Genomic DNA, 111353 nt, shown 5'->3' with positions numbered 1-111353 from the left:
CAACTAGGGCTGCAGATCTAGCAACATGCTTTCCAGTCTTGTCTTGCAAAAAGGGCTTGCTTCACCTGTTTGCTTTAAGCAATTAGAGCTTCAGGTGTAAGAAAGATGCTGGAAGAAATGCTAAGGTTTGGGGGCCCCTTGGACAGAGCATTTTCAATGGAACTCTTCTTTGTGGGCCCATCTTCTCTCCAAAGCTGCCAATGCCCAGCCACTTTCTGCCTTTCTCTGTGCCCAGTCCAGGTAGCAAAAACAAAAGGACATAAAATGAAGGCTGCCCACATTCTTCAAGAGGGCAGAAACAATATTTGCAAGAGGAACGTTAGAAACAAAAGATTCCAGGTGTGGAACTCAGCAGGTCCCCAATAGTATTTTTTTTACCTTGCCTGCGTGAAGGAAAATGTTGCTTGAAATTACAGTAATTGGCATTGAGCATACAGAAAAAGAAACCTTAGAGAAAATAGTGACTGTATATAATCGGAATGATAGGATCCCAATACTGCTGTTATCTGTGAATTCCCCTTATACTTTAATATTAGATTCCATCTGATTTTACTGTATTCCCCCCAGCAATACCTTCCACCCCAGAGGCTAAAACCAGGAGCAAAGAACTTATTTCATCTATCATTTGTCCCTTTAAGTACCTCCTACCTATTAATTGCTTCCGCTTCCCCCATAAATGGATGTATTTTTTCACAGAGCAAAGGAAGCAATAAGACTGTAAGATACAGCCAACTCCAGCTACAGATATTACTTTTAAATCATAATTGTAATCCTGGTTGTGCAACTTGTTTAGTTGCAACTATGAAGACGTTACCTCTGGTATCAGAAATAAATCCAATCCTTTTCTCTCGTCTAGGCCGAATGTGTTGGCCTAAAAGACCAGCCTATGCGATCATTCTTTGGTATGTGGTGAATATTTGTATTCCCTCTGTGATTGGGAAATAAGGTTTGTTGAGGAAGGATTTTGAACTTTTCCCTACTACTGAATTGAAGGGCTATCCATCCATCCTTGTGTCAGCAGAAAAATGTTGACACAAACATTGCTATTTTTGTGGCCAATCCCTACCCTGGTTCTATTGTCTATTCTGAGATGTTGTCAGGTGGTAGCATCCTTATTAGCAAGTGTGACACTCATTAGGCAAGGGTATTAGTTTCTCTTCTAACTTCCCTGCCATCTCTGTCCAACATTTCATAACCTGCAGGAAAAGTGCCACCAATCAGACCATGACAAGAGTGGGAAGGGTCTGAATAAATTAGGGTGCTGCCTCTCTTCTCTAAATGCATTTGCCTGCTCTGTCTCTTTAATTTTCCAAGTTTTTTTTTAAAGGATAGAAAAAGTCCTAGAAAGGAGAGCAACATAAACTCCCTGGAATGATTATAAAAATACAAATAGGTCCTGCAGAACAGGAAAACTGAAATTCACTAATTGCTGGGCCATATTTTTACTTAGGAGCTGCAGTGTGTTTGTACCTGCCAAATAAAGTGGAAATAAAAGCAGAGACATATCCCCTCGCCTTCTTCAAAAGAAATAGGTCTCTTCCCTCCTATACCTTGCTGGAAGCTGGGGAAAGCGGGTGTCAAAAACAGAAAGTGGAGGGGTGATACGTCAAAAAGGGATTCTGAAGATGAAGGATAATAATGGAAAAAGCAAAGGCTGGGAGAGAAAGAGTTATGGTGGAGGCTGACAGTTGGCCAGAGAAGAGAGAGCTTATCTATACAGTATTCTCAGAATGCAACTATGATTACTGACTTTGTCCACACATCTTAAAGTTGCTGAGGTTGAGAAACACTGCCGTAGAGACTTGGGGGCTGCTTTTTTTCGGCATCTGCCATTTATCTAAGTTTCCTTTATATTATAGAACTTGAAGGGCAAATGTTTCCATTCTCCAGCCTTGTGATATGTGGCTCTGCAACTCTACGTGGCATCTAAAAGGGGGCTGTTCTAGGAAATGGTGGCTCTTTTGCTGCCTTCCTTAGGCAAACGATAAACTAATGTGAGAGAGCGTGACCTGCAAAGTTGCTGAAGCAAATCATTCTCATAAAGTACTCTGGTGTGTACTTGCTTGCAACCCAGGTCATTATGCTCTCAGAGCACACACTTTTCTATGCAGCAAAAGAGGCTGTTCTCAAAAATAGCACAACCACTGAATCGTGTAGAAGATGCAGCTTCACAAAAATCTGGTAGTAATTATTTAGTTTCTCTCCCCCCCCACGCCCAATTCCTATAGGATGTGAATATCTGCTCAAGTCTCAAAAATGGGTAGATTTTCAGCAGTTTGAGCCAAGACAGGAGGATCTCGGCTTCACTGTCTGGAAAGCTGCCTGCTCTGTCAACTAGATAGCCAACTCTATCAGGGTTCATGCTAAGCCAAACAATCTGGTTAATGAATACTTCCCCACAAGCATGTCCCCTCCTGGGCATCTGGCTGTATATTGTGCAACCAAAAACCTAGCATTACTGTCCTGTCTGAAGCCTCAATGCTTTACTATAAAGTGGTAGTTTCTAGAAACATCAAATCATGGCTATTTGAAATTCAAACTAATAAGTAAGACTTAACACTATCGAAAGTAGCATGCCAGAGTTTTCCCACTGCAGAATAAACTTAGTCATTATGGTCATTCAATAAATCATGGCTTCAATAAATCATGGCTATATACATTCATACACAACTTATAAACTGATTAATTGAACTTATCCTGCTATAATCTAATGACTCTCCATGGCTTACTTACAAAGTATAATAATTGAAGTATACAATATATAGCTCTTAGCAATAGCACTTAGTCTTATATACTACTTCACAGTGTTTTACAGCCCTCTCTAAGTGGTTTACAGAGTCAGCATATTGCCCCCCCACAATCTGGGTCCTCATTTTACCGACCTCGGAAGGATGGAAGGCCGAGTCAACCTTAAGCCAATGAGAATTGAACTGGTGGATTGCAGGCAGCTGGCAGGCAGCAGAAGAAGCTGGCAGTACAGCAGTCTAACCACTGTACCACCACGGCTCAATATGATAAAATTTAAAACAAACAACATCACAAAAACCCAACAAAGACCACAAAATAAACAGGAACAAAAAAAAAATGGTGCAATGCTTAAAGTAAGAGAATGACTTTCAGAATAGTTTCATTTTCAATAGTTTCCTAAGTTTTGCCAGATGGGACAAATCTGATCTCCCTGGTGCAGAACAGCAACCCAGGAAAGCAGTGTCTTCTCATTTCATGCTCTCTCATCTTCCAGAAGTATAGAAATATAAGTAGCTGCTCTCTATAAGATCTGAAAGTTGGGCTGATTCTGAATGGAGCAGGCTATCCTTTCAAGTAGCCAGGTGCCAAGCCACAAAGAGCTTCATAGATCAATATCAGCACTTTAAATTGTACCCAGAAACCAATCAGCAATTAGCACAAGGCCCACAAATCAGGAGGCTTCATTATTTACTCCCATCACTAGAAGCTGGTAAATATATAGATTGTTACATTTGTTGGATCAGCTGAGTTTCTGTGTAGTATTTAAGAGCAGTCCTACGTAAAGTACATTGCTGTAGTACAACAGGATGGTAGAGAGGATATGAATGATTGTAGATAGGTCTTTCTGCATTAGGTAAGTCTGCAATTGGTGAACCAACTGAAGCTGGGCGAAAAGTCCTCTAGATTCTATCAGCAGGCACCTCCAGTTCAGAAGACCCCACTCTAGTCTCAAACCACCTTTACGTACCCATTTAGAAATCACACTGGTGTCGGTAAAGAATCCCAATGTACAAATTGTCACTCTGCCTCGGTTGCATTCAATTTCAGTCTCCCATCCATATTTTCACAGCTTTCAATCATCATTACAGGACATCAATAGCATTTCCCATACAATCCAGCATGGTGACATAAACTTTGGTACCACCATTGGTAATACTGCCCCCAAACTGGCAGATTACCTCATCCAACAGCTTCAGCTGCAAGGGAGAAAGAACTGGTTTCTGTGGCACCCTACATATCAGAGGTCATGTCTTTCCACTTCTCACTGAAACCATCCACTGAGGGAAGAGCAGAATTGTCGCAAATCAGTGCCTCAATTCCGACTCACCCTTATAAGAAACTATGATTGATTGTATCAAAAGCCATCAGGAATCTAACAGACCAGGAGGGGTGCACTATCTTATCCATATCCTGACACAAGTCACCAAAGATGCAATAGGTACTATCTTGATCTCATACACAGGCCTGAAACCCTATCAGAAAGACTCCCTCTAAGGGTCTCCTTTATTTAGGGCACTGTGAAGTTAGACTTCCACCACTGTCTCGACAGCCTTCCATAAAAAAGGAAGTTAGAGACCTGACATTAGTTTTCCAGAACACCAGGATACAAACAGGGCTTCTTCAGAAGTGGGCACACCACAGCCTCCTTCAAGACTGATGGTAATTCCCCCTCCTGCAAAGAGGCATTGACAATCTTCCAAATGCAGAAGGCTACTTCTTGCCATACTGCAGAGGTGTTGGACCAGCTCTTAGCCAATATGACTGGATGTCAGCATTAAGTACTGTGAATTAGTCAAAACCGGATTAAATAAGTTATGCAAGGTTTGCTCGGCTACGGCAATGTTAAAGCTGAATTCTGCCTTTTTCTAAAAAGAATGTAAACATGGAATGTGTATTGCCTGCCAAGAGGATTTTGTTTCTTTTTAAAGCACAGAGCCCTGCATAAGACAACATCAATACCCTTTGCAGCATTTTCTGCCTTTTTGCCACTCGGCGTGGCCTTAGATGTGGGCTGAGATAAGTGAAGCTAACGCCTAGCTTTCTACCATGGCTGTGACCTTATGGCTCACAGAAGTAGTGGCCTATCCGCAATGATAACAATGTCCCACCAAGTGTCTGTGTCAGCCATATGGAATTCCTTCCTCCACTGGGCAGAGCTGTAAGATCCAGATTCAAAAATAAACGAACAAACCCATGCACAGAGGGTGGAATTTAGTACAGCGTCATGATGGATGGTATAAGCAGCCAGCTACTCCTTCCTCTGGGTAAAAAAGAAATTGAGCATTCATTGAAAAGTGATAAAATAAGTCGCAGTGCTTTGGAGGGGGGAGGTAAAGGAGGCTATAAATGTGAGTGGAAAAAATGCAGGGTTGGGTGGGACCCCATGCTGCCTGTGGTAGAGTGGCCAGTGCGTGTAGCTCACAGGGACGGGTGGAGGTTGAGAGCCTTCTTTATGACTGGCGTTCCATTTAAGCCTTCTTTCTTATGATCAGAACAGGCTAAGAGAGGCCGGTTAGCTGACAGTCCACTAGTTATATTCTTCAATGTTTTCCAAAAGTCTACCCCCACTGCCATCCTCGTGCTAAGGATTTTTCCTGCCTAAGGCTTACCACATTGCAGGATTAAGACTCTTTCAGCTCTATTAACCTAGCTGAAATTGCATTTCCTGTACTTTTTACATGCCAAGAATGCAGGGTTTTATTTTTTTATTTTTTTGCTTTTAGTTCAATATCTTGTGACCCATCCAGATGTTGCTGCTGTTCCAAGCTCTCCCCCAGTTGGCTGAGCTGGGCTGGGGCAAATAGGAGATATGGGTTCAGCAACACATGGAAGTCCTTTCCATCATGGGCTAAAACTCTCCTAGAATAGAAGCTATCCACAGTTTCCATGACATTCAACCAGCATGATTGTTGATAGTTCAGAATGAGCCTACTATATTTATAACAGCAGGATGTGCAAAGTCAACAGGGAAGCCAACAGGAAGTCCTTGCCAGAGGGTCCTCACTTAACAATCTGACATAATTTGTAACATCACATCGATATAACAATCTCACCCAGGACTTCCAGAACAGCCATTGCTAAGTGGCATTGCTGGTCATGTGAAATTTCACTTAAGTACTTCTTTGCTTAGCAACAGAGTTGCCAGTCCCAAGTAGAGTGGTTAAGCAGGGATTACCTGCGCATATTTACATGCAGGTACATTAAAGACAAGAAATGTCTACTTTGGGTGGATAAGTATTTCACTTCCAGAAATACAAGCATTTTGAAGTAATTTCTAGCAAACATCATCTCTAATCTACCAACAGCCCCAATGGCGGCAAATGGAGAAGGGCAATTTGTTTGTTTATTTGATTTTATTCAGACTTTATTATTATCAATTATCCTAATGTAAAGAATTCAGAAGCATATATTCAATTTAAAAACAACAACAACAAAAGACTTTTAAAAATGTAATTTTAGGGGCAGTAAGTGGTTGGAAGAGACACATTTAAATACGTGCCTCATTTTTAAAAACATGTCAGAGTTGAGACCTGGTATCATGGGTGGACTGCTGGGGGTTTTCAGGGGTTCAGGAGATCCTCTAGCTAAGATTTTGCACAGTTCGGAGAACCTCCAAATCCCACTCCTGGCTGGCCCCACCCACCCCATCCTGCCACTCCCAGGAATCCCCACCTGGCCCGTTTTGGATGCAGGAAACTGCAGGGTACACGCGGAGGCTCAGGGAGGGCAAAAAACAGGCCTCCCAGAAGTTCAGGAAGGCTGGAAACGGGCCTGTTTCCGCCTTCCAGAGAATCTCCAGAACCCAGGGAGGCCATTTTCACCCTCCCGGAGGCTTGAAGAAAGCCTCTGGAGCCCGGGAGGGCAAAAATGCCCCTCCCGTCGTGGTGCAGGAGGCTGATTAGGCCACACCTACCATGGCTATGCCCACCCAGTAACCGGGCTGAGAACCCGTTGCTAAAATTTTTGAAGCCTACCCCTACCTGGTATATTGCATACAGAAGTTCATCTCACAGGACGGATGCTCCCATGGAGAGGACAGCTTCTTCTATATTGCCACCAAACAATAATCTGTAACCAGTGACACAGAGATCAGGACTTCTTTGAAGAGGTTAGATACCTAGGAGGCTGTGATTTGTTCCTTGCAGTTACCCAATCTCAAATTGTTTTAAGACTTTATATACCAAAACCCATATCCTGAATTGGACTCATTAGTAGGCTATGCTAATCATCTATTCCAAATGTCCAGTCTGTAATCTCATCATATTTAAATACAAGACTTTTGTATATATCCAAGTGAACACATGTTAAAATCAAGAAACTCCTCCACGATTGCAGTGTTTTCAATTGTTCAATTCTTCCATTGGGACAAATGGCTAATATAAATACAGATTCCATAGTTTTGAGAAGATGTTATCTTGAGATCCCCATAGAAAGACTTCTAAAGCTCCTAAAGTTTCTTAATACTATTAAAGTTGACAGCTGGATTTCACAAAACAGGGTCATTGGGATAGAAATAACATACATCTAGCCATTATCTCAACACAGTTACACTGTTATCAATTAAAATGATTATTACAATCCCTTAAATTTACTTTACTGTATTTTATGACTTAATTTAGTAAACAACGGTTCAGTTAATTATGGGTGAACAAACATGTTAAAGTGAATCCAGCCAATATTTCTAAAATACTAGAGAAACCACCATATTCTTTTGGTTCATGCGGCAATGATCTCTCTCCCACCCACTCACTCCTAAAAGTTCCTTTTGTACAATGGGAAAGGAAGTGGTTTCTCTGTTAAGGTAGAAATTCTTATTCTTGGAAATTGCTGGATATTGTTTAAAATAATATTGTGTTTCAGCTGACACTTAGCAAGCGGCATATTTTCATAAAAGATAAATATATTTACATAATTTGTGTGTGTGTGTGTGTGTGTAATTGTGCCTTCAAAGCAATCTTACCTACTACCGTAGCAACTGCCTGGGTAATATAGGCAATTTTCTTGGCAATATTGTCAGAAGTGGTTTACCACTGCCTTCTTTTTGGGTTTGGAAGAGTGACTGGCCCAAAATCATCCAACTAGCTAGCCTCATACCTAAAGCAGTAATAGAACTCATAGTCACACAGTTTCCAGCCCAATGCCTTGTCCCACAACACCAGCTCAAATAAATAAATAAATAAATACCAATATACACATTCATTTAACTACTTACTTTCTTTACCTGTTCATTTGGTGATTTTGCTTTGTTGCAATTCTAAGACCCACCCCAAGTCAACAGAAAGAGGCAAGATAAAGACTGAACATGACAATAGAATAAGAATGCAAATTGCTTAGTAGCCGACCCATAAAAGCCAACCCGAGGCCAATGGGAATATCACAAAGAAAGCCCTGGCTTTCTCTCATTCTCACTTACTGATCTTGTGCTGCCTTTTACAATTGGTACTTTTCAGATACAGGAAAAATTGATAAACATATTCTATTACTGTGTTACCTTGGGCCTTGAATGAATGAAATGAATGTATTCAAAAGTGGGAGTTATTTCTTTCTTTCTTTCTTTTTGTCCTTGGATATGTTAATAAATGATGGAAAGTTATAAAATAACATTGCCTTTTGGGACTGAGGAGTCATCAGAAATGCCTTCCAAAATCATGGATTTGACATCAAAACAGCCTGCAAAATAGGGCCATAACCCTGTTTTTCAATTATATCTTGGAATTCTGTTCATCTACAGTTTTTTTTATTGTTTTACATTATGGGAAACTGAGGTTTTTTTTTGGAGCAGACTGAAACACAACACCAAAAGTTGGTAGGAAAAGAAAAGCTGCTTAAAAGAGAAACTTCATATTGAGAATAGATGTTCCTTCTTTTTCGGGTCATGGGTGGATCTGGAAATAGTGTTAAGAGTGTTATTGTGGGTATTCCTAAGCCTAGCTGGTATTATTGTTCACCGACATTTGATTTGGTCCAACATCTACAAGGTTTATATAGGCTGGGGATCATGGGACTTGTGATTATACAGGGTTTTGAGTTGGCAAAGGACAGGAAGGGGGGGCCAAGAAGTAATTGTCCGCATAAATAGTCCTCTCCCATTTAATTCTCTTTATGCTTAAAGACTTGAACGAACAGATAAAGTTAGGCATAACTTTACATTCTAAAGTAAGTTATTCTTTAATATTAACTTTAAAATGTAAACAGATGCTGAGGGATGATTAAGATTGCAGTGGGAAGGCAACTCTTTCTCCCAGACAGTTGTTACAACAATAAATAGCTTTTTATTTTGAAGAAAAACTGGAATAGGTATCACTGCATTATCTGCGAGATCAGCTTCAGATATGTGATTTCCATCAAGGCAATAGAATGGGATGATTAAACTCCCCTCCGCTTGTGTGTGTTTTAATGATTAATCTCCCCTCCTATGCTGATGTTATTTGCATTTTATAAAACATATAACTTGAACACAGAGGCCCCCTTTAACTCACTTAACTGTTTTGCAGTTAAGAGACTGAAATAAGAGCAACACCTTTTTTTTTCCTAGCTAATTTGGATGTAATTGGAACTATAGGTTTACATTCCTGCTGTTGTTATTAGTACAAAATAGCAGTTAGAAATAGAAGACTAAATATAAAGATGAACTTTAGGGAGTGGCTATGAATGGATCAGTGTCCATAGCCTGGAATGCATCACTGGAGATTGGCTGTAGCAAGCAGGGCCGAACCCATAAGGTGATAGGTTAGAGGCTGCCTTGAGAACTTCTCTCTTACAAACTATCAGGGTATTCACCCTCGCCTCTTGCCTTGGAGTAGAAGCTTGGAAGTTCTACTGCTATACCATCTATCTTCCAAGAGGTTATCTTCAACAGGCATCCTTCCCAGTGAAATCCCTGGTGCTCTCTGAGCTTGATTGTTGCTTGCAGGCATTCATTATCCAACTAGGGGATATCACGGGTACAGCAAGTTAATGTGGGTTTTGCTTTGTTTATGAGGAATGAAACGTCTGCAAGCTTGCAGCTGAGATCAGAAGGCATCAAGGATTCTATACTGCATTAAGTAAACAGAGCACTTGTATACTGCTAGCTTAGGATAAGATTTGAACATCTTGTGAATTCAATCAATTTTTTCCTTGAGGGTACATTCTGTAGATTAAAAAAAAAAAGTCAGAAATGATAGGGATGACCTTCCATGTGGTTGCATACTGAAAGCCTTGTCTGGAAACTTCTATGTATGAGCCAGACTTAAAAAATGGTCAGCCTTCTATTTGTCTTTCTTTCATTGTACAGCCAGTCATGCCCCTTTCACCAGTTATATCTATCCTGCCAACTTCATTTATCCGACAAAGTCCACAAAATATGACACAATGGATTTGGTTTATGAAAGCCCCAAGAGACTCTGCTGTAGCAGACTCATAAGGCCCACGCCTATAGGTCTTTATAGCTGGAAGACACTGGTCTTCTAAGGAACAGAAAGCCACTGAGTGTCTTATTTTCCCAAGCTGCAACAGCAGCTTGAAAGCATATCAGGTCACCCGCTGTAGTCCATGTAATCGAACAAGTAAGCGGTTTCAATGGCTTAGGCCCAACAAACAACAAAGCAGGCAGCTCCCGGGGCATATTTGATCTGCAAACAGATCCAGCTGCTTGTGTCCAAGTCATTAAAATGTTGGCTATATGAAAGCTTTCCTACCTCCTGTAAATGACTTTAAAAGCCATAGGAGTTTTAGCACTCTGAAAATAATGGTTGCCTTGGTGCCCATTTCTCTAGGAGTCAGCCATTTGCTCCAGCTAGCTGGTAAACAAGTTAGTTGGGGGTGGGGAGCATTAAAGTCCAACATACCTGGAGGATACCAGATTCAGAAGGCTATAATTAATGAAGAAGGCCGGTAATATTATTTTTCCCGCTCCAGCTGCCCTGTCTTGGACATTAGGTTTCTTCCGACTGCGTCAAATCATATAATGATTTAAACCATAGATGATACTTGCAACTAAGTATAGAGGTTGACAAACGAACCTAGTATTATCTATTCTAGATTGGCTCTGCATTTGCTCTAGGTGAGGTTTTTCCTTTCACAGTTCTGATAACTAATCATTTGAGGTACATATGTTGGATACTGAACAGAAGATTCTGAGAAACAGTGGGACCAAGAACAACACTCAAAGCACCTGGATTTGTGTTCCCACTTCTTTCTGTCATTTATTTCACAAAGGAACAGTTCTTATCTCACCCTTTTCTTACTGTACTAATAATATGAAATGAACTCAGAAGAAGAGGGCAAGGTCACAAGCATTAGTGCGAGCAATGATATGTTAAACTCCCTTTGCCTAAAGATGAAACCCATTTCCTCCCAAGAGATGGCAGGCTGGCCAATTATAGCCCATCCCAGAGGTGGTATTCACCAGGTTCTGACTAGTTCTGGAGAACCAGTAGCAGAAATTTTAAGTAGTTCGGAGAACCAGAAAATACCACCTGTGACTGGAGATTCTACAGTATCCTTCCCCTGCCACGCCCACCAAGCCACGCCCACAGAACCAGTAGTAAAAAAATTTGAATCCCACCACTGGCCCATCCCATTGGGAGGTGTACATCTCAAAGTGTAACATCTCCCCTCATGCTTCCATCGAGGCCCAAGTGGGTTTTCTTGACTCCACACTGCACAGAGAAATCTGTGGCAAAGCTAGGTACTGACAGATGAAGCCAAATTTACAGTTTCTGAGGTCTGTGGTCTAACCACAAGGCTTTTGTTCCCTTTGAAGCTCAGTGGTGCTGCTCCTTGAACAAGTTACTGTTGTCGTATTTTCCTATCCATGCCAATTTCACAGGCTGCATCATGGTTGCGTTTGCAGGGTTGATTATTTATCATATTTATAAAGCCACTCATCTCACCTTCAACTGACTTTGGGCAGCATTCCACAAAATTAAAAAGCAAATTTACAAATTAAGTTTGAAAACTTTAAAATTATAACACACATACACACACACACACAGAGAGAGAGGGAGAGAGAGAGAGAGAGAGAGAAATTGGGCAAAGAGGAGGTGTATGTTTAATTTCAAGGAAAGTTGGTCTTACAAAAATTAAATCTGAAAATCCTGATACAGGATGTGATCCAGTGAAACATGTTTTATCTTATCCTTCATTTGTTTGTTTGCTTGCTTCTATGGATTTAAGTGGCTGCCCAATTAACTCAAGGCGGCCAACAATCAATAACAATTAAAAGAACATTTCATTCACAGAGCAATATATAGGGAAGACCAGACAAATGCTATTTTAAAAGGGGTTCACTTTATGGTCAGGGGAACAGCCAATTCCTTAGCACTTTATGAAAGGCCAGCAAGATTGGGGTCATCCAATTTTGGGGATGGGGAATGTTATTTCAAAGGGCAGATTCTGGAAGAGAGAAGGCATATTTCCTAGATCTTATTAGAAGCTGCAGCTTAATAAAAGAGATTAGGAATGTGGTCATCTTGCCAGACCTCTAAAGATGAGCAGGAAAAAAAAAGGACATAAGAGGTCCCACAAATAACCCAGTCCTTTACATTTCTAAAATTTCAGAGTCTGCCAGGGATTTCTGGTGGTTCACAAAATAAATGTAATTAAAAGTCCATCATGTGATGGGCATAAGAAACAGGTAGGGTTTCAATCATACCATTGCAACTGCCATCTTGAGGTTGTTGTTTTTTTTAAATTCTACAGACATCTCTGTCTTTGGCAAAGGTAGAACAGGTTGATAGTTAATTTCAATGCCATGATTTACAAGCATAGAATCCAGAATATTTTGGAAAATGAATAGTGTCCAGAGATTAAGGCAGAGAGTGAGAAAATCATAGATTCAGATCTGAAACTAGGAAGCCTGAATTTGTGATTTTACTAAGTTGGCCCATTGCATATTACTGAGGTATAATTTCCAGCCCCAGCACTTTTGATTACAATGACTAGGCCAACCAAGATGTATAAGATTCGTAGTACCAGAGGACTGCCAATTCTCCACTTCAGCCTTAGGCGTATTTTCTAACAAGGCCGGAAAGAAGAGATGAACTGCTGTGCCAGGAAGCCCATAAAAATTGTGTCTTATCCTCAAAAGTTAATAATTTGGAAAGGCAGCCAAGTAATTACTAAGGAAGCTAATGCTGTATATAAGATGGACCGAAGAAGTAAAAAAAAAACACACCCCAATATGGATTAAAACTGGGTGCTACTGAAAAAAAATCATATATACTGCATGGTATCAAGGTGCTGACACAGCAGAGAGAAGGCTTTTTGCTCTGTTGGCTGAAAGAAAAGGCAGAAAGCCATAAGACTGTCAGAACCAGTAGCTAAAGCAAAGCCAGGTCTGGCTGATGTAATTTATGTCAACGTTTGAACCCCTTCATTTTGGTACCTTATTTGGACATGGCTGCCTATAAAATCCAAGCAGCTCTTACAAACAAATGGGAAGGGCCGACAGCTACTTTGCAATGTATGACGCATGTTGCTTGGATTTTCAACCTTGCCTTCAAATTTTGAGATGGAATTTCCTATAAATTGGGTGGAGTTGCTCCTTTTGATTGCAGAAATTTGAGCTGAAGATATTCCAAAGTGATCATTCATGTATTAAGTTTCTCCAACAAAATCCCAGGGCGGAGGGATCTGCCTGGCTTGGCAACAGCCAAGAAGAGCAAGGGAAATGAAAAGGTGTGCAAATGTATTGACATAACAATTGAAGGGACAGAAATTACATGCCTGGCCTGTGCCAAATTCCACATTTGTGTGGGGTAATCTCTCCCATCTTGCATTCTTTCTAAAATTTAAAAGGCAAGTGAAAACAGGACCAAAACAGCCAGAAAAATTTATCCTAAGAATTTATTCATAGATGGAAACAAAAGATGAAGAAGGGAATAGGACTTCAAAATAATTAGTGCGGAGACATTCAGAAAAAAATAGAAAATTGGGATATAACATCTACTGCAAAAATGAGTATGAAAAAATATATGGAAGTAATATGGAACATAAACATAGACCATCATCAGAGTGAACTTGGAGGTCATTTAGTCCAATCCCCTGCTTTAGCAGGAGACCCTGGGGCCTATACCATTTCAGACAAATAGCTGTCTAGTATCTTCTTAAAAGCCTTTAGGTATGAAGCACCCACAACTTCTGGCGGCAAACCTTTCTGCTGGTTGATTGTTCTCACTATCAAGAAATTTCTCCTTCGTTCTGGATTGCTTCCGTCCTTGGTTAGGATACATACAGCCACCTAAACTTTAGCTTACCCACAACTCCACGGTTTAACCCAATGGGAACAGTCTCCGATTTAAAAAAGTGCCTTTCTCCCTTCCAGCTTGTTAAAAAGAATCCTGTAATATTTTTGAATTGGACTGTGCTGGGATCAGTGCAGAGGCAAATTCCTTTCCAAAATAGTTTACCCCAAAGAATGTACGGGTATCGTTTTTATTCTACCACAAACTCCACACTGGCTCCCAGCTAGAAGCATGAAATTAGATTAGATAACAGAGGGCCAAATGACATTTAGGCTTGGTTCACTTATCACAGTATGCCAAATAAGCCTTCTTTGCTTCACAATATGTGATCCAGGGATTGACTTGTTTGTTTAAAAAAAGCACACCAATCAGCCACTGGGAGCTGTTTACCATTTGCAGCTGACCACTGCTGAACCATGTCCTGGCAACCAATAATGTCTGGGTGGATGGGGTGTTTGTGATCCTGGGCATGGATGGTTGCTGGCTGGTTCAAGGATGGGTGGGTGGCATTTTAATTCAATGCAAGGAATGGCTCTGGAATCGAATATCAACAGCAATTCTGTCAGCAGACACTGCAACAGAAGTCATCCTATTGAAATCTCAATACTCTCAAAATGTACTTGATTCCTCAGAAGTCCTGGCCAGTCTTCATTATGTCACTAGCTCCTTCTGAAGAAGCAGGCAGCAAATTTGGTCAACAGTCCCAATTGGTGTTTGCCATGGAGAAGCTTGCTTTTTCAACTGCTCTTTTTCTTGGGGAGTGATACAAAATTGACACTGTTTAGAAAATCCCAAAATCTTGCTTACTGTCACCATGATTAAATCTGCTTGGATCTAAATTTAGCTCCTAGTTATTTAATTGGATCAACTGAACCCTTTTGATGTTCTCACAGCACATAAACACACCCACTGGTCAAACTTACTTTATAAATATATCATAAATTTTGGTTGTAACTCGCGGACTACCTGCACCAGGTTAAGTAGAGCTATCTGATCACAGAAGTCCTGACAACTAAAAGGTAACAAAGAACATTTTCTATATCTCGGTTTCTCTGTCTTATCTATTTCTGCAACCCAGATACAATGTCCCTTATGCTAAAAACATCTTGCCCTGGGCATCAGGGAAGAGCAAGATGAACTCTGGAGACATAGAAATCAAGGAATTTGAACAAGAGTGTTCAAATGAGCGAACTTTGTTTAAGGGCAAGATCCTAATGACAAGTACTGGGTTTTCAGAGGATGCTATTAGCTGCTTAGCCTTTAACATTCCCAATTTACCATTTTGTAATGTAGCTATGCTGTGCTTGGTTATGCATCCAAGAGTAATTGTTTTTAAGCTATCAAAACTGAGTTGTAAAAACCTTCAAGGAACAGTAGGTCTACACATTTTGTGAATGAACTCATCTCCATGAAAACACTCATTAAAATTTCCATACCTGCCAAGCAAGTTCACAAGGCTAGAGATCTGCTTTGATGTCCCCTTGAAAACATGAATGTTAGCAGACAAAAATGTTGGACTCATACAACTTACTCATTCCACTGTGCTGCTGCCCCTCCTCCCAAATTTAACCTAAGTTCCTGGATGATCATTTTGGACTTGTAAACTGTATGCTAGGTTAGAGGATCATCATATCTATGATATATCATATATGGGGGCATATATGTCATATCTAGGGGGCGTACATAAATGCACCAGCATGCCTATCGTCCCTGTCCTACTGTTCCTGTTTATCTATTTATTCATACTCATTTGTTAGTACTTATACCTGTTTATGTAATGCTTATATGTTATGTTCATACTTACACTTGTTTTCTCATACATGCTTGACAAACAAATACATAAAATAAATATCTAGGAAAACATGGGCTTTCCTAGGATAAACTCACCAAATAACATAAACTGTTGTTATATGTTAGAACAGGGGTGTCAAACTCAGTTTGAGGGTGGCATCAGGGTTGAGTTTGATTTCATGGAGGGCCAGGGTGGGCATGGCCAGCTCGACGTCCTGCAGCTCACATGCAGCCCTCCTGGGCTCCATTTTCAGCTGCGATGGCCTCCTCTGCCAGTGAAAACGGAGCCCTCAGCCCTCCTGGGCTCCGTTTTCAGCTGCGATGGCCTCCTGCAGCCCTCTGCCAGTGAAAACGGAGCCCTCAGCCCTCCTGAGCTCCATTTTCGCTGGCAGAGGCACCGTGGGCCAGTCCTTTGCTGTTTTCATGGCCAGATCAAAGCACCCCATGGACCGGATCCAGCCTGCAGGCCTTGAGTTTAATACCCGTGTTAGGATCTTCACAGGATCTGCAAAGCTAGCATGCCATCAGGCTGGTTGCATGAATCCCTGCAGCTAGGCAGATTTATGAGTCGAGATATAATCATACCTTTCTTTTTTGAACCCATCATTATCAGCTCAAGAAAACTTGCTTCTGGACTAGCTTCTGATGGTATGATTGGGAGAATTAATCTCCCTCCACCTCTCTAATTTGTTTTCCCTCTCTGCCATTTCCTTCTACTTGTCTTACATATCGGATGATCCTTACTGAGGGATTCATTTTTATAATAATGGCTGACTGTGGGAGCTGACTTCTACAAAGGAAGGGATTTGTTAAAAAAAAAAGTTAAAATTGTGGTCATGACTACAAAATTGCCCATTTGCATGGGCATTGCATGTGAAGAGCTTATAAAAAGAGGCGTGGCTTCAATGGAATAATGGCCACCATTTTGATTATTCTGACCCTCCCCCTGGAAATGGCACTGCACATTTGCTGTGAAACTACTAAAGCAGTGATGTCCAAGCTTAACAACGTTAAGGCCTGTGGATTTCAATTTCCAGAATTCCTCAGCCAGCCTTCAACTCTGGGAATTCAAGTCTACTACTCTTAAACTTGCCAAGATTGGACACCCTTCTCTAAAGCAATTATTGAAAAATAAATGTAAAATCTCCTTCAAATTGTGTTCAATCTGTGATTTCATAGATTTTCTTGAAAATGTTATAGCCATTGTCTTCTTCCAGGATGACTTTTAAAAACACTTGCTATTCTATTCCATAGTCCTGGAATTTCCCGGGGTCTTTCATCCTAATGCTAAGCAAATCTAACCCTGATCTAGCTTTTAGGAGTTGCCTAAAAGCAATATATAAATAAACTTAACTTTGACTATTATTATAGTGCTCAGGAAGGAAAACGCTGCAGGACAAGCAACAGGATCTAGATAGCTCCTAAAGTTAAAGTGCTGTATATAGCCATACCACAAGAGAAACAGTCTGTGAGCTTCATTTCTAATAAAGGATTTTAATTCCAAACAATCAATTCAGGCTACCATCATCTGATGATTCCTGGTAAGGATGGAATGAGCCTCTTAGTGATTAATATTAATAAAAGGACCATACAAGATAGACCAATATTTCCCAACCTTAGTAACTTTAAAATATGTGGACTTTGACTCCCAGAATTCCCCAGCCAACCATAATGGCAGGGGAATTCTGGAAGTTGAAACCTACATTTCTTAAAGTGCCAAGGTTGGGAAACACTGGGACAGAATACTGTGCAAAAACAGTTGAAAGTTGAAACAGCTGAAAGTTATTTAAAATCTTGTACATAGGGCACAACGTAACATTTGTATACTATGTCTCCCTAAGACAAGGGTCTTCAAACTTGGCAAGTTTAACACTTGTGGACTTCAACTCCCAGAATTCCCGAACTAACATGGCTGAAGGAGGATTTCTGGGAGTTGAAATCCACAAGCCTTAAAGCTGTCAAGTTTGAAGACCCCTGCCCTAAGAGCTTAAAGGAGGGTAGACTGCATATACCATTCTGATAGATATTGCAAATAGTCATATGGTAATTCTTGAGTACAAGAAAAACAAAAACATGAAAGGCTAGAATAAGAAACAGAGAATTAAAACTGCAGGATATCAATGCTATGTGAATCTTGAGAGGTTATTTTGGGATAGACTGCCTGCCAGGGAAAATTTTTCCATAGGGTTCTTGATCTCTACCCCACCCCTTGCTGAAATAATGAGCTCTCTATTCTCAACATAGCTCTATTTTTGGTTGCCTTCCAGCTACTATATTGTTACAGCTGCTGGGTGACCCCTCTTTATTAAGCTGATTGCTTGATAATAGTCAGGAGTGATTGGATGATATGCCTTCAAGAGGAATTAAAGACCTGAGGTATTTCTCTGAAAGGACATTTATGTCCAGGCTGGGCCTGAAGTTACCTCAATTAATTTTATACTACATTTTGAGAACTTGGGAGAAATTAGAATTATTTGGAATGGACTGTAACTGAGGCATACTCAAACAGCAGTGGAGACTATTTTAGATTACAAATGATTATAGTGGTAATATAGGAGGTAAAGATATCTACAAATATAATGTAAAATATGGATAATCTGTCTTTTCTCTCTCTCATGATTTTGGAACTTGGATTGTCCACTGCACTTAATTATAGCATGTAATTAAAATTATTTGCAGACATCAGATGACAATCGCTGCTTCAGAACTGAGGTGCTGGGGAATGGTCAAAAGGGGCCTTGACTAATACATTCTAGGCTTGAGAGTTGTGTGAATTTGGCCAATTGGAGTTTGTTCAATAAATCTTGGTTAAACAAGTGCATATCAAACCACCAATTTTTATTTTAAAGGAAGTAGGAAAGGACCATAGCACAGGAACAGAGCACATTTTATTTATAATCTAACTAGCTAAAAAGATCAGGTTCTTTCCTGTTAGCATTTCTGTTAATTAGATTAGACTCAGCTGGATAAAAACATGATGGATCTAAGGCAATTTCTCATGTATCTGCAGTGATGTGTAGCAAGAGAGGAACGCAGGTAAGTAGTAAAACCCTACTGGAACTACAAAATTTGGCAACTAAAATCACAATCCTTTGTATGTCCATTCAAAACTTAAACGGTGTCTATTTCTGGGCAACCATGCATGCAAATGCAAAATAATAAAACTATTGAGAATCAGTGTAAAATTCCAAAATGATTGGAATTCCAAAATAATTGCAGAGAAGCCTTCAGTTCCCTACATAGTTCCTTAGTTTACCAATGATTGGCATAACAATAAGCAAATGTGCCAAACTGCCTATACATTTGGGGAAACTAAAAGTATGCAAAATGCTTATCTTAGATCATGTTCAGCTGTTCCAGGTGCTAAATATTTTCCTCCATTAGACCAAGGTTCACAGTTTCATATTTCTTTCACCCAGAAATCTCCCTCCCTATTGGCTCATGGTGTATTCTTCATCATTTTTAGAAGTTCGTTTTAACATTTCTTTTTTGTTAATTTGTTAGAGAACTGCCAACTAGGCTACTGTCCAAGAAAAAGCTAAGTTGGCTGAGATCCATTCTGAGTTTAAGGAGTTGCTTAATCTTGAGTAGGTCATCTTCCTGGTTGGGAACAGATTTAAACTGGAGAATAAACTGACACATTTTGATGAAAGTAGGGCAAATACAAGTTATTCTTTGGAAGGAATCTTATATTTGAAAAAAAAAAAACCTGTTAATATGTCTGTTAGAAGCTTTCATTGGACAGCTGTGAAAATTCTGCCAATATTACCTGTTAGATAAATCCATGGAATTTGCTGCAAAGTCAGTAAAGATGCACTGGTAAAATTAAAATGGGATGAAGTTGTGGGAAGGATGAAGTGAAACGGGGAATTCTAGGAAATAAGTTGAATCATAGTACTTGAATATTTTTCCTTTCCATACAAGAACTAAACATGCACAAAACAGAATATGCTTCTCTGCCCTCAATTTATTTCCGCTAGGATGCACGTTAGATTAGGTTTGTTTAATCATAATTTACTGGCCATGTTCATAGCTTATATCCTGAGGACAGGGCAGCTGACTACAACTCTTCAAATTATGTTGCTAATAAGTAACAAATCGCACATCAGATGCTACTTTTCTGTTCTTAAAATCAATCTCTCGTATGTGTATGGCAATGCTGCAATAAAGGTGTCCATACATCTGCCCAACATGTGGCAGAACATTCCGTGCCTGTATAGGCCTTACCAGCCCCCAGCCACCTGCGGACACACTGTGGACACATACACACGTTGCTTTCCTTTCCAATACTATTTGGCTTAAGTCTTCCCTGAATTTCCTCTGATAAATGCAACAAGGTTCTTAAAATGCTTCTTTCGTCAGGATCTTTATGAAGCTGCAGGAATTATTATGAGTTGCAATACTTCATACCTTTAAGTTATGGCAATGCCAGAATTGGATCATTATTATACTGTTTATACTGTGTGTGATTTTAATGTTTTATTTCTACCAATGTTTACTTTTTATTTTAAACATGGGAATCAAATGAGTTGTAAAGGGAAGTGGATAATCATGCTAAAATTTATAAGTTTTTAATATAAAACCTTTGTATGTGCCTTCTGCTAATTTTCAGTATGTTCAACATTGTTAAAAAGCTGGTGCAGCCCATGACCCAACAAAACTGACACACATTGTGTTAAACCAGGGGTCCCCAAACTTGGCAACTTTAAGACTTATGGACTTCAACTTCCAGAATTCTCCAGCCAGCTTTGCTGGCTGGAGAATTCTGGGAGTTGAAGTCCATAAGTCCTAAAGTTTGCTGGCTGGAGACCTCTGTGTTAAACCATGGTTTGAACATGTCAATGGCTGAGCTCAAAAAATATGCCAAGTCAAAACAGGACAAACTACATTAGGATACCAGTGTAAAAAATCCTTGAAAGCATGCAACTGAGAAATCTCACGAAGGGGAAGTACAGTTTTGCTCAAAATCACCTATCTCAATTACACATATTGTTAATCCTCTTCCTACAAAATCAACAGCACTCTTTACTTGCACAACTGAGGCAAGCAGCCAGGCCACTCAGATAAGCAGAGAGCCAGCCTACTATAAAATCTAACTGCTACAACTGTCTCTCATATTGCGTCTTTGCCCCTTACTGCTTCTGATAACAGTGCTTTAATTAAAACCAGTATTACATCTTGCCATAGAGATCTACTCTCATTCCAGTCACTGACCCTGCTGATCCAAGACTCCTCCTGACTTGCAGAATCCCAGTCAAGTGGAAGAAGTTATTCCCTTGCCACACATTTCATGGCAAACACCGAATTGTAACTTCACAGCTATTGTGGCCTCTGTGCACTTCTCTCACTGGCAGAGACAATTCCACTCCTACTTCAGACCCCTCAGAAAAGCCTCCAGGTCCAAAGAGTAATTGCTCCTGCTGTTCATTTGGGATTTTTTTTTTTGCTCTCTGTGCCCCCATTGGCTTTCCAGACACTTCATGATTGGGCCAAACCTAGCAGTGTTGGCAAAACACTGGCTTGAGCAGTCAATTAAAAAAAAAATCTATCCCAAGATCTGTTGCCAACATAGCCAGCAACAATGCTAAGCTTAGTTAATGTTAACCTTTTTTAATAGCTCAGTGCAGTGCAAGGTTCTCAAATTGTGGATCATGCTACCCAGAGGTGGAGAACATTTTTTTTAAAAAAAATCTGCTTGCTGTTAAAACTCACTCTGAGTTTCAATCCTAATTTTGCCTGAACAAGCCTACAAAGTTTGAGAATCTTTGCAAAACCCATATATTAACATTCAGTGACTAAAAATAAATTATTTAGCCTGTAATCCCATAAAAATTGCTAATGTTATGCAGGAATAGAATATTTGTGATTAGACACACAAGCAATTTGTCTCTGGTCAGTATACATTTAAAGCAATTAGAGTAATGATGATACCAATAAGAGAGGAGAGAAGATGAAGATAATAATAGTACAGCAGCCATATAACATGGATGAATATAGTGCTATGAGGATTAGGTAGGCAGAGTGTTGGCACAAGGGAAAAAACTGTCCCTGTGTTTAGTTGTTTTGCATGTAATGCTCCATAAAAGCATCCCAGGGCAAAATTTGAAAGAGTTTATGTCCAGAATATGAGGGTTCTGTAGATATTTTCTCAGCCCTCCTCCTCACCCATGCGATAAACAGCTCTTCTAAGAAAGGTGAGCTAGACAGATTCCTGTATTTTACTTTGCAGAGCAATATATGAGAACCCATGACTTGACCAGTTGTTTGTTCTCTGATCATGTGGTTAAGTTTGTTTATTGAAACTTACATGGTTGCCCATCTCACACAAGGCGACTCTGCACTATAAAATAAGCGATGTACATTTGTTACAAAACCAGTTGAAAGCAAATCATAATTAAACCATGGAGATTCTCAGTCATACAAGTCATGGTTGTCCCAAAGCTGTTTTTTTCCAAGAGGCAATTGTACTTTCGGAAAATGCAGTTGCCTCTTGACAGAAAAAGTACCTTTGGGACATAACTAAAACAAACATCTGTTGCCTCTCCACATATAGGTATTATAGCCAATGCATCGTCAAACCAGCTGTGAGGATTCACAACAACCTCCTGGCTTTTGCCAGTCCTGCCCTCCCCCTCCTCCTCCCCCATCCTTGACTTTTCCCAGGACGATTTTTTCAGAAGCGGCAATCGCGGGGGACAATCCCGGCACCTCCTGCCCCATCTTCCGAGTCCGGTGCTCCGCCTCTCAACGCCTACACTGAGTTTGGCAAGCATCCCCGCCGTCTTATGCCGGATTCCACACCCCGTAAATGCGCGCGGTTGTTGTTCTGGGCACACGCGAAGTTGTGGCCCAAACGCAAGAGGAAAAGCGGTGGGGAAAGGAAACCCACAGCTGAGAGAAAAAGAGAGAGAGAGAGAGAACCCCGTTGGGGAGGCTGCCAGTTTGGGCTGCTATGTGGCGGAGCGCGCCATGCCAATTCTTCTCCCATTCCCAAGGAGGGCGACCCGCCAGGCTCTCCTCTTCCTGGGGGGGGGCAGTAACCCCCCCCCTCTGAAGGGAAGATGCCTCCGCGGCCACTTCCCGCGCTTTCCGCGAACCTCCTCCCGCTCAGCCGCCTCCCCCTTCTCAGCCTCCCCCTCCTCCTCCCCCTCTTCCCTTTCCCGCGCGTCCGCTGGCGGGGGAGTCCCGGATGTTGGCCCCTTGCCCCGCTGCTCCTCCGTCCTGGCTGCTCCTCCGTCCAGGCTTCCATAAAAGGGCAGCGCCTTCCCTCTCCTTCGTCCCCCAGGCCTCCTTCTCCCTCCTCTTTCCCTCCCTCTGTCGCCATCCCCTCAGGCGGCGCCCCCGGCGGGCGGAGAAGGCTTCGGGGAGGAGGGGGCGGCGGCGGCGGCTCCCGTCCTGGCTACGTCCGCAGGGCGGGGAAGAGAAGCGAAGCCTCGGGCGAGGCAGGCAGAGGGCAGCGGCGGGGGTTCTCTGTCACGCTCGCAGTGCCGACGGGGAGACCGCAACAACGCACGCACGCAGGCGCGCGCGCGCGCAGGCAGAAGCGAGGCCGGGGAGCCCCTCGGAAGGGAGGTGAGGACGGGCAGGCGGTGGGGCTTTACCCCTCGCGCTTGGCAAGGGAGAGAGCGCGGGGGCTCCTTCGTTTCTCCTCCGCTTCCACGTCATCCTTGCTCGGTCGGTGGACGCAGGGACATCTGCGCCCCAGTGTGGTCCTCGGGGGATCGGAGTGCGGGTGGCGAGGGTGATGGGTCGGTGTGTGTGTTTGGGTAGTTCGGAGGATGTGTGCCCTCTTCAGGGTCCTAGTCCCTTTTGAGGTGACTCGCTTTGCCTTTCTCCCCTGCAAATAGCGCTCGACGCGCTTTCAGCCTCGCTCCTTTCGGTCTCTTCTCACTCTCCGTCCCTCCCACTCTTTCTTTTTTTCCAGGCCTCCTCCTCTTCTGCTTACCTGAGAAGTTAGCCTCCCCCCCCCCCCATTATTTTTATGGGATTCTAGATCCGACGGGCGCATCCTCCTTCCTCTGTGAGCATAATTTTGGCTTGGGACATCCATTGCTCTCCTTTCTTTTTTTCTCGCCCGCTTCAGCCCCGTGTAATCTGAATAGTGCTATCTCCTGCGCCTAGGAAAAAAGGAGCTTGCAAAATTTTCTCCCCTGTGTGGAGTCCCTTATTTGTGCTCATGTGGGGCTTCAAGATGTTTGTGCAATCTTTCTGTCACGGTGAATATATCTATGTTTTGTAGGACGAGTCCTAGGAGATCGTGGAGGTTATTATGGCTGAAAGGATGTGTTTGCTCCGGTGAATTATTCGAATTTTCTTGAGTAGTTGGGTCTTAAAGGGAATATAAATCCTGAACTTCGGGGTCAAAGGGACTTGTCCCATTAACATATTGTAGGGACAAATAAGATCCCTGAAGAAGGGAATCTTTGTTTAAAGGTACCTGCAAACTGAAGCTAAGCAAGCCTTCAGTTTATATTCCCTTTAACTTTACAAAGCCCTTGCTGGGCAGCTGGAAATCTGCAATCTGGATCCGCCTTCCCCTTACTGCCCGCCTAAGTAAATTGAACTGAGCTGGGAACTTCCTCCGTTTAGTTACTTCTTTACAGATGATTTTAGGGAGTTTGTTTCCCTTCCTTGCTTATTTCTTTTTGTTGCTCTTTCTTTACTTTCCTCATCGTTGTAATTTTCTTCACTTGAATGGGGAAGCAAGGGAGGCTGCTCCTGAGCTGTGAGAGCGGGAGGCTTCAGCTTAACTAATGAAATGAATGCCATTTCCTCTGTTTCGGTAGAAAGGAGCAATGACGGCCCTGGACGGTATACGGATGCCAGATGGCTGCTATGCTGATGGAACGTGGGAGTTGAATGTGCATGTCACAGACTTGAACAGAGATGTAACTCTGAGGGTCACAGGGGAAATACATATCGGTGGCGTCATGCTGAAACTCGTGGAAAAACTTGGTAAGTTGCAATAGAAAGTAGGGATTACAATGTTGGTGCTTCTCTGAATGCTGTATGGGGAAATGAATAATTTGGTTATTTTTTGACCAGATGCATTTGTTGAAAGAGATCAAGCAGCCTACAGAATGCAACAGGACTGCTGAATCTACAACTCTATAGCAGCATGTTACAATCGCTGCTGGGTATTTCTTTGCTTTATCAGATGTCCCTAAGCTTTTTTACAATATTTTACTTGTGGTAGCAAGTTCAAATGTCATAGAGAAATACTGTGAGTAGTGATAGAGTATTATCCTAGCTTATGGTATAGCAAACTGGTTCTTAGATGAGCCAAAATCTAAGATTTTTAAAAGTTCAGTAATTATTAGGACCATATTTCTCAGTTGTTTAACTCTAGAACAGTTAAATTGATATATGTGATATAGGCTGTAATATAGGTCCTTAAATCTGAATACACATTTAAACTATCTGGAGAATGTATTTAATTTTTTAAGAATATTTATATTTGCTGACCAACTTAAATACATAACTCCAGGTGACAATTTACAGAACAAAACAAAACACCAGAGTTAAAAATAATACAAAAAACCCCAAACAACTGAGGTACCATGTAGCAATTTTACAAAAACAAATGTACATTGCTCTCCCCTAAAATCCTAACAACTTGGTCATAACAACCTTCTTGGAAGGCTGAGAGGGTTAGGTCCTTCAGCCAACAGGCTGTTCCATAGAGCAGGAACCACGCCCTATATTATGATGAATGTGTTGATGAATTTTTAATTAGAAGCCAAAATTAAATGTATTATCTAGCAAAAGTGCTATATTGAAATGTTTGCTGAAAATTCATATTGCTGGGAAACCTAAAGCTCTCCCTAAGTTATTTTAATATGCTGTTTGTTTATTGAGAGATGTTGTTTGAATGTGCAGTCACAAGGAGAATAATTGAATGAATGTTTTTATTGCTCTGCTGGCTATAGATATGCTAGCCTTTATATGCCATTTCAAATGCTGAATGATGTGCTGTGGACAGAAGCTTCATATAGAAGTTATCCTGCTTGATCCGCTGTTCTGTGTATTGTCATTGGCAAGAGGTCCATTGCTAGGCAAACTGAGAAAGGGTAATTAGCACATCATAACCTGTATTTTAAATATTACTGTGTCTTTGGGTTGCCATGGCAAAGAACTGTGAGTGGTTCAGTTTGCCTCTGCCATCAAATGTTCAGTTCTTTGAGAAGAGCTCTGAACATATTTGTGTGTGAACATTCCTTAGTCAAATGACCTTGAATCTGATGGTATTATGGCTTGTATTGCAGTCTCAGAGATAATTAATTATACATCCCCAGTTAACTGTTTCCCCCATTTTAATAGTACATCATAAGTTCTGATCAAATCGGTGCAATCATGGTTATTCTTTGATAGACATTGCCTTAACATTTTGCTTTTATTGCTAAGGCTGCTACATCTTATGTAGACTTCTGAGGTTTAGTCCAGTATTAGTTATAGAGCACATATCATATTTGTTCGATGTGATATAGGCCATGTCTTGGATGTTAGGATCTCACTGAAGTACATGTACATTACTCAGTTATTTTGCATTATGTTTTCAATCTTGAGCAGAATACTGTATTAAATGCTAAAGTTCTTGTCTTGAGGCTAAATGCTGAGATATATTCAATTGGTAATTAAAATATTCCTCCTGTTAAAATACATATGAAGTTGTTTGGAGTGCTAAAAACAAATAAAACCTATCTGGTCTCTAGCACATTTTTGGTTCTATATAAAGAACTGATTCATTGATTAGTTACCCACTTAAATAATTTTGGTGTTGTTAAACCACCCCCATCCGGTACTGTATTAACATTTTACACTGATGTAATAAGGAAGGAAAAGCAGATATAAATACTTGCTTCAAAGGGAAGTTTATGTTTGTATGAAAGAGTCTTATGAAAGAGTTGGATTTGATTTTTAGAACTGGAAAGTCAAAGATTGAATTAATTGTGGGGTCAGCATTCTTCAGTTTCTGTCAATTTTAAAGTACTACAATTTTCGTATAGGCCAGTATATAAGTGTTGCTGATGATTTTGGTATATAATTTTCTTAAGTGTAGGGTGGAAGTGGCTGTTAAGTTTGGTTTAAACTGGAATGTATTTCTATGGCAGCTTCATTCAGACTGCTCTAGATTTGAATGTTGAGACTATTCCTTATAGCATTGTTTTATTTTGTTATTATTTGTAATGGTTTTTATTTTAATGTTAATTTTGGGAGGAGGGTAAGCCACTTGGAGCCTTGTTGAATTGATTGAAATATATACTGTAGCAAACAAAATAAGCAATTTTGCAGCTGGGTTAATAACAATCCAGAAACAAGGTAATCTAGCCCATTTTATGTGATAGTTTAATACATGGGTATCAAACTCACGGCATCATGCTGCTGTCACATGACATATTATGACATTTTTCCCCTTCACAGAGCTGGGGTGGGCGTGGCCTGCGTATGATGCATCCAGCCCATGGCCCACCGGTTTGACACCCTTGGCTTAAAACATTGATGCTCAATAGCTATTTAATAGTTCTTTTAGTTTTTTCCCCTCACATAGTCTAATCTCTTACTTCAGTAATAAAAAGACACACACACACACACACACACACACACACAGAGGGAGATCTCAAACTGAGAAATTACAGATAGGAGTGCATAAAACACAAAAGGAAAAAAGCAAAGCAATTTTGTTGTTGCTTTAATGCTAAAAGGAGTAGCTTTAAAAAAATACAGCCTTTAATTTTCAAATATAACTGTTAATTTGTGGATGCTAAAGGTTCAGTCTGTACTGAGCAGTCCTTGTTGCTCTCTGAGCTTGGTTGTTTTCTTGCAGATGTTTCATTACCCAACCTAGGTAACATCATCAGTGCTAATAAATAAGTAGTGGTTTGTTCTCAGTTTATATTCTACCTCGTGGCTCTGTCTGTATCTCCTATTTTGATATGACAAGAGGCAGAAAGAAATTAGGAGAGTCATTCTGTAATGATTCATTAATGGTTCAAAATGTGTTATTTGATCTTGTGAATATCATGTACTATAAAATCAGTGATCTTTGGTGTTTCACTTGGATCTAAAGTTTAATATTTGTAAATGATTCTATAGTAGACATAATTGACAAATCTACAGTAATCTAGGGATATTTGTAGCTGCTATATATACTTTTTGTTTATTTTTTGCTTTTGATAAATTTGCTTTAGCAAAATATAGTGAAATGGAATGTGTTAGGATGAATAAAACAAGTTTGTACAGTGATAATCTGAATATATGTCAATTTCTAAATTATACCAAGTCTATTAAAAAGTTACTGAGACTTCTGTCCATTAGGCCCAATTCAGTTCCTGTGCCACTTCAAAGGTGATTTATGACCTTTAACTTCCTAGATATTTTTAACTGAATTTAATCCCTATAAATATAAAATATTTTGCTTGAATATCTTTCAAACTCTAGAAAATAAAAATATCTTCTAATTTTTCTTTTAAGAAGAAAATTCAGGAAATGAACTCTTTTTAAATGACTGCTATCTCTGCATCCCTTAGCTTTAATGAAGATTTATGATGTATTACAAATAAAACACCAAGAAAATGCAGCCTTACTGATTTACCAGTTGTATTGCACTATAGATTTTACAGTAATTCAGTGAGCTGAATTTGTAATGTCTTTCCTTAAACCATTATGCTAAATAAAAACAGTGCTGTTCAAATTATCGCCGTTTCTCCTTTTCTTTAAACGTTAACTTTAAATATATATATATATATATATATATATATATATATATATATATATATATATATATATATATGTTTTCTGATATATATATAAGCTTAGATAAATAATTTGCATTGTTCGGTTGGAGACTGCAGTTTGACAAAGTGGGGGGAAAGTAGTGCTTTTGGGGATTGCACATAACTGAGTGCCTTCAATTAATTGTTTGCTGAGAGTGTTAAATGGGTTATTATCTGAAGTGCTTCTGCAGCCTTTACCACATATGCCAGTAGAGGGTCAGCTAGGAAAAAATTAAGAATAGAGTGGGGGATGAGCTGAAAATGGAATAGGGCTGTGTTGGCGAAACTATGGCATGCATGCCAAAAGTGGCACGCAGGAACTTTCTCGGAAGAGCCCCACTGCACATGTGCGCACGCCGCCGCTGCCCGACAGCTGATTGTCGGGTATCTGGCATGCATGCGTGGGGGGGCAGGGGCGGGAGGCATGAGCACACGCACAGAGATGCACAGCATGCAGGGAGTGATTGTGTGAGCATGCACAGATGCATGGTGCACGGGGGTGATTGCGCAAGCATACGCAGGGGCTGTGGGGGGGCAGCACACATTGCGCGCACAATTACCAGCACAGGAGCCGAAAAAGATTAGCCACCACTGGAATAGGGGATAGGCATTCCAAATTGTATATGCCAAAGAATGCCCGATTGCAATATATATCTGAATAGCTGCTAAAGTCAGGCATTATATGCTGTTTATGGAATTTTCAAGTGGTTCTCCTTTCTACCAAAACCATTTCCCCCTCAGATACTAGGATAAAAGTACCTCCATCACTGTCTTGCATTAATGGGGAAGTCAGTTTTGCAGCTCAGAGCCAGTGTTTAGGGAATATAAAAACCTCAGTCCCCAACACCATACCAAACTAAGTAAGCTCCTTTAATGTAATCTTGCTTGCACTGCTCCCTCCACAGTGGAAGGCTTCCTGTCCAAACAGAATTTGGGATCATAGCAAGTCAGATAATTGCTGCTTTGATAAACAATTCACTTTCTTTGTGACAGGCATGAAAGATGGAAAAGATCTGTCTCAGATGTACAGTTGAGCTTTCAATCCATAGGTTCCGAATGCTAGCATAGGAATGAATTGTAGGATTCAATGCAACTGTATTAATAACTCAGAGGTTTTGATAATTATATGTCATCAGTATTTAGAATTTCTTAGATAGGATGGATGGTGTAGAAAATAACAATTTATACAAATATAATGTAATTCATGTTTATATTTTATTCAATTACCATGAAATGGTTTATAATTACAGTGACAGAAAATATATTCTACAAGGCCTCAGTAAAATTGAATTCAGATGCTAGATTACATTAGGACTTTGTACATGGTTCTCAAAAGTTATGATTGAATACACCTAAATTCTTCTATATTTTCTACAAGTATTCTCTTGCAAGAAATTTTCCCTTGGGAAAATGGGAAACAAAGTGGAAATGTTGGAGCAAATGGGACATGTTCATAAACAAGCTTTAAATAAAGTAAATTACTTTATCTGCTAAGCAACTATGGATGTCCTTTCTGAACAGGAAGTGACATAGAACATTTGGCATTCTCATTCAGTTGGCAGAATTTGCTGCAATGTAGATCTGGTAATTGATTTGCCCTTGAACAAAAAAATGTTTCTCACTACAAATTTGAATTTTTCCTCTCTAAAATTACTATTAAATATTACTACTTAAGAATGTTATAAATGGATTCAAAATGTTTATTTCCATCTTGTTGTAAAATAATCTTCATGCTTTTTGAATTATGGATTCCTTTACCACAACTTGAAGAATTAAACAAGTGCTTTGGATTAGTCACAGAAATGGAATTTAATAAAATAGCTTATCCTGCTGAAATTTTATGACTAAATGTGCTTTCTTCCTATCTCTCCTAGTCATAGCTTATCAGGAGTTAAATGAACCATACAAGTATGCACATTCTAGCAAACTCTACATTTTATATGTACATTTTAGCTTTATGTTTTTCTTGTGTTTCTAGAAATCTGCCCACAGTTGTAATTAATTTCAAAGTACTGTGTTCAAGAATGGTCCAAATTAAACTAATGAGTATGAGTATGTTATCAGAAAAGATTTCCATAGATGCTTGGTATCTCTGAGCCTTGGTATTCCTTCATTTGCACTTATTTATTAGCTAGGTAGACAGTAGTAATTATCTTCTGGCTTAAAAATTAACTGCTTGAAAAGAATAAAATATTCTTGGCTCATTGTTACAAGAATACTGAGAAATGGCATTTGAACGTATTTTGTCTGAAAGACTGCAGTCTTTCACCCTTTGTATTCTAAAAGTACGTAATGGTCTTTCCATAAGCTAGAGAAGACTTCTCTTGAACTAAAAGCCCCTCTGATAGTTCAGGCACAGTAGTGTGCCAATTCAAAATGGAGTGTCTTCCATTGAAACTTACTTGGGTCCTTCTCAGTTAAGCAGAAAGAAAATGTAAGAAACAGTCCTATGTGCTCCAACTATAGCATTGCAAGACACATTCTCAAGTACAGGTAGTTTTTGACCCACGACCACAATTGAGCCTAAAAGTTCTGTTATTAAGTGAGACATTTGTTGAGCTTTACCCATTTTACCCCATTTCTTGCCTCAGTTGTTAAATGAATCACTGCAGTTGATAAGTTAATCACCTGGTTGTTAAGTGAATCTGGCTTTCCCATTGACTTTGTTTGTGAGAAGGTCACAAAAGGTGATCACGTAACCTTGGGATACACCAACGGTCATAAATATGAATCAGTTGCCAAGCATCTGAATTTTGTTCAGGTGATCATGGAGATGCTGCAAAGGTCATAACTCTGAAAAATGGCCATAAGTCACTTTTTTTCAGCACCATTGTAACTTTGCATAGTCACTAAATGAACTGGTGTAAGTTGAGGGCTACCTGTACCTTTTTTCTACCCAGGAGTGGACAGTGCAGTTTTATGCATAATCAATAAGCAGCCCTACATTTTGAAAAATGAAAATGATAGTGTTAAAAGTAATGGTGTTATGTTCAAATACTGCCTTGGCTCCACTATAGAAGTATTAAGTAATCTTGTTACAGTTACTTCCTTGTGCCTAGTTGGAAATAATATGAGTCTGACGAATAGATAGTTGTTCATAACAAGAACTTGCACAACAACAGACTCCATTGTTATAGAGAAAAGGACTTTTACTGAAAATTGAAGTGGTAGCATCAGAAGAATACAAGATCTGAGGCAACAGGCGTGAAAATCACATATAGAAAGTTATCCCATGTCGCCACCCCCAAAAGTTCAAATTGGCCATCCAATCTGAGATGTGTATAATGTTATGTGGGCAGGGGGTGGGATTCTACCAATTTGCACCTATTCACTAGAACTGGTTGTTAACATTCTAAGCAGTTTGGAGAACCGGTTGTTAGAAGAAATTATTGGCCTAATCCTGTAAGGAAGGCAGGAAGGAAACATTCTGGTGTTGCTTATAGAAACTGCCTCTCCATTAACTCTTATTACATTCTTGGCAGGACTAGACTTCCTGTCTCAGGAACTTCTCTGGAGTTTTTTTTTTCCTCCTTTGCTGGTACTTTGCTTGTGTGGAGTGACCATTCGAAGTTACAATGGCACTGAAAAATGTGACTTATGACCATTTTTCACACAACTGTTGCAGCATCCTCACAGTCATGAGAGGCCAGATGAGGAGATGTGTGCTTGATGTGAGTGCCCAGCCAATAAGATGACCACAAGCCACGCCCACCAACCAAGCCAGGCCCACAGAACCGGTTGTTTAAAAATTTGGATCCCACCCCTGCATGTGGGGCATCTTCAGGTGGTGTTTCAGACATCTGGTACGCCAAGAGAGTTGACCTTGAGCCTGGACAGATAAGAGACTACATCTGCTCAGTAAGCAAGTAAGCATAGTCAAGAAAACATCCCAACTTTTACATTTCACCAACTTAAACCTCCAGCACCCTTCCCCCCACAAAGCCGAATTATTCTTCCCTCCCCCCCCAGTTTCTGTGGCAGCCAGAAAGACAAGCAGGAAAAGGATTCTTGGGGGCTGACAAAAATACTTAAACACGTATCAGGAGTGTTGATTGGGTACTTACAGAAGTATTCCTCAATTTACGACTGTCCCTCACATTGAGGGCTATTACAGCATCCCTATGATCATATGATCACATTCTGGGAGCTTAGAAACCAGTTTACATTTGCAACAAATGTAGCATCTTCTGGGCACGTGGCCACCTCTTGCAACCTTTCCAGCCAGCTACAGTCAATGGGGAAAAAATGGCAGGGAAAGTCACAAACCATGGTCACAGCCTTACTAAAATGACGTGATTTGCTTTATGACCACTGCAAAATGGTCATAAAATTGGATGCAGTCACGTGATGCCTTAGTTAACCACATTGCTCAAAGATGAATGTTCTGGCCCCAATTGTGGTCATAAGTCAAGAACTACCTGTATCTGCTAGCAAAAGAAAGTGTGAAATCCTTGGAAGCTCCATTGTTCCAATTGGCAGTCATAATGGCCATATGTTAATTACGGATAGCCTCAGAAAGGGTTATAAAATAATGCAAAAAGCTTCCCCCACCATTACATGGTTGCATTTCGTCTGCTTGGCAGCTGGCTCACAACTGTAACTTGGTGTAGCATCCTATGATTTGTGACATTTTTGCCCATTTCCAGCAAAAAAAAAACCCGCCTGTTTGAGAGAGTGAGTTCACATTTATGACCATGTGATTGCTTAGTAATTGCCATAAAAATAATTGTAAAATTGGGTCCGGTCATGTGTGTGTCTCAGCTTACAACCATCATAATTCATGACTGAAATTCTGGCCCCAATTGTGGTCACAAGTCAAGGACTATGTGTATATGGAATATATCCCTGAATCATTTGCTATTAACACCATTACATTACCTCAGTCTTCCTGAGAAAACAAAAATCCATTAAATGAAAAATGAATAATTTAGCTGTCATGGGTATTGAAGCCCAATACAAGTAAATAGTACTAGAACTATTAGTACTAGAGCTTCTAAACAGAAATAAGTCACATCTGGATTGAAGGCAAGTCAAAATTAGATTAGAAGACTCATAAAGTCTGTTAGATTACAAAAACAAAGAAGAATAAATACTGGCAAAACCTTAAGTTTGGTTTTAATGATTATCTAGGTTATAAGGTATATAAATATAAGGTATCTCAGCTATACTGATTGTAGACTATGATTTGATGTTTGGATTTCAAAACCTCCCTTGAATGGAGTGTGATTATACTGACATCCGTGTAGTTTTCCTGGCAGCAGTACAGACATATATTTAAATCCCTTCTGAAGGTTTTGGTGGGAAGGGGCAGGGGGTGTTAACTATAGGAATATGAGAAAAAGTAATAACTGGAAACCAGAGGCCGGTAGGACAGTCTGAAATACTGTGTCTGGCCTGCATTTACAAATAGACATTGTAAAGATCTATTTACAGTGGCATAAAAGGAAATCACAGCCTTTATGTTAAATATGCCAAATAATGGTCTTTACAACAAGAGAAAAGAAGGTTTGTATGTTAAGTATGACAGATCTGCTGTCTTCAGTGGGGGAGGATTTTTTGGGGTGCCTTCTAGGCTCTGTGCTCCTGGATTGCTTTATGTGACTGACCATGTAACCCATAGCAGCCATTCTATGAATGAGCAGCCCCCTTTCCCAAAATAAGTGTGTAACCCACCAACCAAAATGTGCTCTCAGAGTTCAGAATCTTCCTGCTGACCCAGAAGCTTGGAAACTTTATAATAAATAAATATATCATAGTAGTTATAAAATTGGAATTAGTGGTTCTATATGTGACCATATAAATAGGTCACATCATCATCCTAATATTGTCTAATATGCATGCAGTTTAACATTTTCTGATTATCGTTTTCTTGTAACAATAGGGTTAACCAGAGCTGCCAGCCTTTTTTTTTTTTTTTTTTAAGAGGAAGGATAGATAAAGGTGGCTTGTTCCAGGCATCTGAGGGTTTTGGAAGATTTCCATCAACATATGGGCATTTTCCCAATAATTCAGGGAGCAGTTCTCTTGAATACCCTGTTGCACTTTGGAATACAGGGGCAGATTTGCCCTGGATGGCCTCTTCTCTCTGATCCCATGCATTTTTTAAAAAAAATTTAGACTCCAATTTTATACACAGAATTGTGCCACATCCAAAATTCAATTTTTAGAATTTATATTTTAATTTCATGTATAATTATTATCTGCATATAATTTACATTGTTTTACTGTATTCTATTCTATCACCTATAGTTTTTCTCTCTTCGTTTTTCATGATTTCAATCGCATCTGCCACAGCTATGCTTTGGTTAGGAGGTGGATGTAAGATGTGTTGTAAGCATTTAATGATATATTAAAATATATCATATTTTTCATGGAGAACATCTGTCTGTGTGATCTCTAAGATTTGACAGTGACTTGATGGCACATAATCAAGGGAATAAAATACAAATGATACTTTATTGTTATCTTGTCATACTATTTAGTATGGAGTTGGGCAGTCAATAAATTTATAACATAATGGTAACACAGCTTACATCTGATGATACCTCTAACATCATCAAACATCAATATTTATTTATCCCAGGACCTTGGGAAGGATTCAATAGATGGATAAAAATGCCAAATCCACTCTAAACATCTGACTGACTGTATGACAAACTACAATACTATGTCTTAAACCCTTTTAGAAAAGGACAGTCTAGAAAAGGAGTGTCAAACTCGCAGCATCACGTGATGTATCACAACTTTTTTCCCCTTTGCTAAACTGGGCATGGGTGTGGCCAGCGCATGACGCATCCAGCCTGCAGGCTGCAAGTTTGACAGCCCTATTCTAGAAGAACCCATTAGGGTAAGTTGTAAGAATCTGGCTGAATATTTTGAGGAGAGAATCCCTCCCAATTGCTTCAGATTGGATGCCAGATGGAATCTATTGAGAAGATGGTGGTGTCTTGCCAAATACAGACCAGGATGATTCTAATACAGTGAGTCTGCTCTGGAAATGCTGGACTAACATCAGGCCCAGGGATAGGCAAGCGATCAAGCACCTAAATCTGACTGTGACAGTAGTCAGATGACAAGCATCCTGTTCCTATGCAACTGCCACAAACATACCATACAATCTTGGTAACAGAGCAGAGTTGCTTGACATGCTTCCTTACCAGGGGAGAATGGCATCTGCTTTAACAGATTCTCACCTTCCAGCTGGCCTTCCAGCTAAATGATTGGGACTTCTTCATATGGAACAACCAATTCTAACAGGACCCTCTGCATTGGAGAACAATTTGTGAATCCAGAATCTCTGTCACAACCATGTTATCTGTCTGTGAGTCACCATGACAGTGACTCATTGCAGTCGAGTATTCTGTTTCTTGATGAAGTATGTGTGTGACTACATACATTAACCTTCAGTAGTGTTCACCAGTGTATTTCCTGAGCTGCCTGTGGGCGCTAAGAGTTAAAGGCACAATGTTACAATGGTTCCACCCTCCTCTTAACTGACTATTTCAGCCTGTGGCACTGTAGATGAGAAGTGAGACTCTAGGATGCTCTGTTATAGGGTTGGGATTTGGTCTTTGTCACCCTGTTTTAACATCTACATAAAACTGTTGTGAGAGGTTAACTGTTGTCAGTTCGTGTAACATATCACCAGAATATACATCCATATTCACATTGCCAACATGAACCCAATAAGAGATGTGGTAGAAATCCCACCCCAGTACCCAGTGGCTGTCAGTATATGGGTGGGAAAACATAGGCTCAGATTCTATCCAAGCAAAACGGAGCAGCCATTAATTCAGAAATCTCCTGATTCCAGGATTGTATAATTCTTTACTCTTGATAGGGTTGTGCTGTCTCAGAGGTCAAGCTTTCACATCTCCTCAACAAATATGTGAATACCATGGCTAGGTCCTTTGAGAGTACATCTGGAATGGGATACCTGAGAACAGTCATTCATATTCCTGTCATCTTCCATTTTGATTGCTGTAATGTATGCTACCTAGGTCTGCCACAAATTGCATCTGGCCTAGAATACAATAGCTACTGTACTGCCCCGATAAACCACTATTGCAGGAGCTATGCTGATTGCCAGTATAAATGTAATTCAAGATGCTGGCTGTTGTCTTTATGGTCCTATAGGGCTTAGACTCTGGCAATGTAAAGATTGCTTTTCATACAGATTTTGTTAGAGAATGCCAACTAAGGTCAGGAGATAGGAGAGAGCCTGACAGGAACATTTTTTCTTAGCAGCTTATGGAACAGTCTGTCTCCTGAGGCATTGATAGCATTTCTGAGGCTGTAAAACTCACCTTTTTTTGAAGTCTTTTGAGGATTAACTGTACATAATAAATGCCTATGTTTGTATTATTTCCATTTTAATGATTGCCTGTAATGTACTATTGTTACTTTAATATTTTAAACTGCCTGGACCTACAGGGATTTATTGCACAAATACATAAATAAACACTGGATGTCAATACTTTGGGGCTGTTTTAATCATTCATAGCTCTTTGTATAAGGATTGGCAGTCTATTATTTTATTATTATTATTATTATTATTATTATTATTATTATTATTATTATTATTATTATTATTATTATTATTATTATTAGAAAGCTGGAGTGACAAAGCTATCAATGGGTTTTCCTGGTGAATGGTCCACAGGTCTCACAAAGCATTCCAATATGTGAGTTTCACGGGAAGAATTGGGTTGAAATTTATTTTCCTTGTCTTTCTCCCACATTCTCTTTGCTGCAAAGAGAATATGTCTGTTATAAGCTAGCAAGATGGTCCATTATATATGGATTATAATTAGAAATGTTCAAAATTCAGCTGTGTAGGAGCAAGGAGATTTTGTGGAAAGACACTAATGTATCCATTTGAGATTAGTGGCAGAAGGATGAGCAATACATTTTGTGTAAATTGGGCATTCTGCTGATGTGCAGTAAACTGATAATCTGGAAGACCTCTACACTACAATTGATCCTGGATATTGGTACTAAAGTACTAAAAAAAATTATGTTTGAGGGAAAACTCTTTTTCCTATTGTCATCACAAGCTGGAAGATATACTTAGAATATAAGGAGGAAAGACCGACACTACTTCTCAGTTTAAGCCCTGATTTGAGGGACTTGTAGGGAATAATGTTTAATGGGTACCATTCTTGTAATTATAGCTGCAATGTCAACCTTCTTTCTCCTGAGGGAAATCTGATTAATTTCAACATGTTTTTGTGTGGCGGCAAACATACATAAAATAGATTCAGTTTCCTGAAATTATAAATTAATGCATTACCCAAGGAATATCATACTTGGAATCTTTAGGAAACTGAAATATTGATATTACTTTTTGAAGGTCTATGATAGAATAGGTTCAGGTCTTCACTTGCTCAACAATATTGCTCAAAAGAATCACTCCTCCTTTCCTGAAAACTCTCCTTCTGAACAACTGTGCCTGGCCATCTCCTCCTTTCCTGAAAACTCTCCTGTTGAATAACTGTGCCTGGCCATCTCAACATTTCTTTCTTTTTCTTTTTTGCATCAGCTATTAGAAACTTTCTGAATTTTTGCCAGCTTTTTCTGGTTTTCCACAACTTCTTGCAGTTATTGATAAAGGTTTAAAACATAAACAAATTGGCCCAGTGCAGACCTCGTTTTGTTGATTTCTTAGCCATGGATCACCAGCCGTAATGGGGGGAGGATATTTGTTGATCTGTTCCTGCACAATCAGCCTTTGATACCATAGTCTCAGTCATGGTGCTATAGATATTTACCATGAAAGCTGTGAGAAAAAAAGAAAGAAAACTGAAGTTCAACTGCTGCTTCTATTAGCAAAAGTCCTATCTGTCTGGTGAAGAAAGCAGGAGGAAATTACGCTTCCTTAAAACTCCCACTGCTCCCCAGTTATGGTCACTCGGTCAAGAGAATCAAGGGCATAAATTTGAAGGGAGAGAAGGATGTGAAGTTTCCTATTCTCAGAGCAATTTTTGCTTAAGTATTTTCAGATCATCTGTCAAGGTAAATAGTCTTTCAATTTAGCATATACTCCTAGTAAATCAATGCTATTTCACTGATACTAGTTTCCAGATGATGTGCCTATAACCTGCAACTTCAGGATATAAATGCTGTCCAAGCAAAATTAAATACCGTAGAGAAAGCAAACACTATCTTGTTTAGCTGAAAACATAAAAGTTTAAAAGAGAAGCTATACATTTTATAGTGAAGTAGACATATATTTTTAGAGCAGACTTCAGACTTAACTGATTTACTATATTAAACTAAACCTATAATCAGGACATCAAAAGAGCTGTGCTTGGCCAGACCAAGGACAGTCTAATTGGTTTCTACAGTGGCTGTCCCAATATCTCTGGGAAATCCAAATGCAGTAGAATGTTCAACGGGGGAATGTTTAATGTTCCCACTTGTGTTAAGTAGTGCACATTCTTCCATGAAGTTTCCCTGGTCCACTTAAAGTTGGTTTAGACAGAACTGGCATTGTCACTAGCAGCATGGAGACTCTGTGGCGCAGTGGTTAGAGTGCAGTACTGCAAACTACTTCTGCTGTAGCCAGTTTAGCAGTTCAAATCCCACCAGGCTCAAGGTTGACTCTTCCATCCTTCCAAGGTTGGTAAAATGAGGACCCATATTGTTGGGGAAATATGCTAACTCTGTAAACCGCTTAGAGAGGGCTGTAAAGCACTTTAAAGCGGTATATAAATCTAAGTGCTATTGCTATTTTTGGTTAACAAATTAATTTTATTAAGTTAAATTCTGCCCCTTACAAGAAGCACTAAATAGTCCAGTACTGTAAGTTCATTTTGTGTCATTTACCTGTGAGACATTCTCTTTCAAAAATGAATTATATAATAAAAAGAGGATTTTTAAGATTATTTCTTGGTATTTCATTATTTTTTAGTTTAAAAAAATTGTTCTTGGTTAGTGAGAAAGTCTCCAGATACAGTTTCTTCCTTGGTTTCATCTCTTCATACCATTGGATAGATATAAAATAAACCATCCATGTTAAAACCTCCTCACCCCTTCCCAAGTGAAGAATTCAGTAGGAAGAATATCGTGCAGGATGCACTCAGTTTCTTAAACCTGGATAAAAGATCTATCCTTTGCCTCTTGTCTAATAGGTTGTTGTATGCCTAAATTGTCAAAAGCCAATGTAAAAATATGATAAACCTTTTAGTATTAATTGTAGCCCTATAAGCTGATAAGAAAGCCAGTGGCTTTTTCATTTATAACCTGCATTTAAGTCTAAACTCCTACTACTTGAGAGTTCATAAACAACATATTTCAGTGCCGAAATCATTCCCGTACTCTTGACATGTTTTAGAGAAGCAAAAGTTTGGACCAGAGTTCACCATAATCACTTGACAGATTTCTTTGAGAGCAGCCAAGCCTTACTGCATGCTGCATGCTTTTCTATATTTGGCTTTGTTTAATTTGACGATAGAATGCCATGCTGTTGAGAATTGTGGCTGCTGCTGCCTCTCTCTTCTAGCCGTGTTACTCAAGCCAACATTATTCCCTTTTTGTTTTTAAAGAATGACATGTTTATGACCCAATGTAGGGTGGATCTGAACTCAACTGTACCTTTCTTCTTTCTATCCAGTTGAGCTTTTCAAAAAAATAGAGAGTATGAGTTAACAATATAGTAGTTCTGTATGTTTTCTGGGTTGCCTTAAGTCTACATAATATCTAAAGAAACATCCTGTATTTTGCGGGAGAGGAAGAGAATAAAAAATTCTTTATAGTCAATTTTCTGCTATTCTTTGTATAGTTTAGCTGAGATTCATAAGGTCCTGATATGGTAGCATACATTATTAATTGCACCCTTTGCAAGCATTTTTGCCATTGTGCTTTGAACAGCTAAATTTACTTTAATCATAAATCAGAAGTCATGTAAAGCTTATCCAAAATAATGCCTTTACTTGCATGATACTCAAAGATTAATTTTAGATATCCTACTTATTCTATCATATAAGATCAGTAGTTATCTGCGAGATAGGAAAAGCATTGAATTCTCTGGTCCTATATTTACGAAATTGTGATCTATTTGAATTATACTAATTCTATTCAGAATTTCTAGTGGACCTTTCTTTTCCAGAAAGCAATATATATAATTGGGCTTTTAGCTTTATTTACTGGAACATTTGTATCCGGTGGGAAAGAAGAGAACCATTTTTGCAGCAATGCCTCAATTCTGAAATAATCTCCAGTTGGAGGAAGAATTGCTATTGGGACACATCAGGGAATTATTAATAGTAGCTGGGGATGCAATGCAGGTGTTGGAACATTTAACTTGCACAATTTGGACTCAGCTTAATTTTTGCTGAAGTTATCCAAAATGTTAATAACTTGTTATTCATATTAATGCACATATCCTCCTTGGCTATATCTCTAGCATATGGAATTATCAAAATACCAAAAATTATTTTTTTTCACTGTGGGAATTGGCTGAAAATATGATTAATCACACGGAAGGAGAAATTTAGCTTGACCTGAGAGGATTTTTATCTTTACCTTTTGGCCATCCCTGGTGGTGTCTCAGGTGCTATAGTAGTCAGATTTGACCCTGCTTAGTTTCTGAGTTTTGTCAAGATTGACCAGTTTCTGGCAGCAGCCATGACATGTGGGGTGGGATGGGGTAAATTATTGATGTTAACTAGAATTTTCAGAATGATCCTTTTTTCACTCTTGTCTTTTGCAAGAATAACTGGCTAGGTGAATAAATACATGAAATAAAAATCATTGGTATTTTATAAAAAATATACAAAATACATTTTGTTCTAAGCACTGAATTAAGTTGCTCACTGTTTCTCTTTAATTCCTAACTGTGTCTCTTTATGCTCCTAGATGTCAAGAAAGATTGGTCCGACCATGCCTTATGGTGGGAAAAGAAGAAAACCTGGCTCCTTAAAACACACTGGACTTTAGATAAGTATGGAATACAGGCTGATGCAAAGTTGCAATTCACTCCTCAACACAAATTGCTCCGACTTCAGCTTCCCAACATGAAGTATGTAAAAGTGAAAGTGAACTTTTCTGACAGAGTCTTCAAAGCAGTATCTGACATCTGCAAAACTTTCAGTAAGTATCTGTGATTTATGGAACCAATTATTACCTTTTTCAAGTGACAAGCAGCCAGCTTTAATAGCTTTCTATTACCTATTCGTTTTTGTCTGGCAAGCATACATTACAGGTAGCCCTTGACTTATGACCAGCCATTTAATGACCATTCAAACTTAAGATGGATTTTAAAATGCTATTTACAACTGCTCTCCTGCAGTCACATCACATTTCAGATATTTGGCCACTGGTTCGCATTTACAACCAGTTGCAGCATCCCACAATCACATGACAAAGATTAGCAACTTTTTTGTCTTTTCCAGCAAAATATGGCCAATGGATATACTGTACTCACTTAACAACCATTTGGTCCACTAATGATCATGATAACTTGCTTTATGACCAAAGTAAAAATGGTTGTAAAATCAGGTTACATGGTGACCTGTTTAATAACCACAGCAATTAATAAAATTTGGCTGGATTGTGGTTGTAAATTTGAGGATGGCCTGTACTCTATATTCTTCTCTCACATTTCTGGGGATTTCTTAAAAGAATGAAATAATAGGTTTTGATATGTGAAATACCTGTCAAATGATGGGAACATATAGTATTGCCAACTTTGGGTGCTCATCTTGACATCACTGTCTTGCTGGATTCATTCTTCAAGCTAAGCCAGAGGTCTCCAAACTTGGCAATTTTAAGAATTCTGGGAGTTGAAGTCCACAGGTCTTAAAAGTTGCCAAGTTTGGGGACTCCTGAGCTAAGCTGCAATGAGTTTGCTTTGTTTTAGCTTAGCATGTGTGAATTCGTCACTGTGTTCTTAAAATCAGAGCTTGTATTTATATTATGTATAGAAGCAACCATTGTGACTTGTTCAATAAACCTTAATTAAACAATGACTTTTTACACACTGAATCCAGCTTTGCCCCATTTCTTTTCTTTTTATTGAATCAAACTTTTAAGTTAATAAGGTATAGACGATGATAGAAGATATGTTGATTTCTTAATCTTCTTGATTTCTATTAAGAAGGTACATTTTTAGAAATATCCTTATTTACATTCTAGAAAAGTTGAGCATCAGCTGTACCAGCATTTAAGCTGTTATTCTAAAAAGATCCTAACTGAAAGGGTTTTTATTTTCAAGCTAATCAGAATTGACTGGTTTATTTTCGAAGTTAAAATATAAACATTTTGAATACAGGTTTTTGGATACTTTTGTATTCAGTTTGCTGATTTGATTTGTTTTATTAAATAATGTGTTTACTTTTTTATGGTTGAGTGCAACTTTTTTTCATAGGAGTAATATAGAGTGGGGGATTGCATTTGGAGAAGGGGTTAAAATAGCATCTTTTTTATGCAGCTGCAATTTAAGTATTTTTAAATCACATTTGGACATGCTTCAGTGTTTTCTGTTTTCCTTTTGTTTTAGTTTAGCCCTTGTTGTCAACACAGAACCTGTACCAATTAAAGAAAACAAACTATAGAAGTTTTCTTTCAACAAGACTTACCTTGGCTCAAAAGGGTTTTGTTTTCATAGTGCCAGTGAATCAAGACATTAACTAATATATTCCTCTGCCTTTAGTTCTTGGAAATTCAAAGCATTAAAAACAGTTAACTAATCTTCATTTATCAAACAGGTGTTTTTTTTAAATATGTGATAAATGTATCTCCTTAATTAACCTATTCAAATCTGCAAAAGTAATATAAATATAGTTTCAGCAGCCTTTTAGATGTAGTCCATAGATTCTTGTTAAAACTGAAAAAATAAGTTTAATTGTTCTTCTTAACATTTTTGCAGATCTTATACTTGCTTATTTTTTCCTGACCTGTTTTTGTGTAAAGAGGCAAATGAAGATGAATGACTTTAGCAGTGTCTCTCAGCAACTTTAAGATCTGTGGGCTTCAATTTCCAGAATGCACCAGTCAGCATTCTAGGACTTGACCTCTCTACACATCTTAAAGTTGATAAAACTGAGAAACAATGAACTCTGTAGTATTAATAGTTATGCCTGCAGTCCTTCATTAAAATTATTGCTCATTCTCATTTTGAATGGCAGGGATGGGTAAATGAAAATTAAATTCAAAACAGAATTACATTTCATTAAATAATGCTGATTTTGTAGAACGTGATCATATTGAATGTGTAATTTGAAAATATATAATTAAACATGTACTGTACAGTCAAAGCTATTCGGATATTGAGATGATCCTCTGCAGTTCTTTGCAAATTATGGTGGGAAGGGATTTTTAATCATATCTGAAGAATTCATTTTGCCTTTTAATCTGTGTTGAAGTTTAGATTGTTCTCCAGTAGTCCTCACTTAATGATCATACAGTCAGTGACTATTCAAAGTTATGACAGTGCTGAACAAGGGATAGTTAATACCGGTCCTCAAAGTTATGGCCTTTGCAGCAGCCCCAGGGTCCTGTGGTCAAAATTCTGGTGGTTGGCAACCTACCCACATTTACAACTTCAGTGTGCACTTCAATTCCCGCCCCCTGTCTCTCTCCCCCCCACCCCCTTTGGCTGCCCTTCACTCTTCCATCTGACACTCCCAGGTAACTTTCGCCAACTTCCTTCTGCTGCTGAAGAGTGCACTGGCCTTGGTGATGCGTGCTTATTTCTATTTCTCTCCCTCCACACCCATCTTTGCCCTTTGGCCGTCCTGCATTTTGCCACTGCCACTCTCCCCTTGTGAATCAAAAAGTTATAGAACTAGTACAAGGCTTAATGAAATTAACCTGTCAGTGATCGGTTTTTTAATGAATGAAAATTAGCAGTGCAAAAGCCATGAATATTGATAGTAATTGTAACATATGAAAATATACAAGGGAAGTCTTATGATTGGGTGAGAAAACTGTAGTAGCTTCACAGATTATTCTGTCTTTGAGATATGCTATCATCTTTTTCTGTGTTAGCTGGTGAAAATAAACTAGATTTGTTACCTATAGAGGGAAGATTTTTTCTGAATATAATTCTATAGAGCTTCATTCACTTAATTTTCAAAGGTTGCCCAGATAGTTTCTGATCAGTGAAAAATCAATTGCAAATATATATGTGCTCATAAAGATTTGGAACACACAGAGATTTTTTTTTGTCTTCAGTGAAGAAAAAATGGTATAAAAATGTTAGTTATTGAGAGTGTGGTACTGATAAACACAAAGCCATTCACAAATTCTGTTTAATCTGGCATGTTATACTTCATATATTTCATGTTTAATGCTGGAATGAAAATAAGAGAAAAGTGTGCTATGATGTAAGTGATTAGATGAAACCCAGGAAAACGTTGCCAAAGGCAAGTTTTAAGCTGTCAACTAGGATTTTCAGATTCACAGTTCAGCTTTTGGCTATTGTGTGCATTCTTTTCTTGCGGTATTTTGGCTCATCCTAATAAACATACCATCTGCTTGTGGGTTTTGTGTTTTCCTCCTGGAATATTGCTGATATCTTTCCTTTTTCTACTTTATAATAGTTCTCATATAAGGTTTGCAGTAGTTTTTCCAGCTGTGATTTTCCCCACCCCCAGCTTGGCATTCTTATTGTGTCTGTGCTTTCTGCTGTAATTTAGAAATAGAACCCTTGAAATTCTAGCTAGCAGTTCACTACTGGGGGTAAAAATTTCAGCACGGTATCAGCCATTCCCAATACACTGGAAAAAATAGTATTGGCCTTGTCCACCTTCTATTCTCTATCCACATAGCAGGAGAAAAATAGAACATTTTTCAATCTAGCATGTACCTTAAATAAAATGGAATTTGTCAATTAAGTAGTGAATTAACAAGTACCTACAGCTTAGTGAATTACCAAACATTTTTTTTCTGACCTGACCTGAATAAAGAATGGCTTTCAGTTTTTAACAAGACAGGCTTGTGGCAAGTAACCATTGGGGTCAAATGAGAAGGAGATACCTTTTATATATGTGAGAGATGTACCTTTCAAATTTGTTAGATAGATACAATCGTGGCACATTTTAAAATGCAGCTTTGTATTTAGGGCATGAAAGGTAAATGTGCTAATGATAAAAATACCTGCATCTCTGAAGGAAAGTTCTCTTTGTGGAATCCTCTGGTGCTGTCTGAACTTGGTCATTTGCTTTCAGGTGTTTTGTTACTTGACTAGCTAACATCAGTACAAGCGAGTATGGGGTTTGCTCCCTGTTTAGCTACAGTACCTTGCCCTGCCAGTCTTGGTGGAGGCGTAGTGTTTATTTCTATATAGAAACCTGAAATCGCTGTTTAAGAAAAAAATGTGTAATAATTCAATTATTAAAGTGTGTGCATGCATTTGCATAATGTTAGATTTAGATGATAAATACCGTGTTTCTCATATAATAAGGCTGGGTCTTATTTTTTTTTGAGCCCCGAAAAAATGGCTAGGCCGTCTTTTCAGGGGTGACTTAATTCCCCCCCCCCCTTGCATCTTCGGGTGGGCGGGCGGCAATGGCTTGGATGTTGACCTCGGCATTGGTGGGGCACTTCGTATTGGGGTCAACACAGGCAGCACCACATCCGGGTGTGCAACAAAAGTACTTCCTAACAGCAAGCCCCCGCACCATTCCCCCAATTTCACTTGTTTTAATATAGGCCTTAATTTGGGGGGAGAGGCTTAATTTCATTTCATGCCTATAAAACATGCTGGGACTTCCTATTGGGGGAGGCCATATTGTTGGAGAAACAGGGTGGGTAGATAGATAGATAGATAGATAGATAGATAGATAGATAGATAGATGATACATACATACATACATACATACATACATACATACATACATACATACATACATACATACATACATACATAGATGAATAGATGGATAGAGCTAGATATAAAGTAGGTAAGTAAATAGGTAGATATATGGGTCAGTGAGTGGATGGATAGTTGTTGGCTTTTTAATATATATAAACTGCCAGCAAATCCAAAAACAATCAGAATGACTTCCATACTCTACTCACTCCATTTTCTGGTTATTACATAAACCTCCCCTAAGGCTATGTGGCTACAGCTTTTATTTCAGTCAATGATTTTAAAAGATAAAGTATGATGTTTCAATTTAGCTGATTAATTGGATTTCCCATGCAGTACAGAAGAGACACGTACTGTTTGCAGGATTTCCTCTCCCTGAGAGTATCTGCCTGGCCCACTAGATAGGCAGCCTGCTTCAGGTCCTTTGATTAAAATATTGGGATCTACTGAGACCTAGGAAGCTTGCCTTTTCCATGTGGCTGACTCTACTTTATGGAACCTCCCCCGATCCAGCAGGATCCGCTCTCTTGGCCTCCCAGAAGGCCATTAAGATCCATCTCATTCTCCTAACGGGGAATTACCTCAACACAAAGCTCCGACCAAACAAATATCCGGAGGGGAAAAAATACTAACACCACAAAAATAAATTTTCCACAAGGGATAGCCCAAGGCCTGGGGAAGGATGGGGATGAGGAGGAGCAGGTTCAAACTCAACCATGTAAAACTGTGGAGAATTAACTTTAAATGGAAACTGGGAAAGAATAGTTTACCATGGGATTTCCACCCCCACCCCCCTTGGGTTGGAATCTCAAGATTACAGTTTTGGATTAATTAACCAATATTTGTTTTCAAGTCCAATATAAAATAGTGTCAGAAAATTTAAGGAAACAAAACTACCCAGTCGTTGTTTTGAAATAACAGCATAACTCTTTATGTCTTTGTATGCAAAGATAAAGTAACAGTGCTTTCACACTGTCCGATTATGTGTTAAAATGGTTTAGATTATGGGGATTTTTAAGGGTGTTTTGATTGGAAGATTACTCCGTTTAAAATAACAGTAAAATATTACTGGAGAAAAGGGTTTCTTTGGAAAGTTTTCACTTCAAATACTATTAAATCCTTTTATAGGAGATCTTTGGCCTCAAATAAATAACTGTCAGACCTAATTTCCATATTGTGCCTCCTAAAATGTAGGGCATGCCTCTGTGTTAATAGGAGACAAGCTGTCAGCAACGTACATCTTCTTGAATCCCATTGTTTCACAATTCTTAATCTCCAAAGGTTGTGCCACTAAAATTCAGTGGAAAAATACCAGACTGGGGGCATGCTATTATTTGCCAATTTTTAAAAATGAGGATATATAGATATAGATATAGATATATATTCTTGTAGATTTTCACGGGTACAGGTATGCAGGTCTTGGCGTGTTCAGGTCTTTTCCTGTGTAAGACAGAAAAAGACCCGAATATGCCAAGACCTGCATATATGAATATATATATATGTGTGTGTGTGTGTGTGTGTGTGTGTATGTGTATGGTATTCAGCTTTGTTTGGGTATTTTCCCACGTTATTGTAGTTGTGCTTTTAAAGTTGTAGCAACATTTCGGCAGAATCTCATCTGCCATCATCAGGCTTCTGTATTGTGTTCATCTTTGTCCTTTGTATATGAAATATGTGTTGGTTAAGCAGTGTTCTGTTAGTTCCATGAGGTGTTTAGCTGGTTGGTATTTATTTTTGATGATTTCAAGGGTTTCTTTTATCGGGACTTGAGTGAATAGTGAAACCACGTCGAAACTTACAAGCAGATCTTCTTGCTGCATGTGTAGATCTTTGATCATTTCCAAGAAGTGGTATGAGTTTTGTACATGTGAAGCTGCTGTTTCAGCATGGGTCTGTAGCTGTTTTGCTAAGTGTTTAGCTAGGTTTTGTAGTGGTGCTCCTCTGGAGCTGACTATGGGTCTGAAAGGTATGCCTTCTTTTTGTATTTTTGGGAGGCCGTATAGTTTGCGGCATCTGGAAGATTTTTCTCTTGAGATGATTGTCTGTTGGATCTCTTTGCGCATGTGGCTGGTTATAATTTTCTTCTTGGTTAATTTTTCCAGATATGTGGTTGGGTCCATGTTTATGGGTTTGTATGTGGAGTCTTGGAGTAGGTCTGTCAATTTTTGTTTCATAGTCTTTTCTATCCATTACTACTGTGGCATTCCCTTTGTCTGCTGGAAGTATGATTATGGTGCTATCTTTTTTCAGGGCTTGCAGCGCTTTTAGTTCTTCTTTCTGCAAGTTGCTTTTGGGTGGTTTGTTGTGCATAGGATGTTAGTAACTTGGTGTCTTATTCTATCAGCTTCATCTGTATTTAATTTAGTTAGGCTGGATTCTACTGCACATATGATGGATTCTGTGGTGATTTCTTGGGGTGCTGTAGCATAATTGAATCCTTTGGTTAGGAGTTCTCTGTTGGAAACATTATATACTAATTGTTTCAGGTGTTGTGAGTTGTTGGGGGCTTTCTTGTCATGCGCTAATTTCTTTAGTTTCTTCAAGAGTTTGTCATTTTTGTAAGTGATTTCAGTTTCAGCTCTCCAAGTTGTAAGTTGTTTTATCTTGTCCCAAAATAGAGGGTGGATTTTGCTGCTCAATTCCAGGTGTAGTGCTAGCAAATCTTTGTTTAACTGATCCAATTGGAATCTCTTTCTGTGGAACTCGTTCCTGAGTAGAGCCATTTCAGTTCTTTTCAGGATACGTTTAGTAGCTGCTGTGCTGTGATGAAATGTTAATTTGAAGCAGGTTGGTGTTGCATTGTTGTCTCTGCAGCTGCGTAGGAATTTGAGGACACATAGTATTCCTGCTCTTTTAACTTCCAGCTTCTCATAGGTTTTGGTCTGGCTGTTTATTTCCTCCCCATAGAGGTCTGATATTTGTTTTCTTAAGTTTTCGCAGGTACTTACATGTATGGTATTCAGCTTTGTTCGGGTATTTTCCCACGTCATTGTAGTTGTGCTTTTAAAGTTGTAGCAACGTTTTGGCAGAATCTCATCTGCCATGATCAGGCTTCTGTATTGTGTTCTATATGTATATATGTGTGTGTGTGTGTGTGTGTATGTATGTGTGTATGTGTGTATGTGTGTGTGTATATGATGTATGTATGTAGTGTATGTATGTGTATGTATGTGATATAGTCTCATACATACACATACATACATACATACATACATACATACATACATACTTACTGTTGAGGTGTGTGAGGCTGTTGAGGTATGAGGAAGTGTGAGGAGGAGTTTGGGTTTGTGATCATATTTTTCCAGAGCTTGTGTTTCAAAGTGTTCCATGTAGAGGTTTGCGATGACAGGTGAGAGGGGTGACCCCATGGGTGCTCCTTCTATTTGTTTGTATTTTTGTCCATTGTAGATGAAGTATGTATTGGATAGGCAGTGGTTGGTCAGATCTAGGATGTGCTTGGGGGGGGTTGTATAGAAGGAGCACCCATGGGCCACCCCTCTCACCTGTCATTGCAAACCTCTACATGGAACACTTTGAAACACAAGCTCTAGAAAAATATGATCACAAACCCAAACTCTGGCTCAGATACGTAGATGACACCTTCATAATCTGGCCACACAGGAAAGAAAAACTGAACAACTTCCTCACACACCTCAACAGCCTACACCCCAAAATACAATTCACCATGGAAACAGAAGCTAACAATCAACTTCCCTTCCTAGATGTCTTAGTTTACAAAAAATCCAATGGCTCCCTAGGACACACCATCTACCAGAAGAAAACACATACAAACCACTATCTACACGCACTCTCACACCACCACCCAGCACAGATCAATTCCGTAGCCGAGACACTCATCTCCAGGACAAAATGCTTAGCCGACGAACAACACCTAAAAACTGAACTACACACTCTCACTAACGTACTAACAGCCAATGGATTCCAAAGAAAGAAGATTACCCACCTAATCCAAAAAGAAACCCCAACCAAAATCCAAGACAGAGAACAAGAGAACGGCAAAGCCCTCCTCCCGTATATAAAAGGCACTACAGACAAAATCAGCAAGATCCTCCAAAAACACAACATTAAAACAGCATTCTGCACAAACAGAAAAATATCCACCATCCTAAGAAACCCTAAAGACAAAATCGAGTTAGAAAACCAAGGAGTATATGAAATTCCTTGCCCCACCTGCCCCACCACGTACATCGGACAAACTAACAGAAGAATAAGTGCACGCATTGAAGAACACAAGAACTCAATCAAAAAAGAAGAGCCTACCTCTTCTCTGGTCCAACACCTCAAAGCCACAGGACATGAGATTGACTTTAAAAATACCAGAACTATCGCCAAAACCGAACACTTCAACAACAGAATAATCAGAGAAGCCATAGAGATAGAAAAACGCCCATACAGCATGAATAAACGAGATGATACCTCCCGCCTACCAGCCATTTGGAAACTTGCCCTCATGAACAAACGAGTACCTAACATGAAGAATGACACCAGACCCACATGCACGAGGGCCACACAAGATGCTACCACCACACTTCCACGTAGAAAACAGACTCGCACCCACACAGAAGATGAGACACGACCACGGACCAGAAGCCATACCGCAGCTGCATCACTACCCGCTTCAAACCCCTCCGACCCATACATGAAGCGAACTGACGCCCACCATGAAGATGTGGCACGACCACAAACGCAAAGCCAAACAGCAGGATCACAGCTCACCAGCTCAAATCCCCCAGCAACTAAGACTAACCTGAGCACAACCAAGCCCCCACCTGAACAGAACACACCCCCAGCCAATCAGAACACAGCCAAACCCCCTACCAATGAGAACACATCCCCACCCAATCAGAACACAGCCAAGCCCCCACCCAATCAAGTCACACCCCCACTAGCAGTTAAAAGGAAGAAGCAGCTGCAAGCTCACATTACTCCGAGAAGCACAAAGCCGAAGACACAAGCCTGAAGATGATGAATGAGACTTCATCGAAATGTCGCCTAGATACTTCCAATTTTACGCGGGAGAAAACCTGAATAACCAAAGATAGATAGATAGATACACACACACACACACACACACACACACACACACACACACGCATACACACACACACACACCCCTTTGGAGAAGCCAGAAATGTAAATTGAAAAAAAAAACTGGGAATATGTTGGGCTTCCTTTTATCTGTGATGCAAAAATAATAATAATAAATAAATAAAGCAATAAGAAATCAACTTTTTTCCCATTCAAAAGTACTTAATTTAGCAAGGATTTTCTTTCTAGCAAATTCATGCATAATGGTTGGCAATGAGTAAAATATTTTGTCACAACTCTACACTTTTTAAAGAATATGTTAATAAGATTCTATTCTGTATGTCTTTTGTAATAAAGTGAAAACCTTACAGTAGAATCAGATTTTAGCCTATTTGGCCTTCATCTACTTTTCTACTTTGTGTTATAAGACATTGTTCCAATGTATTTGATTTGAATGTATTTGAATTAATATACAATTTTCTGATACGTTTTTGAACTAAAATTCTTGATTAGAGAATAATAAAATGCACTTTGGGTGGATGAAATATTGTATTACCAAATTAAAATTTCTATTTAGTTGTTATTTTATAGGAATATTAGAAGGTGTTTTGAGCTGATTTTGAATCAGTTGGTTTAGGTTTCCTTAAGTAATACTATGGTTGTCTAATATATGAACAAAGTGAAGGCTATAAAATGCAATCTGCTTTGTATTTCATTTTGCAACTATGGCATTAGAATGCTGAGTATGCAATCTTACTAAAAATGCACATAGCAAGACCTGAAATCATTGTGCCTCATATAATAGAGGAATCAAATCCATCTTCTCTACAGTCACAGTTTAGATTGTAATAGCATCTAGAAAAACCTGAAAAAGAATTTAACCAGTGAAGTACAGCACTATTAGACATGCTGACATGTGGGAGTTTTTGTTGAATTCAAAACAATATGGCTTAGTTTCATTTCCCTGGGCATTATCAACTTTGTAGCTATTTCATCCTTCTGTCCATTGTTTGCTGATTTGTTTTCTGATTTATTAGGATTTAATCTACCTGGTTTCCCAGCCACTCCCAACATTTGCCCATGTCAATGGCTAGTCGATTCAGAATCATGATCGTTGCTTCTGTTCATTTGTCATAAAAACTATAATATTGGTAGCCACCATATTGGCATGGTGTCCTAATGATGTATGTACCCTGTGTATAGTTCCGTCTTGCTTGGCTATACATTGTCATGAAGTCATTCTTCAATAAAACATCTACTTTTCTGCCAAGTGAAACTGATTCTTTTTTCTTTTCTTTTTTAAATAATTTTTTTCACATTTAAAAAACAACACCTGTAACAACATCACATATAAAAACAACACATATACACTCTTCACAGTGGTGTGACATCAACTATTCTGATTAAATCATTATATACATATTTACATTATTTTTTTATTCCTACAGTTTAACCAATTGGACCACTTTTCCCAGACTATATAGTCTTCCATGTCTTCTCTATCTTGCAGTTCTAATGTGACCTTGTCCATTTCTGCGCAATCCATTATTTTCTTTATTATCATGTTATCTGTGGGGATATTATCTAGTTTCCAACTTGGTGCGTAGGTTATTCTTGCTGCTGTTAGTACATATATTATGATATATTTAATCTCTTTCTTAAATACCCCTCTGATTATCCCTAAAAGAAACATTTCAGGCCTAAATTCTATTTGGAGACTGGTAATTTCTTGTAACCATTTCCTTATTTTGTTCCAGTATTTTTTTGCCTTAGCGCAGGACCACCACATGTGAAAGAAGGTACCTTGTGTATTTTTACATTTCCAACATTCAGGGTTCATGTTTGGATATATTTTAACCAATTTGGCTGGTGCTAGATGCCAATGGTAAAACATTTTATAAAGGTTTTCTTTATAGGCAGCAGCCATTGTTAATTTATAGTTTTTGTTTCACAGTTTTTCCCATTCCTCTAATTGTATGTTATAACTGAATTTGTTTGCCCAGGCAATCATTGTTCTTTTGACTACTTCCTCTTCCCTATCAAATTTAAGTAAGTAATTATACATTTTAGTTATGAATTTTTCTTCTGGTCCTAGTAAAGTTTTGTCAATTTGTTATTGTTCTCTATCTATCCCAAATTCCTCTAGATCTTTTTTGTATCTTGTCTGCAATTGTAGATAGGGCCACCAATCTATAGTTATAGATTCTTACTTGGTTCATGGTATTTTAAAGCTACTTTTTACCTAATCTTTTAGGATCTAATAGCTACCAATATATTTTCTATTGTTCTGTGCTGCTCAAAAGACATACAGGTAGTCCTTGATTAAGGACTTGTTGTCCTTAAAATGTCCAGCTAAAGTTTCTGTCACCTCAATGTTTTTTCCAAATGTTTTCTGGTCACTACAGGTTCTAAGGGCCAAATAACTGTGTCTACTGCAGATGGGAGGTCATTCTATGAGAGCAGTACTTCATAACATTGCGCTACCAAAGTTTTTTAAACAGCTGTCTAAACTGTTGTTTTCTAATATTTATTTATTGCTAAACATGGATCTCCATTCCAGAAGCTTGAAGCATTTGGTAGAGAGGTTCCCTTCCCACCTGGGATAATCAGAGACTACAGTGAAAAATTGGTTACTTAATTGAGTTTTTCTAGTGTTGCCTGCCTTCCATCTTTATTTTGTATCAGGTGACATCAGTTCTCTCAGACATACCAACTAATTGTTTCAGAAACTGACGGAAAGCTGAAATAGATTATTAGAAACCACTTCTAGGATATCTGGGAAGTGAAAGACTTTGGCTCAAAGTCTAGTCTCAGGAAAGTTCCAAATAAAGCCTTGTGTATACAATAAGCCCAAAGTTATTAATTCAGAAATTATCAGTTGAACCTTAGAGCGTGGCTTGGTGGTCATGTGACTGGGTGAGGAACCAAAATAACCCAGATGTCTCCTGCTGGAGACGGGATTGGACTAGATGACCTCTGAGGTCCCTTCCAGCCCTGGATTGCTGTGCTGTTTCAAAGCATCCTCTGAAGCTGCGACTAGTGCCAGGGTTTGTGGTCCTTCCTTCCTCTCCTTTTTCTCTCCCCATCCCTCCCTCCATATCTTACTCACTTTCCCTTCCCTCTTTCTCCCTTCCCTCCCTCCCTCTTCTTTCTTTCTTTCTTTCTTTCTTTCTTTCTTTCTTTCTTTCTTTCTTTCTTTCTTTCTTTCTTTCTTTCTTTCTTTCTTTCTTTCTTTCTTTCTTTCTTTCTTTCTTTCTCCCCTCCTCCCTTCCTTTCTTTCTCCCCTCCCTGCCCCTTCCTTCCCTCCCTCCCTCCCTCCTTCCTTCCTTTCTTCCTTTCTTTTCCTTCCTTCCTTTCTTTCTGTCTCCTTTGAAAGCCTCCCTGGAGCCTCCTGGCAGCCAAAGGGGGCGGGGGCGGTGCCAGACCCCCATGCGCCCCGTTTTGGGTCTAGAAAGCCTCCCTGGAGCCTCCTGGCAGCCAAAAAGGGGCACAGGATGTCGGCATCAAACATGCGCCACACCCCATTTCTGCTCCCATGAAGCCTTCTTACACTTACCTGGGAGCCAGACTGGCCACATGGTGACTCCTGGGAGGGGTGGCGGGTGGGGGGATGGTTGACGGAACTACTTGTTAGCTGAACTGGATGTAAAATTAACATCCAAATCTGCTGACTCCCACCCCTGGTTATAGGTGCATAATCTTTTTCCCCTTTAACAAAGGAGTCTTCTTACAAAAGATTCTTGCCAGAAGGACTGTCAACTGGAAAAAAATAGATTTGACATATAATTATTCCAACCATTCCAGTTTTACATACTTTAAGTATTAACATGGTAACCATTTTATGAAATAATGTAGTTCCAGGAAACATTTTCCATGAAATTCTTCATTTTGTATTTTGTCCAGGTCGTATATTAATAATAACCATATTGTCATAATGAAAGCTTCGTATGTACAAGCAATAAATTTAATACCTTTAAAACACCACAGATCAATTCTGAGTTAGAAAATTGCTCATACCTTTCTATTCTTCGGTAACTAATCTCTCAACCTGAATATTTTCCATGTGACTTTCAGTTATTTTTAAATAAATTGCAATTTTTAAATTTCTATAATATGCAGATAGCTTTCTTATATGACCATTTGGAAGACTATTTTGGCAAGGAAGCCATTTCACTGTTTGGAAAATATCTCTCCTCTTTTCCTTACAGTTTGATATTTTCAGTATGTTGGGACAATTCCAGCTAGCGCTGCTTCCTGAAAATTTACTGGCAGTGTAACAGACCCTCCTCTGGAGAGAGAAGAAAAAATAGAGTGCTGTTTCAGCTTGAATGAAAAAGCTTCCCTTATTCAAATAATTTTTTTAAACATAGAGCTAAATTCATAAATCTCTAAGTTCTTGCTTCCTGTGAATAATATATAATACCACAATATAAAATTCTTTCCAGTTCTAATACAAACAATATTTTGAAATGTGGCTGCATTATAAGTGACAGTTTCCATTTGTTCAGATGGCAGATGCAGTTCCACGATACTCTTTTTTTTTGTATATTGCAAGAAAAAAAAATTAAATAATAGCATCTGAACTGGTAGTTGATTAGGGTCAAAAATGGGCTGGGTAGACAAACCTTCAAAATGTTAACGCAGTATAACAGCTGTGAGGAATTCATTTTTTTGTTATTATCAAGAGAAGGTTATGATTATGAGGAGGAGCAGGAGAATTGCTATTTTTATTTATTTTATTTATTTTGTCAAGCAATTATAAGATAACAGGTATAAGTATAAACATAGTTATGGATACATGAAATGGACACATATAAGAAAAATAAAAAAGAAACGATAGGATAGGGATGGTAGGCACGTTGGTGCGCTTATGCACGCCCCCTTCAGACCTCTTAGGAAAGGGGTGAGGTCAATAGACAGTCTAAGGTTAGTAGACAGTCTAAGTTTTGGGGGTTTGGGGAAGAAACCACAGAGTCAGGTAGAGTATTCCGAAGATTGACCACTCTGTTGCTGAAGTCGTATTTCCTGCAATCAAGTTTGGTGCAGTGTTTATTGCAGTGTTTTTAAACAAACTAAGATGTAAACAAATCAGAATTATCAGTAGAAGATTCTCAAAGCTGAAATGACAAAAAGCTGAGAAGTCCAACATAAACATTCCAGAACTTGCTTAGAATGCACACCTATCTCACTTAGGAGTTGATATTGACAGTAGTTTCTTGGGTAAAGCAATAGCTTAATTGATGACATTGCCATAAAAAGGACTCAAGGATGTTTATCTGAGCAAGACCCCCCTGCCCCTGTCCTCCACAGAATCACTGTTGCATACTAATGCCTCTTTGCAGGTGATACCTTGCTCAAGAGTATCTAATATTATTGTGAGTTAAGAAATACAAGAAAAGACACTGTCCATGTTCCAGTAGAGGTCATCTACCAGGACAACCAAAGCAATTCCATTTCTGTCCCAGTCTGAATCCTGAACAAGATCCAGAGATTAAATTTCTCCCAGGGCTTTCTGCAGCTGAAGTCCAGGAAAGACCTATGCAAAAAAGAGCATGCCAATACCTCAAAGTTTTATGACACATGTTTACTCCCCTTAAACCGGGATGTACCACATTTAACCCTTTCGTAATTCCTATGCCATAGACAACTCCAATTTGCGATAACAGTCAGCTGCCTTTCCTTACGACAAAAAGAAAAACATTTTCTGCATCCGTTTGCCAAGTTTTAGCTATTGGTTAAATGTAATTATTTTTATTTTAAAAGGTACATTACAGTTACGTTCTGTTCCCATTTGGCATTTGCTTCATCCTTTCCCCTTTAGGTGACCTAAAGTCTAACTGAGAGAATGTCAACCTGGAGGAAAAAAATGTTTACCCACTTCTGGATTAAATGATCAAGCAATGAATCTTGGTTAATTTGTGGTTTGGAAATGAGTTTCATTTTTAAAAGAACAGTTAAATAGAATGGATTTACTTTAGAATGAGAGTTAATGATAACTAGTGTTTTGGTGGGAAAAGCTATCCTAATTATTCCTTACATGCTCTCATACTCTTGTTCTCTCTTCTCCCTTCCCCTCCCTCCCTCTCCCTCCCTCCCCCCCCCCACACAGTTACTGACTTTTGTTTCTTTTCTGCTTCCACTTTTAAATATCTTTATGTTCTTGGGTTTGTTCATAATGGCAGTTTAACTAAGTGTCAGTCAACATAGATTCTTGTAATATCTATTAAATGAATTAAAAAATAAAATACATACAAAAATGTATGTATTTTTGATGGCGTCTTTATATTGAATATCAACTTGTTTGTACCTTTTTATTCAAAATCAATTATATGGAATAATTATTGTCTGCTGCTTTTCTTCTTGTCCGAGTCAGAATTGCCTCTTGAATCCAATTCTGCATGATATTTGCATTGCACCTTTTCCCTTGGATTGTATCATTTCAATCAGGACACTTTTAGGAATTGAATCCTCTCTCTCTCTCTGACAGAACTTTTATACATTGGTACATTAGTTAAAATCAAAAGTACATTTTTGGCTGATGTTTTTCTTTAACATGTTCATACATAGCCTGCCTTTAGAATTTGCAGTTTTACATTGGCATCTCACAGATGTACTGTACCAGAAAAAGGGGACCATTGTAATGGTGCCATTCTTGACATGGTCGATGGGGTGGGTCTTGGCAGCATCCAGGCAGCAGAAGACTCCCTTCAGGAGCTTGGCTTCAACATAAAAGCTCTTCCACCCTAACTAAAAGGGCAAGAAACAATAAATGGTATTCATACTCATTCTGCTGAGAAAATTCAACGTTACAAGCTCCCACCAATATTTAACAGAGGCAGCCTTTTTCCTACTGCCTCTTAATACAAAATGTAGTATGCCTATGTGATCGAATTATGAACTGTAATTAGTTCCTACTGTTCGTTTCTAACATAAATAAATTATTTGGCATAAATAGTACCAAAGACAATCATGCTTAACAGAAGTGTATTGTAAGAGATCTGTGCACCGATGTAGGAAAACAGCACATTGGCATAAAGCTAAGCTAACGCTCCTTTCTTTTTCTAATTGGGATTTCCTAAGTTACAGAGAACTGCATTTTATGTAATGTTCTATATCTGGCAAAATATGCTTTTGTTGGGAGCTGCCCAGAGTTGATTATAAGATGGCTAGCCATATAAACGTTTTAAATGTTATTTTATTTTATTTACCCTTGGTTGGGTGGGTGGGTGTCATACTGGAGGTAGTTAAGATAGTGAGTTAAGACCCCACTTCCTCCCCGTGTGCATCTTATTTCCTTCTTTGCCATCTTGGTTAATTTTAAGTGAATTTTAGTGCCAGTATTTATTGTTTAAATGTTTTATTGTTTTATCTTGTTGCTTTTATAGATTGTAAGCCACCTAGAAGTGCCTCTAAGCAAGAAGGGTGGCATATAAATTAATACATAAATAAAAACTATACTAAATAAATTTAAGAAACACAGCCATTCATAATTTCTGTTTCTTATGTAGCATTCAAACAAGAAATTGTCAAACCCAGTGTGAATCATGGTTAACTAATTATTCTGCTTAAACGTGGGGAGGTGGAAGATTCTTGCAGAAATTAATCTTGCAGATTAAGCTTCTTACAGAAATTAATCCATATGGATCCTTCATTTGTTTGGGTAAGGGGAATAGTTATATTTGCCCTACATCCCAAAAGTGTCCATCTTATGTTGAAGTTGAAACTAGGTGAGGTTGAAATTGATACCAGGTGAGGCTAGCAGGAAAAAATGGGTATGATAAATTTGCTTTTTCCTATACTATGCTTCTGACAGAAGGATGGTTGCGGCATAACCTTTCCCAAGATACTTTGTTAACAACAAAAATACTGCAAATGCTTTGCTGTCACTTTTGTTGGGGTGTTTCCCATGTGGCTTTAAAGGATAAAGGACTAGTTTTAAAGGATGAAATATTTTGGAATCACATTGATGTAGGATCAGAGGTGTGAAACTTATATGGTTTATAAAGCAAAATTTAGATTTTGCATTCTAGATTATTTTGCATTTAGTTTTAGTATTTCCACCATAACATCTTGCTACACTTTTGCTTCTCAAAATTGAAAGTATGCCAAGTAGGATGTATTTTAATATTTCCATTATAAGAGGGAAACACTTCTGTACATTGAGTAAAACAGATTCTTCTGGATTAAAATAAAATTGTCCACCTCCAATAGCGTCCATTCAAATGTATCCACTTAAAGCCAACTATGAAAGGAATGAGTCCTAGCCAGCATTTGACATCTAAATTACATACTGTAGTTAAGACAACTAGTAATTAAGTAAACCAACCATTTCCATAGTACGGTTCTTGAAGGAAAATTTTTTAATTGGATATAGCAATAACACTTAGACTTATATACTGCTTCACAGTGCTTTACAGCCCTCTCTAAGTGGGAATATATCTGAAGAAGCTTTGAACAAACATAGAAGCAATTTTTGAAAGTTCAATCTCTAACTTTGTTTAGACAAATGAAAGGATAATTCCCATCCCCGTAGCTTCAAATCATAATAGTGTCCTTCCAAAACCTCTCTTTGGCTTTTGTCACTTCTTTAAAACTTCAGACTGTAACTGTAGCATTTAGTTATTTTCTTGTCCTAGAAATTAACATTGGCTATTAAATGTTAATGAAATCTAAATAAAAAGGTGATAATGTTTACAGATTGATGACATTCATGCCATATTCTTGATAGCATTACAGGAATGGTTTGCCATAGTTATTGTCCAGAGAATTTTTTGGGACTTCCCAGTCTAACTACTAATAGACATTAAATTCCCTATGTTTCCCATCCAAGTATTTACTGGAGAGACTCTGCTTAGTTTATGAGTTCAGCCAAGGTCAGTTTATGTCTGCCCTCCCAGGTCAGCAAGATAGGAAACATGGACAGATGAGTTAATTCTACTTTATGTTAAGGCTACATTAACAGAATAATGAAAGTTTGAAAGTGTAGATCTCTCATAGTCACTTTTAACATCCTGATCAATTAGGGAAGGTCCTTCCTAAGTTTCTTCCTCTGACCATTAAACATGTAATAAATTGCAAAAAACAAAATGTGTACCCATAGTCTAAAGAGAGGTATAGGATCTGTAAAAAGTTTGATTACTTTCTGGTGCCCTGGGAACCTGCATTTCTTGCTTTTTATAGAACTTTCTCTGTGCCTGTTCATCACCTATAATGGAGAGAAAAAAGTGGTGCTATTTCTGGCATATTAATGATCACTAATGCTGATATTATGATGGAAATCATAGGTCAGCACATTTAGAGGATGCTATTTGCAACCTACCATTGTTTAATACTGAAATATTGTATATAGGGAACTGTCATCTACCTGGAATACCTAGCAGCAAATATTATGATCATAATTCTTCCACTTGAAAAAGATAAAGTAACCCTAGACATGGAGTTGCTGAAATTGAAGAATATATAGGGACACGATTAGACATGAACATTTTCTCTAGCATGTAATATACACCTATTATAGGGAAGGAATGCAATTTGCAAAAAGTATTTTCCTCCTAACTACTAATATAGTTGACAGAGAAAATAACCAAGCAGAGATATTTGTTCCAAAATTGAGACATTTGTGCAAATAAGAACCAACAGCTTTTATGTTTTAATATAGAAGCTTATGGGAAATATTCTAGTAATATAAATTTGATTTATTGGGGATAGACATGATGGGATATACAGGATGTACCAAAGATCAATTCCCATAGACCAATCAAAATATGGTTTTGTTTTATTATTATTATTATTTTCAAATAAGATGTTACTGTACTTAGCATTGTTCAAATGTCATGCATCAAATGAATAAAGAAGTGTTTAGAGAAAAAGGCAACTAATTTGAACATTTAATGTGATTTATCTAATAAATTGACAATTGGGTATAGGGTTTTTTGTACATCCTATACATGTATATGGCACTGTTCATTAATGACAAATATGAATAAAAACAAGCAATTTAAGACACAAAGAACAAAATGATGACTATATTTGAAGATAATTAAATATTTCTTAATATGGCAACCTATGTGTAAAAGACATATTTATAATTTTAAAAAAGAATGTTTTTGAGTATGTCCTTAAGCTAAGAATTTGTTTTCAGCATCAGATTCGCACTGAACTCACAATTGTTTCAAACAAGTGAATTATTTTCTGACTCAAGCATCCTTCATTTCAACAGCCTGATTTTATCAGAAAATAAAATTTTAGTTTTCAAAAGTTAATCATGAATTAGAAATGATTACTAATACATTGAAAGACTTCTGGTATGTCTATCTACTGCCGATTAATTTTCTCTTTTAAATTATTTCCAAAATAATTAATATTTGAATGCTTTCTATATCTTTACATAAGGTGGCTGGGTTTTAAATGCTAAAGAAGTACTGATAACATATTTTGACTGAAGATGATTATAATAGATAGTCCTTCAGGCTCAAAGAAGACACTGAGTCCAGTTTTGGGAGTGGAGAGTCTGGTGCAATATGAGTACTGAAAATCCATTGTTACAATAGCTGTGGCTGTTACTCTTTCATAAGGCTCACGGTTTTCCATCAGTTATTGGCAACACCTATATTTGGTATAGGCTTCATAGCACAGGGCTCACCGGCTGGTTCTGTCAGCAGCCACAGCTTCTAGTTCCCTTGACTGGATGTCACAATAATGTAGTTTCTCTCATAATGTCTTTGTAGTGCTTGTGTGGACAACCGCAAGATCTCATTCTAGTCTCCAGTTCATCACAGAACAACTAGTGGGGCATACAATGGTTGTCCTTTCTAATGACCTGTCCTATTAGAAAACTAATAAAGTCTTTTTATTAGTCTTTATTTTTAAAAAGAGAATCTGCCAGGGATTAGGAAAAATCATTATGTACCACCACATATAAGCTATTGTTATGTTATCAAATATAATCCACTAAGAAAATATAATCTACTAAGAACTCTTAATCCTTCAGGACAGACAAAGGAATTAGGTCACATTTTGCTAATGAATAAGGCAGCTTCTCTGGTAACTTTTGGAAGCATGAACTTTATGTATTTCATGTGCTTCTGTGTTTCAGATAAGCAGCATCTTTTTCAGTGACTTTTAGCCTCTGCATTATGTAAAGTATTTAAGCATTAGCTTCATTACTAGTGCTTCCAATCAGTTATCTGGTTTTACTCAAACTAGTATTTTTTTTATTTTTTGTGGTCCAAAATATTCTCTACAGTTTTCTCCAGCAGCATAATTCAAAATATTTTCCTTCATTCAGTTCATAGCCATATGTTACAACTGGGAAAACCCTTCATAGGTTATGAAGTGTGTCACTGCTATTTTCTTTAATAGATTCCATTCGAGTTGCTTATAGCCTCTTAGCACATCTTCTGCAAATGAAGGAGACTCAAAAAAGTATTCAATCCCTGTCACATTTTAGCAATATTTCTGGGGTTTGCCATAAGCTCATGAATCTTATTTGCTCATGAATCTTATTTTAGAATCTTATTTTATTTATTTTTATGGCTTAGAGAAGGCTGTAAAGCACTGTGAAGCTGTATATAAGTCTAAGTGCTATTGCTATTATTTATGCACAAAAAGCACAATAAAGAATGCCCTCTTGAAGGTGCCATTGGATGTTGTGTATCTATATATTAAAGGAATTTTTAAATCTGATATTAGCATCAATGTGCTTGGCATAAGTATTCCAGCCTGCTTTCTGGAAATTCCAACAAGGTTTACGAAGAACTGGGATCTGGAGTTCTCTTCTGTTGATTATAGGCCTATGCCAACTGTGGAAATTGTTCAATCTATCTCTAGATTTGAGATTATGATTTTACTACTCCAGGGGAAACAAAACAAAGGTTTGGGAATAATCCTTTGCCAATGAGCAGAATGAAATGTGCCTCCATCTTTAGCATCATATATAAGAGTAAGATTATTTATTTCCATCCTATTGAATAATCTTCACCTGGATAGCCAATTGATAATAAATAATAAATAATTGCTGTGATAAATTATATCAGCAAAAAATCTAGAAAGCATTTCCAATCTTTTATAAAAGTTGTTCCTTCTCTAGTCAAACAGTTCAATTTAGCCATTTCTGCAAGTGGTGCCATCTTCACAGTCAAAGTTGCCATTGACTACTAAGATGGTGTCATTTAAATACATTTCATGTTATGTCTCCAGAGCAAAGATGGGAATTTTTTTTGTGCCTAGGGTCACATTTCTTTTTAAATTCAGCTATGAAATATGTGGGTGATAAGAGCTTTCTGCAGATGACCAGTTTGTCAAAGAGACATGCAGTAGTGAGAACAATATAGTATTTCAATTATCTTGAGATATGCTAGGAATCTAACTCTGCTGAGGTAGTTTTCATAGCAATTTAGATTGGATTACCTTCTTCTTAGCCCTCTGCTTAATGGAACATTGTTTTAAACTGTGATAAAAATAATCCATTGATGGACAGTTATCTTTCTGTCAGATATTAATAAAGTTGAAAAACAATCTTTGTAATATTTACAGTTGTCCTGATTCCATTATAATATATCTTGGCGTCTGTTCAAAGGTTTAAGAAGTCTAAGTAATAGTTTGGTATTATTAATTGTTTCAGATTATTTTTAGATAGAAAAGCTTATTTATTAAGTTTGAAATAGCAAAGTAATGTTAATTACTGGAGAAAATCACTGTTGGTCTGTTCTTTTGTTTATGTAACCACTGATATGCAGAGTAGGTTTTAGGATACTAATCACAAATAGGGAAACTTATAAATCCTGATATCTTTCTCTGAAGCCAGAGCCTAATTGTGTAGTGAGCATGGTATGGCTATCACTACTGTGGATTGTTCCTGATTAAGTAGTGATTATTTCAGAAGTTTATCCCCATTGTTTCTTGACCCATGTCCACAATAGTTCATCTGTCTCATAGTAGAACTTTCCTGATCTATTCTGACCGCTACATGTTATAAAATCTGCTTTGGAGGATATTTTAATCTGTAGGAGCAAATTTAAGATATGGGGAAAAGATGTTTGGAGATCATTGGACCATTCAAATTATATTTTATTCTTTTCTACAAATGGTGTGATATGTACTATTTAATTATCATTTGAGCTTTATAAACAAAGCCTTATGGTGCCATTTTGTGGCAGTATTGATACCATTTTTATGTTATTTAAAATACCAGAAAGGTTAAAAACGTTTTCTTTTTATAATGTAATTTCTTATTTTACCTCCATAGACATCAGGCATCCGGAAGAACTCTCTCTTTTAAGAAAGTCCCGTGATTCAACCAAAAAGAAAAAGAAAAAGCTGGATGACCAGTATGAGGATGAAACACTTGAGCTGGAAGGACCACTAATCACCCCTGGATCAGGTAGGAACCTACCCACTCTCAATAGCATGAGTATGCAGAATATTGTGAAAAAGGCTTGGAGGGGGGGAAATCCTTTCACATTTACTAGTAGTAATTTTGTATAGCCACAATTCCTTGATGGCTATGAGAGAAATGGCATTTCAACTTAAGTATGCATTGGAGACTAAATAATATTTAGTAATTACAGTGTTTAATATCCACTTGCTCTGTTCTGCAAAGGCAGTAGCACTGTTTAAATAGTATTTTCACTATTGAGCCTAACTTGTGTATTAATTTACCATATATTAGCACAATTGTTTTGAGCTTTATGCTGAGTGTGAGGCAATTTACTGCATATTATCTAGCTTGTTCCTTGCCAATTTGTTTATTATTCTGTACTAAATGGGTAGTACCTGAGTTTTAGGTCTGGTGAAGTGCGAGTTTATATGACTCTCTATTGCTAGCTCATACTCTATTCTCTTTTATTCCCAGGTAGATCACAGAAAGTTTCAAAACGTTTAACTTTATCCTTGTTTTTATTTAACAACAAACCATACACATGTTTTTCACATTTTAAAAACACTGTTCTTTGCTTCTTTAATTATGTAATGGCATTGCTGTAAAATTGGTCTGTGACTTGTTTGTAAAAAAGAGATTAAATAGAAATGTTGAATTTAAGCAAAGTTGTAGGATTTCCAAATATTTTAAGAACAGTTGTGACTGAACCTTATGCTAAGATGCTGCTGCGCTGAATATGTTTCCAAAACAGATAGAGAGGAATTTAAGCTTGCATAAATGAACCCCTGGACAATAGAGAAAACTGTAGGAAGTTTTCAAATATGGAGTAAAATAGATTGAAATGAAGGGAACAAATTCCGTGCTTGCAGGAACCTCCATAGAAAATGCTTTTTATGATGCAGTGTTGAAATTCTTTATGGGAGGAGGGTATGATTGAGCACTTACCAACTCCAGACTATTGGAGTAGGTCATAAATCTACCCAAAGTATGTGCTATTCAGAGCCTTGAGTGCCATCAACACTACGTCAGTTGTAATATACTGCTCTGTGGACAAGACAACATTGTCTGTTATGCATTGGCATAGCAATTGTATCTTTTTAATCATCAGCATAACAATAATGAAAGCTATACCCATCTTCTTTAAGTAGTTCCACCAGATATTGATATAAAGTTCTTTGAAAACCTCTACATATACCCTGGGCCTGCAAAAAATTCCGTCTACTGTATGATACTGCTTTGAAGAAACAGCTCTTTCTATTGTTGTCAGCAGGAACTGCTGATATTCTTCTGAAGTCTGGCAATGCCAGTCCCAGGAACCCCTGTGGAGAAATGTAACAGATCATTTTACTAAAGCAAACCTGACTGGAAATTTAATGCCCAAACATCTTTCCTGTCTCCTACTTAAAATGCTAGCCTCCTCTTTTTAAGTGGCAACCAGAGATGTTATGTGCCAGCAAATGACTTCATGTCAGATGTAACTTTTCTGGCCGCTTTACTGGATAATCAGATGCTTGAGATTAGAATGCTAAACCTGCTTTCTAGAACATCGGGCCCAGTGAAATCATCGGAAGAGATTTGTATAATTACCATCAGTTATCCAATGTTTTCAAATTTCTGTGTGTGGATATGTAATTTCCAATTTATTCAAGAAAGGATTTCAAGGAAAAAAATAATAATTTGAGAGGCAGCTATAATAACATTAACATGAATTGAAGGGAATCTTGTTTTGGTTGAGTTATTTTACTTTTCTGTTCCTTCTGTATTCATTTTTGATTATTATTTACATTATTTAAAAAAATTGAGACCAGTATCTGTGTTTAAAGATTAATCGATGATAGTACTTTGCCCAGTTAATTTACCTCAAGTCCTTCGTATGTATTTATCTAAGCCACAAAAAAAAACCTAAAAAAAAAAACACCTTGAAGATTATTTCTGTTTTCCCAGCACAGCTGTTTTGCTGTAAAGTGAAAAGAGTCAGTAATCCTAAATTTAGTCTTATTTGAGTCTTTTTTTCTCCATCCTCTCCCAGATATGTTAAAATTGTGGACAAGGTTCCCTTTTCCTCCAGTGTGAATGTCCAAACTGGGAAATACTGCAATTACTTGTATGAAGGAATCTCTTCGCTGATATTCCCTAGCTTTTTTCTGTTTTGTTTTAAATGTAGAACCAGAAATGGCATTATAGCCAGGTAACCGCAAAACCAATTTTTTATGCAGTGTGAGAAGAGGGTCATCAGATTCAAAAGTTCCAAATTATATTCTTCAGTAGTTTCATGTGGAACAGACGTAACCCTATGGTCAGTCACTTAAGTGTGAAAAAGTAGTCTGCCAGCACTATCTTCTTGACATAGCCCTTCCTGGCCAGAATCCTGGAAAATTGTGTCCTAAGGAGTAGAGTATTCTCATCAAAGAATAAAAAAAAATGCCGGATGCTCAAAAGTGTCAAAAATCATGAAGAATTTCAAGAAGATTAGAAGGCCATGCTCTTCCCATCCAATTTGACATAAATTATTTGTTAAGGCATCCATATAATCTTAAAACAATCCAGCCTGCGGACATGATAGAAATTAATGAATTAATGTCATTCAGATGCATATGAGATCTTCATCTTCTTTCCCAGAAATAAAATGTTTTAGATCAACTTACGGTGTCATAGATCTCCTGGATCAGAAAATAGTTTCTTCAGTAAGAATCTTATCTTCATTATGGTGAGGGTAACACTTCCCACCTATGAAGAAGCATTTGATCTGCTCTCCTAAGCATGAGATAGTTTACTCAAGAAAGGACAAGAATTCCTGGAAGCTTGGCATTCAGACAAAACAGCCCTCAATACACTCACAGAGATAAACCACATTTACACTACATTCAAAATAGAAACAATAAAATACCTAGGAAGTAAAAAGACCAAAACACATCCCTTCCAGCAGACCATAATTAATAAATAAATAAGCAAGCAAGCTGCATTATTGATCTGTAAACTGCCTTCATACAGAAATTCAAGGTGAACCTATTTGACTTTAAGTTGCTCATGGCAATCATGGCTTGTCTCTTCCAGCATCTTGGAGATCCTACAAAGAACTAATAATCAATGCAGGTAGTGAAGGCAGAAAAGTATTACACTCTTTGCTGCTTCTTTCCATCAAAGAAGCCACAGTCAATGCTTGTTTTGATCCATTTCAAGAATTCCCACGCATGTACTTCAGCTATCACCCAGTCTGGTTATTGCTTTCAGTTCCTTAATAAATTAAGAAAGTGATCTGTCTCCGTGTTTGGGAGATATTTCTTTAAAGCTTATACTGAATGGTTTGGGTTGTCTGAATATTCCACAAATCCATAATGATATTTTTCAGCTATTTTCATTGAACACAGAATTATTAAACATTATTTTTTTAGTAAATTGCCCTCATCTAAATGGAGAAAAACCATGTGTGGACAATTTATTTGCTTGTTTGAGTTGAAAAATGATGATAGCAATGGGAATTAGATTTTGAATTATTCACTTCATTTCAAATTAGTTAAATAGTCATGGATCCTGACTGTGTCCTTGCTGCCGACACAAGAATTCTAGAGCTTTTTGTCTGCTTTAAAATATACACATGAAATGTTTTGAATGCCAACTAATAAGTTCTACTCTACGTGTTTGCCTGGTTCCATTAGATTGCATGCTAATGCTTGAGATTCTTTGACCTTCTTAATGATAAAACCGGGATTTTAAGTACACAGATAAACAGTGGACCAGGGTTGCTTAACCTCATATCTACAGTCGTTGCAAAGATCTAGCTACACAAGGCCCTACCCTTTCCTCTCCCTTATTTCAACATGTGGGTTTTTATAAATGGCTGTTGTTCAAGAACTGATTCAGCATTCTCAACAAGAGAGCAAATCCACAGATCCTCTTCGAATTCTATTTTTTCTTGCTCTCTGCATTCTTTCAACTAACCTGGTTAATAAACAAGCTAACCTGCTGTTTTGTAACAGTGCTTTTGCTTTTTCTGTTGAAATGTGTGAAGCAAATAAGACTCATTTTTCCAAAACAATGATTATTCTGAAATAAGCTTATAATATTTATTTTATTTTATTTATTTTGATTTGTCAATCGCTTCCAAGATAATAGGTATAAGTATATACATAATTATGAATACATGAAATGGGTACATATAAGAAAAATAAAAGAAACAATAGGACAGGGACGGTAGGCACGTTGGTGCGCTTATTATTATTATTGGATGGTTTCATTATGAGTTAAACTGGGCTATGTTAAATAGGAATGAAATTATTTTATTTCAACAAAGAACCAAGATCTAGATCCTTTCTTACATATTGAAGAGAGTGCCTGAGGTTCCAAGGATGTGGTGGGGAAGAGAGCAGAATTGAACCTGACTCCCCACCACAGTGTACTTTCTGCATACCCATCTCTTCATTTCCGGACCTCACATGTTGAACAGGGAGGGCTAAAGAGGAATTCTGCATGGTTTTGCTTGAATAGCTGATAATAATTTTCCATGCAATGCAAATTCCACTGAAACAATGACCATGGATACGCAGTTAATCACTTTCAAATACTTTTGTATGCAGTTCCCACTCAAATCTTCCTGTTCTGTAAGGAGCATTTCACACTAAAGGATGGGGGGAAGTCAATCACACATAAGAATGTAAAAAAGTAGAGTGATTGTGTGAAGCCTCCAACCTGTTCAGACAAAGTAAGCAAACAGGACATAGAAATTACTGCAGAGAAAGTCATTGTAAGGCATCATGTTTAGATCTTTAGTGAAAAGCAACTCCAGGAAGCCCAATCAGCAACGGGAAAATCTTGAAGGAGGGGAAAGGATTGTTTTGCTATCCAAAATTGTATACCTCTCTCCACCTTTTCTTTACCAAGAACATATGAGTATCCTTACTTTTCCTGTGATGGCTGGAAGAGCATTTCTTTTGCTTTTCCTCAAAAATGGAAGGAAAAGAAATCTGTGGTGACATGGTTATTTCTGTTAACTTTCTAGAGCTTTTACTTAGGCTTTTTAAAAAATAATAATAATTATGGACTGCCTTGTTTCACTAGTTGGTTTGAGAATCTGGATCATTCAGTATTCTTCATCAGCAAGATAAAATATTTTTTTATTACAAAGCCAGGGAAACCTAATACTCTGTTGAAGAACAAATACGGATAGTGTGATACAATTTTGAGGATACCTTCATAAAATGGTTATCACAAAAGTCTTGCTTGCTTATGGAATAGTTACCCTAAGTGAGGATGGCTGGTCTTAACACAGTCATATATTGGAAGACAGACTTTAAGTTCAGCTGTACAAGGAGACTATTGGGCACCCAGAGGATATTCAGAAGCCCTTCGCTTTCTTTACTGTCATATTATCTGTCTGATCTAATGAATAATTCTAAATTGGAAATGTTTAAGTAAGCATTTGTCTACATGTGGCTAAGAGTTGGAAGAAAAGCATAATTTGAAGATTGACTGTCCAACAAGCTATTGTGAGAAAATATCAAAATAAAAAAGTGGAAAAAATTATTCTTTTCTCTTGTCTGTAATCACACCTATTGCATCAGTTGCTGTGCAACATAGTAGAAAAAGATTCCCCTTTGGATTTGTACCAGATAAAGGGAGAGGAATTGTTCAGCTATCAGCTAACATTTTAAAAAATGAAAGGCACTGGAATCTGTAGTGTCTTAACATTAGTGTTGCCCGTGTAAATGAATTGCATGATTCATTTTGGGTAAATGAAGCAGAATGTATTAAGCAGAATAGTTTGCAGGAATGTTGCATTTAAATAGTGAAGTTAACATCTGCCTGCTCATTGCTTTTTCATGCAAGGTATGGTACAGTGCAGATAATATTTTATAAAAAGAATATTTCACAGAGTAATAAATAGTTCGGGTTTCTTAACATATTTCAAAAGTGATAACAGATTAGGTAGGTTTAAGTGAATTAACCAGAATTCTAATAATGTCATATATGTCTCTGGGTATATTCTGTGTCTGTTTGTACTGCTTTGATATTAAAAAAAAACAAAAAACAAATTTATTCCATGTTTGAATTACTGATAATACAATTTTGTACACATAATTACTCAGATAAATCAATCTGTACCTTTCCCTTTCTTTGCTTATATTCCCTATCTTGAATTTATTGTTTACATTTTAGCAGTAAGTGAGCAATTATAAAATATTTTGCATATTTGGATGAAATTTGGTTTGCTTATTCAACAAATTTATGTGGCTGCCTGTTTAACCAGCAAAAGTATAATCTCCCAAAATAGTTCAGCTATTGATTCTTAAGTCAATTTCAACAATTGCTTCTAAATAATTCTCCCTGTTATTTGTTCCATAGGTCATCTAAAAGTAAATTGTAAATGAATCCCCAAATAAAATTATTTCATTTGATAAATATTTTATGGAGATTTTTTCTGATAGTCACAATAAGTTTAATATTAGATTAATCTATTGGTGATATTATAGAATGAAGCTCTTTATAGAAATGATACTCTGTAGTATTTAATGTGGAAATAAATACTTTGCGAATAGAACATTTATTTTGCCTTTTCTTCCTAACTACCATCTTAATTAACCAGTAAGCATAAGGGAGAATTGGCCTTTCTCCAGATTCTTTTATTTTTGTTTGAACATTTATCATAAGATTTACCTTAAAATAACTGTATGGCAATATGGTCGGTATATTGTATGAAACAAATATGGACATTCAGAATTTTGATGGATTTTAATTGGTTTGAACAGAGCAGTGGCAGCCCATTCATCCTCATATCCTATGATATTCTCTCCCTCCATTTACTTACCTACCGACTCACACCCCCCCCCCTTATCTAACTGGATTTTTTTGTTACAAAGAATAGCATTATTTACCAAGTGTTTTGAATAGGCTCTCTGTTCAAGCAGATGTAGAGAAGACAGCAAATAGCAATGCATGTTAGCTTAATTCCTGCTGTATTGAAATGTACAGTTGTTCTGAACTATTTTAAGAAATATTGGTTTTGAGACTGGAAACCACATACTGTGCTGAAACCAAGCAGCCTGTTTCTGTGTATTTCAGGAATACATAAAGGGAAACTTACTGCTTTCAGGACTTTTTCAAATATCTTTCCTAAACTAGTAAAATGTTCATGTTCCAACTGTAGTGTTTCCTTTTCATGTTATGTAGTATTTTCTTGTCATGTCTTTTCATGTGCTTAGTTTTTATCATGTCCAAATCTCATCCAAAAAACAGCAATTAATTTCCTTCTCTCTAATAATTTATCTCTTTTCATGTGAAAATTAAAAAAATGTAAAATTATCTCAGCTTGAAATCTTAGTTTTCTTGATTGCATCCTTGAATATCTTACTACTGTACTTTGCCTTTTTTTCATCCTTATTGTTATTATTCTATTCCTTTCTCTGCCTTCACCTTACTGTCTTCTATTTTCCTTTCTTTCCTTCTTATAGGCTCTGATGTTCTTTACATTGGCCCAGTAAAAGGTGAGCCTTGTGTGGATAGGACTTTTCTCTCCTGTTTTTTTCTGCTTCCTGTTTCTCTGAACTATATGAATCTGAAAACCAAGGAACTTCTTGGCTATATTTTGGCCGTATGGTGTCCCACAATTGTCTCTCACAGTTGTCTCTTGGTTATATTTTGACCATATGCTGTCTGTAGGTATTTGTTACAAAACATATGATTTAGGTTCTGGGTTTTTTTGTAATTGGGAAAACAGTTAATATATATTGAGTGCTATTTAAATTACCCAGTATTTTAACATTCTGTCAGAAATAGAGTATTAGAAATACAAATTATTCATATTTTATACTTTATATATTCAGTGTAACTATGAAGTAAAGTTATAGTTGTCTATTTTGATTGGAAAAATACTGCTTAACTGAATCTTCCATCATTTGTATAAGAAAAGCTCTGATATTATACTCATATTCTTTTTCCACAATGCTTAAATCTATAGCAGGTAGCAATAACATATCTATGTTTCTCAACAATAAGTACAGAAAACCATATTGCTTTTGATATTTTAGATAATGCATGTGCATGGGAAATAACAGCCATGAACAGCTGTATTTTGTTTGTTTAGATGTATAAGCTGCTCACTTCAAAAAAGAAGAACCACGTATAGCAATAAATGAATGCAATACATAATTATAAAATGGAGAGCCAAGCACATAACAAAACAACCAAAAGGGGATTCTCACTCAGTTTGCCAGTAATGCTAATGGGAAGAGCCAAATCCTAAAGGAGAGAAGAGTTGTGGCCTGAGTATGTTTAGGACTGGAGTATCTTTCCAGAGCAGTCACAGAATTTACAATATTTATAATCTGTCCTGAATTTTGAGGGCCCGTGGAACTAATAATCAAAGTACAGCCTTGTTTTAAAGCCATCTAAATAGCATCTTCTAATTGTAGCTTTCTTAATTAAATTATATGTTGTTTGGAGAACTTTGTTGTCCTGAATATCCTACCATTCAGCTTCACTAAATGATCTAGGTTGTCTTACTGCAAAAAACAGAATGGATGGGGTTTTGTCTATCATATGCATATTTTTTAATATCTTAATCACATAGGTGACCATTCCATCTTTCTGTAACACTTTCCAAACATCATCATGTGGTCACAATTTAAATTCTGGACGCCATATGTTCATGTATACCTGACATGCTGTGTAGATATCTCTTCTTATTTCTGCCTCATTCACTAAAAAAAACCCTGAGTTCTATAGTTATTGGTATTGTAAGTCCTCTTCTGAATTGAGTGGACCAAGTATGAAATATTAATTTGATTCTTCCTATCTTTCTCCAATTTAGGAAATGTATATTCAAGTCCAGGGCTTTATAGCAAAACTATGACACCAACTTATGATTCTCATGATGGGAGTCCTCTATCACCAACTTCAGCTTGGTTTGGAGACAGTGCTTTATCAGAAGGAAATCCAGGTATACTTGCCGTCAGCCAGCCAATCACCTCCCCAGAAATCTTAGCCAAAATGTATAAGCCACAGTCACTTCTGGATAAAGCCAAGATCAACCAGGGGTAGGTTTAAAAACATTAGTTTTGGAGCTTGTTTGTGTGAAAACATTGCTTTGTAATGACTGAGCTAGTATTTTTTTCCCTCTTTTGGAAGATGGCTAGATTCTTCAAGATCACTTATGGAACAAGAGGTGAAAGAAAATGAAGCTTTACTACTGCGGTTCAAATATTACAGCTTCTTTGATTTGAATCCTAAGGTATACAGTTACGTTAACTATAATATGGTCAGGATTTTAAGTGCATGTATGTGGGTTAGAGACCTGACCGCATACTGTGATCAGTATAGAATTTCTTTACAGAACTGCTAGGAAATTGTTGGATTATAAGGCACAAAAAGCAAGATAAAGGCCAATAAGGCAAATAATTTAATAATAATAACAGATTTAACGTAGAGGGGTATTTAAGGGACAAAATCATGATCGGTATGATAATGCTAATTTCCAAATTGTATTTTAAAAGGTATCATTTTATTTGATTCCAGAAGATCTATAATTTCAGTAATATTGTTGCTTCTAGGATTAGGATATCCCAAAGCCACACAGCAACGCTGTCTTTCATATCTCCATGCTATATAGGTAGTCCTCAATTTATGATCATAGCTGAGACCAGAGTTTCCATTAATAAACAAGGCATGTGTCATGGGGTAGGTACATGCTTGGGAAATAATCCTCAAAGTAATGGGATACCAAACTGGTACGGGCTTCACTTGTTATTAGTAAAACCTTGAATTGATCTGTAATACAGGCAGCAAGAACAGTTATTTCAAAATTAAATTTATGTGGATTTTTTTTGAAGTCTATTCTGAATATATTTTGCTGTTGTATTTTGTACTAATTGATCTCCTAAGATGTTCAAGGGCAATTTTGTGCAGAATGTATTGCAGTAATCTAAAGAAGATGACATCTGTTACGGATTATTATGATTAGGTGTCTTTGTGCCTTGAAGGCTTGCAAGCCTCAGACCATGCACTAATGCTCTTCACTGAGGCCTTGAAGGGCAAAGGCACATTTAAGAGTGTGTGGCAGAGCTCCACATTGTGCTCCTTCAGGGAGGTTGAGACTCTGGATGAAAGCTAAAAAGATGGGAGTACCATTTAAAAGGCAGTATTAAGGCAAAGATTAATTTTGCATCAAATAGGGCAGTGGTCCCCAACCTTTTTTGTGCCATGGCCCGGTACCGGCATCACAAAATGATCTGCGGCCCGGTACCGGCATCAGCACGCATGCCAAGGCAAGGTGAGCCGAGCGACCAGCCAGCCAGCCGTCCCCCGCTTCTCCCCGCCACCTTCAACTCCTCCTTTGTACCTTTGTCGATGGGCTTTGCTTCGGGACAGCTTCGGGACGGTTGCCGGGCTCACCTTGCCTTGGATGCTGAAAGAATCCTCGCGTCTTAGTTTCGTTCGAAGCCCCCCCTTCGATGAAACTAAGGCACGAGGATTCCTTCAGGACCCAAACGCCGCTTTCCAACTGGAAAAGCTCACCCGGAAGCACTTTCTCATCAAACAAGATAGTAGCACCCAGCAAACCAGCGGCCCAGTAGGAAATGTTCCACGGACCGGTACTGGTCCGCGGCCCGGTGGTTGGGGACCTCTGAAATAGGGGAAATAAGATTGGGAGAGAGCATATTTGGAATAGATGGCAGGGAAGGTTTGTACAGTATTGGTTGCAAGAGGAAGGAAATTTTCTGTTGGAGCATTGCATCTTCTGACCTTAAATGGTCTGTTGTATTTCACAGTGGCGCATAGCTTTCGATCATCTAGAAAAAATGAGAACTTTGTAAAAAGTTTATAGATACTTTTTTGGGGGGGTCTCTGGTAATAAGAACTCTATACTGCCCATAGGGTGGGTTATGAATCAATAATTTGGTTATGTCTCCATAGTACGATGCAATCAGAATAAATCAGCTATATGAACAATCCAAATGGGCTATTCTTTTGGAAGAAATCGAGTGCACAGAAGAGGAAATGATGATGTTTGCAGCACTGCAGGTAAGTGTTGGCCCTGAAGACTCAGAGCTCTTTAACTCTTGGTTTCTGTTTTCAAAGAATCCTTAGCAAACGCTGAAATCCTTGCTGTCCTAAATTTCATATATTGCATGTATTCTTTTTTGAGTTAGGACATTTTGTCCCAACAAGTATTGCCTTTTTTTTTTCCTGTAAGGTTTGCTTGAACCATTTTAGGAAATCTAAAATAGATTTGCCTCCTTTCAATGTCTCATACAAAATAATTTGGCTTCTTTTTTCACAAACATGTTTGTATCTTTTTATTAGCTTTTAAGCAAACAATGAGTACATTAGGTTACTGAACCACAAGATTCTGGCACTTAGCCTCTCAGGCAGCTGGTGATAATTCCTGGGTTTCCCAAAAATATCTTTGCCCCTTCCTCCGTGTTCTCAGTCTACAGCACATTTGGCAAACAAACTTATAAACACATTTAATGTATTTTTCACTGTACTTTCTTTTTCCCTTCTAAAGAAATTCCTTTCTATACTAGCAGTTTAGGGAGTCTCACATTGAACTCATTTGTGGTCTGTCTCTATACATAAGACGTACCACCTAGGAACTCAAAATCTTCCTGGATTATTAGAACTCTTTAGGTACAACATAATCTTTTAAGGCCAAAGCAGATTGTGTTAACTATATCTAGAACTAAATGAAGTTTTGATATCAAAGCCACTTTCATTCTCTTAATATTTTACCATATGTGGAAATGCTTAGTGGCCACTTAAAAGAATCATAGTTATGGTAATAAAAGACTAAGCTATTTCTTTCTTGGTTAATATAGGTATAGATATGTTTAAAGTTGTTGTTAGAAAAAAAATAGAAGTAAAGGGAGATACATAGTTGGGAATATGCTTCTACAAAATGTTATACTCATTGCAGTGTGCTAAGTGAAGGGACTATTCATCATGGACCAAGTCCTTCCACGTAAATAAAATTATGTTTGCTCTAAATCATGGGTCCCCAACCTCTGGGCCACAGCCCATTACCAGGCCGTGGCCCATTTGGAATCAGGTCATGCAGGTGGCAGGTGAGCCCATGCATGTGAAGCTCCATTTGTGTGAGCAGCGGGCACATGCTCTTGTACAAATGGAGCTGTATGCATGCAGATGCTTGTCACACCATCCCCATCCCTGACAATCTGCCAAGCCAGGAAAGTTGGGGAATGCTGTTCTAAATACTTCTTATAGAAATGAACTAAGGGATATGAAGCCAATCATGTTATCTACTGAATCAAAAACAATGAGCTTTATTTGTAAAATGAATTCTACATTAAGAATTAGCTGAGTTAAATCACAAAACATGTCCCACACTTGTCTTCTAGCTGTCATTTAGATTTTTTATTAGATATGATACCAAGGCTACATTGTATTATCACCAGCGTTTGAGCGGATCAAGAGGATACATACAATTATTTTTCAATTTATTTCAGTACCACGTCAATAAATTGTCAATCATGTCATCTGAAAATCACTTGAATAACAGTGACAAAGAAGTTGATGAAGTTGACGCTGCCCTTTCTGATTTGGAGATTACTCTGGAAGGTGGGAAGACCTCCACAATTCTGGTAAGAACTGGGAAGTAAGAGCTTAATATTTTTCCCAAGAATGTGAGACTAATAGTCCAGATGCAAGAGAAACATGCTGGTCATATATGGGCAGTTTGTGAAGAATTCAGTTCATAACTAAAAAAATAGGTATCTAGGTTTCTGGAGCATCTTTAACTGGATTAGGTAAAATCCTGCTAGTCCTTTTCATTGATTATTCCATACTGAGTTAGTAAACTACAGGTAGTCCTCAAGTTACGAATGGTCAAAGTTATGATTAACCTCCTGCTTATGATTTATTTTTGGAGTGAAATGGCCATATAGTCATCACGTACACATGGTCACATGATTACATTTTGCGTGCTTGGCAAACCACTCACCTTTATGGCTGTTTGAAGCATCCCATAATAATAATAAATGCGATTTGTTGACTTCTGGTTTGAGCTTCTTCAGCGACAGACCAAAACCTCGTCTCTCCGAGGCTTCGATCCGTGCTCGCCGCTGGAGCATACCAAGCCGGCTGGTTTCGGGGCTAGGCCACCCCGTAGAGGTGGTGAAGAGGGGGGAGACTGCCTGCAGGGTTGAGCAGAGCCGCATCTCTCCTCCCCAGCTGGCCATTAGTCCCTTTCCCGAAGGCGGTTGTAACAGTGGTCAGAAATGGCCACCACAAAGAAGAACTTGACCGGAAAAGAATATGCAGGAGGAAGATAAGAAGAGAAAGTTTTGGTTGACCGGGTCAAACAGCAAAAGCAACAAATAAGGTACCCTGGAATTTAAACTTAACAATATTCTTCCCAAAGAAGATTTTGAAGCTGCGAAGGAGGGAGAGAAGGGAAAGGATTAGGTTTTTTTTCTTCCCTTCCTTATACTGACAGCTAAGAGACTTAAGCAAGAAACTGAAAAAAAAAATCCACTTTGACATTAATAGGCATCTAAGCTGAAAATAAACGTCAAAGGGATAAATAAAGATTTCTGGACATTTAAAAGTTTTTAAAAGCTGGAAAGGAGAAAAAAAAAAGAATAGAAGGGCAGGATTTGGAAAAATGGAGGAGACTGCCTGGAATTAAGGAATAGAACTGTAATTAAAAGGAACTTACAGTGAAATTTTAACAAGATTCCTCAAAGATACATTTTAATGGAAACTTGGTAACAAAATAATAGAACCCCAGGAAACAGAAAGTGGAAAAAAGAAGCAAGTAGAAATAGCCTTGGATTATTTGGATTACTTGGTGATTTTTGGTTTTTGCATCTAGATGACTAAAATTAACTGGGTGGTTGTTTAAAATTTTTTAAAATGGTATCACTCTTAGAAGAACTGAAAACGGAACTTTAAAAATGGAAAGAAGACGCACAAGAAGGGAGAAGTTCTTTTGGCTTTGTGTTTCAATTCTTAGAAATGGAGATCTGGAACTATGAGACGCAACAAGAAACGCTTGCAGAACAAGAAGATTGGGACAAAGAAGAAGCCATCTTTAATGATCAAATAATGTTAAGTGGGGGGGGGGAAGAAAAGGGGGGAAAGAGAGTGAAAGGTTTAAGATTAGAAAAAACAACCAAAAAGAAGAAGAACAATTTGAAAGATAAGTATAATATTAGAAAGCAACAGAAGAGGGGATTACAGATGAGAGAGTTAGAAGTAGAGAGACGAGGGGGTAAAAAGGGGAGGGAGAAGAAGAGGGGGAAGAAGGCAAGGAAAAGAAGTTGTAAAAGACAGAAACAAGAAATGGAGAAACAGGGAAAAGATATAAGGATTGTAAGCATACGTTTGTTTAGAGATAATGGGTGAAAATTTAATTGTAAAAGGGATTCGATAGCTTTGTTATATTACAAATAGAAATAACTTTAGAAAATATGATGATGGATAAAATATTTATTGTAATGCAGTGGGATGTTTGTTAATAAATAAATGAATCAAAATGATTGAGAGAATTAAAAGGGAACATTTTTAATCATTAGTAATGATTTATAAAAATATAAGTGAGAAATATGGGGCGGGGAAAAAGAATTAACTATGGAAAGTTTATAAGTGTTCCCAAGGAAGTATGATATTCAATTGAAAAGAAATGTTAAAGATATTAAGATTTTAATGCATATTAATGATAGAATTGAATTGGAATGGAATGTGTTTTATTTACACATATATATATAATTTTTTCTTTTTAAGAATATAGTGTCTATTTTAAGAATGTACCAAGCAGAATTCGATTGGAAGTTATGTATTATATTGAATGCTATAATCTTAAAGCTATACATTGAAGCTTAAATAAGAGCTTGAATGGATAAAATTAAAGGATATAAAGGTGTCATACTCTAATTGGTAACTACAGGGAAAAATTTGCTTAATAAGAAAAGATAATGTGAAATTGTAACAGGACAGACAAAAGTATAAATATAATGATTTGAATTGAGATAATTAAAACAAAGTTGAGAAAATTAGAAGAGGGGAAAAACTATGTAGAAAATATAAAATGGTAATAAGATATGGAATAGAATATAAAAATGAGCATGAAATTGAGTTTTGTTTTCTGTATGAAGAAGTGATAACCTGGGACCATGCTATTTTCAAAAAAGATGTTTTATTTGTATTTTGTTTTTGTGAAAACCCAAATAAAAATGTCAAATAATAATAATAAAAATAAAAATACGATTTGCAACATTTTTGCAAGTTTCTGGCAAAAAAGCAGCCATTTGGGAAAATGGATTTGCTTAATTGACTACTCTGTTTTGCTATGTTTGCAACCGCTGGGGGAAAAAAAATAACAGTCATAACTTCAAATCTAGTCACATGATGCTTAAACTTAAAACCTCAGCATCTTACAACCATAATTCTGGGCTGAATTGCAGTCGTAAGTCGAGGATTACCTGTACTACACAAAATAATTGGGAATCTTCACTGGGGTAATTGAACTGACAGAATGCAGATTTTCAAGTTCCACTGGCAAGCTCTCATAGGAATTCAGAGAGTGAGCATCTGGCCTACAGATGCTATAGAAATCTCCACTTTGCATGTCTACCTGAAACATTGGTGCAGAATATTAATGCAGTGGGACTTTCTGATTAAAGCACTGAATTGATTCTCACTTAGGCCCTTCTCTTTCTTGAAGATATTTCCTGGCAAAGCAGGTAACCTGAGATACACCTTAGAATCTGCCCTTTGGAAGCACTGCTGTAGTGACTGAGAACTCTCTACTAGCCATGATTTGCATGGGGCCATTAATTTCAATAGGGTTTGTGAAAACTTTTCTAATTGGGGATTACGTTGTTTAGTAAACATTTAGGATAAAATGGAGACTTGGTGCCAAAGCATACATCTTTTGGGGTTCGTTTATATAATTCAGTTTCAAAGTTTGTCCTTTAAGGACACTTATGCTAAATCAGCTCTGCCAAGGAATTTGAGGGTATTTTTGCCAAGTACGTCCTTGTGGACTCTCTTGGGCTGTTCAGAGGTCATTTATTTTTTTTCCTTTGGAGCTGAAGCTTCCACCCCCCATTGTATGAAAACCCTATTCTCTTGAACTTTTTTATGCACAACTGTTTAACTAAGATGAAAGAGAGATACCCTTGATGTGTTTGTCCAGTTTTCTAAAATCTGTAAACAAACTTCCAAGACATCTGTAAATAGGCAGTAGAGTCTGTGCAGTAATTTTAGTAAAATATGCCATCTGTCTGTGTTTCCTAGGATATAAAGGTTTTGCCATCATTGTCACTATTGTTATAAACCTGGAGGAAGACAGTGATAAACTACTTCTACATTGTGCCAAGAAAATAACATGGACTTGTCCATGTAGCTTCAGCTAAGAAGAGATTTCGATTTGGTTAACCTGCTAAATTTTGCTATTCTAATGGAGGCTCCTTTCCTTTTCCACATTTAAAGCCTTGTGCTGAGGAGACTGTAGCTGAAATTGTGCCTGTCCCTGAGGGTAGGGTGGGGAGAATCAGTGGAAGAAATTGAGAGTTCTTTTAAAGAGACTCCAAGAAAGAAAAAGAAAAAGAGTAAGTTATAGTCATATTATACCTAGATGACATGAGGGAGTTTGACATCCTGCTCTTTTTATCTAGTGATGTATTTAGATAAATGGATGATATGGCGAGCTTCATTTTTGAATAGCTTCCAATCTCCATCAGTCTAATATAGTACAAGTCGGGAAGCTACCTTAACTGTGACTCTTAAGTTTCAGTCAAAGTGAATCATGCTCTCTTATCCCAGATAAGAACTGTTCTTTAGAAATGCATGCATATTTGGACTTACGAAGAAAGGAAAATACCATTAGCTAATGTTGGAATATGTTTAGAATTCCCTTTTCTGTCCAAACTCTAAAGACCACTGAATTCTGTATCCGTAGAGTTACCAAATTTGAAGGAATTCTCTTGCTAGTAAAGGCAAAAGCTTCTCATTTCTCAGCAAGGGAAAAAGAATGAACAGAATCCCAGTAGAGGAGTGGTTGAGCCCACCTGCAGATCTCAAAGCACATGGCAGAATCAAATCAGTTCTTTAAGGAAAACAGTTATAAATGTAGATACAAGAATATAAATTTCAGGTTGTGATCCCAGTGCCCAGGGGTTTAAGGATGTTGCTAAGGATCTTCCATAGGTCCTAGCTGTTTGTCTCATGAGATCAACTAAGTGGGCCTCCATCTTTCATAGAAAATAAGCTTTCGTAAAAAAAAACAAGCTTTTGTCCATCATTTTTCAGAGAAAAGCCCAGTTTGGAAACATGCTCACCTGTCCAGAAAAAAAAGAGAGAGAGATTGAAACTGCTTTCATTTTCATTCTTCTTTTCCTTTGAAGAATGTTAGTGGGCTCACATAAAGCCCAACGGGCCTTCAAGGCAAGGAGAACAAAGAAGTTGTTTCTGTACAGGATGCTTGCTATCCATGTGAGATAAAAGCTTGATATCCAGGAGGAGGGGGCGATAATTTTGACAGGTACCCAGGACTGCAATTATGCAGTAAGTGCTGTACTTGTGATTCCAGATTTGTAACATCTGAGTTATGTTCAAATTGTCCCAAAGTCCATATTGCTAGATTTTGAAAAATGTAGTAAAAACAATACCCAAGACCATAGGCCAGGCTAGATTAAAATTGCTGCATTCCTACTTTAGTGCACATGTAATTAGGATATCTTAATTGCAGATTTATGTATAATTAGCTGGGATTTTCATCAGAAAAAAAGATTTATTTTTTCAGTGAATAAATTGTGAATAATGGACCAGACTCTTTTAATGACTGACTCCACGTTATAAACAATCTAGCATGATAATGTGGCTGTGTTTCATCTCTCGAAATTAATGGTGATGGCTGTGATTCTTGATCCACATATCTTTTAAGTGAGTAATGTCTTATATGGCTCAGCATCTTGAACATAGATTCTCTGTGTAGAAATGATAACCAGAACCTAGATAGTAAAAATAAATGTCAGCCATAGAGGAAAGTTGAAGGATCTTTCTTCCATCTTTAAACTAGTTTAGAAAAACAACAAATTTATCTTTTCCAGATAATATGATTTTCTAAAACTGTAGATTATTCCTATAATTCTTTTTAATCAAGACTCTACTTCCTCCTCAACCAAAAACATTGTCTTTTTTGAAGGAACTGTATATCCATTTAATCAGCTAAATTGATGCTTCCAAATTGTTTGCTTTTCAGCATTCTCTTTCAAGAACCAATTTCAGATTCTGGCAGATAAAATATAATGACAGCTGTCTTGTTTACAGGGTGACATCACTTCCATCCCAGAGCTGGCAGACTACATTAAAGTGTTCAAGTAAGTATTGTCTGGAAATCTGGAATAAACAGCACAAATCAATAAGTTTTATAATTAATAAATAGGCTATAATAAATGCATATCTCTTAGTGTCTAGAGTAAGGTTTCTCAACCTTGACAATTTAAAAATGTGTGGCTAGAGAGTTCTGAGAATTGAAGTCCAAACATTCTAAAGTTTACTTTACTTTACTTTATTGTCATTGCACCACGTACTATGAAATTAAATGTACATCTTCAGTGTACATTATAACTATAAAAATAAAAAACACAAACACACATCCTTCACATTCTATACAATTGAATTGAAAACCCAATATTGCTTTAATATTGCACTATACAGAGAAATCAATAGTAGAATAGTTACCACCCTGGGATAAAAGCTGTTTTTCAGCCTATTTGTCCTTGTTTTTATTGTCCTGTACCATCTGCCAGATGGTAATAGTTCAAAAAAGGGGTGCCCAGGATGAGATGGATCTAAGAATGTTTTGAACTTTCTTAAGGCAGCGGGAACTATAAAGCTCCCAAGTTGAGAAACACTGATTTAGGTATGTAAACTTGCAGTATGGTTTCCTAAAAAAAAAAAAAAAAAAGTTAGATACTTCAAAATCTTCCCATTTCTTTCTAGAATTTTTCTTAAATTGTAAGGCTTAACCTGGAAATACATGAAGTCCAAGAGAAACTGTGTTGCAGAAACTGTGCTGCGTGTCTGTAATGACTAGAGAACCATTGCATTTTGATTTAATTTACATTGTGCGGAATTTTACTTTAGGTAATCAAATAACTGGAAGATATTAAAATGCAGTCACTTGTGATTTACTTGATTCCAGTGTGTCATTTCTTGCTCCTTTGATCAATAAGGAGTGAATGTCATTTTTCAATTCCTAAAGACAATGGTTGGGGCTGGCATTTTGTCCAGTTACCCTAGAACAGAGGAATACAACCTTGGCAGCTTTAAAATATCTGGACTTCAACTCCCAGAATTCCCCATGCTGACTGGGGAATTCTACAAATTAAAATTCACAGGGTCTGAAAGTTGCCAAAGTTGGACACCCTTGTCCTAGAAATAAGGATGATATTGCATAGTTTGAAATATTATTCAAATATCTTTCTTGGATTTCATGAGCGTATGTAGATAGATAAATAAGATTCCAGTTAATCCGTTATATTTACACTGCCAGAAAAGACAAGCTTTAGACTAAGTTTGCAGCTCTTAAGTCAGGTTTGTTTTTACTTTTAAATAAGACTTTTCTTCAGGGGGAGAAAAAAAGGAAGAATATTATCTTGGATCTGGATATGTGAAAACTAGAAACAGTTGTGTCTGGATTTGGCTTAACATTTTGGCAGGCTTAGCTGTGTTACAAATGAATACCCCACCATACTACAGATATGAGATGAATTTTGGACCTGTTACAAAGAAAAAAGTTTTGCAGAATTGACAGGAAGAACAGTTGAAAGGAAATAGCATAGAAAGTATAGGTACTTTTGAGAAGAATTCCAAAATGGCTTTGTCAGTCTTGTATTTGGTATAGGCAATGCTTTCTTCCTTCTGTTTTCTTCAATTAAATAGGGAAGATAGACTTGCTCTGCCATTTGTCAGTAAGCTCTTCTTTCTGATAACTCCATTACATAATCTATCCCTTCTTAGAGCTGCAGTTTTAAGATAGATCTTATTTTAAGGCACTTTGAACATTGGGCTTGAGTAATGATTCGATTTCTAATCACTTAATGAAATGACCACCAGTTCTGGCAAGTTGTTCTCTATACTAAGCATATATCAGTGGGTTTTTGTAGAGATGAATCCTCTGTACCAAAGAACTTGTGTGAGTTATGAAAGAGAAAGCAGCCTAAAATTCTGGTTCAGAGGAAAATCCCTGCATAAATCACATATTGAGACACAAAATAAGTCTATTTTTCTTATAAACAATAACAATTTGCAAACTTCCTGTCGTCCAGAAAATATTTTCATATTGCTTTATCTGTCAAGGATTTCCTGTACATCTGCAATAGCATTCTAGAATGCATTGGGGACACTGTTATTTTGCTAAAATGCTGCTCTTGATTTGAAGTTCAGGTGTTATTAACTCATACAAGCTGGGAAACAAAGGCTGCCTATAATATGTGATTCAGGTTTGCTGTAGCTGTGTATTGCATAGAGCAAGGGTGTCAAACTAGCAGCCCGCGGGCCAGATGTGTCACATGCAGGCCACACCCACCCCAGCTCTGCGAATGGGAAAAACTTCACGAAATGTCACGTGATGGCAATGTGACGTGGCAAGTTTGACACCCATGGCATAGAGAATTAATAATTGTAAGCAACCTGCTTTTCTATAACATTATTGTTAGCCCCATGAAGAATGTCTTCTCTATACAGACAGCCTCCTGTCTGATCTCTTGTTTAACATAATCACACTGTTTTTGTTGGAGTGAGATCTTTTCAGTGGAGCAGAAGCAGTGACCCTGGGAACCTTTACCACTTATTGGCTAGTGTGCCACTTGTGGCCAATTTCAGTAATAAGATACGCTAGCAATAATCACTCATGCACTTTTCACCTTGAGACTGAACTGTAATTTGCTCTACATGGGGCTGAAGGAACCAGCTCATATAAATAATTTTGAGCTAAGTCGAGAACCTGTGACCCTTCTGATTATGCTAAAGACTAGTTTCCAGCAGCATCTCCCATCTTTGATCATATTAACCGGGCAACTAAGAGTTGTGATTCAGCAGCATCCAGAAGATACAAGTCTGTGTGAGGGCAGGAGATGGGAGGCTGTTGCAAATGTACCCCTATTTCATTCAGTTACATTATAAGTGGTGGTAATAATCTACTACTTTACAGGCCAAAGAAGCTAACACTGAAGGGTTATAAACAGTATTGGTGTACCTTCAAAGACACATCTATCTCCTGTTTCAAAAGTAAAGAAGAATCTAATGGGACCCCAGCTCATCAGATGAATTTGAGAGGTAACAGAGCAAATTCAGTTTTGGTGATCTTCTCATCTCTCCACGATTAAGCTGTATTTTAAATTTGCTTATTTTGACATTTCTCTGACCTTGTGATAAGATGCCAATATTTTCCTACATGGCATTACTCCAGGATGACTCTGCATCAATCATTCACTCGCTGTAAGACAAGAGAAAGGCAGGATTTCTTACACACTAAATTCTGGGGGGCCATCAGAATCAGTAGAGAGTCTTTTGTGGCACAACTGGGGAATTGAGGGATGAAGGAATTGAAAAATTTTGTGGAGCTGCATGTTCCTTCCACAAGCATAACCCCTCCCAAAGGGGTCTGCTGATGGTTTAATGGCAAAACTAGATGCAGAATTCTTTGATTTGGCAAAATGTTGCCTAATTGCATAATGTCTGTATGTAGCATACTGTACAAAGTACAAATAAAAAGGAAGTGAGAACCAAATAAGTGACTTTAGCTCAAAAATTAGGAATGTTTTATCACCCAATGGAACATCCTTTTTAAAATATATTTTCCTCCCTCTGGATTAGTGTGCTGAGCACACACACATGTGCCTACACAACTTTATTCAGATGGGGACAAGGAATTTATGCTGCATAGGACATTCCTCTGGCTACCAGCTCTGTTTGTATTCCACAATAAGCTATTCCAGTTTAATGGATTGTGCAATAGGCACTACTGACATTCTCTTTTAAAGCCTTCAAGGCAGAAACAGAAAGGCTGCCAGATGACTTCAGACTATAACTATGAACTGGAGAAAAGCATGGAATACCTTTTTCGGAGCTTTTTAACAAAACTGTTGATGACAGAATTTTAAAAGAATTCTGGGAGAGCTGAAATAAAGCTGAAATTGTTTCCAAGAAAATGAGTTATTTTTTTAAAAAAATATTATCCTTTATAAAAGGTTGCATTAAAAAATCCTATATCACTGTACTGAACATTGTGTCTCCATTATCCAGTATCCATTAATTTTGTTTTGACTATAGAATGGAGTAGCCCTCAAAAATGCTGGCCTACGTTTGGTGTAATTTCCCAAATTTAGTAGACTATCACCTCAAATGAAGGAACGATAAAATAGTTTTATCTTCCCAAATATAGTGATCTGTGACAGGGGTACTGTTTAGATTTGGCAGCTCCTAGTTCCAAGAATAATTTATTATGCTTATGTTAACATATTAAATAGTTAATAATCAGGGAATAATGTCTATGGAGATTCTCAAATCATCTAGGTCAGGGGTCTCCAACCTTAGCAACTTTAAGATTTATGGACTTCAACTCCCAGAGGAATTCTGGGAGTTGAAGTCCACAAGTCTTAAAGTTGCTAAGGTTGGAGACCCCTGAGCTAGGTCATGGTTGTCCCAAAGGTGCTTTTCCAAAAAAGTGGGAGAGGCCAAAGTAAGAGGCCTCCTCTGCCTAGACAAGCTGGCTGCTTCAAAAATACAAGCCTGGTCCTGTATGCCAAGCTCAGACCTCTCGGTCCAGATAAGCCAACTTCTCCTAAGCTGGAAAAATATAAATTTCTAACTTAGTGGTAATGAAGGTGACAGTTTAATAACTGGTTCTTGTGAACAGGACTAATCAGCTAGATCAGGGGGTCCTAACCCCTGGTCTGTGGCCCAAACCCAGTCTGCAGGCTGTTGGGAACCAGGCCATGCAAGCGGCAGGTGAGCATGGGATTTTGTGAAGCTCCATTTGCACGTGTAACCATCCCCTCCCCCTCCCCCCACCCCACCACTGCCAGTTCACGGAGCCGGAAAGGTTGGGGACCACTGAGCTGGATAATAATACCCTTATACAGGGACTTTGCTTAGATGAAACTATTCCCCAAAGAGTCTAAAATCCCATTTAATTCAAATTCTAATTAAATTCAAACTCCCTCTGGAAGCACTTTTGATTTCAGTGGAACACATTCGTGTATTTGAAGAATTCATGATCAATATAACATTTATGTAACATTTAAGACAGCATTCAAATGAATACAGATCTGACTGATACACACCCAGTCCTACAGTATTTTTGGTATCAGGAACCTCCTTTGGGGCCCTTTCAGTCTGTTACAAAGCTAATGTTTCCAATCAAGGTGAGATTTGTATGCAATTCCCATCTTATGGTGAGATTATAGAAAATCTTCCATACTATGTTGCTTCAGAGGTGAAAAGAACAAATATCTTATGAATTTCTGAGTGCTTCGATTTTGTTGGATGTCTGTGCTGATCTTGGGGGAAAATGGATACTATGATGAGTAAAGATAGATTTGGATTATAAAAAGTTTCCAAGTTATCAATTTGGGGCAATTTATTCATTAAACATTAAAAGTCACTTGTCAAATGGGCAGCCACATACTGTAAATTTGATCAAACAAATACACAGAAAAATGTATTTCAGGCAATAGAGATTTGATAATGTTGTTAATTAAAACAAATAGCACTAGGTTAATGTATGTTTTTTGTCTTAAAATGAAATGGTGGAAGATATTCAGGTCTAAAAAGAGAAATAGCTTCAAATCAACCCATATGTTCCTTTTGTCCCATCATATTTATGAAATATATAATATTTACATCTTCTTTTATTATAGGGTGTGAGGTAACTCCTGACGTCAACATATCTGGCCAGAAATTTAACATAAAGCTTCTTATTCCTGTTGCTGAAGGCATGAATGAAATTTGGCTCCGTTGTGATAATGTAAGTTTATATGAAATGCCATCCAAAGTCAACTGGACGTAGCTGATTGTACAGCAAGAACTGAAGTGTGCATCAATTCTTTCCTGGAATCCACAGATATCTGAAACTAGCCTTGTATGGACAATTATGGTTAAGAAGAATATAAGCAGGGCCAGTAATAAAAAGGGTTGGTTTCTTAATAGCAAACTCAGCTTAATTCTTCTTAATCCTGATATGAAGCAATTTCAGGCAAAGTATCATCTGTGAGAGGATTATATCCCTGTGAAGAGATTCAGTGGACATCTTGACCTAGGGCTGGAGGCTTTGAGAGAATGGATGGAACAGGCTCCAATTGAAGCCCAGATAGGCTGACCTATCTACAGTATCTACAGCAGGGGTCTTCAAACTTGGCAAGTTTAAGACTTGTGGACTTCAACTCCCAGAATTCCTCCTCCAGTCATGTTAGCTCAGGAATTCTGGGAGTTGAAGTCCACAAGTCTTAAACTTGCCAAGTTTGAAGACCCTTGATCTACAGTCTGTTCCAAGGCAGTTCAGTTTTCAGCTTGAGGTGAGATGGCACTTTCAGTCTAGATATCCTTCTGGACTCGCTGTATTTGTTTTATCAGCAGGTGAAGGATCGGGCCAATGTTGTCTGATCTGCCAATTATGACCTTTCCTAGACACTGACTGTAGTTACTCATAGATATATTGTTTCCTTTTTATTTTGCCCTGCTTACCAGGACTGGCTGGTACAGCAGCGTGACCTCTGCATTGCAGAAGGTTACACTGGTTGCCACTTTGCTTTCTGGCAAAATTCAAGGTATTGATCATCACCTACAAAGTCCTTTATGGTTCGGGCCCTAGTTAGTTTCAAAGCCATCAGTTCCAGGTAGCATCTGCCTGCCTAATACATGCAAGCTTAGACAAGTCCTGATCTTCCAGGAGGAAAGGAGAAGGCTAGTCCTTTTGGTCATCTGCCTAAAAGCAGCTTGCCTCCAAAGGAAAGGATACCCCCTGCTATCATTCTAAAAGGCAATTAAGACACCATTAGTTAAATGGATATCTGCATGTCATTCTTTGACCCCAATGGCCCTGACATATATACGTACCAAGAACAAAGCAGGCTTTAGATCAGCCTCCTCCAGAAGGTCATGTTGGAGAATACGTATCCTGGACTCAAAGCATATAGTACTGAAAGGTGACAACCAGCATTATATGCCATGAAAGGCCCTGTGATGTAATACTCCATGTTTCCCCATGTTGTCCCCAACAAAAGTCCCCAATGGAAAGCAGAAATACAAGACTGGAATTACAGAGCGAAAGGACTGGTGGGGATTGAATGTTTTTATCGTCATATGGTGCAACATATTGTTTGGGTTTTGTAGCTCTCTTAGCAGTTTTCACTTTTTGAGAGAATATTGTGCAAAAAATATGAAATGTTCATATTGAACTGTAATTTGTGCCCATGTAAGGTTGGCTATGAACCATGAATTTTATCACATGATTCTAAGCGCACATACACACCAAATCTGCAGTACTAATCAAAATCAGAGTTGAAAAGATGCATAAATTTGGTGTTTAGATTAACTAGGATCAATATTTAAGTGCAAGAGTTTTGAAACACAATCTGAAAATACCTTTATAAACAAGTGAATGTTTTATCTTATACATATGACATATGTATTCTGTGTCTAAGATTGGGCTGTGCATCTTCTAACATGTTTGGGACTAGAGTTTTCCAGTATCCGTGGAGACACAATAAAATATGCCAAAGAGTCCATCCTAACAGGTGCTTTTTTTTCTTTTACACTTCAGGAAAAACAATATGCACACTGGATGGCAGCATGTCGGCTAGCCTCCAAGGGTAAAACCATGGCAGATAGTTCATATAATTTGGAAGTCCAGAACATTTTGTCTTTTCTGAAAATGCAGCATCTGAACCCAGATCCACAGATAATTACTGAGCAGATCACAACAGACATTAATCCAGAATGCTTGGTTTCTCCAAGATACCTGAAGAAGTATAAGAACAAGCAGGTACTCAGTTGGAATTATATTTTACTGAACCTTTTATATGAAAAGTGAATGTGCAGGTATATGGAGACATTGTGGATGAATGGGGGAGAACAGGTCTAAAACAGATAAAGAAAGGTCTAGGTATTGAAAAGAATTTCCACTCACTTTGAAGGTTCAGATCCTTCATCTATGAATCTTTCTAGTCCCACTGTTGTCTGTAGAAATGCAAGGTGGCCTCAGTAGTCAAGGGTGCCTTTTGCCAGGTTTGGTTTATATTTCAGCTAGGGACTATGTGATCCATTATAACACGATCTGGTTGGGATACCTTTGGACATGGCTTGAAATCTTCATTTGTTATGGAATGTGATGTCTTACCTTTTTGCTGAAACATAATTATACTAATTTGTATTAGCTACACTGGTGGTATATTTTGGAGTTCAATTGAAAGTATTGGTTTTGGTCTTTGAATTTTGTCACAAATTATATTAAGGATTTGTGAACCATTAGTGCTTTAAGATCACATTCTGAAGACTAATTGTTGAGTGTTCCAAAATTGAACTGTATCTAAGGGAATTTTTCTATTTCATGACACTTCTAAGAGCACTTTTAAAAAACAAATTCGTTAACTCTTCCTTTTGGTAGAAACACAGTTCTGCCCTTTGCTTTTGTATCCTTAAAACTTTAATTATGGTTGATTTTTTTTAAAAAGGGTGCATTTTTAATTGCTGAAATTACTTTGTATTGGTTCCATAAGGTAAGTCCTTTGAAAAGAGCCTGGCCTTACTAAACGGCTAGTACATATATTAAAAGAGTGAAATGAATGCTATCAAAATGATATCCTATATGACATCAGAGTTTTGAGCTAGGAACTCATGTTACAACCATTATACAGTGATTATTGATTTTTTCCTTGCTGTTTTAGAATTTTTATAATCCTACTGGGGTAAGAATCCTTTATGGGTTACTGTGAATTCAGGCACTATTTACATTGATTTTCCTACTGTGGTGTGAAAAATGGGATCAAGTAAGAGGTGGAGGGAACCTTGGGACCCCCAAGTTACACCTTCAGTCTCGTATTTTGTTGGTTTTTAACTATCTTCTGGTCATGGACCCATTGTTTATTTCACCCATAGAGCAATTTAGTAGGCAGGATGAAACAGGATGGATGAAACAGGTGAAAACTGGCCTGAGGGAGCACAGCAGCCAGTTTTGATCATTAGATGGTAGCAATAAGATGCAAACAATTTCAACTCTTTCTTGCCCTCTAGTAATCACCTGGAGTTTTGCAGCCCAAATCCATTGATCCCAAAACTGAAATGACTTGCTGGTACTGCTCTTATCACTAAGAGATTGTCCCAATCTGCCACTGCTTCGTTGATTTTTTTTTCCTGAGAGTGACCTGTAATTACAAGCCATAAGAACCAGAGAAGGTCTGCTCCCTCGAATACAAGGCACTGACTCTTTTAATTGATGAGCCACGTTGGGATGGGCAGGATGGGCTTGGAAATTTGTCTGCAGGCCTGGAAAGTTTTAATTAACACCGTATATTTGGGGAAAAAATGCTTTGCTGTTTAATACATTTCCTACATAGGAACTCATAAACATATATTCAAATCAAGCTAATTGATTTGGTTGAATTTTCAATCTTAACAGAAACACAGAGTGGATTAGAACAGTACTTCTAAACCTCAGCAACCTTTAAGATATACGGACTTCAATTCCCAGAATTCCCCAGCCGGCATTCTGGAAGTGCATACATCTTAAATGTTGCTGAGTCTGAGAAACACCCGGCTACAAGGTATCTTGGAGGTGATCTGTTCCAATCCCTTCAGAGCAGAGGAAGCCACTGCATCCCTGACAGGCCACCATCCAGCCTCTATTTAAAGCCCCTCCTCCCAACAAAGGAGAACCCATCACCACTTTATACAGTCTGTCTGTTGTCTAATGCTTCTTCTTGTTAGGAAATCTTGATGTTCAACCAAAATCTATCGCTTGTAATTTAAACCCATTATTTTTCATCTGGTCTGAAAAAATTCTGAACAATTCTGCTCTGGTCCTCACAATAGTCCTTCTTTTTTGGTTCAAGCTGATTCAGAAAGCAATTCCATATACATTACAAGACAGTCCTTCAGGGTTCTTTAACATGAAACACAAAATTGTCATGTGCTAGGTGACTTTTCTCCTCTGTTTGAAATCTCCGTATCTGTTCCAAGTATGATAATTATACTTTACACAATTGATAAAGACCTATGTTGGGGGAGCGGGGGGAATCAATGAAAGGCAGTTGGTATACTTACTCAATGAAAAATCAGTGATAAAAGGCAATATACTAGACTACAGTTTTTTCCTCTGCTCTTCCAAATACAGATTTGTTGATGAAGTCTTAAGGAATCTTTCTTCTCCAGCTTCTTTCCTACTTGTGGAATAACTCGTTGTGAGCAGCTTTGCTTGCACTACAGTTCAGTAGCAGAGTGTCCAGTCCGTTACTTTATTTACTTTTCACATTTTTGAACTGCCCATTTGCCTCAGAGAGGGACATTAGGCACCATTAAATACCAAAATCATGTGAGGCTCCACAGTCGCATCCTGAGAGTATATAAGTATCTTCAGCTATAAGATTTTACAATCTTGTAAGAGATTTGGAGAACGGGCAGGACTTCTGTCCTTTCAGGCAGCCTGAAAAGGTTGTGTCAAAAATGAACTTTGATCTTGGATCAATTATTTGAAGAATAAAGTAAATAGTTCTCCTTGGGAGTCTTTTTCCCTCAGACTTCTTTATGACCTAATTTGCTAACTTGCTGACCGACGTTATTTTTAAAAACAGTTACATGTTTTATTTATGTCATGAAATTATCGTATCAGTATGCGATACAGTACTTGAATTTTAAAAAAGAAATGGCCAAAAGTAAAAATGTAATTTAATGTTACAACAATATATTTAGGCATTAAAGGAAAAATTTAGTGGAATAAGTGGTTTAATTCAGCTCAGTTCGTAACAATCTCCTGAAAATAATCATGTTGTTGTCTTGAATATAATATTGTCAACAACTTTGTCTTGAATGCAATAAATTTCATTTCTTACAAATGGTTTTACTGATTTTTATAGTGTGCAAGGACCAATCAAATTCACACACTAAGATATGTGGTCATTTCTCTGGCACTTTTATATGTATTTTGTGTGTGTGTGCATGTGCATGGATATTTAAATGAAGTGTTTATTACCTCCTTTAAGAAAACCTGGGAGGTTGTGCCATGGCACTATTATTATTCCCACACACGCATGTGGCATGGGGGCAGTGTGATGGTATGAAGGAAATCTGCTTTTGTTGGAATTTGTAGAATGCAGGAAACATTCAGAAGCAAGAAATGATCAGTTGCTGCTTCCAGACTAGTGGTCCACTGATGTAAAAATATACGGACCAATGAAAGATGAGCCTTTTTTTAATGTGCTTTTGCCTATTCTGAGCCAAGAAATTTCTCTATTGTTTCTACTGAATGCAGGCAATCCTCAACCCATGACACACAATGGAGCTCAAAATTTCTGTTGCTAAGTGAGACATTTGTTAAGTGAGTTTTGCCCCATTTTAGGACCTTTCTTGCCACAGTTGTTAAGCGAATCACCTCAGTTTTTAAAGTGAATTACGTGATCGTTAAGCAACTCTGGTTTCCTCCATTGACTTTGCTTGTCAGAAGTTGGCTGGGAAATGGTGGTCCTATGACCCTGAGACAGTGCGACTATAGCAATAGCACTTGGACCACTTCACAGTGCTTTTAAGGCCCTCTCTAAGCGGTTTACAGAGTCAGCCTTTTGCCCCCAACAATCTGGGTCCTCATTTTACCCACCTTGGAAGGATGGAAGGCTGAGTCAACCTTGAGCCTGGTGAGATTCGAACTGCCAAATTGCAGGCAGCTGGCTGTCAGCAGAAGTAGCACTGCACTCTAACCACTGCCCCACTGAGGCTCATCCTAAATGCATGTCTGTTAATAGGCACCCGAATTTCGAATTTTATGCTACAATAGTTGTAAGTGTAAAAAATGGTCATAACTAACTGTTTCCAGTGCTGTTGTAACTTCAGTGGTCACTAAACAAATGCTTATAAGTCACATAAGTAACAAGTATGATTCTTATATAAATATAAGCTATAATGCAATTGTTTGCATTCAATTTCTCTCTGATTTCCCACTTTCAATCAATTTTGGGACATATGTCTGTTCATAACTTTTGCTATTCCCTCTCCCTCTTTTTTTGGGTATAGTACCGTCATTATATTGTACTTGATGCTTTATATAATTATTAACAGGCCTCTGTAGCCCAGTGCTACAAAACTTTCTGTGTCTTTTCCTGCAACCAACCCGTATGGCTACTCTCTGGAAATGCTTAGAGGTTGTACTTTGATTATGGAATATTTTTTTTCCCGAATTTTGGTTCATCCACGAACGTGTGTTATATTAATCAGGAAATAACCGATAATTCAACTGAAATTTATTTTCTTCTGATTTGAGGGCTGTCCATATTACTCTATTCTTGTATTTCTATTTGAACTATGAAGTTAACCAGGATAAGCACTAAGAGGCTGTCACTTGGAGAGAGACCCAAATTGCTTTCAGATATTCTAGGGCAGCTTCCCCAACTTCATGGTATCTCGATTTCTTACCATCAAGAACCATCATAACCATGCTGGATGGAAATTATGAGAAATGGAGTCCAAATTATCTGTTTCTCAACCTTGACCACTTGAAGATTGGGTGGACTTCAATTCCCAGAATTCCCTAGCCAGCCTTGCCATCCATCTTCAAGTAGCCAAGGCAGAAAGGGTGGTTTGGAGGAACTGAGTTAGGGAAGCATACCTGGAATCGGCATCTTGCTATGCTTCTTTTTGCTTCCCCCTCCCCCACATGTTTTTCCATTTTCATATTCATTTCTTGCTACTTTTTCTCCCCATGAAAGATTTGGGGAATTTTTTTAAAAAAAAATGGGTTTCACTGTTGATAATTTGCACATTTTCCTTCCTTTGCTTTAATGCCATTTTTCTGATTGCTTTTTTTTTTTTCTCTGCTTCCTTTTCTTTTCTTCGCATTTGTCCTCTGCAGCCAGGCTATATAAGAGACTTGGTAAGTGACAGTAAACCTAAAATAAACAAGCATGAAGACTTTGCTGTTTTATTAATATAACCTTGTAGAGATGCATATCAAGAGACAAAGTATATCTTGAGCAATAAGTATTTTGGAGTAATATTGGGCCATAATGTTGTAAATAAAACATAATGGAATTACCTGGTTTCCTTGAACAATGTCTACTAATCTTTTCTTCTGGGACAGAAGTGTGCTGTGTTTTTTTTATGTGATGCACCTTTTGTTTTGTTGCCTTCTTGTCTCAACTTCTTTCTGTACCCTGGCATAAATTTCTTCACATATTGAATTATTAATTTATAGAAATCCTAGTGCAAGATGTGATAATGGGCATAACATAATTAATAAGTGCTATCTGCAAACAAATTCTGCTCAATTCAGAGGTAGCAAAGTTCTAAATAATAACTGGTAGAGAACAAGTTTTTGACTATCATATCCTTCTTATGTGAATCATTTACATTAATCTAGTCGGTTGCTGCTGAGAATAGGATACCCAACTAGATAGAACTTTAGACCAGCAATCTCCAATCTTGGCAACTTTAAGCCTGGAGGACTTCAACACCCAGAATTCCCCAGCCAGTAAGCTGGTTGGGGAATTTGGGGCGTTGAAGTCCTCCAAGCTTAAAGCTGCCAAGGTTGGAGACCCCTGCTTTAGACTGATGGAAAAGTGGCCACTGTATTTTTAATATTCTAGCTGAGCAGTTCAGTGAAAAACGAACAGTTCTAATGCAACAGTTTTAAGTTCAGAAAACCTAAAAGGAACTAACGATAATTTGCAGCCATTTCTATTTCTGCAGTACATTGCTTATATATCTCCCGTGGTTTCTTCTGTGCTTTTAACAATTTTTAATCTACATTAAATTTTAAAGTCTTAACCCAGGGGATAGAATCAATCAATAGACTAAAAAAACATGATTAAAAATCATCACAGAGGAAGAGAAAAAGTTAACATTTTGTGGTTAGGAATCAAACACGTGCAACCCTACTAAATTATAATGTGGTAAATGCATGCCTATCTATATCTTGCTTTATGATAACCAGAGATGCAGATGGCAGGCAAGAGTTAGAATAGGAAGAGCTCTAATTATAGAAGATGAAGCCAACCTTTTCCTACTTGGATCCAAGAAGGCAGGAGGCTGACAATGAGCAAACTTCACATGCCTCAGGACAGAAATCCCAATTTTGAGCAAAGCATCCAGACCAACTCCTGTAATAATTATTGCTGGAAAAGAAGGTTCTTTGCCAGGTCATACTGTACTACTTGTTAAGAAGTCTTTGCTCTTTTTTGTAGGTGAGTGAAAACCTGTTCAGTGCATTAATACCCTTTTGAATGAATGAAGAGTAGATGCATACCCACCGACCCATTTATCCATCTACCACAAAAAACATTTTCTTCAAATGCATTTTGCATTTATATGGGGGATTTTTATGGATTAGGACAGAAAGGATAAAAAGGAATGGATAGGAGGAAGAATCAGACTGTTGGCCTTTGCTACTTTTTCGATGAACTTATAATCATGAGTTGCCTGACGTCTAATTTTCTTGGTTTGCTTGATTAACCACATGCTAGATTACAATATCTTTGGCTGTTTGTGATTCAGTGTATGAGGCAAACACAGTTATAGGGAAAAGGAAAGGGGACAGCATACGTTTGCCCAAGGTTCCTGTTTGAATCCAGAAACACATATGTGCATGCACACAGTTATTTCTTCTGAATTCAAGTGATGAGAAAATAATTTGTTTTCCTGATATTTTAAATAACATTCAGGAAGCCAAATTCTTGCCAAATTTGTTATTAAAAGGTGTGGTTTTGCTTGCTGTAGGGAATACATTATCTTTCAACTATCATGCCATTTTTGTAGTTCTAATTCTGCATATAGCTGATCTTTGTAGTTTAAGTCTAATATCTTGGTACATTAAGGCCAATTCCTCATTAGAAGGAAGAGAAGCTAAACGTGCATAATCCCAGATAGTTCTCCATCCCATGAAACCTCTTCCTCCCATTTCACATTAGAGATATAAATGTTTCAACTGTTCCTCTAAACATCCCATGTTTTAAGGAACCTGAGATAAGCCCCAGTTTTAAGAAAAGTACATATAGAAAAAAATGTTCTCCAGTTAGTCTTAAACTGACAGTTAACAGAAGATAGAAAATGTGTTTCACAGGTTAAAGTTAGTGGAGTAGGGGGACTGAATAGTATCGAATCACCTCTTATTCCTGCCTCATTTTTTTCTCTCTCTCTCTTGGTACTGCTCTCCCTTCATTCTGCCTCCCTTCCCATCCTTTATAAATTGTATCTAAAATTCAGATCAGTTGCCTCAAGTATTTCTGTGTCCATCCTTACAGATCACTGCCCGGATCTTAGAGGCCCATCAGAATGTCGCTCAGATGAGCCTCATTGAAGCCAAAATGAGATTTATTCAAGCTTGGCAGTCCTTACCAGAGTTCGGCATTACACACTTTATTGCAAGGTTTGTGGCTCCATAAACGTCCAGCCAAAAATTCCATGTGTCAATGTTTGTGCTATCATTTGTGGGGGGGTGGGGGGGTGAGCTGTTACTAAAGGCTGAGATTCCTTGAGTCATGACAGCTAATCCAAGTATTGAATTGGGTGCACAGGTATTTAGTTTTGCACAGCAAGTAACAGGTGCTTCACTATTCCAATTTGAATGAAGGGGAAAATGTTACTTTTTATCTTCTTAAAAAAACTAAAAATAATTGATAAACGGTCTATTACAAGAATTACTAAAATAAAAGGTAATATAGTACATGATCTGAGTAATCTTACAGGGAACCAATTTTCAAATGCAAAAATGGTTTTCTGAGACAGCAAGTATATGTAAGATATAAAGTCAAATGTTTAAAAATTCCCCAAGCGTCTAACCATACCGGAGCTTGCTTGTTACATCTTGGTCTGACAAAAATTATTTTAAAAAGCAAAAATCTTGGGTTGACATACAGTAAAGCAGGGATTCCTTAATATCTCTGTATGAGGCTGACTAATAAGTCCTGTTATCATTAATGCAGAAACAAGGTAGAACTAGTCATGTAGAAGCTGAAAGCTTGCTTAAGACTTATTCCTGTCACAGTCACGCAAGGTCATGTGAATGCACACACAAGGAATCGATGTGTGAGAAGACCAATTATTCTTGAATGCCTTATCATTTGGGGACTTTAGTAAAACATTGCTGAAGAGGTTCCTTGTAACATGCAATAATGTAGGTTCCAAGGCGGTAAGAAGGAAGAACTTATTGGAATTGCCTACAACCGGCTGATACGGATGGATGCTAGCACCAGTGATGCCATCAAGACATGGCGGTTCAGCAATATGAAACAGTGGAATGTGAATTGGGAAATCAAAATGGTAAGCAAGGCCTTTCCCGCAAAGTTTTCTGGGCATGCTGAAATTGTGAGATATTTCAGTTAACTTAAATTTTTGGTTTAGGTTGTTTAAGAGTTGTTTATGAGATAGTATTTCTGCCCTTCAGGCTTTGGTGGTTTCTTTCTTTCTTTCTTTTCTTTTCTTTTCTTTTCTTTCTCTCTTTCTTTTCTTTTCTTTTCTTTTCTTTTCTTTTCTTTTCTTTTCTTTTCTTTCTTTCCAACCTCTTATCTGTCAGTAGCCTCTCTTAATTGTGAAACTGATTGTGGGGCCTTTGTTTTGTTTCTTTGAAAGAAATGGGAAGAAGAACATAACATCCTGAACTTTCTCAACTCACAAAAAGCGGTGTTGTTCTAAGTAAAGAAAGACCTTCTTATATCACACTCTTAGATAACATTTTGAAAATCCAGAACTTGATAGATAAAAGAATTCATGTGACCCATTGAAACAGCGCTTACTAACTGATGATCTGACCATTTAATCAGTTTGTGTCTTGTTGAAGGCTGTGGTGTTCCCTTGATAAGAAAGCTGAATAATGAAATAGAAAGCTGCTCAAAATCCTTCCAGCTTGCTAACCATAAGAAAAGATATAGTCAAATGAATTGCCTGTAATTTACAATAACCTCTGGAATCCAAAAGGCTACGTTCAGCTATATAACATCAGCTATATAACATAATAGCATTTAGCATTTCAAATGTTGAACATGCCATTGAACATATCTTACTAATCCAACATTATTAATCTTGTAAAACGGGAGCCTCAAAGAACTGGCTAGACTTAAAAGTCAGTTTCAAAGCAAGGATTTCCTTTTCAATTGCTAGGTTGCACTGGCTGCAGTTTCCCCTGCTATTAAACTTTCTTAACTTTCATTCTTGTTCTAGTATTCAGAAAACAATAAGGTCCCTTTTCAGGCTTTATATAGCACCCTCAGCCATTCATACTGGGTAGGCTTGCTTAGCACCAACTTTCATTCATCATTCAGTGCCATGATCTGATCAATATACAATGGACATGAATTTAATGTTAACTATAATTTGGTAGTTCAAATATCTTGGCAAACATTGATAGCTGCAGACACCAATCCTCCTCTGTTTCTTCAGGTTGAACAAGAACAGAAGTTGTTCTGAGTTTATATTTATTGTAGTATATTTATTCTTATCTCCGTGTGAACTTAGCGAAAGTACTGCAACTTTATAAAACATTTCCTGGATTTCTTGCACTTCTAGGTGACTGTAGAATTTGCGGATGACGTCCGAGTTTCTTTCATCTGTACCGAAGTGGATTGCAAAGTGGTGCATGAGTTCATTGGGGGCTACATTTTCCTGTCCACGCGTGCAAAAGATCAGAATGAAAGCTTAGATGAAGAGATGTTCTACAAGCTGACCAGCGGCTGGGTGTGAGTTGGGTGAGACTGCCTGTTCTACTGTCATAAACTAAATGGTGATATTAATATTTAACTCAAAAGCTGTTCTTGGAAATATGCTGCTTAATCAAATTAAGCTTGAAGTGTATCTTCTTTTTTTAATTATGGAAACTTGCATTAGCAGATACATTTTTACCTGCGCTAAATAGCGCTTCCGTTAATCTGCTACGCAAAACCAAAACACAGCTCATGCCATGCCTAAGTTTGTGCCTCTTTCCCCTCTCTCAGCAAAATGAGGGGCTGATCAGGTTAATTTCTGACAATGTAAGCTAACCAAATCATTTTTAAAACAAAATTAAAACTATAAAGCCATTTAACTATTTAGATACCCAGGGCCTAATCTATATGAAGTGTATTTATCATGTTTAATGCATGTTTTATGAGGTTTTATATATATTGTAATTATGTGTTCTTCCTTCCTATGTTTAAGGTAGAATTTTTGGAGTGCAATCCAGGAAGGTCTTTCTTTCTTTCTTTCTTTCTTTCTTTCTTTCTTTCTTTCTTTCTTTCTTTCTTTCTTTCTTTCTTTCTTTCTTTCTTTCTTTCTTTCTTTCTTTCCTTCCTTCCTTCCTTCCTTCCTTCCTTCCTTCCTTCCTTCCTTCCTTCCTCTTTTTGTTTCTTTCTTTCCTTCCTTCCTTCCTCTCTTTCTCTTTCTTTCTCTTTCTTCCCCCGCCCACCCTCCCACCCTCCCCCTCATCCTCTCCTCCCCATATATTTTAATGGGGTTTGTGCCTGGGCTCTCCTATGCATCATGGTGCTTGGTGGACTGCGTCCTTTATCCCATATGTTTTTTCACACTACATTAGCCTTTCTCATATTGCTGTTCCTCAGAGGTTCTGTACCACGATTCTCAGAATTCCAAGCGTTCTGACTTGGGTGTTGGGAGTTGATGTCTAGGACATCTGGAAGCACCAACTTGAATGATTAAGACATAATCAGGTCTGTTACGGGAGCCTGAAGGTTTTTCGTAAAAACTAGCCTGAGTGGCCTTGAGAAATACTGGCAAATTTGGTTCTAAATGTATCTGTTTTTCTCTTTGATAATCATTTCTGTGCTCTTTCCTGTCCTCTGTATTTTTTAACACTATATTGTATTACAAACACCTTTAGTATTCACCAGCATAGCCACTCTTTATCTAAGATGATATGCAAAATCTTTTCATAACAATATGAAGTAAAGGTCTATGAAGTATAAGATTTTTTGTTTTGTTTATGTAACTAATGTAAAAAGAAAAACACAAATTTTATAAATGTGTACAGGTTTTTCTTTTAAAGCTAGCCTCACAAGCCAAAGTAGGAGGGATCGCAATAGTATCAAATATATTAGCCTTACAGTATATTTTTCATGTAAGTTAAGTTTGTGATTTTGTTACAGCTGTGCCACAAAGCCCTTAACAACAATTTACTTTGTTGCCTGAGTCTGGGGATGGGGGGGGTGTCTCACTTTAAGATTAATGTTAGCCCCCAGGGACCCCCCCAACCCCCCCAACACCAAGGGATAAAATCAGTGTTGTCTTTAGTAGTCCGAGACATATGTACAAATGCATTGTATTTTAAATAAAGGTTGGATCTTTTATTTAACATTTGGTCTTTGTTTCAGTTTTTTGTTGTAGCCAGTGAAAATTCACCAACACATTGTTCACATGAATTCAGCTGATGTATTGCAGCATGTAGAATGTAGAATTGAATGTGGCATTATAAAGTTATTAACTCGTGCTTGGCATAGCATTCATTCCCTAAAGCAGGGAAAAGTGGGAATTCGAGGCTAGGGTTGGAGGGCCGCATGTTCTCTATAGAAAGATCTAGAAGCCTCAGGAATTTCATAAGTAGTGGGAGGGTTAGACAGAGGCACACATTCAAACAGGTAAACTAGGAGCAGAGAAACAATCTTGCTTCACTGGGAAACAATTTGACCAGGTAATGATAATCAGGATTACCATTTGTTCATTATGAATACGCAGCAGCAATCTGGATTCAGGAAAGAAATGCTTACTTTGAGAAAAATCATTTGTGAGGAAGTCCATTCTTTAATATATTTAAAATTAAATATATTCCTTCATCACTTTCAAAAAGGAAAATCACATTGACCTTGACAAAATGCAAACTTGTTCTCCTTCACATTCATCCCAAACCAAGTTCAAATGGATTCAAGACCCTTCTTTTCCTTGGATATAATCCTGAAGAAGGAAAAACACGTACTGGAAACTGCAATTTCTTTCCAGCAGATCAATCAGGTTTTGCATTCCAGACAACATCCAGGAATAAATAACTAGTAAATATAGAGACACACTTTCATTCATTTCACAAAAAATAGCTTCTGCTGCATTTCCTCTTATTAAAATCATAATCTTTTGGTCATAATAAGATTTCCTAGATTTAGTCAGTCATAAATGTTCCAAAGTCAATGGTAATTATATTTGGGAGATAAGTTGACCTGTTCTGCAAACCAGACTATAAATGTTTAGGGCTAAACATTGTCTCTGCAGTCTTGATTTGCAAGAGTAATGAAATCAAAGAGATATGTTATAGAGATCAATTCTCCTGGAAGGATAATTATTAAACAATGGATTTTTTCCTGTGTGACATGGTACCAAGCAAACAAGGTCTGTCTCTTATTAAGTATAGTGTAACAATAACTAAAAAAAGTATATGAATCTTTATCTTGGGGTGGTTGTTGTTGTTTTGTATCATCCTTCATTATAATCTTGCAAAAGTTCTTTCAGGAGAAGTATATTATCAATTTCAGCCTAATTGGTTGTTTTAAAACCATTAAACACCAGAATTTATTTATGGTGAAGGAGTTGAAAAGAGTAATGTGTGTCTCTTTTATACAGAATTGTGTGAGTAATGTGACACTGAAAGCTACTCTCAGTGCTTTTTTTTTTTACTCTAAACATATAATGATTGCTCAGATGATCATGACTGACAAAACACACGAAATTGAAGTTTACCTTTAGTGTTTAAGTATGATTAAAAGAGTTCTGAAACAGTGTTTTTCAGAACTCCCAGAATTTGAATTGGCAAGTGTTAATGTTCATATTTGATGCTGCTCAGCTTGAGAAGCACTGCCGTAAAATGATGTGACAAGATAATCAGTAAGAGAGGGATTGACATGAAAAACAAAAGTTGTATTCAGATGTTCTAGAATTCTCTATATGAAAGTGCCACATTTGAGGTAAAGTTTCATGAAAACATAACCACCCCTTCTTCTTTTGAGGCTATTGCTTGAAAATGGTACCCACCTCCAATAAATGTTTTCATGGAAATTCCTGTATTTGAAAGAAAAGCTAAATCAAGTCAACCAGTCCTATGAAGAACTGCTTTAATATTAAGGGCACCAATTATGCTTTCTTGCTTTCTGTGCAGCATGACATCTGCTTCCTTTAAAAAGCTGAAATATAGTTAGTAATAAATCATGATTAAGCTGACATGAATATAGCCAGTATTTTATCTAAATTCCAGTCACAGGAGGACATAAGCAGGAGGATATAGAGTTGTATTTATATCCTGCTTGTTAACTTCCAGAAGCATCTAGTTGACCACTGTGGGAAACAGGATGTGCAACCAAATAGGCTTTTGAGCTGGTTAAACAAAAACTTTCTGTTCTTCTAATCCCCAAAATTAGCAACAAAGTTAAGGATGTCCAAGAGTTTTCTAAATATTGTGTCCCTTGTTACCTGTCAGTGGACTGGCTTAGGTTAAGAGTGAGGGATAGGAGGAGCTGTGGAGCACACCTTGAATGTTTGGTAGAATAAAACAAATCTTTTTCTAAAAGCAAATATATGTGTGTTTGGAGTAGGAGATGAGGTAATCCTTTTCATGCATTCTTTACTGTCCGCTGGAACCAAGATTATTATTTCTTTAAAACACTGTCCTCCTTCCCATGGCCTTTGGCTGACCTGTTTTCCTCCTTGTATCTAATTCCCAGCATTGAGTTCGGCTGTTCCAATAGCCTTCCCTTTGTTGTGCGGATGTATTGCCTTGATAGGCTATCAACTCAGCAGTATCCAGTGAAATGGCTAGTTGAGTAATTAAGTGATGCTGCTAATCAAAGCAGGATAGTCCCTCACTGTGATCACTGTGCACGAAATTGCAGGCAGAGGTTGAAGAGACAACAACTGTGATTGGATCAAATACACACAGAGCCAGATGTTAAGGACATCCAGTTTCACATAATACACCAGGCCAAAATGTGGCTGACTACTTTTTTGGCTCCATACGCATGCAAACCCAAGGGAATTTCATTATTCTCATCATAAACCATGGTTCAGAGAAACAATGACAGAATTGGATGTCTCTATTCTACACTGATTATCAGGTGACAAATTCTTCCTAATAAAAGTGGCTGATTTTGCCCCGTACAATGAACATTAATTAGCCAAATTCATTTAGCTTAGTGTGTATTGCCCAACTCATGGAGTTACTTGGTGGCTCAATATGTCATGTGAATCCAGAAAACAGTTATAATTGTTAAATACATGGGTATTGTGTAAGTTGGAATCCCCAGTTTATGAAGTATGTGTCCTTCCTTTTTGCTGCAATCATTGTAGCCCCAATACCTGTGTGAAGGCATTCACCTGTAATTCAGTTTTGTACTGGTTCAATTTAACTACTGCATTTCCATCAAGAAAATAATGTACCATAAGGTGTATGGTAACCTAACCATCGAACATTGGAGTTGCAGAGGGGTGGATCTACTAATACTCCAGGCTTCCGAACCACTCATGATTTGAGAAAAGCTTTTATTAAAAATAGTGCACAAAATGTTTCTGGTTGCTGTGTATGGGAATGGAGACTCCAGAATGGAGCCTTCTGTAGCTCTCAAGGTATAAGTAGTTAGGTGAAGCCATAAAGAAGCACCCAAAATGTCAAGCAATTGGAATGGGAGAACACTTTTCCTCTTTTCTTAAAAGTAGAATCTAGCATCATCATCTAAAAATGAACAGTGAGAGGTATAGAACAAGTAATTTAAATTATGGCATCTGCAAACATAGAATTGCTTCACGCCAATTCACAAGGAAACATGAGCCCTGGGTAATGGTGCCATTGCCCCTGCAGCCAACATTCCCCAGGATCTGCCATGTCCTACTTATCTTCACTGGATGTGTATTTTCTGCTGACAGACCCCTGAGGCCTATCCAAGGCTGCTCCAGGTGGCACGAGGCCTTTGTTCTCGGAACAACTTTGGAGAATGCTTTTCCATGGCTTCTGCAGCCTTTAAAAAAACTGTGCAAAAGCATGTCCCATTCTCATGCAATTTTCAGAGGCTCTGGGGGCTGCATGAGAGCACAGGCCTCATGCGTACCTTCCAGAGACTGCATGACAACACGCACCATTCTTGAGCAACCTCTGAAAATCGTGTGAGAACAGCGTGTGCTTTTGAGAATAATTGTAGGTGAATGCTGGCATGTCATCTTTGACACACGTCAGGTTCAACATCACTGAACTAGGAAAAACCAATTGGCTATCTAGGTCAGGGGTCTCCAAACTTGGCAACTTTAAGCAGAGCCTTTAAGCTTCGCTGGCTAGGGAATTCTGGGAGTTGAAGTCCGCCAGGCTTAAAGTTGCCATGGTTGGAGACCCCTGATCTAGATGATTGTTGGGGACAATATGCTGACTCTTAACAGCTTGGAGAGGACTGGAAAGCACTGTGAAGCGGTTTATAAGTCTAAGTGCTATTGCTATTGTTATATAAAACACAATAGTCTATTCTCCCATTGTGCTGAGATTTACCTTAGATTCTTAGAGGGACTGGTGGTTATTCTTTACTGCCATCTCAGGGACCCCAAGAGAAAATGATCTGTTTCCATCTGCTGCAAAGATCGGGAAGACCAACTTTGCGAAGACTCAAAGAAAAGTCACTGCTTGGTCCTCTTTCCCTTTGCTCCACTTCCTCTCCCTGAAACAGAGTTTGAGCATTTGCACTACAGCAAGGACTTTTCAGAAGCTCCAGCTGGGATGCAAAGCTGTAATAAGTAAGTCTTGCAAGAACTTGATATTTGAGAAAGCTATAAAGTACACGTTGTGACAGTTCGGATAGCTTGTGGGTGATACTATCACTCAGTCCCCTTTGAAACAAGCGACTGTACTAAAGTTTCATAAAGGGGCAGTTTGAAAATACCTAGATTTTTGAAAGCATGTCACGCAACATAAATGCACATTAATGGTTGTCTTTCCAGCAGTGTCCTCACCACCAACATTAAGGAAATTTTCCAGACTGGGCTGGATCTACAGATGCTCCAAGCTTCATCTTGCTGCTTGGTCACCCTTCTCTTTCCTCCCAACTTTTACAGCATTATAGACTTCTCAAGATTGCCCAAAATATGATAATCTGTGCTTGGTCATTTCTGCCTTGAATGGAAACTCTGGTTGATTTATTCAGTGATCCATTTATTTATTTTTGTGGCTCTCCAGGATATTCTCAGGAGTCTTCTCAAACATTAAAGCTCAAAAACATACATTTCTTATCCCGGTTCTTTAAAGCCCAGACTTGATTAGGCATGAAACTAACACAGTTCTGTCTATCCCTCCTCCTTTCTTTCAGGAGGGTTAAATTTCTGGCCACTTAGATTTGTCATGCATGTTCTTCACTTTTATGTGGCTTTCTGGGAAGTGGGGAGACGAGGAATACCCTATTAAAATGTAAACAGTGTGTGTGGAGGGGGTTGTGAGCAGGGAGAGTGTTGGTGAGGGGTATTGTGTGTAAATTTGCATGCTGACATACCTGGTCTTCACCCACCACTCAGCATTATATGGTCAAGGGGAAAAAGCTTGTTCACCTCTGCCAAAAAGACCCTTATTGCATTCAGATATATTTTACTCATCATTGCTTTCTTTTTCTTTCAACAGGAGAACGAAGTGTGCCTCTAAGTTTAACTAAGAACAGAAACAAAGAAAGGTGCTTTAAACTCAGAGGCTGTGATGCAGATGTGGGGAAAAATTTCCCAGAAATTTCTCTAGCCTAGTGCCCATAAAGGTATATACTGTATTGGACCACAGAGAGCATAACCTCTGGCCAACCAGACCGTTATTTGGTGAAGAAGGTTCAAAATGACTCTCCCTTAATCCAGTTCTTAGCCATTTTCTTTTCTGAACAGGAGGTGAGACTGTTCAAATTGAGTCCCTTGTTGAGAAAATGTGACACAAATTTAGATAATAGATGCCAATGGGAAGTCTTACCTGAATTTGGCATCTTCTATGATTTAGCCTCTTCTCACGGAAATGGAACTGCTTCTGTTTTTAAGGGTTTTTTTTTAAAAGATAAAAGCAAAAACAGACCAAAACAGTTATTCTGAGCAACAGAATAATAAAACCATATGAAGATGTCTGATCTAAAACTGTAAAAAGTTCAAACAGCACATATGAAAACCATATGAGTTCCAGCTGCTTTTTTGGGTTTTTTTGTGGCATGACTCATTGGATTTTATGGCAGATTGACCAGTAGCTTCATGAGTGTGACTCACTGGTCCTGCACAAAGGTGGGTGGGCTAATGGGGAAATAGCTATTTTTGATGTGGTTGTTTTCCTATACCCTCCATGTGTATTAAATTTACCAAGCAAATAATGCATAAATTGGCATATTTTAAGAGACTGGGCAAAGCTAATTTCTATCTAATTTTTGGCAAAGCAATCCTTAGACTAATTCTTTTTCCCTTTCTTAATTCAATCCTCTCCAAGTGTGTTAAGGGTAAAAAGAGTTCTCTTCCCACAGTGCTATCCTCCAGAAACGGTAACTTCAATACTTTGCGACTCCAGGGAGTTACATGTAGATGTCCCTTTCAGGATCAGGTGTTCATTTCCAAAATTTTAGTATATAGAGAAACTGCCTTACTGTTTGCTATCAAACTGTTCTTCCAATATTTTAATTACTGTTATTGTTAACACTGTTTCTGTTGGAGTCCTTGATGCTCTCTGAACTTGGTGGGGGTTTTGTAAACATTTCATTACCAAACTAGTAACATCATCAATGCACATATGCATCATCAGTGCACTGATGTTGTTACCTAGTCTGGTGATGAAATGTCTACAAGAAAACCACCAAGCTCAGAGTTTTAGTTCAGTTTAGTTTACTTGATTGCCATTGCACATCGTACAACAAAAGTAAATACCATCTTCAGTATACTATACAATAGAATTCAATAGAGTTACTGCCCTGGGATAGAAGCTGTTTTTCAGCCTATTTATCCTTCTTTTTATTATCCTGTACTGTCTGCCGGATGGTAATAGTTAAAAAAAAAAGGCCGCCCAGGATGAGATGGATCTTTGAGCATGTTTTGAACTTTCTTAAGGCAGCGGGAGCTATAAAGCTCTTCCAGAGAGGGGAGAGGGCAACCACTGATCTTCTGGACAATGGAGTGCTGTCCTATCTGCCACTGTGCAAGTGGCAAACCATACACAGGTGCAGTAAGTTAAGATACTCTCTATGGTGCAATGGTAGAAGGTCACCAGCAGTTTTTCATTCAGACAGCACCAAGGATCCCACAGTTCAACCCTGAGCTACAAATATTATCTTCTGTTAGTACTGTGATTTTCTACTACTGTTTTATTTCCATGTTTTATGGTTGTGCTACCCAACATGACTGATTCCCAAAAAACTAAGCTGGTGTTAATTCTTTAATAGGGAAATTACAGGAATGTGTCCATGAAGTCCCCAGGAATTTAATGCAGCTCAAAGTTGCATGGTGCAGCTCATTGTTGTGATGTCTTTGCCAGACAGACACCCTGGAAGTGTTCCAAAGTCTTCTCCTGCAAAAGAGTTTTATTTAAGACTTTATTCTTGGGTGCTTAGAAATTCTTTTTTTATTTCCCTTGGTGGGATGTTCTGTTTTTGAAGTTAGCTAGTGTTACTTTTGCTAGTGTCATCTTCAGATAGACATCATTCTGGATCTTCTTTGGCTGCCCACTTCCCAACCTGAAAAGATCCAATGGGAGAAATTCCCCCATGGGGCCTTCCCTTGGAGTGACTAGAATGGGAGAAGCCGGGGAGGTTGCTGATGGCCAGTCATGGGATCTCTCAATGGGAAAATGAGCTTTTTGCACCCATTTCTTGGCCATTTGCTAACTCAATAGGTGACACACAATAATACCCCACCTCACCCAGGTGAATTATATCCAAATTCTCCTCTCTTCTGAAAAAAAAAATCCAAATGCAAAAACTTCCTTTAAATGACAGTGGGTTAAAAAGGAAATCAGAATATTTATTTACATCACCAGGCTAAAAAAAAGAAAGATATCTAAGGAGAAAGCATCTTTTTTCTGAGTCGAATGAGTGATCGTTCTCCATCATCTACTCAACAATTCAATGTTCTCCAGATGTTTTGAACAGCAACTCTCAGCAAGCCAGCCTGCTCAGAAATTTTGTCAAGTATTATGTGGGTTGTTGTCAAATCCACGTAGGAGATATGGAATAAAGTATCTGAAATCCAATCTAGATGTGCAGCTGTTCTCCGAGTCTTTTGGAAGAGGCAGAAATCCTGCTTAGCATTTAATTCCTGAATCTCTTAGTCTAGAATGGATGCTACTGCCTCTTAAAGGGCTCTTCCTTCTTCAGAAAAGAATATGGGAAGCATCTAGCTGGAGCTTGCCTGCCTGTCACAGTATCTCCTAAACTATGGCAGCCTCTACTTTTCTTTTAACCACATCCGGAACTGAAAAACAATGAAATATGCCACAATTGAAAAGAAATCATTCTTCTCTTTCCTGAGTAAAGGCGATATTGCAACATCCCTGCATTTTTAAAATTCTGCATAGATAACTCTTTGAAAGAAAACAGAGAATAGCCCAGAATTGGCCTTGTCTAAATTTAGCCAATGCAGAATATTCTGCTATTTCTTCTTTTCATTGGCTGTTTTCATTGCACAGGAAGCGGATTTGACCCTTTGCTGTTGGAGGGACTCTAATTAAAGACCCTAGATAATGAGAAAGGCAAAGACCTCATATCCCTCAACTCAAAAATAAACATCTTGGTCAGCTCATCAGAGGACAACTGGAGGGGGAGAGTTGCTTGACTTATCTTGCTGATAACTTCCTTTTTTGAGAGTATGGAGGATATATTAACTCTTCTTGGCAGTGGTAATTAATAAGAAAGAGTTTAAAGGAGAATATTTGTAGATCAGGGTTGAAGTGAGGGGTTCTTGGTGCTCTATGACTTGCAGACATTTTATTATCCAAATATCTGATGATGTTGCCTAGTTTGGGTAATGAAATGTCTGCAAGAAAACAACTAACCTCAGAGAGCACTAAGGACCCTTCCATGAAAGACTGTTGAGTAGAACAAGCAGGAACATTGATGAAAGGAAATATGCATTGATGAAGGATTTTTTTTGAAATAAAAACTAAAAACTGCACATTTAAGCCTGTTTCTTGAACTTCCGTAAATAAACTCAGAATAATTATAAATTGGATTCCATGGCATATATAACTAAGAAACCATCACAGTGCTACCATATTGCTATTCTGTTGAAGCAAAATTGGCACTAGGAAAATTGCAACAAAATTGGCACTAGGAAACATCTTCCCACCTAAAACAGAAAAATATATTCAGTTAATTTAGTCGATATTTGTTTTTTTAAAAAAACAATTCTCCATAACAAAAATACCCTTTTTTCTTAGGCATGCAGAAATTGTTTTCGTATAATATTTCCTGATCATC

At 37.8% G+C, this 111353-nt stretch overlaps 1 protein-coding gene across 10 annotated transcripts; it reads left to right on the top strand.

Moving 5' to 3' along the window:
- The first annotated feature begins 22954 nt into the window (after window positions 1-22954).
- Window positions 22955-102283, top strand: FERMT2 (FERM domain containing kindlin 2). Of its 10 annotated transcripts, none has more exons than XM_026698747.2 (17): window positions 22965-23339; window positions 24554-24722; window positions 41399-41632; window positions 64654-64788; window positions 72231-72263; window positions 73589-73814; window positions 73906-74008; window positions 75691-75798; window positions 77244-77378; window positions 83071-83120; window positions 85958-86082; window positions 88668-88774; window positions 90569-90790; window positions 95861-95881; window positions 98247-98371; window positions 99123-99264; window positions 100507-102283. In XM_026698747.2, exons 2-17 carry the CDS (start codon window positions 24563-24565, stop codon window positions 100678-100680), a joined length of 2100 nt encoding a protein of 699 aa, XP_026554532.1. In that variant the 5' UTR covers window positions 22965-23339; window positions 24554-24562; the 3' UTR covers window positions 100681-102283. The 10 variants fall into 10 exon arrangements, with proteins under 10 accessions (XP_087778571.1, XP_026554532.1, XP_026554531.1 ...); XM_087922443.1 differs by having other exon boundaries at window positions 23331-23508; XM_026698742.2 differs by lacking the exon at window positions 22965-23339 and adding an exon at window positions 23353-23441.
- Window positions 102284-111353: the final 9070 nt, after the last annotated feature.

Source organism: Pseudonaja textilis, chromosome 1 (genome assembly GCF_049901715.1).
Source record: "Pseudonaja textilis isolate UNSWEBS1 chromosome 1, rPseTex1.2, whole genome shotgun sequence".
Classification (NCBI taxonomy): Eukaryota; Metazoa; Chordata; class Lepidosauria; order Squamata; family Elapidae; genus Pseudonaja; species Pseudonaja textilis.
This window is presented reverse-complemented; position numbering and strand designations above follow the sequence as displayed.

What these genes read in the sequence shown, in the direction of transcription:
- FERMT2 (XM_026698747.2), top strand. Translation starts at nt 24,563, where the DNA reads ATGACGGCCCTGGACGGTATACGGATGCCAGATGGCTGCTATGCTGAT. An exon ending in ACTAATCACCCCTGGATCAG is followed by an intron (nt 64,789 to 72,230) that starts GTAGGAACCTAC and finishes TCCTTCTTATAG; the next exon opens with GCTCTGATGTTCTTTACATT. An exon ending in AGAAGTATAAGAACAAGCAG is followed by an intron (nt 90,791 to 95,860) that starts GTACTCAGTTGG and finishes TGTCCTCTGCAG; the next exon opens with CCAGGCTATATAAGAGACTT.